Here is a 119,960-nt window from a genome sequence, read left to right on the forward strand (position 1 = left end):
AATCAATCAGAATGGCATCAGCGTCGAGGAGACGGGGGTTGAAGTGCCCTTTCCGAGGAGCCTCGACGTCGATGCGACGTTGGACCACCCCGCCTTTGTGGTCCCCTAACCCCGCTGTGCCACCCGCACTACCAAACGCCCTCAGCGGGGTGTCGTCCAGTCTGTCGTGCTATGACCGGGCGCTATTTCGACAACGGCCATTCCCTCGCCTTGACCTGCACCCCCGCCCCCGATAACGCCACACGGAAGCCAGCAGTATCATGTTTTCCATGTCTGATTCCATGACTACTTACACCTCGAAATGGGAACAGCTAACCGCCAGTGGCCCTAGGTCGGGAGGACGGTGGACCTGTTGCTGGAATTGCCCCCCGGTTGCTGAGCTGCCTGCAGCAACCAAATCACGTTCCAACTTGTCTTCGGGCAATTTTACCGCCGCACATGAGACATTGGTAGCCAGTGAGAGCACGCCGGGGGACAACACTGCCAGTGCCGCGAACATGCCCATTCTTCCTTCTCTGTTCCAGAACCTGCGAGGTCCGGGGCACGTGGGCTCGAAAAGCCTCGAATCTGGCCCGGCCTAGAACATGGAGCTCGTTGTTAGCACTGGATTAAGCAATGGTCCGCACTGACGACCCGATGCTTCGTGACTGCCACTGGGTCTCTCCTCAACTGGAAATGAACTGCAAGAGGCACCTGACTGGAATTGAGAGACCACCGAAAAAGAAAAATAATAACGAGCAGGGAAAGGGGGCCAAGAGGCTCTGTGTTGCTTAAACAAGTTATTTGGTGGTGTGCTGCACGAGCTTGTCAGGAGGTCTCTGGCTGTGAACAGATTCGTCGGCACACAGCTAGTGGGTGTGTAAGCCATTACCCGTCGACTAGACGGATACGAGGAGTTTTCTTCCCACATCCACAGCACTTGGTTGTACCTGAGCCGAGCTCAAATGTTTTCCCTAGGTCTCCGGGTGACGGAAATTCAACAGAATTGAGAGGATGCATTGCTGCTTCTGCCCGGAGAGTCGCACAATCAAGGGGGTCGGGGATGCTCGTCCCTGCGACTGCGGAGAGTTCTCGCCGGCTTTCCTGCCTTGGCCATCCGGCCTCCGCCGCAGGGTCCCCGGGGGGGGGGGGGGGGTCATCCAACTTCCAAGCTAAGCCGATGATCGAATCTCATCGATTGTCGGGGTTCGCAGGACGAGCAGCAAGGGGGGTTACGTTGCAGCGTGGGAGGCACGCACCTAGTGATGCACTGAAAATCCTTTGGGCAGGTCGCCAAGTGGGCTGAGCGCGCGTTGTGCCGCCTTGCTGTGGTAGTTCGTGTCATCAGAAGACGCACAGTTCTGGAACGGAAATTGGGAGTTGAACACTTTGGAAGCCGTGCTACCAGACCGGTGGGGATGCTGCTCGAGAAGCCGTGCTGCCGTTCAACAACCATTTGGTGAGACCTGACCTCGCGTCTCACGACGTACGACGGCCAGTCTGGGGTAATTGTGCAACCCGAGGGCGTAGCTGGCTGACCTAACTCGACTTCGTGAGGCTGACGCTCGCCCAGTGACCTTTGTGATCAGAAACAACGTTGCAGCTTACCACCTCTGGTCGCCATACCAGAACACTATCGCGAGCTTATGTCATTCCGCACTCCAAACGGTCAGATGACAGAGAGAGTTGCCGATCGAGACCCGGTGAAGGGGCTCGAGGGCGTACAACATGATCGGTCGCGGGCTCGTTATCTTCACTCGGAAAACCTCCGTCTCGGTCAAACCATCGGAAGCGGACTTCCGGGTACATCAGTGGGTGACAGCCAACAACAACGAGGTGCTCTCGGGTGGGCCGCTCATGTTCGCCCTGGCAAGTGGCGGCCGGCAGGAGGAGCGTCGCAGGCATGGACAGCGCCCGTGTCGTGTCTGTTGTCCCGTGATCCACTAGAGAGGTGCGGCCTCGCAGCATCGCGCAGAGCCCTGCAGTGATCTTTACAAGCCAAGTGAGCTTCCACCAGCCCTGAGCAGCGAGACAGTAACCATCGTCAGTGGTCTTGTTGTGCTCGACCGGAGGCCAACTACCGTTACCCCTCAGGCAAGCCCCACTACGGACTCTACACCGACAAGCCGGCGCGCGGGGGTTCATCAGAACCCAGGGCCCTTTTGTCGCTCACCACAAGCTGGAAACCGTGGTCATGGGAAGAGCTTGAGTTTTTCTCGGCCCCCTATCACCCGGTGCTCGTCATTGGGGGAGAAGGGCGGTTATGCCAATCAGAAGGGTGGAGGCTGTGGCCGCTTGCCTCGTTCCTGTTGTCTCTGTTGCACCAGCGTGAGAATGCTCAGAGCAACGATACCGATGTCATCTCGGTGCACCCAGGCTTCTTCTGACGTCTCTAGAGTTGGTCGCTCGATCCGCCTATTGCTGATGGTCGGGTTGTCGTTGCCAAGGGCTTAATCATGTCGGTGTGAAGGCCAACCGAGAGAGTGTGGGATGTCGTTGGTAATCCGACTTCGAGTAGGCCAACTGTGGAAGGTCAACTGTAAAAGGTTGTTGCTGGCCCCCCATTCATCGTGCCCCAAGCTTCCAAGCCACCCCACGAAACGGGGGTCACACCTGCATCACAGCCCAGCGTCGGTTTTCTTTGCTGATGACGTGAAAGCCTTTGCCGTCCTCGACTCTAGGGTCGTCCCCTTGCCCTCCTGGCCTTCTGGACTTAGCCATCTTTTCCGCGTCAACTCCGATACCCCTGCCAGTTGCTCCCGATTTGTTGGGTTTTTGAAGCCGTCACTCGGCGTCACTGCACAGGGCAACCGAGAGCTTGGGATCGAGTTGAGTCCATTTGATCATCGTCTTTCTCTGCTGAGCCCGGCTTGATGGGTGGTTGACCGAGGACAGCGACGATTTCGGAACCTTTCAGCTTCGGAACTACCCCCGCCTCTTCTCGATCGTACCCAAGGCCCAGGCCCGATGTCGTCCGCTTCCTTGTGTCTCCAACAAGTTGCAACAAGACAAGTCAAGCTCGATGCTCCACCCTGAGAGCTTACACTAGCTGGACTGGTGCTAGCAACCAAGGTACTCCAAAGTACTTACCTTAGTCGAGCACCAGCCCAGCATCCCACACTCGCTGACGACTCAGGGCTGCCACCTCTGCTCGCTCGGTGGCCCTGCTTCTTGTCTTGCTGGCTCTCCGCCTAATTTTTTTTTGTTTCTTGACTTTTTGGGCCAATATCCTGCCTGTCGAGTGTGCTGATTGGTTGAGCAGTGGTCGTCTGTCCACACACTACATCTGCCCTTGCTGCACCTCGTTCCGAAAGAGGGAAACGGTACGCTCAGATACTTGATGTTTGGGTCACGCTCTCGACTCCTGCCCACGGAAGTGAGGGCAACAGCATCGTTGTTAAAGACGAAGGGCCCCGTTGTCATCCACCATATCCACTTGCCCCAACATTTGGCTGCGTAGTTCCTCTTCGTGGTCGATTGCGACATTGGCCGTAGATTGTATTTTCTGGGTAGACGATTACGCTCGCTTTTGGATATAAACGTCCTCGTCTTCCTCTCCCTGCCGGACTCGTGGTCCCAGCTTCCCGTTGTCACGGACTGTTTCGCACAACCTCCCACATCGTCGCCACAGATCAACTCATCTGCACTTCTACCTGGCTGTTCTTCGGCACGCTAGCAGCTTGCTAGGTTCCCGGACATATCGTCAGGTTGCGACTTCGAAACAGGTCAACGCCCCAAGGTCGCAGTATTCGACCCTGACGTCCCAAAGCCAGCACTTGCTATCACCAGGGGCAAAAATTCTGCTTAAACCTCAACGCCGACGCAACCCATCTCGCCAACGCAACTCTCGGCGTAACCCTCCGTACCCCGGTCGATCTGTAAGCCAATAACAAACAACAGCCGGATCTGCATCCGCGTAAATGTCCTTCGTCCCCTGCATGTCGGCCAGATACTCTGCGAGGCCCCTTCTGAGCCATGGCTTGAGGGGCCAACTCGCGGCGCCAACCGCCCGCGCCGGTCGGAGCTTCTCGGCAACGGCCACTCGGCGGAGCGGCTTCCAAGCCAACGCCAGCGGTTCGGCCAACGCCGTGCAAACTGGTTGGAGCGGAAGGTCAGTTTTGGCAGTTGCTTTGGCCACAGGTACAGTCGGATGGGGTCTTGCCAGCTCGATCAAGGGCGACTCCGCCAGCGCTGGCTTTCTTCCACTAGGCGGCGGTTTGCTTTCCCCGGAGAGCCAATCTCGTCCGATAAATTATGCCACCATGGCCGAGATGGAGCAGGTTGGTTGTTTTCTGTGTTTATGGTGCGCTGCGGGTGTTGACGTCTTGTTCAGGCCTTGAAGGAAATTCGACAGGAGCTGGGTGGCGAGGACATCATCTCCACAGATCCGGAAGACCTGCACGCTCACGGATACTCCGAATGGTCGTCAACCAACCCTGACGGTCTACCGGTTGCCGTAGCGTATCCTCATTCGACAGAGCAAGTGGCGACGATTGCGCGAGTGTGCTTCAAGTACAACGTTCCCATCATCCCTTACTCGGGAGGCTCTAGCTTAGAAGGAAACTTTTCGGCCCCTTACGGAGGAATCAGCGTCGACTTTGCCTTCATGGACAAGGTCCTTTCATTCAACAAGGATGACATGGATATCGTCGTACAGCCCAGCATTGGATGGCAGGACCTGAACGAGAAGCTCGCCAAAATGGAGAGTGGTCTCTTCTTTCCCATTGACCCAGGTAAGAAAGGATCATCGCCGTGCCCTGGTACCGAGATCTCGATGATTGACCTATAGGAAAGGCCCGAGTGCCAAGATTGGCGGAATGATCGGTACCAACTGCTCGGGTACTAATGCGGTCAGATACGGAACTATGAAAGACTGGGTAATCAACCTTACTGTTGTGTTGGCTGATGGCACTGTGGTCAAGACGCGTCGACGGCCGAGGAAGTCTTCCGCGGGTTACAACCTTAATAGTTTGTTCGTTGGATCCGAAGGAACGCTGGGGCTTGTGACTGAAGGTACGTTGCGCGGTGCCGTTGAGCGGCATGTAACTTTCCGACTCGAGCCCGTTAATGAGGTACTGACACTAGCATAGCGACCCTCAAGCTCACGGTTGTGCCTGAAGACTTCTCGGTTGCAGTGGTGACGTTCCCTAGCATCAGGGATGCTGCGGCTGCCGCGGCTGAAGTGATGCGCAACGGCATCCCCGTCGCGGCCATGGAAATCATGGACGAAGTCCAGATGAAGGTCGTCAACATGGGCGGTGCTACGGCTCCCCGCGTTTGGCAGGAACTTCCAACTCTGTTCTTCAAGTTCTCCGGCACCAAGGCCGGTGTTAAGGAGAACATTGGCCTCGTCCAGAAGATTACCAAGAACCACAAGGGTGGAAACTTCGAGTTCGCCAAGGACACACTGGAGCAGAAGCTGCTGTGGTCTGCTCGTAAAGAGTCGTTGTGGTCGATGTTGGCACTGCGAAAGGACGGAGAAGAAGTTTGTGAGTCTCCCTCGTCAGGCCCAAACTTTACGAGTCATGGTGGACTAACAACGCGTAGGGAGTACCGATGTTGCGGTTCCCTTCAGTCGTTTGGCAGACCTAATCGAGATCAGCAAGAAAGAGATGGACGACATGGGCCTTTTTGCGAGCATTTTGGGCCATATCGGTGACGGCAACTTCCACGAGAGTATCATCTACAACCGGACGATTCCCGAAGAGAGGGAGAAGGTTGAGAAGTGCGTCCACAACATGGTGAAGAGGGCGATCGACATGGAGGGAACGTGTACTGGCGAGCATTCAATCGGCTGGGGTAAGAAGGAGTCGCTTCTTCTCGAGGTCGGCCCCGACACGCTCGACGTGATGAAGTCAATCAAACGGGCGTTGGATCCGAAGTGGATCATGAACCCTGGCAAGATCATGGATATTCCCCCAGGATCAAGGACGAACTTGAGCCTCTAGACGAGACAACTTCGTTGCGTTGTCTACCGTTCGACCCTGCTGACGTGCTGCGACCAGAGGATTGTTAGCGTCGTTCATGGTAGTTGGATTTATGATTCACATCAAGGAGCATCAAGGAGCCTGACTCAAGTATTCGACCTCTGGGCGTAGAGATCATGGAAAGTAAACCATCTGTTTGCAAAAAGGGATGAGTACGAAATACATATTTGCATGCCTTTCCAGGCCGGTGCATCTAGTAGCGGCAGAAGCATGGGGAAACGGGTAACAAAAGCCTGGCGGCCATCTGCTTTACTTTAAGTCTCGATTTTTCATGGCAAACAACTGGTATCTCTCACATAGTTTAAGATCAAATGTGTGAACTGCGATTGAGCACGGTATTGTTCAGACAGTGCCCGGCAATGCTGCGTCTACAGTGAAGCGATGTTTCACTGCACATCGACTGGATTCCAGGACACTTGCATACAGATTAACAATTTGATGATGCTTCCTTGGAAGATGCAGGTTGTTTCCGGACCTCGAGAATCGGCATCAGGTGGCGGTAATATTATAGACTTTTTGGAGGCGGTGAACGATAGCAAGTGAATTGTCAGGTAGCAACGGCTAGCCGCATTGGCATGGAAGAGAATGCTTTCCAAAGCAGGCAACAACAACCATCTGTTCTTTCCTGTAATGGGAGAAGAAGCGGAAAAATTAAAGTGTCGCGCTTCCTACCTTCCAAAACCAGACTCAATCTTCAGAGGTAGGTACTTTGAGGGAGATGGCGTCTTCTCCTTGGACTCCTCTAGCTTTTTCCGCCTCCACTCATTCCACGTCTTGGCCTGGTTTACCTCTTCCAAGCAACCTTACTTACCACAATTCTTCACCGCTTGGACTGATCAGGACAGTGAGAGAAGATTAGATGAGATGACAGCAGTTGGAAGCGGCAACGTAGCTTCTGAGCAAGATCTTGAACGTAAATCGACACTCTCCGGGGTATGTACGCCACATCTGTCAGAGCCGATCCTCTACCAATACCTGCTGCTCAGCTCCCTTCACTTCTCCTTCCTTTCGACAAACTTGTTCACCAACACTAGTCTCGTCACAACCTCCTCATACTCTCAAGTCAAAAGATGAGGCTCGGTTGGAGGCAAGACTGATCGAATTGCCGGCCAAATCATATTTGCTTCACCATCTACAACTTCGAAAACAGGACCCGTCCTGTGGACTTTTCTCTTTCTCATGCACACGATCAAATCTTCACCTACTTTACAAAACTTCCCTCGTCCAAATAATCGATCGATACCCTTTCACTAGGTACCTACTTACCTATCTTCCATCACCGTCTACTCTCGCCTTCCTCCACCCCCATTTCTTCCATATCCCATACTTCGACCTCTCCTCTTAAAATTTGTTCTATCCATCGATACTTCCTCCTCACCACTTCATCTCACTTATTCAAAAAGCTCAGGTAACTCTCTCTCCAACTTCGTCATCTGCACAGCACTTGACCTCTCGAATTCTGGACGGCAAGCACGAATACTCACATCATGAATGCCACTGAGGTCGAGCCGTGGAGAACATGGCCGGACTTCGCTATAAAGATTTACTGCCTTCCCTCTTCCGTAACCCTGGCTGAACTCTACGACTCTTTCACGCGGCATGGCAACATATCCACGCTCGAGATCGATGAGGATCGGAATGGTAACCGAACTGGATTCGCCCTGGTCCGCTTTGAGCCCCCACCCAAGCTCGACTTCTGGTCCTCGAAGGTTTATACCATCAAATATGGCGAAGGCAAGAGCGCCCAAGTCACTCTAAGAACGTTCAAGGCTCCTCATGAGACGTACGACAGTCTGGTCAAGAGCCCCGCCAATCCCGACATCTGGTTCAAGTCCAAGATGTCCCTGCTGGCTGATCGCATGGATTTTGGCTCTCAACTTCAGAAAAACGAGATGGTGGTGCTCAAATCTGTCACGGACAATGTGAGGATCGACGTCAACCTCAGAAAAAAGAATATCACCATCAATTTCGACACGTTTACTCGCGACCAAGCAGCGACACAGGCGGCTGGAGATCAGGGCGACGAAAAATGCGACAACAATGACATCAGTCATCATAAATGCACTGTAGATTTTGCTCGCCTCACGGAAATCTTCCGAGTCAACGAAGGGAACGACACGGAATTGGTAATGCCGTTAGAGCTTCCCCCGATGTTCTGGACCAAGGCGAGCAGGAGAAAACGCAACGAGATGGCGGCGGGAAGGTCTTCTTGGGGCAGCCTGGACCTGTGGGAGCGACGAACTGTCATACTCGATGATGAACAATTGCCCCGAGATTTCCCTGTGACTCTGCAGGCCGACTTTGACGACCCGAATTTCATCAACATCGGCCGTTGGACCACTTTCAGATTCATCATTCGGGATGCCGGAACCGCTATCGACAAGGTACTAGAGGCACTCCAGGCCTACAACGTTGCAGCCACAGTCTTGGACCACTTTGGATCTGTGCCTCGGCGCTCTCCTCTGCTAGGTACGCTTTGCCGAACTCCAGCATCGAGATCCTACAACTTGTCGACCAACCACTCGCTGCTATCCCTAAGGCCAGCCTCGGATAATCTGAAATTCGAGGTCTACTATCAGCTAGAAGTCTGCATCTCTCGCGGTATTCTCTCGGAGTATTCCATCACTCAGACTTTCGTCGATGAGTTATGTCGCATGGACAATGACCGCGCAAAATGGATGCTCGAATACTTTGCAGATCAAGGAAGCAGAGTATGGGATCCCATGGAAATGTTCCAGAACGAAGAGGCCCGTTTCTTCTTTCCTAATGCCAGTATGCCATACTATTGCACGACTATCCGTAAGGTCGTCATCACACCGTCGACTATAATTTTGTGCTCGCCAAACGTCGAATCTTCGAATAGGGTCCTTCGAAAATATAACTCGTATCAAGATCGCTTCCTCAGAGTCCAGTTTACGGACGAGCTCTACAGGGGCAGAGTGTACAGTGATGCCGGCAACGAGATCTTCAACAGAATCTACCGCACCCTGAAGCAAGGCATCAAGATCGGCAACCGCGTCTACGAGTTCTTGGCCTTTGGAAATTCACAGATTCGAGAATGTGCAGTATACTTCTTCTGCCCTACTGGCTACATTACTTGCGACGATATTCGGAAATGGATGGGCGAGTTCAGTCACATCAGGAACGTCGCCAAATATGCCGCACGCATCGGTCAATGCTTCTCGACGACAAGAGAGATACGAGGAGTCACTGTCCCTCGTATTGTACAAGAAGAAGACATTCAACGAGGCGGATATTGCTTCAGCGATGGCGTAGGCAAGATTTCGAAACTACTGGCGGAGATGGTCGTCAACGAGATGGGCCACGAATCAGTCGGCATACCGTCTGCTTTCCAATTCCGTATGGGTGGTTGCAAAGGCATGCTAGCTGTCTGGCCTGAAGCCAAGGGCCTCGAAGTGCACATTAGACCTTCCCAGGAAAAGTTCAGGGCGCAATTCAACGGGCTGGAAATCATCAAGTTTGCGCAATACTCAGTCGCCACACTGAATCGACAGACAATAACCATTCTCACCACTCTTGGCGTAAAAGGAGAACATATATTGCAGCTCGCCAAACAACAAGTTCGGAATTATGAGAAAGCTATGAATGACCGAGTGGCGGCTGCAGGCTTACTAGGAAAATACATTGACGAGAACATGACGTCTTTGACAATCAAGGATCTCGTCTGCTGGGGTTTCATGGATACGGAAGTGCAAGAGCCATTTGTTCTCACGATTTTAAATCTCTGGCGAATCTGGTCCATGAAGCTGTTGAAAGAGAAGGCTCGAGTGGTGATAGAACAGAGCGCTTTTCTTCTCGGATGCCTCGATGAAACTGGAACTTTGCGAGGCCACTCCAAAGAAACGGAAGGGAAGACGACACGGAACATTCAAGACCTTCCCCAGATCTTCCTACAAATCCCGCACCCTGACGATGGCAAGTTTTACTGCGTCACCGGAGTATGCATTATTGGACGCAACCCGTCACTTCACCCGGGAGATATTCGTGTCGTAGAAGCGGTTGATGTTCCCGCTCTTCATCACCTCAAGAATGTTGTGGTGTTCCCTAGCGTCGGTGACCGAGATGTGCCCAGCATGCTTTCAGGAGGTGACCTCGACGGTGACGACTTCTTCGTTATCTGGAACCCGGATCTCATACCCCATGAGTGGCACCAGCCCCCAATGAACTACGTAGCACCAAAGGCCCCAGTGTTGAAGCGTGGGTTCGTTAGAGTATCAGATCTGAGAACGTTCTTCGTTCGGTACATTCAGAATGACTGCCTGGCCTTGGTTGCAATTGCGCATCTAGCCCAGGCCGATCAATCTCAAGCGGGAGCAAAAGATCACAGATGTGAGTACTGATCTTACGGCTAACGAAGAAGATACTAACATAAGCTAACAGGCCTGAAGTTAGCGGAGCTTCACTCCAAGGCCGTTGACTATGTCAAGACTGCGGACCCAGCCAACTTGCATCCGGATCTTCAGCCCAAGAAATGGCCTCATTTTATGAACCGTAGAAACACCTACTGGTCCTCAAGCACCCTTGGCCAGATCTATGACATGATCCAAGAACAGGTACTCAACCCTCTTTACGAGAAAAAGTTTGACGGCAGGATTTTGAATCGCTTCACTCTCACGGACGATTTTCTCGAAAAAGCGCGCAAGGTCAAGAACCAGTATGACACCTCCTTGCGTCGCCTCATGAGCCATCGCGACATCCAAACCGAGTTCGAAGCCTGGACCGGGTTTGTACTGTCAAAACCACGTGTTGGGAGCGACTACAAGCAGCAAGAAGACATCGGTCAGGAATCGGCGGCACTCAAGCACAGGTTTCGGGAGATTTGCTACAAAGAGGCAGGCAGCAGAAACTATGACGACTTTGCCCCGTTCGTGGCTGCAATGTACAAAGTCACCGAGGAACAGGTCAATGCAGCGCTCGCGGCGGAGTGCGAAGACGAGGAACACAAGCGACAATCGATGCCCCTGATCAGCTTCCCATGGATCTTCCACTGGACCATGGGCCGCATCGCCACCGGACACGTCAAGATCAAACCCACCGTCGACCCTGAGGCTCAGCCGGTGACGAAAAAGGCCTACCCCATTCGTCGCGTCGAAGGGGACACGGGGCAGCAGGAGACTCAGCTGGGAGGCGGAAGAGTGGTCCACCGGGGCGAACTGTTGGAGGTGTTCGAGAGCCCCACGAAGGAGGACGACAGTGAGGTCTCACAGCCATCCGAGCGCGGCGATGCTACTGGTGGACAGGAGATACATGTTGAGGAGGATAGTGCCATGGATGCCATGGACCGGCTGATGAGCGGCGCCATGGGCTAGTGAGGCGTACACAATGGCAGCTTTTTCTGCTGCGACAGGGGCGTTTGACAGGTCATTCCCGCGGGTCCCAGTCATTAATCATGGAAACTCAGGAAAGCGACGGGGGCGATAACGGAGGAGGCTTTTTCCGTTGGGCCATTGATGCCCGCATACCGTCAGGCAGCTTCCTTACGAGACATGCGAGATACCAATCCGCACAATAGACTTGCTTCGTGACGCAGCCATGGCCCGTTTCCTATGCCACTGTGACCTCAGGAGCGCCGTCTGGTGTCGTCAGAAGCTCCCCTCCGAACTTCAACTGATGAAGTGTTCACCGTTGTGCCGCGTTGCCGCGGGAAGGATCTTAGAGGGACAGCCTTTGCTTTGCTTGCTTGCTTGCTTTGCCGGTGCCTGCTCGGGGAACCGACGGGAGGCAGCCGGGGGGGAACACGTTCGAGGCTTTCCGACGTTGAGGAGGAAGACAGAACGGACAGAACAGATTAGTAGGCGGCGGCGGCAGCAGCAGCAGCAGCGGAAAAGGGGTGCATGCCGGGGTCCTGTCCACTACCACGCCTCACGCATCAACCAAAAAGGAACGCTCACGACCAGCAGGGCGGCAGGATTGGAGGGGGGAGGAGGCTGTCTGGCACGGCTTTTTCCCGGATCGTCCATGCCACCACATCACTCGAGCGACGTCTACTTGGCACACACGCGATGGGAAAGGCTCACTGGCCCTGCTACTCTGATGATTTGAATTGCAATGGGGGAGTTGGACCTGAAACTCGTGGCCCCCCCCTTCCCCCCCTTCTTCTAGAATTCATAAACCAGATCCTTCTCTTCCCTTCGGTTCCTGTCCAGATCGTCGATCAAACGGACAAGCTGTCCGGGTGCGGCATGCATACAGCGAGGTCACTTGACCCACGAGGCAACGTGGTGCGAGTCCGGTCCGCGCATTCCGCCTCTCCATACGATCCAACAGGGAATCTGACGAAATAAGAGGGGAGCCCGAGAACGGTGCTCTAGTCGAACGGGCCCAGGCCACGGGGCGGTCGCTGTACCGGAGCCGCGGATGGGAAATCGGGAATCGACGTGTTCTCATCGTTCTCCACGTCCAAGCGGGCAGAAGGCGGCACAGGCCACGGGGAAGACCATCCGTGTTGCGTGATGCCTGGCGCAGATCGCCAGAAAAAAACCCTTCACTTCCTGACGCATAGATCCGTTCTCAGCACCCACTTCTCGCCTGCGGTGACCTCGCGCCCCTCGTGCTGTTGATAAGTGGAACATGTGTCAGTCTGCAGGACCTGTACTGCGGCCAGGAGGGTAAAAATAACAGGGCAAGGTGGGAGTGATGTAGGGGGTCTGGCGTATGCTGCTCAGCAGGCAGAGTGGGTTGAACATGCCGGTGGTTGGGGAGGGGAGGTTGATTGGGGGGTTTGGGGAGGGGAGGGGGCCGCAGCTGTGGTGGCCGTCGGTTGGGTCGTGTTTTGCGCCACCAAAAGCAAAGAAAAGGTACAGGAGAAGTAATGCCGGCGGAGAGACCGTGGTGGCAACGGTCGCGGTCGCTCAGAAACATGTTCAGGTGCGTCTTGCCCTGAGCATTCCGGGGATCAGGGGAGGATGCATAGGTTTCTTGGGATTATGTACATGGAGATAATTTTCTCAAGACGAGACTTACCAGCATGCAATCGTCGCCGTGCTTGTGAAGAAGAAGCATGCCAGTTTCGAGGGCGACTGGGATCTCTTCCTTGGCAGAACGGCGGTCGTTGGGGAAAAAGACGGTCTCGCCGCCGACACAGCCCTCAGCGGAGGAAGTAAGATAGAGCAGTAGCGTCCATGTTGTCTTGCACGTGACGGGTCCGGTCGAGGGGTCGGGTGTGAGCGTGACGTTGTTGGAGTCGTCGTCTGTGTGGGGGTCCCAAAGTCAGCCGGGCCGATCGTGAAGTTGAAGAGGAAGCCTGCACGGAAGACAAGTGAAGGATGCAGAAGAAAACGGTCTGAGCTGAGAGAGATCAGAGGGCCCTTGAGTGCTGCAGGTCGAAGGGAATCCTAGAACGCTCATTGCTGCGTTTCTTGTTTGGATAGGGAGACGCGAGATGTTGAGGGGTTTCGCTGGATCGGACTCGCAGGCTCCCGGACTCAGCCTCCCACATGACCCGAAAGGACAACGCCATTGAGTGGATCGATATGGACCGATTCGCAGGGTTTGGGCCTGTGCGACAAATCGATGGGTTCTTTTGGTGCTGGGATGGGAGTCCGCAGTGACAAGAAGAGTGTAAACAAAGAGGACTGAGCGGAGGGGATGAGGTGTCATATATCAAATATGACCATCGCATGGTTGATCGATGGTCCAGGCACTTGCTGCGGGGCCCAACATCGTCTTCAAGGAATAGTGGGTAAAAGATCTCAGATTCTAGCAGGTTTCTCCACGAGGCGTTGTAAGTCATGATCGTCTTCAGAGACCTTTGTACTGGGCCTGAGGAGATTAAGACATGCATGGGTTGGAAACCGCTCCGACTCCGGTGCCCATACGAATGGGTCGATGAAGGAAACTGACGAGAAAGCGAGGAAACATATGGACCGAGCGAGCTCATGCGTAAGCTGCTGTGCAAGATGACTCAGGGCCGTCCGCTTGAACGAGAGTGAAGGTCTTGCAACGATCTTCAAGCACAATGGCCTTGCGAGCCCACAAGAGTCGGTACACAGCAATGTGGTGGTGTGCGATGTCATTTATAACGACGCAATGAAACGTTGTCGAGCTCTGTGCCCCCTCCATTGCCTCTCAACTTCGGCCATCTAGGGAACAGTAACAGATACTTGTGGCTTGCTGCATGTGGCAAGCTGGCTCGGGTGGATGGATGCCCGGCCACTGATGCTAAGAGTATGCAATGAATAACGGAGGCCTTGCCCCGTGACTCGCAGACTATTCATCGCCTTCGGCGCATGTGGCGTATGACAGGTCAACGATTGGGTTTTGTGAGACTTACAATGTGCATCAAAATACTGGCCCTTGGAGTAGCGATAGATGCGGATGTTGGGATTCAAACCGACGACTTCACCGCCCCTGACAAGATGAACCCTTGTTAGCAAGTCTCACAACAATCCCGCAACGAGAATGTCTAGACCCAGATGTGTTTCTTCTTCCGTATGGGTTTCATGTTTGTTGTAACTGTTTTGGATGTCTTCTGGTTGTGCGCAGACACTGGCGGATCTAGCCGGAAGCGCGTGGGATGCAATGCTCAGGGCAAGGGTCATGAGGGGGGCGGGGATGGCAAGGGAGTGAATCCAGCGCACTCACCACAAATCCTGAATATCTTCTTGACGCAGCAATTCGCGTAGCCCAGTTTCCGTCCAGAGACGCTGGGCAAAGGCAGCATCCTGCACTTGGAATCGGTCATTTACTCTGACCGCCTCTCCCCGCTTAGGCCGCCCGGGTGTGGTGATCAGTGGCAGACCCCTGAGGAAAGTGACATAGGAACTGCAAAGGGATTTCGGCCAAAAGTTGCGGACCAGGACGACTTTGTCAGGACAAGGGCCGAGCTTGTCGGGAGCTAGGTCTGCAACTGGCAGTGGTGGCTTGAACTGGGGCCAAGCGGGTGGTGAACTGGGGGTCGAAGGAGCGGTTGATTTTGTGTTACTGCCGTTAGTAGCCCCGGCGCCAGCTTTCGCCTTCGCAGCGTTGCTGCTCTTGGATTTGCCCATGATTTAGGGTTGTTGCTGTGCCGCACAGAATGGAACGTGGTTCGGGATGATGTGCAGCGAACCAAGTAGGACCTGGTGGCTTGTGGTTCCTGGCGGCTGTCTAGGACACAGCTGAGGCTCCCGCTAGCGTGTTGCAAAGCGGCGTGGCACACGGGAGGGGTAGGAGCCGGTGGGCTGGTCCCCCCGCGGGAAAGGATGAAGGAGGGATTGGTTGTGCGATGAGCAGCTGACTTGCGGCTGAAGATGGTCAAGTCGATTGTGCAGATCGCCCCTCCGCTCGTATGTTTTTTGTTGGACTCAAAGGAGACGCCGTCAGGGCCCTGGAGATTCCCACGTGAGAAACGCGGGCGTGGACCAGCTGAAATACAAATGCCAAAATCCGGATCGTGGTGTTTGAGCCGGCACAGCCTTTGGTCATGGCATTCAACCTCGGAGCAGATTGGCGGGTTTGGTGTGTGCGAGCAATCGCGAGTTTGTGGGCGGCAGAAACAGGAATGGAACGATGTGATGTCGCCCTGAGTGGTTGTTGAAGGATGGAAGTGGGCTCAAGTGACATGTTGCGTGCTCCATGCCTATTTGGCTGTACTGTACGTACATACTGTGCATACAGTGTAGCGCTAGCTGGCGTGTGCCGCCCTGGGAACCCGTGGCTTACCCGGCCGCAGCCGCTGATTTGAGATCACCGTTGGTCCACATACCAGTGGGGGTGTGCCTCCGGGGGCCCGGGGTCGCACCGCCGGGACCAGGGCTCGGCGAGGGGTCTACCTGTACTACAGTACCTACATATGACGCTAAACACTGGTCTCGCTCGATCTTAGAATCGGGGGTTCTCATTGACGTCTCCCTGGCCTTGTCCCTCCTTTCGTCATATCTCAGCAGCCAGCCTTCTCCTACTGTACATAGTACTTTTTCCATTATCAGAAAAATGACAGTTGACCAAGATTCTGTTTCCCCTCTTGATGTATCGTGGTCGGCGTCGATTTTCTTTGCTACGCATGATCCCGTGCAGCAGCGCGGCGTGCTTCTAGCAATTGCGACTCGGATTTACACCCATCCCTTTCCTCTCGTTCGGAATCCAGTCTGTGCACAGAACGCCGTCGGTTCGGTGCCATTATCGCATCGCAAGTTTGTGGAATCCGTGCACGACGCTGAGTCGTACAAGCCTGATGAGTAAGGCGCTCTGGATGGGGGTCAACATCAGCAAACTTTCGGCAAGGCGGTTGCTCCCGCTCCTAATCAAAAAAACCTGGAGCTGTTCCTAGAAAGGTGTCGTACAAAGACGTTTTCTATGCAAGGTTCCAACAATGCTTCGGTCGCTTGCTGTTAAACAGCGGTTGCTGGTGGGCACCGTTTTCGATCACAGGACACAGATCGCATTGTCCCTTTGAACCGATCTTGCACGATGCAACCAGATCGGTGACCCAGTATTGTGGTAAAGGCGATTGTGGCACCCAGGAAAACCCACGATAAGCTCGCGCCTGGGCGATCGCGGAGATTCCCACATGCGCTGCACGTTGAGACTCTTGGGCAGTTGGTAAATCCCTCAGCCGCGGGAAGTCCCCAGCAGAAAGGTTTCTTGTAGAGCGGCGTCATTTCAGCCGGCACGCCATTGCTATTGGGTGCTCACTCGTGACTATTGCCTTTCCTGGCTGAGGCACTAGATCGTGGGAAATGTGATATATGACCGGACCTGGACTCGCAAGTCTGGCAGGTCCCACCAGCTGCCAGCCTGCTGCTGAAGGGTCTCTGCGATCAGATCTCGTCGACCGCTTTGACACTGCAGAGTCGGATTCATCCTTGTTCGAAATATGGAAGATTTTCTGCTGTAAGTAGCCCCTCCCATGATGCAAGATTGTCGGAATCTGCCCCTGACAATGATGAAGACAATGACATTCTGACGGGATTGGGTTTGCTGTGAGACACTCCGGTCAAATTGGAACTCGTTTGTAGCCGTGGGCCAACACATGTCTTCCATCTAACCCGATTGTGGCTTGTTTGTCTCGCAACAACTCTCGAACCAAGTGCCTGACTGTCGGGACGGCACTCTCTTCAACCCAGGGTATGTCGAAAACAGGCAAGCCTGTCGCAGGCTCCATAAACGACCCCCGACGACCCTCCCCGCCAATGATTCTTTTTTTGCGGAGCGCGACATCTCAGTCTACGACTCACCCCAACATCACTTCTCACGAGGACGCTTGCGACAAACCTCACCCACTTCCCTGACCCTCCGTGAACCCGGCCAACCAAGTGACGGCACACGACGCTGACCCAGTATTTTGGTCGTTTTTCTAAGAATCTCGGAGCGCTTCGCGCACTGTTTGTTCCAACTCCTGCCAAGCTCTATTTGACAGCTTTGGCAAAGCTCGCTTCATTGTCTCGTCATCGTCACGCCAGCGGAGGTGGTACGGCAATTTGGATGTACGTGTATCTCACTGTCGTCTCGCTGTCTGAGCAGGGACCGCGAAACTGTCCAAGTGAATGGACGGTTGTGAGTCTTTTACAGTAACATTTGTCAGACAACCGATGCAGAAAACGCTTGAAATTAGCCGGGAGGGTATGACACGCGCAGCCATCAGCCAAAAGATTATCGTCAACAAGTGATAACGTTTGAACGTATGCCTGGATGAACCTGGCACACCTCACCCACGGCATCGCACACACTTTGTGGGGACCCGACGACATGGTGCGTCCAAGAACCGATAGAGCGTCAAAAAACTGTCAAGTACCATCGACGATCTAGCAATCAAGATCTCGGACAATCAATCGCTGCCGAGACAAGCATGTATTTTGTTCTGTTCGCAGTTGGTGGTGGGGTGCAGGCGCGCAAGTCATAAGTCGTGGAAGGAGCAGGTCCAAGAGGCGTCGATGGCGTGCAAGTGTATGTAACTGAAAACCGACGTCTGATCTGTCATTTTATTAGTCTAGCACATGTTTTTGTTGCTGTGATACTGAGTGGACTGGTGTATGACACGGCAGCACCAGGTAATTCGCCAGATGCAGCCATCAAGGCAGGTGGGTAGGCCCCGGGGAAGCCATCCGATCATCTGACTGGCATGTCATCTGCAGGTGATTTTGACTGATGGGAGCAGCCGTTGCAAGGTCGGCTGCCCAAGGCAAGGAGACAGATCGTATTCTGCGTTGTGGACGATGCTGATTGGGCATCGTGACCGGGGGCAGAGCGACATGTGCGATTGCTGACCAGGGCTTTAGTCCAGCCATTTAGCGCCAAGGAGGGAGCAGGATATTTGAGTTGACCGCCATCAAGTTCCGTGTCATCTGCAGTCATGACGACGGGTGGCTGTCGCGGATGCAATCAAGATTCCCGCCCTTGTTACTCTACTCTACCACTATGCTGTGGCTGGCTTAGCTGTCGTCGAGTTGCAGTTTCAGGGTGCCTGAAAGCGTATCTTCTGCAAGTTGTGTAGTGTCAACAGTGGGCCGACGTGCATTTCGTCCGTAGTCAACGGAATTAGCATCTCGCCAGCATACGCAGCACGAAATTGCCAGCCTTAAAAGGATATTGATACGAAGTTTTCATGAACAGAGAGATCTGGACTTGCAGTCATTAGGAGGTGCGTCACCACCGATGAGAGCGATTGGTGATGTTGTGGAAACAAAGTGAAGTAATGGAGAGGGCCGCTGAAACAAGACAAATGCTGAGCCTTTCCGTTCAGGTACCTAGGTTGGTCGGATAAGTCGGACAAATCTGGTAACCCCTTCGGCTGGGCTGGACAATGGTACCGTACCGATAGCTAATCCGTGATATGCACAAGCCAGAACGGCTATTCTGCTTTGCTGCATACTACGTAGCACGATCCACTCATTGCAAGGGTCCGAAAATTTTAGTGGCGGGAACTTCCTTTCCCCGACTTCCAATTCAGACGAGCTCCTCTCCTGTCCCGCCATAGCTCCGCTTTACCTCTTCCCAGCACGCAAACCTCAGCTGTTCAAGGGACCGCGACTCCATCGACTCCCGTCTTGATCAACTGACCGGCCGGTCCTTGCCGCTCTGACCTTGTAAGCCTTCCCGCGAAAGCCACAGTGGATGCGCTGTCTGACATTTGGGTGCAATCTAGGGGGAAGATTCGATGCTCGCGCAACGCTCGCCAACAGCCATGGCTTCCGACAACGAGTCGTCAGACTCTCGACCGACGAGATCGCCGCTTCAGCCAACATCCTCCGTTTTTCAGACCAGAGCCACGAAACAACTGGGCCTGTTCTTCGCCGGCGCCGGCTTTTTTCTCTTCTCGGCTATGATCACGCGACGCTCCGTAGTACGCAAACAACTCGCCGCCTTTCCCAAATTCTACCAGCCCAGTCACTATGCGGCAGGGAAGCAAGGGAATCCCGAAGGAGGCATGATTGCCTTTGAGGCCTTGAACCTGGCGACACTCAATGTCTTCAGCTTTGCCATAATGATGACTGGAGGAGCGGCATGGGCATTCGATGTGTCTTCGGTCGACGATCTGAGAGACATGGCACGAAGAAGCATTCGCGGAGCAGCTGGCCAGACGGATGAGGCCGCTGAGCGAGAATTCGAAGAATGGGCTGCCAAAGTTTTGACCAAGTTCGGCAAGATGCCCGCTGAGGACGAAGCACAGAACAAGGACAACAGTGCGGCCGACTCCAAGACAGACAAGTAGGGACAGTGAGGTGGCAACAATCATCTAGACCAAAATACATCTTTGTCGCGGGTATAGACGATTTCTGGGCACGCCTCAACACGGACGTTGCCACATTGTCTATAATGCGACAACCTGTACAAAATTTGATAAGGCGCAGACCGCCATTAAGACACCTCACCATGAACCGACTCAACAAATAGCATGACCTGGCGCAGTTTTCGTCACGCCTTGCCGTCTAGCAAGATTATTGGCCTTCTAGAGGAAGCGAGACCGGAGTGGCCAGTATGGAAATGAAGAAGCCACAAGAATGGCTATGCTGGTATCGGTTTCAGCCCAGTGCGGCGATTTGGCCATCTACTTGAGCCCTCCCGCCCTGCCTCGGTAGAGCATTCGGGTTCTGCATCGCGACGGTCCTAGCGCCCTACGTCGATCTGTTGTGCTGTCTTACAGCTGCTTCGAGCCCCCCCCCCCCAAATTTGTGAGGCGCGCATACCCGATAACTTCATAAAAGAAAATTGAGCTTTAGACGCATGTTCCCCTCGTGATTCTGGCGGGGTCGCCGCTTGGCAGTTAGTGGTTGAGGAGCGTTCGGCTATTCCACGCCCGCGCCGTCAGGATTGCGGTCCGGCATGGTCAACAGCCAATGGCATGTCTTGCCCTATCAGTTCTCAGAATTTTATTTCATGTTCATAACTTTTCTTTTGAAACGAGTCTCTGTCTGCAACCGAACAAGTGCTTTGTGAGCTGTCACGAAGACTTTCTCACCACCCGGGACGGTGTCAATGGCGCCAAATAAGTAGGAGCGGTTGACGCAGATGACGCTCATTCCTCTCCCGAGACGTTTGACTTGGAGCTCTTTCTTATGTCGACCACCGTCGATGATCTAGGAGGCCAACGACAAGATGATACGAGCTGGCTGAAAAGCCACGCTCCAGTGCAATGGGGCCGGGTGTGCAGCAGTGAGGCACTGGTAGACTAGATTCGGAGTGAACGACTTCACTTTGGATGGAGAAAGGGTCCGAGACAACCCGTGGCCTTGCAACACCCCGGTCGTCCCGACTTGCCCCGTCATCATCCCTGATCTCCTGTCGACAAGGATTTAGTACCTTACGGCCCTAGGTACCTAGCAGATCTTCTTTTAGTCCCTTCTGGATTTTTGACCATCCACGCCCACCCCCCCTGTCTCCTACGGACGCAAGAGCTGGGAGGGTGCGAACAAGGATTGCATACAATTTCATACAAACGGAAATGCAAAGAGGCTTCCGCTGCAGCTATACTCCATGATCCATGCTCTGGGTATCGGACCCGAATCGACGCCAAGTCGCATTGGCTCTATGAAGCCCACCAAGCGGTAGGAGTTCACAATTCTCTCTTGTTTCGATTTATCTTATAAACTTCATCACCTCCTCGTCAATCCCACTTGCCACTACCCTCACTTATTTCTTCAACCACTGAATACTGCTTCGACCTTCTGGCGCCATCTTCCTCGAAAGACCTCCTATCTTCAATTCAAATATACGTTTGCCTCGACACAGCCTCCGTCATCGACTCTTGTCAAGCAATGTACCAGGTCAAAAGTCAACTTGACTCTTGGTGGTGCTAATTCTTGTGGCTCGCGGCTCAACCATTATCAACAATTCCTCATATCAACACCAAGGACATAATCTGACAAGAAAGACAATCGAAAACACAATGTCCATGGAGTCAATCAGCCATACCTTCATGAGTGGCGACCCGATGAACACCAACATGCAGCCAGCTCACGGTACGCTCCGTCATGATGGACAATCTTTGGACGGCCGGGAGTACCAACGTGGAGACCCGGTAGCAATCGTGGACGATGGTGCGAGAGAGAGTCTCGCAGATGCGATTCAGATCCTTAACCTCAGGAACAATGAGTACATGCTCGTGTTGTTGAAAGCTGTGTGCTGGGTTCCCACTCATACCGAGCAACGGTCCGGCACCACCTTTCTGCTCACCCTATACGGACCCAATCTAGACTTCAGTCACTCAAACTCCGAGCGTCCTCAGATGGGTTATCGCGGCATTGCAACTCTTTTTGGATCCTGCGTCTACGTTGGACGCGAGGTCATGCTGGAAGGCAACCTTTCAAGGGTCAACTTGGACCCTGCAAACCGAGTTTCTTTGTTTACCGCCCAGTGGGATGCGATTTCCGTTCACTCGGAGTTGCAACAACCAGCATTGACTCCCTCTGCTTCGTCCTGTGCTTCATCAAGAAGCCCTTCCGAATCCGGAGATGACGCTCCGCCTCCACGATTCTATCGTCTCCAAGGACGAAGGGACTCTGCCATTGAAATTCGAGACCCCGAATCCCCGATATACAAGTCATCCAACGGACGAAAGGTAAGCTCGTTGCAGAATAGTGGCTCTGGATATCCGAAAGTCTAGCTAACAGTTTGTGAATAGTCGATCTCGCCTAAGCCCCTCTTCACACACACGGCATCCTTTGCGACAAAATACAACATCCCCATTGCCGCGGAAACGCCTTCACCCAAACGTGGATACTATGAAACTAATACGCCTGCATGGTCAGACCTCGGATCTGATGATGACTTCAGCTTCGACGCTGATGCAGCGTTCAATTTTGACCCCGCATTTCCCGACAGCCTTGATCTATGCATCAATGAGCCTCACTTTGGCAACTTGATGGCAGATAGTGACTTGCAAGTCAATTTTGTTTTTATGCCACAAAACGAAGGCGACAACTTTGCTTCTGGGCATCCCGAACAGCAACGGTCGGAAGGCAACGCTCAAGAGCCACTGTGGTCCACGCATGGCATTCCAGCAGGTCATGAGAATGCTTGGGATTCTCTGCAGGTGCCGCCGCAACATGCGTCGGAGATGAGGCAGCAACAACCCCCGACGCCTCAGCGCCAGCAGCAGCTGCCTACGAGGCAGGGACCTCATGCGGACTACTACGAGCCGTATCGACTTGCTGAGAATCAAGCCAGCTCTCACATACACCCTGGGGCTGCGGCACACCACCCTACGCAGACGGAAGTCGCCCATATGCCTAACGACCCCCGCGCGGGTTATGCGCCATCTCAACTACCCCCCGCGACTGCTCAACCTATGCAAGGTTTCCAGATGCAGTCCCGGTATCCGGAGCAGTCTAGCCGAGTGCCAGCTTCGGGTCCCCCAACCAGCTCCTTTCCTACTCTCCAGGAGGTTCACATTATCCAGAGCAACCGCCAAGACCCTCGCCAACCTCATTCCCTGGCATCCAGCTCTTACAGCCCGGTGCATGAGGGAGCCTTGCCTTCGTCTTCACATAGTCAACAGCTAAGGCGCAGCCCGCTGCCTGAGGAGTCACGGGCGCCTAGCTCCCGAGGCACGCCGGTCATGGCTCGCCGGGCACCAGCACAGCCTGTTCATACGTTCTCGCCAGCTGGTTTGGTCGACTCCTTCCGCCAGAGCACACAGGCGCACATCAGCACATTGGAAAGCCACTACGAGCAGCTGCAACAGAACCCAACTGGTGATGACCAGCTTCGCCAAGCTAGTGAGGCATTGCAAGCTGTTCGCCAAACTACAGACGATTCTTTGCAGCTCCTCAACCTGCTCCAACCGATCACCGGAATTCCTCTGAAAGGCACAGAGAAGAGACTCCAGTCTCTCGCTGATCAGATAGTTGAAGCGATGAAGGAATTACTTCCAAACGCTTCAGACGCTTCCGAGCAGAGTGTTCAGAAAATGGGCCTGAAGGTGCAGAACCTCAAGGACTTCATTGAGTACGTTGAGGGTGTTCATCCCGAAGTCGTCAAACGCCTGCAAGATCCCGCCGCTGCCATTGCTACGAGCGACAAGAGTAAGAACGTCTCAAGCACTGCCGCAGGCCTAGTTCCCTCGGCCCCTCCCTCAGTCTCTTCACAAGCCGCAGACGAGTCTGACTCTTGCCGCTGGGTTGATGGCCAGGCCACTCCGCCACCAGACCGTTCATCCGCAATGGCACAAAACCGAGACCGCTCGCGCATGTTCCGCGATATGACTAATGCTCATGGTCGTCGTACGGAGCCCCGCATCAACTCTGGTGCGGATTTTTACCCTCCAACAAGCTACAGTCAGCCCGCATCTCGGATTCACTCGCCAATGGCCAGTCACGCTGCACCGGCTGAGCCTCAGCACCCCACCGGGCACGGTTTCTTCCAACAGTCTCTTCCAACTCCTCTCCAGCAGACGATGCAGATGCCGGACTTTGGCGCATCGATGCATTCTCGACCGATGCAAGCTTACCCGCCCCCGAGTTCGGTGGAGATGATGCGGCCGATGCAGCCTATTCCGAGTATGCCCCCTCAGCAACATTACACCACACAGCAAGAGACCTCTTTCTATCTGCGACCGAACCCACCCAACAGCCTCTACCCCGCGAGCGGAGCGGAGATATCACAGGCGGCTTACGCCCCGCGGTCGCCGCTTTCTTTCCAGTCGGGATCGACCGCGGCTCATCCTGAGTACTATCAAGACGTCAGGTCCACTCTTCCGGACCGACGGACTGTCCGCCAAGAGCGTCCTGCCCCTTACTCTTTGAACTACAGAGACCAGAGACGACGTAGGGGAAGCCAATGATGGCCACTTCTCGTCTCTCATGTGAATATGAACAGATGGTTCTTTTCCTTACATCGACTGCGCCAAATTTGTTCAGCATCTTTTTGTTTTGGCTTCAAGCTAGCGAGTATCTGATATCCTCCTGCATCTTTCTTGGCGAGGCGTTTTCTGAGCGGGAAAAATGGGCTATCCTTGACCCTTTCTTTCTCTTTTTCCTCAAATCTTTTGGGCTGCTGGACTTTACGTAGGAGTTTGTCCTCCCGCGTTTATCGGCCCCCTAATTTCTAACTCTTAAAAACACTGTTGGGAGGCTTTTGTGTTTTTTTCCTCGATTGGTGTATGGGAGTATATAGCAATTCCGGAAACGAACAGACGACAGTACGCTGGGTACATGGCAACCACGTCTACCAGCGAAGGGGGAAAATACGTATGATATGATGACTCTCTTCGGCCTCAGCGGCCTTTGTGGTTGGGGTGGTGTCTTTGTTCTGGGCGTGATTGGGATGGCTACCAAAAAAAAGGAGTTACAACGTTTGGCTTTAGCATGAATCAAGAGATTGACTATCAACTCGTCTACTTCGTGAATGTCATTGTTGAAGATGCCTTACGCGGGACTCACCGGTCAGCCGCAATTGTGTTGACGGGACCGGAGACCGAAGTATCGCACGGACCCCGGACTGTCCCACTCAATGTCTTATGCCCCTCCCCCGCCGCGGGAAAGCCGGGATCTGCCCGGCACTACCATTACCCACAAGTCAACTGACGCAAACTAGCGACCCGAATCGGTATGTGCTCCGCTGCCGAGCCCTGACTACGACCGACGTCTGAGGTCCCGCCTGCTGTCGTTTCGCAGTTCGGGAGAAAAGGGGGAAACTCCCATCGCTACCAGTCTTCTGCTTTTGCCCATGGAAGAGAAGAGGCCTGGTTGGGTTTTCCGTTCATGCCTCGGTAAATGGTCGAGTTCTTGGTAAAGTCTCAGCCAGCGGTGTGTTCATGCAACACCTCGATCGGCCCTGACGATCGGTGGAGTCCCTTGTTTCTGTTGGCGAGTCCTAACCAGGCGTGCTTTGTGGTGCCAACTCAACTGATTGCCGTTTCACCGCCGGGTATTCATGGAGTCTTTGTTCTGCCTGGCTTGCCCCCCCCCCCCCCCCCCCCCAAATGAGTGGAGGAGAGCCTTGAATGCGAAGCGTGCTCCGCTTCTCTCCGGCAGGGTGAGACGTAGGTTGTACGCCGAGCCATCGGCGATGACTTCCTATGTCGGGACGGTGCCGACTCTGGAAAACTATATAAGGACAAAGGGAGGCTGTATGATTGAGTGTATTGGCAACATAGCGCACATTTCACAGTCTTTCAATCGGTCAATTTACATTCTACTCGTCGCCGGCACGGATTCTGAAAACAGACAATCGCAAACATGCCCATCACCAGAGTCGGACTCATCGCTCTCGCCGACGGCGCCAAGCAGGACGAGGCGGTCACGAGGTTCAGCAACTTTGCCACTGACTGCAAGAAAGTAAGCCAAACAAGTGACTTGCCAAGACGGCAACTGCAGAAGCTGATGCTCTTATGACCAAAGGAAGACGGACAGACGTACATCGTCGCTTCGAAAGCGAGCAAGTGCAAAGTCCTGACCGATGTGCCGGGTTCGCAGCCTTGGAGTGTGGTTTACGAGATCACATTTGCAAACGAGGCGTAAGTATCATCCTGTGCCAAAATCTCGAGTCGGCTTGGATGCTTGTGCGTGTATGTATGCAGATGACTGATAACTCGATGCAGGGATATGGAGTACTACCAGACCAAGGACCCCATTTACCAGGAGCTGATGAAACAGGCGGCTGAGGGAAAGGCTACAGGCTTCATCGCGGTATCGGCAGAGTTTTAGAGGCTAGTATACGTAGCATTTTGATATATTCGAGCAACACTTCCCATGCCCTGTTTCTTACCTCGTTGTTGTCTAGACCGAGGAAAAATGCGCAAGGTTTCGTATCGCGGAATGAGTTCAAGCCGTTGCTGATAGGTCAACATTGTAAGAACTCATGAATCTGTCTTGTACTGCCAATGGAGTTGGCAATGCCCAACAGATTCCTGAATCAAAGCTCAACAAAGAAGCACCATGTCATGAGGCCAGCATAGAAATTAGGGAGCAACAGCTGCAAGGCTTTATTAGGAACTGTTATCACAAGAGCAGGTCCTGTATGTAGGGTCCCGAGCCTATAAGGACCAGTGTAATACCGAGGGCCCTTACATAAAGACCTCCTTACTTCCAGGAACAAGTAGGTCAGAGATGAGGAGTCCCTTTCTCATACATACCTTTGAATTGACTTTTCAACTCTATCACAATACTTGATACACCAGCACTAGAGCCCATCCGCCCGAACATAGGCCCGATGGATTCTTGGATTTCTTCTAATGTTACTTAAGATGCTCCAGCCCCCAAACGTATTGTCCTAGTCAAGCAATACGCGCAGCGAGCGGCTTCAAAATGTCTAGATCTCTAACATTCGACTAGTCCTTCACTGTCAACAACTTTTAGGGTAACAGAGTTTCGCACACTACTTCTAAGAAACTGTTCTATAAACTACTATAATAGCATGCGGTTCAACCAATCACCTGGTGGAGATCTTTCGAGACAAGCCGAAGTAATGCCAACATATTGAAGGATAACCGTTCATACAACTCCGCCTTAATACCTGTCTTTTAATTACACTGCGATATCCAAGCGTGTATCCGGGCTAGTGAGAAAGTACGTCGTTTAAGGTCAAGTGTGCTAATATTCTTTTTAGCATCATAAGTTGATATGCCAAGCTTTGACATAATGTTGTGATTCGTCCTTGCCTCCTGTGAGTATAATTCATGCTTTCCAAGACAGCAAGCCAACTTATTGAATAAAAAAGTGCAAGCCATGTCTGCATTTTATATCTTCTTCGAACATTTGTATATACTGAGAAGGATATTGGCGGCTGCATACTTCTTGAAAGTGCATCAGTGGGGTTGGCTGCAAAGAGTCTAACGACAAGTTCTCAACCACTAGTGCCTCTTTGGTGTTCAATATATATAGTTCCTGTCATTACACTCATCCATCGCCTTTATAGCTTACACGTTACCTACATGTAAGAAGATGATAGCTCAGTGATAGTAAATCTATTTGGTTGCGTTCTGCGATGCCAAGCTCGTGAACTGCATCGGCACGACAACACAAGCGCCATCGGCGAAGGAGATGGTGAAATTGCAAGTTCGTCGATGAACGGAGACGCTGTTCATATTGACTGGCCGTCAAAGAGCACATCGGATCGACCGTGACACCAGGAAGCTGTCTCTGAAGACAGGTCTCCGAGAATCCTGTCAACGGAACCAGTAGGCATCATATAGATCTGTGCATCTCTAAAGGTTCAAAAGTTAGGGTTGAGAGGCTCTTCTGAGAGATTCGTGATGGATGGAAAGCCAATGATTAAGTCACCGCAACCGGCTGTTGCTTCGGAGTTGTTTGATTCATGGAACTCATCTCGGAGATTCGAGGTCCTGCATCACGGTTGCTAACACCGAGATTATGAAGTACAACTACGATAACTATATGAGAAGTATTTTGAAATAACTTGAAATTATTGGGACTGTTGGTCCCAGGTAAAGGAGAATGCATAGAGGCTTGTTTCGCTTGGTAAAACAGAGGCTCTTTCGTCGCCATCGTGAAGTGTAAGATTGAGCATCAGCAGGCCGTCTTCTGATAAAGTTTTTGCCTCTTCATGCTGAGATGTTTAATTCCAACAACTCATTCGAAGATGCGATGTTTTGACCCAGTTGAGCATGAACAGGAGCCTTGAACAACTCTGATATGCTGCAACACGACTCCAGATCATGATCAAGGACATTTTGTACTGTGGGGGATTGGATTTGTAAGGTCTGGGGAGAACATTGTGCGTTCTGGCGACAATTCCAATGGTTAATTTGAAAGACTGGGCAAGTCCATGACAATACCAGCTCGTAGCATTATAGACTTTGCAACAAGTGCTAACCAAGCCCGGACCTCGAACTTCTATATCAAGACCGTTGTATTTGAAGAGAGACAATCGATCTTGAACTTATATGATACTAAACACGGTACGTCTATGCCTGAGTCCTCAGTGCCTTTGCTCTTCATAATAGGCAACTACTTAACTAACGCTGTCAGTGATGTAGGGTGGTCTGCAGGCATTGATCATTCCAAGTGTTCCGGTCTATATTTCCAATATTACATGTATTGTATCACTGGCCCTGAAGTTATTCACATGGCACCATTCAAAATGGAAGGCCCAGAAAACCGAACAGCTCTATGGCCTGTATTCGCAAACACTTGACGGAGACCCGGCAGCTTCGTTCGCCTGTGTTACCAGCGTTCTCTTCTCCAGGTCCGTCCGCCCCTTTAGTAATGGCTCATATTCATAACCTTGCTGTCAAGGAGTCTGAATAAAACCTAAAGTTAAAGAGCTTGGTCAAAAGACTACAAGACAAGCTCAGAACACCCATGAGGAATCCCCACAAACAAGGCGGATCTACACCCGGATACAAGCTATACTCGCATCCTGAGTCTTCGCTTCAGCATGGACTCAGAGGACTGGACCCTTGAAAGCACAAGTATATGGAAGGTACAGTGACATGATATTTCCCGAACAGTCACGGTTACATTGCCGAAACCGAGAGCGCCTCGGCCTCTGGTCATGCCGTGTAGTCATATTCACAACTCACCCGCCACGGCGGCTAAAGCCCGGTGCCGCATTAAACTGACTTTGAAGAGGAGGTTTAGCGCTGGGGACGAGGAAACGACAACGGTACCGAATTCAGGGTCTCTGTCAGTGTGGCAGCAGCGGCCCCGGGGAGGGTGGGTGATTCGGGTAGCAGGTTTCCGTGTAAAACCCGGTTAACCAAGGGCTCTGGTTCCGTACGCTCGGTGTTTTGTGAAAACCGGCCGAATGACTCGGCGTACGACGTAGGCTACATGCCTAGTAATCGAAAAAGGGGTAACGTTGACTTCAAACTGCTCTGTGCTCTCTTTCCCTCGAGAAGTTGGCCCTGCGATCAACGACGGAGCTAAGAACTACCCAGTAGATCATTCCAACCTCCATCGAGGCTTTTGAGATGGAGACGGCGATTGAGCAAACCTGGTTTGTAATGTGCCCGGATATGCTAGTCTCTGCAATCTACAGTGGACAGACGCGATTGACACGTACAAGCGTACGGGCATACTGTCGTGCTCGCAGTGGTCTGGTGGGCGTGTCCGGTATAGTAATCATGCCAGCGTCTGAGGTGACAAATCCTGCTTGAGTAATCTGCTGCTGGTTGATTAGTCGTCCTCGCTCGGACGAACCTCAACTTCCAGTAATCGCTGGTAAGCATTCGAACCACACGTTGCGACCTGGAGCAGCAATGCAGGCAGAACCCTACACTTCAACAATTCCGCCAACCAGTCGCTGGGCTTCTATCTTCTTGAGATCCCGCGGCCTCCTTTTGGGCTTCCCGCGGGCCGTCAGGCCCGCCACTGTGTTCAGTTTAACTAGCATATACCCAGACCCGAAGCTCCGCACCAAGCGCGGAGAGGGAGCCGAGATCTAGACCAAGAGTTCCAAAAGTGCGGTCTTCGCGTCCCGAATCCCGATTCGCCCAGGGATGGGGCAGGTGGGAAAAATGCCCGAAAAAACAACGTCTATTCTAATCTTCTACGCACCACCACAAACCATGTTCCCAAACGCAGACGAACATCGTTGTCACACTCCGCGCTTGGGACTGGATTCATCCCGGCAGCACGTCGTATAAAACGGTGTGCCGGTTAACCCTAATTCTTCCTCGCCCACTGCCAGCGCGTGCCGTGGTGCCAGAGACGGCGCTGCGATCGTTCAAGCGGCCGGGGTGACCATAACTCCGCGTTCACTTCTCCTGATGTCCCTTGCCAAGAATGGATGAACTCCGACTCGCGCGCGCGCTCTTTTTTCATACATACACTGACAATAGACTTTTGCCCTCCCTATCCCTAGCTATCCCAGTCGGGCACAGTCCGCCAACTTTACGCAAGGAAAGTAGGTCAGGTCCTTTATCTGAAGGTCACCGAACATGATCTGCGACAGCCTCCTCGTCTGAAGTTCCCCCTTGCGGAGGTGAGGCTATCGACATTGGCCTGGGCATTCGAAATGAGTCAATAAGACTTTGGAGACGTCAACGGAGAAGTAGTTCGAGATCCCCACCCCCCAGTTCGAGCTTCTCTGTGATTAGATGGGCGGTGGAGGTCGTCTCCGAGTCCCGCTTTAGACTCCAAGTCCTCGTACTCAAGGTTTTCGTGGGCAAATTAGCTTTAGGATAGACAACGATGCGGAGCACTGGCAAGCATCATCTCTGAGCAGATTGAACATGTCGGCGTACCCCGTAGGGCTGTGAAGAGACTGACGCCACCAATGATGTGAATCTGTCGTGAGATTCGAGGCGGTGGTTTCAGGTGGGGTCCTGGCTGCTGACGTTGGATTGAACGAGGGCTCCTTTCCGTTTGGTCAACTAGTCAGAGTCAAGACAGAGACGTTCAACGCCAACGGCTAGTTGATTGTAAGACGCAGTGAGTCGGAGACTCCACCACATAGGCTACTATCTATGCACGTAAGTCAATGAAACTCGGACAGGACATCCGCATTAGCACCCTTTCATTTCTTTGCCCGTAAGCTGACGGGCTTTGATTGTGGCATGCTTCTCCACCTCGCATTCTCTGACAGCCTAATAAATCGTAACTCTGTGCAGCTTAAAATGGGTCTGGATGGGTTAAGGTGCTTATGGTTGCGAATGACGGCTTTTAGCGTAACCCGAACGACTGGCACTGAGTTCGCCAACGCGACATAAGATTTTGCCTGATGCCTGTAGACTGGTACATAGTAGAGGGTTGACACGTCTTTATGAGCCTGTCGCGGATAAGCCAGTGGTGGGGAGAATATACTTGGAGACCCCGTACTGCAAAGACCAGCACCAATTTTGGTAACATCTAAGGTAGCAACCACTCCCGTCAATGATCCAACTAGTGGCTAGGGTGCCTCAGAGGTGTTGGAAAGTTAGGCATCTGCTCTTAGGATTGACTTTCGCATCAGGGGTCAACATTACTGTCTTAGGAAAATAGGTGTGACTAGCAAGCCAGTATATTTCGGTAATTTCCAAAGAATCCACGTAGTGTGTGGGATGCCGATCTCGGCGCCCGCACCGCCATGGACACGCATGACAGAGGTATCGACGATGCCGCGTTCATAGGGCAGTGCAGATGTCCTTGTGCGGCATCTGTGAAGTTGATACCTCTCCTCTAGGGGTAATCCAAAATTGTGATGTTCGTCGAGGCCTGCTGTAGGTTTTGAGACTTGCGAATTGGGCATGGACTGATACTAGAGTTCGCCCATTTACCAGGGTAATGAGCGACGCTTTCAATAGCCATCATCTAATAGTCAGGTGATGACGACGAGTGTAATGGACCTGTTTGGTGGTCCATCGAGGATGAGACCGTGAAATGTTGGGTTGCCTACGCCCACTTTGGTCGTCGCCCGGGGCGGTGCTGAGTATATCAGACATTGCCCATCATCGCCAAGGCCTGGTGAGATCCTGGAAGAAGGTTCCCCGATCGTGGAACCATGCCGGGTCTCAAAAGGGACATGCGGATACATTAGGAGACTTGAGTAAAGTCACTCGAAGTCTCACTAGGTACTTTGGTTGATTGACACGCTGCTGCGCCTGCCGTCTTGTCATGGGCCCAGACCAGTCTCAAGATCGCAAAAGTAATGCAATCTCGCAAATCACCCGAGGACAACAGAAGAGGTGGGGTTAAACGTTGGCATGACAAGGTGGCATTGGCGTGGTTTGACAAGAAAAGCATAGCAATCTCTGGTACGGTGGATGACGAGATGCCAACATGGAGTGCGCAAGGCGCCAAGAGAAACCCGGCCACCCGTTTTGGGGCAAATAGACGGCCAAGGCCACCAGCTGGGGCCGACGAACAGGACTCCATTCGACAAGAAATAAACAAGGTTAGAAGACGCTCGCCCTGCTACCACTGCCACTACTTGGCCTGATTGCAGCCAGCTGGGCCGAGCCACAGTCGTCGTTGCTGAGCATGATGCGCCCACTAGCATGCTTGTAACGTTCGCATCGTATCGTGGTTGGTGAGACCTGGGTACGCGGCACGACCATGTAGCGGCAGTGGTCGCAATAGAGAAGCGATAGGTAGGTGAGTCGACTGCGAGAGCGAAAACGAGTGAAGCGAAGCAAGGAAAGCGAGAGACGAGGCAAGCAGACTAATACGCGTTTACGCTGCGGGGGAGGGGGAAAAGGGGACTGGGGGGTGGGGGAAAGCGAGGGCCAAAGCTGCTGTCTCACTTGAGTCTTGACACCCCATCGAGCCACCTCGTCACATCGGAGAGACTCCGGGTCATGGAGTCTTGAAGCCAAGGACAAGTGAGGCCCTGGGCACAACGTAAATGGCTAATGGTTAGTCGACAACCACAAAAAAACAACATTGGCAGGAATGATCCCGAGTATAGAAGCTTGGCGCCCGAGCTGTGGCTGACGAGTCTTCCTGCATCCTGCGTATTGCCCAAGTCGTATTGTGATTGCCTATCAATACCACCTACCTAGATACCGGCATTAGACAGATACGGAAAGTGCGAGTTCGGGAAAGGTCGAGATGATGGCCCTATGCGAGGCAGCAAGGCGGGAATTACGGCTGTTACCATGGGTCAAGAGTGAGCCAGCCGTCCAAGGGGTCCTTTGCTCGCGCTGGGCGACACATCGGCCGAGTCCCGGGCGGATCGACGTAGGAACAGGATTCCTCTTGCATGGTCCTAACCGCAAACGCCTTCTCTAAACGCTTCATTGGATCCGCGGAAGCTCCACGGCTCGCCCATTCACAATCGGTGAAGCTAAGCATCAGTGCTGGAGGGATCGGTCGACAGACCGGTCGACCACCCCATGCTAGGTAGGCACTGGCAGCGGCATATTCAGATGGTAGCAGAATCGGCTCGCACGCGGCATACGGAAAGCGACCATCACACACCACCCACACCCCTCGGGCGGCCATGTACGCGTGAAGAGAATGCCCCGGATAACGCAGCCCACGTGCACTCCCGCAATTCACCCGCAAGGTGCCCGTCGCAGCCCGTTTACGCGATCCTTGCTAACGGCTGCCGCTGGCCCCAAACGTAAATCCGAAGACGTGTCCTTGGACGGACTTGGCCGTTGCCTACCCTGAAGGCTAGGGGTCCAGAGGGCCCCGAGGCTCCCACGGCGGCAGACACTCACGCACCGGCGCCCCGAGCCCGCGGTCCGCGAAACAAGAAGAACAGAAAATGCCAAGCAGGCCAAGACAGGCGCCAATCAAACACGTAGCCGTCTTCGAACAAGCGCGCCTTGTCCTTCATCACGCAGGGAGTCGAAACTTTCGGCTTGTTTCTGCCCCCAAATCTGCCCAACGGCACATCACCTCTTGCGCCGCTCTGGCCTTTGACCCTAATGGCTCTCCACGGTGGATCGACCCGGTCATCAGGACTCTGTTTTCTCGCGCTCCTGGATTGGGACCTAGTATTCGCCGGTGCTCGCACCCCGGCCGCCCCACGGTGGTGAGATGGATACGGCGTATGCCAGAGACCGATGGACCCCGGTTCGGCATCGCGAGCTACCGACGCTTGCACAAAAAGCCGCGCTCGCTTTCACAACTTCTCCCGCCAGCGGCCGATCTTCTACGATCGCCTGCCTAAAATACGGACCCCCCTGGCAGGGGACCACCCACCACGTTGGCGGTTGGTCATCAACCGTACCCATTTCTCTCCGTTCCCGACGATGTGGACAGAGTGGGACGGGGCGAGGCAGTGTTGCAGCCCGACTGGCTGCTGTCACTATGGAGCAACAAAAAAAGAAAATGCCAAGGAGCAGAGGAAGAAACGGAGAAGAAAATTGGATTAATCAACAGGAACAGGCAACCTCCCGCCGTGTTTCGGCGCCCCGCCAATTGTATTAACCATCCATGCTTTGGGCTTGCCAGATACTGGCTGCCGCCCACAAGAGCAAGAGTGTGACCTGAGAGGAGCCGAATGCGAGACAGCTCAGTGCTGCGGCACAGATGGTCCTCGTTGCCGAGTTTACCTCGAGCCGAGGTACTTTGTCTTGATTAGCAATGGCATTTTGCCCCGAGCATCGAGCTTTACTGCGTCGTGCTGGGCACTCCTTTCTCTCTACGGGGACTTGGACGGCAATTGATTATGCCCACTGTTGAAGACCAAACGGAAACCTACGTACGTCCTATGTCGTCTCGGCCTGGATGGAGAAGGGGGCTTCTCCAAAACCCAAAAATGGCCCGCTGACAAAGCGTCTACAGAGTCCCAATAAGCCTGATCCAGGGGTTCCCCGGCATGATCAGCTCAACTCAAACATTCGGCCCAAGTCAACACGTGAACTCACAAGGTGGCATTGCCAACACTTGCCTGGTCTCCTTTCAAACATTGTCATCGGCCAAGTTTGAGAGTCCGCGAACGACAGTATCCTCCGACTCTTACCTGAAGCAGCAGAAGCCCGACAAACACACCACCTGACTACCAGGCCGAACAAAGACAATGAGAGGGATTTTTCTTCTTCTTCCTCAATAATCGACTCATCATGGGTCATCCACTGTCGGACCGCGGGGTTTACAAATCCCCGTCCCGCCCTCCGTCACAAACGCCGAGATCACATTTCAAATTGCCAACCACCAAGAAGGCCCCCCCCCCCTCCCCTTCTTTGACGCGCAAAACGGAGCACACACAGCAACAAGCCATCAAACGGCCAAACACGCCCCTCCAACAGCGCCACCGGGCCCATTCCCAAACGTAGCATCATCGCATGAACAGCGCTCTGGGCTTCCCGCGTTTAGTGGCACATGCGCTGTGGAGCGCTGTGATGCGGGCTCTTGGGATCGAAGGAGATCGTAGGGCGGACGCATTCAGACGGTTTCCCGTCGTGTGCCTGGAGAGTTTTTTCCGTGTCCTTCCTTCGTCCTGCTCGCCACCCGTTGTCGCCAGACTAATCCTGCCTCCTGCCTCGGTGTGTACCAGTATGTCGTAGGATTCGCTCACCGTCCCAGGTATGTGTGATTGTGTGCGTGCGTGCGTTGTGTGTTGCGGTATCTGCGCAGACTGTTGGCATTTGCGCCCTACCACTCATTGACCAGCCGTCGCCGCAGGACCACCAACAAAATGCTGCCGCCGCCAGACTGCTGCACGGCACCCCTCCCCGACCGCCCCCTTGATCGCCCAGCAGGGATCACGGATGCACCAGGGGAACCTTTGTCCAGAACCGACCACGACTATCTAGTGGCTTAGAGGTGAGGGGCGTGACGACGCCTGACCAACCAGCCGCCCGCCGTCTCGGCGGACTTGCAGCATGTATTTCGTCCGCCTCCGATGTCAACTTTTTTTTTGTTTGTTCGCAACGGCTGCGAGTATGGTGATGCAATGTACGCGCGACAAGGGGCCCATTGCACTCGCGAGCGGACGTCAGGTCAGGGGAGGGTGGGGAGATGGAGAGAGGGAAAGACACGAGCAGTCTGCAACCCGGGTGGACAGGAGCTTCCGTCTCGTCGTGACCATGGCAGCAGCTTTTGTTGTTTCGGCCCCCAATCCTCATTAGAGATGCTCGCACGCTGCTGTGCTGTACGGTCGATCCAATCACCCAAGTGGGGGCCGCCAGAAGCTTGAAGAAAGTCTGAAATCAGGTTGGAGATGGTGATTCGAGCTTGGGGCTGGGTACGGGGAGGCCATCTTCCACACCCCCTCCTCCTCTGCCTCCTCTTGCTGTCTCTGTAGAATCTGCTGGAGTTGTTGTTCGTCCGTCCGCGTCGGCCACGGGCCAGAAGTCCTCCCTGCCCGGTTCGAGGTAGTCGCCAGGCTGTGTGAAAGGCCGCGACGTGGAGACCCCGTGGCTCATCCCTCCCCCCCCTTGGCAACTCTGAGCGTCGCATTCGCTCCAAACCCTCCGGGATTTTGGGGTAAGCAGGGCAGCAAGAATAAATGAATAAAGACAAAAAAAGCTACGGAGCTGGCTCCTGGCGCGAGCTTTTCCACTGTATCATCTGGCAAGGGTAACTACAACGACGACAGGCGGAGGGGATGGGGGATGGGGGATGTTTCGTAGGTACGTGAGGCACGGTTGCGGACCGTCGCCGATTAAGGAAATACTCTTGGAACGCATATCGCAGTAATAGTTCGTCAATTAAATTTGGGGAGGGGCATGGCAAAATAAGGGAAAGAGAGAGTTAAAGGGAAAAAAGAAGGGCCACCGAAACTATCGCCAAATTATGGTATGAGCAGAACCTTGGCCAAAAGAGGGACGCGTTACACCGCCAGCTCGGTTCCAGGTCAAGAAGGTTTTTTTTCTTTTCTTCTTTTCCCTAAAAAAAAAAAAAAAACACCCCCATCTCCCAAGCTCTTGAGTTTGTTCTCGAGGCATTCAATCAGGCAACCCCTAGCGCACGGCGCACACACACAACCAGGTCATTGGGTCACGGGGAAACGAGGAAACATGACAGTCGAGCGGTTTTTTAATTTTCTTGTTTGAAGAGTGTGGTTTTGGTATTTTCCCAGTGTTATCACCTCCAAAAAAGCTAATGTACTTTGACCCCCTGGCGAGCTTCATGCAAGCTCTGTGTGTCCGTCCCAAAAATTTGTTTCCTCTCAGAGAGCGAAGAGGGAAAAAAGGGGGGTATGGTAATAAAAAAAAGGATAAACCTTTTCTGATAGTAGACAGAAGAGCCCAGTGCCAAGCTATGCAAAGTGGACCGACTGTCCGGACCTGGCCATGATGGAGGAAAAAAACAATGGAAGACTTTGTACAATGGGTTCGATTTGTGTGCTGCGCGCACCGGTTCGTCGTAGCATGGAATCGCTGACCGTCCCTTTCCCCTCCATTCACGTTTCCAACTCAAAAAAAGGTCCTCGATGGGTGATTAACCTCCCTCTCAACAACAAACATATCCCAGAAAAAGCAACATCCTTGAACGCCTTGCCGCACCGCAACATTCCTCTCGCCAGTTAGACCCTTTGCCCTGCCCGAAAAGCAACGCCCAAGCGGTGTATCGTTAAAAAGCCAAATAAACGTAAACCATTGCCCCGGTTCTTTTGCGCCCAATGGTCATCGCCCAACCAAAAACCCGACCTCTATACCTCATGATCCATAATGAAAGTGCCCAAAAGGCTTGAAGTGTCGAGCAGGCTATAGTCGCATGGGCTCGCCGTCGTAGCCTCCATAGATCATTGGGTCGCCCATGCCCATCATGACTTCGGGATTCGGGCAGTTGAGGACATGGGGCTTGATGGTTCCGAATTCCGATTCAAGGAGGCCTTGGTTTAGCATATCCATACCGGCGAGGGCGCTAGGATGCTGGAAAAACTGTTGCGTGAGATCCATGGAAGGGGGTGCAGTTTGCCTGGGCATGTTCCATTGTTGATATGTGTTCATGGGCGGGGACTGGTTTTGTTGGAACATGGCGGCAGCCGGGTCGATGGGCGAGGCAACGGAGTCGACGTCGAATTCGGTGTAGCCCGTGGAAAAGCTTTGCGGCGACATCGTCATCGGGTTGTTGTGGCCGCCAAAGACGGCTTTGCGGTAATCGGCTTCGAACTCGGAGTGATCAATCTCGGAAGAGCTGGCGCGGTCGGATCGTTCGCAGCTAGAAGTAGAGTCGGCCTCAACCTTCATCGCCTTCTCGACATCGCGTTCCTTTTGTTGCTCTTCCAATTGGTGCGCCAGCTCGGCCAAGCCTGCCTCGTCCTCGGGGAAGACCGAGTGCACCGGCAGGTCAATGTCGCTGTTGGGGCGGATACATCCAAGCTTCTGAGCAATGTTGTGGATGACCGGCTGTCCCCTGTCGTTGAGCTCGGGTTCACCCAGGTCCCATTGTTGTTGATTCCTGACCATGGAGTAAAGCTTGTGGACGGTGGCGATGAGGGCGAACTGGGTGTGCTCCAGAACTTCGGCGTATCCTCGAGGGAGCTGCTTGTATTCCGTCTTCTTGCGAACGCCGGCAGTGCAGACTAGACCATCGTCCTTACACCTCTTGCAGGGGAATTCTCCGTCGCACTAGAGGCAGGGGGGGTTAGGTGTGTGTGGTGAGAAGGGTAGGCAACGAAGCATACCTTGGTCTTCTTCATGCGGCATCTTTCGCAAGCCTTCCACACTCTCTTATGACGACCATCGGCAGACATGCCTTGGGCAGCGTGGTCGTGGTGTTGTGTTGCGTTGTGAGGGCTGGCACGCTTGGCAGTGTGGCGATTGGGCTTGATGGACTTGGAGCTGGACGAGCTCTTCCTCGACTTCTGATCCTCCAATGGAGGAGTAGGTAGACCGCTTCCCATTGTGAACAATTAATAGTTACGAGACGGTTGAGAGAAAGAGGAGGGTGTACGACGATGTGGAAAGAGGTGGTTGTTGATGGTGTAGACCGAGGGGCAAACTGCGTATAAGTCTGTGGAAAGCGAACGGGTGCGTGCCGTGTAAGTGAAGTATATAATAGCGAGAACGAAAGGGCCCAGTTTAGGAAGGATTAGCAGGAAAGGTAAAAGAGTCGGGATGACACAGCCAAGAGTCCGCGGCACTAGGGTCGAGAGGGCGGGAAAGTCAGCACGGCAAGGTACTGGGGTGCAGGGCGTTGGCAAATTATTAATGTCGAGCGGCAACGGGGAGACGACGGGGAGTAGACGGGGTGCGTCTATTGTGCGCGCGCGAGATTATGTGATGCACAAATAAAATGGCCTCGGAAGCTTCTGTGTTGATTAAGTTCGGTCGCTTGCAATGCTAAGCAGGGCAGGGTGTGTGCGGTGTGTACGTGGACGACGAGCGGTACTGTACGAGTACAGGAGGGTTGCGGGTGCGGACACTGGCGCTGGCGCTGGTGCTGGTGTGGATTCGCTGGCCAGGACTGGCATTAACGGTCGGCGACGTCTTTATGTCCGAGGTGCGCGGGCGGGCCCAGCGAGTTCTGGAATGGGACGGACTGAGTAGGGATCCTGGTTCCGTTTGTGCTCGATCGAGTGTGCGTACGGGTGAGGTATTCCGGTACGTATCAAGTCGTGGCATGTAGCTTGTCGTAGCAGTGTGCTAGCAGCCTTTTGGTGAACTAGCCGCCTGGAAGCAAAAGTCCGCAGCGGAGTTCAAGAGACGAGGAAAGGGATTGGGACTTGATTTGGAAGCCGGCTGGATGTATGGCTTATTTGCCCTTGCTATGGCGGCGGATTGCTGACTGCAGAACGGACGTGCCTTGGGCGAATGCTGTTGCCGAGTGTGCAGTGTGTTGTTCCTGGGGGATTGGGTAGTTGGTCTCCTTTTCCTTATTTGTGGATGCGTGTTGATGACCAAAGTCCTTGATCGCTTGCGGGCGAATGAATATGGTAGGTAGATGGGCGGGTTTCAAGTAGCTTGGTGCAACAAAACGGTTGCCTGGTTCTTGTGCTTGTGCAAGTGAGATGAGATGAGATGTCGATGTGGACAAAGCGTATGGTGTCCACGATAACGAGTCCGTCTTTCAAGTTGTGGTTGCGAGCCAGGTATGGGTGTCTGAACCCTTGTGATGTCGGGGTTAAAGTGGTCTACTCAAGCAGAAGTCCTTACATCAGACCATTGAAGCTATCGACGTCAGATCGGCGGAGTTGAGCTGGACGGTAATCAAGATCCCGGAATCGAAACATGAATGGCTTCTGTCTCCGTCGTAGAGATTCTGGATCGGAGGAGACTGCCTCCCGCGTCTTATATCCAGGAGGAAGGGTTATCCACAACTTCGGCGTGAAGCAGAGATGCCAGTTCTCCTTGCTGTACTGCTCGATCATGATCAAAAGATGACATGACACTGCAACTATGTTAGCTATGGGGCCTAGTCTAGGCCACCTGCCTCAGGGAGCCCTCGACAAGACTGCACAAAACGGCACCTCTGAGGAACCAAGAAGAGTGGACGCCTCACCAAAGTGGGTTATGCGAGGATAAGGCTCGTAATGGTGCTGTCAAGGGGTAAGGCAGGTTGAGCGGCCCGCTCTGGTTACTGATGGGTACATGACAGTACTTCGGCTGTGGAGGTTGCCAAGTCTCCGACAACATGAGTAAGCTCTGCATGGGTGACAAAGCCAAGGAATGGAGCGAAATGGCAGGAAAGGAAGATACATCTCGCACCGAGAATGACAAACCAACTCCGAACTCTCTCCATCCCCACTCGTCCGTCCTCGACCGTACGCGGTAGTGCTCTTTCCGCTGTCGTACTGATGCCAATGCGCCTTGACGATATGCCTGCCCCCCTTGGAGGAGCAGGTGTGCCTCGCTGTAGTGACTGCTGTTGAGCCGCGAGCGCCAACTTACGAGCACACCAATTCAATACACCTCGGTCCCAAGTCGAGTGCTGAGATTTGTCCTTCTGTCCCAGGGTGCTCATAACTGTAATTTTCATGATTGCGCACTCGGCGGGATTCGATGGGGCCGCCAACGGTGCGATTAGGGTCAGCTGCAATCCCGCACGCCAAGTCTCCGGCGTGTTGATGAGGCCGGCGCCGAGAGCGGGGCCTTAACTTTTGGCTGTGCTGTCATTGTCAACAACAAAGCAACCCAAGATCAGTAGGCCAGATGCATCGATGATGAACGGTGTCGGTAAGGCTTTGGACTCGACCGCAGACATAACAAGGCATGATTGGATTGATGACGCCAAAGACTAGACTCGGCCAGGTGTCGCTGATACGCGTGGTTGGTCCCTGGGTGGAAGGCCAAATTCGAGCAAAATGACAGGGAGCCAGGTTTGATGAATCATGACGGATTATGACCACTGGATTGAGCCCAAAACGTTGACTAGCTGGCCACGCCCGACGCCTTGCAACCAAAATAGCATTGGCTCTTCAATGCTTCGATATCATGGTCGAGGCCCAAAAGGGCCTAAAAGGGGCCCACCGGCTCATGTTCTGCCCGACTCACGACGGTACCTACCTAGGTCGTTGAGTGGAGAGGCTCAAGTTTGCGACAGTCAAGGGCGTTTCTTGTTGATAGGGCTTGAGCGTAGGGCCAGCTGCCTGCAAAACGGTCTCGGGGAACAGACGTTGAGGGAAGGTCGAGCTCCCTTCCATGCAGGGACTTCCTCGTTAAGGTCAGCGGGTGCCGACACCTTGTGTGGGATGCCGTGGCTTTTGTGTCATCCTAAATTGCTCCATGACGAAGATCCCATGCTGTCGGTGCGTGCCAAAGTCTGGTCAACGCCAAGAGCTGTGGCTACCCATTTGGTCAAAGTTCATGATGCTTCGGCGAGCTGCATAGAAGGCATGCAGTGCCTGACCACAAACTTTGCGGAAGCTCCTAGGCGAGGTTGCCCGGGGCAGTTCGTTGGAGCAGAGCTGGTAGCAAGGTGAGGAAGTTCAGTTCAAACTCGTGGCCGGCGCAGTACTCTGTGCGGCAGGATCGTGCAGGCTGGTCGCGTCCACCTTCAAACCCATCTCATACTGTGACACCGTCCGAGGGTGCGCCAGACGTCATGGCGTATAGTTTCGAGCAGCAAACTTTGATCCAAAGTCGACGCTTAAGAGCCGCCAGATTCTTTCCGTGTCGAGCGAACTATGGCAGCTTCGCCACGGGCGGCACGCGCAGCCAATGGTTCGTGAGCGATCACGAATGGTCGGAGAGCGGGGCTTGCTGTGGAAGCCCGGCGGATGAGGGGAGATGGAACGGAGGATGATAGCCTATTCGCCGATGGCTCGCGGGGGAACCGCGGAGCACGGACAAGATTGAAGACTGCGAGGCCGTCCTCTGGCCCGCTCGCCCGTCGACGGCGACGGTTTGACCATGGCCGAGGTCTCGTGAGGTTGAGGGTGGACCGCACAGGGCAGAGGCTCGCAAGGCCAACTGGGATTCGAAGGTTGAATCGAGCAGAACGGTGTCTGCATATAGGTCTGATTTATGCGGTGGCGGTCGGCGATGCTTAGTGGCAGCGGTGATGTAGCTATGGTGGGTGAGGTTGCAACGCACCAAGCCTCGTAAAAATAAATAAAAAGGCGAGACACAAGAACAAAGGTCGGCGTCTATTCTTTAGGATGTAGTCGCACAAGTCAGGGAAAGAGCGCTCGCCTCATTGCTCGAACCGACAGCCGGGTAGCTGGCGGGAAAGGAGGATATTGATTGTTACAGGTGGTTAGCAGTCAACATACCAAGCAGCCTCAGGTCAAGGACCATGCCGTAGCAGGTTCCGGGCGGCGTGCCAAGCAGTCGAGGCTTCCTAGACGAGAGTCCTAGTGACTGAAGATTGGGTCAAAACATGGCAACAGCGTCTGTGGTCGCCCGCCGTACGAGTACGAGGTGCGATACTTTCTAATTGAGTGTCCAAGCCGAATTGCTGCCTCCCCCCTCCTCAATTGTCCGAGTGACCGAAACGGTACGCGCGCACAGGAAAGCCAGCAATAAGCAACGGAGGTCGATTTTGCCCAAGCCAAAGAGCCCCTCGTGCATAATTAGAGTCTTCGACGTGGAGCTGCAGAAGCAGTGAGAACTCGACCTTTTCTCTGGCTGGCTGGACGGAGAAGTACATACATACCTACATGCATACCATACTAGTTTAGTATCGCGGACAATCCACTCTAGGTAGAACGTGGAAGATGCACTTCCCAAACCGAATTGGAATGCACCTGTTGAACCCACAGCTCTGCCGAGGTGGTTGGTGGGGCTGGGAGGAGATAACACTAATGTAAGCAGTGCTTATTTCCGTCGGGTTTGGATGTGCGGGACTCTGCCAGAGATTGATACCTAGCATAACGCGAAGTAGTGTATGTACGATGATTCCAGGGCTCATTTGCCTCGTTGCATGATCTTACTCACTTACTCACACATGTTACACTACAGCCTCAATGTGACTCATGCCACGACCCCAGTTGGGATCCTAGACGCTGCATCTGCATCTGCATCTGCCACTTAGTATGGACAAGCCTTTCCCCCCCCCCCTTCCAGCTTGATGACTGCACGCACACGATGGCATTGTTCTGCGACCTACCTTCGGTTTCCTCATGCCGATCCGGCCTGGAGGTGACGGGTCTAGGTCCACGGGGCGGAGATAACAAGTCCGCGTTCGCTGCTGACAGTTTAATGATTCCTTCTATCCCAAATGCTAACCTGCACTCTACCTCACCACCCGTGGTGAGTAGGTTTGGCGTCTTCTGGCCTTGTCCGTTGTGTCATGTTCTGTGCAAACTGAGCCATCAAGGTTAGCCCGGGATAGCGTCCTCGTAGCGAGGAGTCGCTCTCACCTAGCACGTACGACCACGACAATGATATCATCGCGGCTTTACCAGGGAGAATCCCAACTAGAGCAAGTCTGCAACGAAGCGCAGTATCTGCCCTCGCACACCTGGGCCGTTCCGTGCTGCTCAATCGGGCTGTGGCTGTCGCCGTCCCCGACCCTTATCGGACTTAGCATGGGATGAATTAGAAATCTCACAACGCAAGTGGGATTGGAAAAAAAGCTTAGTTAATCGCCGGAACCAAGTGGGATGGCTAGTTTGGAGTAAAGGCATTCAATCACCGCTCCCCTCCGATAGTACGACTTTGACGCTTGAAGCCGCATGCCACCGTCTCCCACGGTACTCCCTACAGAAGGTATACGATGCAAATACAAAAAACGAAAAAACTCGTTGCGGAGCACAGAGTCACTACGTCTGGAGTGCGGAATATCCCCGACGAACGGACCCATCCTTTCTCCCCCCCCCCGCCCAGTCTTTGCCAGCGGAGTGAAATCATCATGGACCGTCGATTTTTTTCTAGAAGGTCGTTCGCAAGTGTTGTTGTGTGCCAAATATCGGTGGGTCGGTCTCCTCCACGTCCCCGTTAGGCATAGCCAAATTCACCAGGAGACTGACTAATCGGCTACGCTGCTGTCAAGTGCCGTGTCCACTTGGCGCCGCGATGGAAACCCTCAACTCGGTGATGAAGTATACGTTGGTCACCACTCCAGCATCAAGGCAGGTACGTAGCGTTTAGTGGGCATTTGGTATTCATCGAGTACCTCCTTCCCCTGCGTGTCCGTTCTCATGTCCCACGGCAATGAACTGCCATCTCCTAGTGCCCATTTCTCAAAAATCATAATTCTGGTTCATCTTCCCACGGTTTAAATCAGGTCGCCTGATCATCGGCATCTTTTCTCCCGTACAGCCCGATCGCCTTGGGCTTCGTCGGTCTACATCGATCAACACCTGCCGGCCGACGACTTCTCTTCGCTGTCCGCTTCTCGGCACACTGCCTTCCAACGTCCTCCAAGTTCTTGCCCGGCTGTGCTCATCTCGTTGTATCCATCCGTTCGATACCATCCCAGACCCTCGATGGGGCAACGATGGCCCTGTCTGGGTAGGTATCCGTCTGGTCCCCTTGATGACTTACGCCTTTTGCCCGCTGTCATCATAGACGATGTGCCGTCAACAAGCTAAAGTCCGTTACGCAGGGCTACGGTAGGGTTGGCTCGGATCAGTCTCCGCCAGGGTAGCGCAGCCCAAGCCAGCGGATGCCTCCCGCTCCCCGTCTGGTCTGCGTTTTGCACAAAGTTATCCCCGAAGATCCTTGACTGATCATGAGCCAACGGCTGCCCCCTGAGGCGGCCATCTCTCGGGGACAAAGACGGCATTTCGGCCTCCGACTTGCACTCTCAACCGCCGAGAAGGCGATCCATCCCTGAACCCTCCCCTACCCTTTTTTGTTTTCTTTATTTGTAAAATTTTTATTTTTTTTCCAAACCTGTGACCTGGAGATGGTGGACAACAATGCCTGCTGCGCCGCGCCGCTTTCACCCTGTACAACTTTAACATACACTAGAAACCCTTTCCTCTCCATCCACCATGAGGATCGGGATCCGGGCCTTTGGGTTCCCCTGGTCCCCGTCTGACGAACACCTTCTCGTGACCCCTTTTATCATTCGTGAAAGGATCTTCTTCCAGGGGCTTAGGAAGAAGCCGGAATCTAGATCGCGCACCTACACCAGCCGCCTCTCTTCCCCGCCGTCGGGACACCTGAACATCTGGACATGGACAGAGCAGTACACCTTCCACGGTAATAGTGACTTACGCCATCTTCCATCCACCGCTGTCTTTTGGGCCTTGAACAAGGATACCGTCGCTATCGGATAGCCCACCGGTCACTCTACCCGCTGTCTTGCAGCCGCCGAGCGCCCTACCGATCGTCTACTGTGATATCAACAGCACCACCACCGTCCTCGGCCCACAAACGGACTTCGGCTTTGGCCTAACTTCCACTTCGGCCGAGGTTCGACTCCACCACCACGTTCTCCATGACGTCTGGCCGCATCGGAGCCTCATTGCCTATCGGCGCGGTTTTTGACCTGTCCTGCTACGCGATACCTAATTCGCCATAGTCCTTGGTTGCCGTCCATTGTTGGTCTGGGGGATTTCCAGCTGCGCCTACTCCCTCCCATGAAAGGACGAGCCGCTTGCCGAAATGGGGGGGGTTCAGCCTGGATATTGACATCGGATTGGGCGCAGTCCAGCTTTACAAGATATCGAGGTACAGAAGACGTCACTCGGGTCCAAGTCTTGAGTTCATTTCTTGAACGAGTTTCGGTATCCTGTCTCACCCATTGTCCCGTAGTCCTAGCCTTGGACAACTAGTAACTTTGCGATACTAGGAGGATCATGTACTCCAAGTACTCGACGGCGGCTCCGAAGCATATGGGTCATCGACCCAGATGGATGCCCTCGTTTTCTTCCACGAGAACTCCCCACCTGATGGTTCCGCTTCACCTGGTACTATGTATCGTCCGTTGATTGATACGCGCCGGGGTTGCACGTCTTCCCGCTCTGTGTGGATATTTGGGGCGCATGATCATGCTGTCCACACTCCATTTTGATGAAAACGCAAGTTCACTCTTCAGCCGAGGCTTGTGGTGGGCCTTTAGAAAACAGAGTTTTTCCGCCATTACACTCCTTTTGGTTGATCTCCGGGCCCGAAACGACCCGTGACCGGGATTACGGGATTGAAGGCAGCGGACGCCGATATGTCTTGGCATCGGGTGACGGCGTCGGGGACACTGCCGTACGGTATCCATTATCCCGGAGCTGTCTAGTAATGGATCATGCCCAGACATGTGCCGTCCTTGGTCCACTCAAACGGAAGGTAGGTTACAACAAACACAGCAACACTCCATAACGGTTGACGGTTTAGGGGAAACAACGACGCGGACATGATAAACACCAGTGACAGGGCCCCATACGTATCGAGCCCTGCCTTGTTTTTGCCAGTTCTGTTCCTTGGTCATCTCTACCTTTAGACGGTCCAGAATCTCGATCGCCAAGGAGTCTTATTCATTCAAGACGTTTTGAAAGGGGCTGAAGGGCTGATAGCGGAGCACAGCGGTGCTTTGACGAAAACAAGGAGCGTCTCGAGTCACGCCACCGGTCCTCACCTGCAAAACCTCGGAGGGGTGGGGACGTTCCCCGTTGCTATCTCCGGGCTGGATCTGAAATTTCAATGGAGATCGTCTGCAGGGCCACTCGGAAGACTCTCGGTGGCAGGACCAAAACCACCGGGGCCAGGCGACTAACCTCTTTTCTTCAGAATGGGCCGTTCCTGAGATGCAACAACTCCTACAACGGGCAGGAGCACACCAACGAACTGCATGCATTGACCAACACGCGCTCGACTCTTTCGGCCTTGAGTGTCCATACTAGGCATAGGTTGACCGTTTATCACCTGAGGCTCGTCGAGGTTATGCATCGTCTCGCCATGAGGCACATGGGCCTCTGGACAGATCAGAACAGGCCTAGACCTGTTTGCACAAAGCTGTTGTCACGTTTTGAAGCAGATCCAAGATATGCAATGACAAGCTTGCCAAGTTCATTCTCATACCGCGCGAAGTTTGCACGTGTTGGTCTGATGCGATAATGTTGATCAAAGGATTGGCAGAGGATTGGCAGTTTGGAGAAGCAAAAAGTTGGTCGCTGCCAAGGTAGACCACTGCTGCGCGAGTCAAACAGATCGATTTTACGATCACGAAGTGCATCGCAACTCCACAAGACAGCGAATCCTCTTATCATAGAATCGAAATGTGCCAACATCCGGGGCTGCGTACGGAGCAGTTTCAATTCGTCCACAAATACCTCATCACTTACCTCATGATTCACGAGGGGCAGTTAACCGCTGGGGGCTCGAAGAAAATCCTTTCTCGCGATGCTAGTCACTTCTACGGCGCAACGCGACCTGACAGGATGACAAACACCACCTACCCGAACGTCTTCCGACCTAAGTCCGCCCCACCGACGCCTTGCTTCAACCTGACCGATGCTGAGACGTAAAGATTTTCAGTGGAGGCTTCTGGCGCTTTTCTCCGGTGGGGATGGATAAGGCGGCCTGGTCCGCACCAGAAGCGTCGTACGACGAGGCCCGATCAGTCAGCCGCCGTCACGGAGGAGCGGCCGGTCCACTTTTCCTGCCGCTGATGTTTTCGCCGGTCGTCTCCCGGCATCTGGCAGCGGCAAGGCGTTGTCTGGCACCCGGGTGCTGTCGTGTTCAATCCTGCAATACAGGGTGTCGAGAACCGAGTCCCCTGCTTCCGTAGTAACTGGACGATCGAGATCGTTGACGAGCTAACCGTGAGATAATGGGATGGGCCGCCTGCCATGTTTACATGACGGTGCGCCTGAAAGACATCACATCCTTGCGCCGCATGCAGGCTTGCCAACGACCCGATCAGCATGCGGCGCATTGACTCTTCAGGAAGTCAGTTGGCTAATTGGACTGCCGATGAGTCAATGTGCACCTTGGACCATTCTCTTTGGTTGGGGCCTCTGACGCGACCAAGGTTGTTCTCTCATGTGATAATCAAGTCACTTATTATTCCGATAGAGAGTTGCTGTATGCGACTTGTTCTGACAATTCACTGGAACGCTTCTGCTGACATACCCCAGACATGCATACAGTGAAGATCGAACTTCGGTATCGCGACACAGTTAGGTCGAATCGGCACATAGGATACCACCCACAACAGCTCAGTCGTGAACACTATTTTTATTTATTTTTATCTAACATGGTTTTTTTTTGTCTGTCGACGGAAAGTGGCTGGATACAAAGCTTCCCTACCCGCTGCGGTCTTTCACATGCGTGTTGAGCCCCTTTTCAGAATGAGTTTCAACTCAGCAGTTGGCCAGCCTAACCTAAATTGATAGATGTAGCCACGCCAGTGGCGACAACACCTGTGGCATTATCTCCCTCCGGGGTTGCTGCTGCTGCCACATTGCGACATGGTAGTTTTCTTCCTCAGACAAAAACAGGGTCGCGGGAGGCCGGTATCGCCGCCAGTGCAAACCCAAGTTCCGCGGGTGGCCGGGGACATTGTCGACGGCGCCGAGGCTCAACGCTCCGAGTCAACGTCCGCACCCGGTGGGAGAACTCTAAAAGACCATAGGGGTGCCTATTTCTCCTTTGATTTGGCGCTCCTGCGTTTCAAAATCACCGCAGTCGGCTCGGAAAGTTTAAATGGTTCGTCACAATTTAATCTCCAAAGACAATGGATCTGGTCTTGGGCCCCCGGTGGACCCGTGCTCGTGATCCGAGTAAGGGAAGGGCATGAACCGTTCTGAGCATCTTTCAAAACAACGCCCACGCCCCAAGAATGAACGTTCGTCGTAAGTTTATGCTTCGGCAGGAGGCGCACGACACCTGTCTGCCTACCCCTCCCCTAGCCGACGTGTGAGCGCTCCCCTCCTCATTCGCACGTTCGCGATGCAACGAGTGCCGTGCTAGGACCGGCCCCGCGGCTGCCTTCGCAACACATGCCCGCTCGGCGGGCGTACGTGCCAGAATCCCCCGGTGGCTACGGAGTTTAAGTTAGACCTCCGCGCTTGTTTGTCCGTTCCTGAGTCGCTTAGCCGTCCGCGGCACTTGGGTTCGGCCCTGGAGCGGCGGTGGCTTCCATGCGATAGCGGTGCGGCGGAACAGGCAGAGCCTTGCCTGCCTCTCATGTCATGTTAAATGTGTGGCTGTATCGGGTCTGATGGTGTCACGGGAAGTATCAGGGGCTGCCCTTCCGCACCCCATGCTTGGATGATCTATAGCTTGGCGCGAGCCGACGAGCCGCGGGCAGACGGATGCCCCGTATCTACAGTGCAGCTGGGTAGGAGTTTGAGCGCTGTGCGCGAGAGTAAAGTCAACTGTGTTCTCGCACGACGGGCATTCGCAGAGAGAAAGAAAGTCCGCGCGGCTTTTTGGGGGGATCTCGGTGGGATTAAGAGGCGTCTGCCGCCGTGGAATTGTCTGCCGTGTTCTGAAAGCTGTATAGACTTTCTCTCTCGGGTGTATGGCTTTAACCTTCTTTCCAGTCCATTTTGTTTCGCGTGGAAACTCTATGGACAGGAGGAAACCAATGTGATATATGAATAGATCATCGACGAGGCATCCATACGCGCTGGAAGCTTTGCTCCGTTCCTTGCCCAACAGTAGGATCATTCTTCAGGCGAAGAAGGGTGTGCTGGGTGGTTTGAAATATTACAAAAGACACAGTGATCTGTAAATCGTACTGAAATCGACTGTTGATTGTTAATGTTTCCGGGCCCAGCGCCCATTGTAAGGAAATTGATCGAGTACATGTCACTTGCAGAAACAATGTCCTCAGGGCGTTTCAGGACGAGTGTCCGGCGCTGGCAATTTAACCAGGTAGGCGATACATGGCCTGAATTGGATCAGAAGAGGCTCATAGTTGAAGGATTTAGGCTACCCTGGCGGCGAATACATGTCGTGTCATTGGGGAGCAGCGTCAGCTTTTACACGCAAACCTTTCGCGTCATGATTGCAGGGAGAGCCACGAAGTCTAAGCTTCGGGCCTCCTATCGACTTTACTACCTTAGATACAACGCTTCACACTTGCCATCTATGCTATTACGATTACCACCAACCCGGGTTCTTCGATCCTGGTGACGCGTGAGCGTGAGCGTGACTGTTGACTTGCTTGGATTTTGAGGGCAAACAGAAAAGACGGAACTGGAGCGGGCCAGTCTTGAATAACAGGCAATGGGCGTGTTGGGGTTATTAGTTCGAGGTTTTCCATGCGTGGGTGAGGATGGTTTAACGATTAGATCCAACGCGTAGCTGCTGTGGCGTTTGTCAAGGAATTTGACTTCGGGGTTGTCAGTCACTTCTCAAGGCGAAACCTGAAGACTTGATTGGGTAGGGAGGGAGATATAACCAGAAAGCAACCTGTGATTCTGTAAGACTGTGTTCATCTGATCTGTGTTACTCAAGCCTAGTGCTGAGTTCATATTTCAACTAGAAGCTAACACAGTCCTGAATCTAGCACTGGCTAAACTCCAAAGTGCTTCTCCTAGAAGAACTACTTCACTAGCAACGGGTCATTTTGAGTGATCGAATGGTGTGTTTCCTCGAATTGGAATTGGCCACACCAGCCTCTTTGCAGTGTGTTGTGTCGCGAAAATTATTCAGTAGTAAGAGCGCGAGCACGCGAGGTCGCAAGGCGATGGCGGCTTGATGAGGCAGCGGCAGTATGAATCAACGGGATCCGTGAAAAGGACTGGAGGAACGTTTGAATGATATGCAAATTGTTGGACTGATATGCAGTCCATATCAGCGTTGGATTTGCGACGGGCGCATCGAGTTACGCAGCTCGAAGGGCTGACTTCCACCACTGGATGGTGACTGGAGTGTTTCTACAACGCAAAATTACCATTGAATCACTACATTGGGGCTTTTATGTGTTACCACGGTACTCGTGTCTGCAGTGTTTTCGTAGAAGTGTTGCTACTGAGGCGGTAGGGTTGTTGTATACCAAGCTCCTGTATGTCTGAACATGTCGCACCGGAATGTTGCTCGGAAAGTCTCACGTAAATAATCGTGGCATAGGTGATTCACTTTGAGCTTTTTGGGTGTGAAGTACAAAGAGTCAAACTATTCAACAGATGATTAGGTGATCCAAACTATTACCAGCATGATAGAAAGATGCCAGTGAACTAGATAACTTCGGTCTGGGGAAATCATTCATAAACAATGCCGAGAGAAATAGTATTATTGGCCGTGGAACTGAAATACAAAAACCCCTCAATATCAGCAAAAAGGCCGAGGGCAAGGGATGGTTGTGCCTTCAGACCTAATCATTTGGAGATCTGCTAAAGCCCAACTGATGAAAGCAGAGGAGCGGCCGACGATGAAGTCCATCAATCTGGGTTATCCGTTGGAACTCGTTGAATGATGTGAATGTGCTGCCCGTCAGAGCTAATAATCGTCTCTGGCCAAAGTAGCCAAGGTGATCTATGTTCACCTACACAAGCCCGCAGCCATGCCAATCAAGATCCTATTTCGGGATTTTTTCGCTTGAATCACTACTCTCCGGCTTGTATTTCAGACACCTCCTAAATAAAGCCGACATAACCACGTGACAACCTACCTGTCAGATAATCAAGATAGGCAGATAACAGCGTAGACTGATTACATATAGACAGTCAGGTTTACCTAGCAGCCAACCTTCCAACAACACGCTCAAACCAACGAACAATGCTGTTGACGAGGGAAGACTGTACGTTGACAGAACACACAGTTGCAAAATAAACATGACCGAAAAGTCAAAAGAGTTCACTCCTACGGGTGGGAGCTACATCTCTGGTGCACATGCCGGGAAAGCTGATCATCGCAAGCCTGTCGTCGAGTAGGCTATCAAGGCGGAATCGAAAATTCGGGATTGACGACTAGAGGGGGATTCGAACAATCGACCTTGGCGACCTGCCACAACCCACAGTTTGACCTGAACCCCTACGCCCAGGGGCCGCCTTCTGTGTTGGCGACAGCTTCGAGAAGATTTGTTGGCCAAGAGGGGTCTCACGCGCTTCTTGGGACCATAAAGGTACTCAGACTAGCGTTGTGTACCAGATGGAAGCAATAGGAGGAAGGAGCGCGGGTGGTTCGCGTCTGCCTGTTGTGATTTCATCCGGTAACTTCACCTCGAGTCCCGGGACGGAAGTGGGGCGTGATTGTTGACGGCCATCCCCACAGCAACGGGGGTCTCTGTGAAGGAAAGTTTGAGGGCTCCTGCCTGTTGTAATGGTGTCCGAGGAGGTGGTGTGACTTTGTGTGATTTTCGAGTTTTGCTGAATGTGGTCCAAACCCAAGCAAGAAGCCTTGGCTCCACCCTTCACATGTCTCGCCCTTGGTGACGTCTGATTCTCACAAGTTGCGGTAGGTGTATCATTCTTTATACTTGGTATGCTTGTGGAGAAGTTATATAAGCTAAGCTTTCATGACGTGCTACCAGGCTCGCAACCACCTTCTGAGCTTGATAAGTTGTTTAGTCTGACGAAAGTTTCCTGCCAAGGGGGGTGGCAGCAATCTTAGTCCGTTGTGATTCATTCTTTGCTGCCCGTCATGTATCAGCAGTCAAATTCTCAGACAGACGGCATCACGAGCCTTACTGCTCCCCTCTCAATGGGAGAAGAGATGGGCCGCAAAAGCATCATTGACTGACATCATATCATTCAGAAAAATCAATTTCCATTCATTGTATCCGGCCGTGACTATACTAGATCATAAGTAAAGACTGTGTTCATCTCATGTCAGAGACGTCTCGTCATCAAACACGTTAACACAAAAGGTATCCAGCCCTATTCACATCCCTTCACCCCATGTACTCCAGCCCATTAAGGAGTGAAGTCGAAATCAAAACAGATCCTTGCCCCACAGTTTACCCCAAATCATGGCCCCTTATTTTCTCCGCGTCATTTTTGCAAATCCCGTTTGTAAAATACACAAAGGGGAAGGGGGATAAAGGTATACAGGTTCAAGGTAGAAATCGCCAGTCTTGATGCAATTCGTTTACATCAGTCCGACAACGGCAACAACCGCGCCCAAGGCGGCGCCAGCAACCTTGACAGCGCGGTTGGAGTCGCCGCCAGCAGCCGCGTTCTGCGAGCCCGAACCGGAAGAGCCACTCGTCTCCTGAGCGGCGAACGCACCAGTGAAGGTCGTGAACAGCGTGCTGCTGCCCGAGACGGCCTGGGCGACGGTGGCGGGTCCCGTGGTGGCAACGCCGTTGATGGTGCGGGTAAGGGTGACAGTCTCGGTCTTGTAGGCCCAGCCGGGGCCCATACCGCCCCACGCGCCGCCGGGGCCCCACCAACCGTCAACGGGGCATCCGGTGATGGTGACGGCAGCGTCCGTCTTGGAGGCGCCGCCCCACCAACCGCCGCTGTAGGTGAAGGTGCTCGTGCTGGAGCAGGAGGTGAAAGCGTTACATACGGAGGAGGAGACGGAGGTGTAAGATGCCAGGGCAGCCGAGTCGGTGGTGCAGGCGGAGCTAACGCAGTCGTTCAATTGCGGGGCGTCGGTGCAGAAGGCTTGAGGGGTAGGGGTGGCAGTTGCGAAGTGAGAGGAGAAGCAGGAGCTCTGTGGGGAGTGGGTGTGTCAGTTAACCGTTAATGACAAAAGGAGTTTCGGGGAAATGGGAGACTTGGAGAAGATGGGACAAAATGTTGCGATGATGGGAAAGTGTAAAACATGGGACTTACAGCGCACTGGGCAACCCCGTTGCCGAAACCGCCAGGGCCGAAACCGCCCCATCCACCGCCGTATCCGAACCCACCGAAGCCAGCGCCGTTACCGGGGCCCAGTTTCCGTTGCCGGGTCCGTTGGGGGCGGCGACGGCAGCAGCGCCCTGAGCCAGGGCAGCAGCGACAATGGTGGCCCTCATCTTGTTGTTTTTTGCTTTTTGGTGTTGTGTGTGATGTACCTTGCGGTAGATTGCGATTCTTCGACTGCAGTGAGTCTTGCAGGAAATATGCGGCGGTTCGAGTGAAGAGACTAGTAGGTTGGATGGATGTTGCGACGAAAAGGAAGATGCGTCCCGAGCTGATGGTTCGAATCAAAAGCCAAACAACAGATGGTTCGAAGCTCGAACGGCTTCCCTTTATATTCTGCGAACGACATGACCGCCTCTTCGCCTCACACGCACCTTTCCACCCACCGACGTCTCCGGTGATCCTACTGCTGTAGACTGGGGTGGGAAGACAGAGCTTCGGTCCCGAACAGCCGTAGGGCCCGTCGTAGGGCAAAAAGCAATGACATGGTGTCTTGGTGCCCCCTTCGTCTCCTTGGTAAGGGAACCGCCCCCAGGTCACGGACATCGCGTGGACTCTTTGAGCCCTCCGCAGATCCATCAGATAGCCACGCAGCTGGTTCAGCGCAGCACTCAGAGTCTTGTCCCTCCCTCCCGCAGCCTGCCTGCTTACAATTCCGGCGCAGCTCATCGTGCAGGCCGCCCAGTCCATCGACCCCCTCGACTCAAAGCCACCGTGCGGCCCTGCATGGCAGGGTCCCCGGGCCAGTGTCACAAGAAGACAGAGAAAGAGAGAATAGCGCGGCGTTGCCCGACAAGAAGCCTGCCCAGAGTCAGCCCTTAGCCTGCGGCAGTCGGACAAGTCTAGTGGCTCGTCGGCATTGTATGCTTACCTTAGCTCAACGGGGCAGCGTCGACAAGGCATTGGTGATGTGACACGACAGGCAGGAGTCCGGGATGGGGTTTGGGGAACACCGGCCGTAGCGGGAGCCCCTAGTGTCGGCCGGCGATCCATCGCAGTCCAAGCCAATCAACACCAACCTCCGTTTCAACCGCATTGGCTCGGTCCCTCGGGTAACTCGAAAGAAGGATCCCTGATGCCTTTGGCACTCATCTCTTTTGCTGCGCAGAGGCGCTGAAATTTTCAACCGGTGCTGAGTCTCTTCTCTGATGTATGCGCGTCGCCTCGTCCCAATGTGTGCGCTGATGCTGGTGCTGGTGCGTCCCCCGCTTCAGCTGATGCAACTCGCAACCAGGTCATCGGGATCATGCCGCTCCTCAAGTCGGAATAAAAGGAACGAAACGAAACATTGTCAGCAAGTGATCACTGTCTGGGCGCCGAGGACCTGATCGCCGAGTTAGACCGGAGACTTATTCGATTTGTTTCAGAATATGTGCTTATCCTGCTGCTGGGCTCGGGCTGATCAAGCCCCATCCACCACCAACCCAGCCGCCGTGACAAACAGGCACAAGATCGTTGGCTAGCTGCCGTCTTTCCGAGGGGCAAGGCTGGCCACTTCCGTCGAAGCTAAGGTAGGTACTCTGACGGGGTTTCGCGCCAGCCTCAACAGATGACGCGGACAGTTGGCTGACACCGCTAAGTCGGGGAAGGCTCACAGATTTGGAAAGGAAAAAAAGAGGTCAATTTTCTGCGTGTCTCCATCGTCTCTAGTCCCACGTGTGTCGGATGGTCGGCCGTCTGCAACGCCGTCCCACCCTCTAAGATTAATCCCAACCGACAGAAGGACCCTGCTTGCTTAATGCTATGCAGCATGCCCATCATCCTAATCCCATCCTCTTGCAAACTCCAGCGCAAAAAGAAAGTCCAAAATCTCATCTCAAACATGCCGTTGCTGCAGGGTAGTCCAGTCCCAAACTCATACAAGTAGCCTGCGGTCCCCAACACCGCAGTGTTCTCCTCCTATGACGTCTATCTCATCATCATCATGAATGGAATCCTTCGACTCCAAACTCAGCGGTAGCCCCGCTGATAAAACCACTGCCATTCCGTTCTTCGCCACACGGGCGTGCTCTACAGCATCGTGCCGAAGGCGTCCTCCTCCTCCTTGAATGGTATCGGTTTGCGCGGGCTGCCGTCGTCCGTGGTCTTGCGGTGGCGGAATGTGAAGCCGACGAAGAGACTCTTGCCCATCTCGTCATCACGATCCGCCATAGTCTCTAAGGCCTGCTGCTTGTCATGCACCTCCTTATACTTGGCCATGTCGGCCTCGTTGGTGAAGTCATCAAAGTATCCTGCATCAGTCTCCGAATCGAGCTCAGGCACGAATGGAGCCTTTGTACTCCGCAGGGTGTCCCAGTCAACCTCAGCGAAGTAGTGGTGCTCAAGGATTTCTTTGATATTTGAGAAGCGCTTGGACCGGGAATTGATGCAGCTAGAGACCATAGTTAGTAAATGTAATGTACAACCCCTGGGCAGTCACTTACGTAGTAATGAAGTTCCATGTGCGGTTGCTGAGGAAGTAGTTAGGGTCCTCCCAGACAGGCCGCTTGAGAACTTCTTTCCAGTGCTTCAAGTTCCGCCAAGTCTCGTCGGGAGTGGAACCAGCAAAAGGAGGGAATCCCGTCAGTGCCTCGAACAGCATGCAGCCCAAACTCCAGTAATCCACAGTGTAGTCGTACTCGTCTCCTCGCAGAACTTCGGGCGCCATGTAGTCAGGCGAGCCAACGATGGACTTGGCGTAGTTCATGTCCTTTGCCCGCATCGTTTGGTATCCCTCGCGTCGCTCCGCCACAGTTCGCTTGTCCATAGGCTTTCCGAACGGCACTGATGTCTCTGAAGCCTTCTCGAGTCGAACCCGCATGGACTCTATCTTAGCCGGGGCGAGCATGCCGGCTGCCAATCCAAAGTCAGTGAGCTTGACGTGTCCAGTGGAGTCCACAAGGAAGTTTTCCGGCTTCAAGTCTCTGTGAATGTAGCCTAGCTGGTGAAGGGCATCGACAGAGCAGAACATCTCGGCAATATAGAACCTCGCATGGCGGTTGCTCAGAACGCCAGTGTTATTCAACAAGGTCCGGAAATCTCCACCGGGCACATACTCCATGGCAAGATAGATACTCTTGTCATCCTGAAATGAGTAAAGCAGCCGGACCAACCAATCACTCTTGGCAGTAGTAAGGATGTCGCGCTCTGTCAAGACGTGGCGCACCTCGTCCAGCTTGAAGAGCAGTTTTTTGCTCATCACCTTCAGGGCGCAAACCTCGCGAGTGTCCTTCTTCTGGGCGAGAAACACCTGGCCGTAGCCCCCCTGTCCAACTTGCGTCAGGATCTGGAAGTCACCCTGGCGAAGTCTTACGCGTCTCTTTCTGAGGTTGGCACGCTCTCGGCCCTTGTACTTCTGCCACATCTGATTATATGTCGCTTCGTCAGTTTCGGGCGGAGGCGGAATTTCCGACTGGAACGCAGTCAAACGGCTCTGTCTGGAGCCGACGTAGGTCAGGAGGTCGAAATAGTAGTCAAGAAAGTCTATTCTTGGTCAGTTGGGCGACGGCAAGATCCAGAAATTGAACATACAGAGCTGCGTCACGTTGACTAGTCTTCGAACATTCGGACGTTGCAAAATCTCCAGCTCTTCGGGCGTCAGAGCTCTTTGGGTGTTAAACTTGTTTCTGGGGGTCACTGCTTTCTCTCTAGGTTGATACAACTCGTGGCGAGAGATGGCAGCATGGCTTTGCTGGTAAGGGGAGTCGTTGCCTCCCAAGCGCGAAGCGGGAGGAGTGTTCTCCTGTCCGTGGGACTTTTTCAATGGACTGCCGCTGGAGGTGGCTCCCTTGTGCAACACGCTATCGTCCACGTTCGGGCTGTTTTCATTGCCCCTTCCGGCGGACTGTGGGGTATTGATCACGCTCAACGGACGATCGAGTCTGGGTCTTTCGAGGACGGGACTGCTCAGCTTGAGCGCACTGTCGAATGCGTCAGGCAGTTCGTGGGCTCCGGGGGGAACAGTTCTCTTGCTGGGGCTGCCCTGGGGCGTGTTGGATGGATTGACGAAGCTGTTTCTCGTAGGTGTCTCTGGTCGCGACGATGTATGGGTGTCTCTGGTCCCTCCTGGGAATAGGTTGGCCATGAAGCCCGACATCGTTGCGAAAGTGCCAAACAGACAGGCTGAGATGGATTGAGAGACGAGAGGTGACGGGGGCGAAAAGCGAAACGAGAAAACAACCAGCTGGTGAGGGGCTCCTGAGGAGAAACTCGAAAAGGTCGAAACAGCTGCAAGATATGAATAAAGTTGTGTGCTTGTGATAGAGGATGACCAGCACGGCTTATTTTGTTGTTATCTTCTCCGCCGTGGGGTTTGGCTTGGGCTGAAATACAGGGCGATGGATGGAGACGGACCAAGATCTATGGACCTGGCCAAGAAGGGTTGACGGTAACCATGCACAGTCGATCGCTGCCCGGGTGGACACTGGTGTGTTTTAGGGGGAAGCCAGGGAACAAAGAGACAGTGTTATTGGGTAATGCGGGGCATCAAGTCAACAATGTTGCAGGGGCAACTATCAGGCCGTGTTAATTGAAATCTTCACGTGATACGATAAGACATCTTGATTATGCAGGTCAACAAGCTCTCGGGGCAGTGGGTCTTGGCTTCTGATGTCCAAAGCTTCTTTCCTGCCGACATCAACTTTCGACAACGACCTCGAACCCACCCTAAATCCTACCATCCCAGTCCAACATCTCAATATGCCGAAGGAACGCAACATCAATCCGGTGCAAGCCCAGCGCAAGGCTGACAAAGCTAAAGCAATCAAGAAGGGTACGCTCCGGCCCCGGAATATGCGCATGCTCTTATTGATGGCATCTCTACTGACGCATCAACCATCTAGGCAAGGCTGAAGTCCAATCCCGTCGCAATGAGAAGCTTGCTCGTCGAAATCCCGAACGAATTCAGAAACAAATAGACGATCTCAAGGCCATCACAACAGGAGGCGGCAAGCTTTCTCGCCACGAAGAACAAGTTCTCGAAGGTCTCGAGAAGGAGCTGCGTGCAGTGAAGAAGGCGCGCGAAGCACTGGGCGATAAAGCCCCATCATTTGGACACGGAGGCTTCAGCCGCGATGGTGACTCCTCAAGAGGCGTCCTTGGGAAGCGACGGCGGGACGACGATGAATTGACAAGCGACGAGGATGTTCCCGGTGACGTCAAGAGTATTCCTATGCCACGAGACACCCCACCACCGATTCCAAAGGAAGTGATGGACAAGTGGTACGCCAAGAGACGAGCTCGTCGGCAAGCTGAGCAGGCTGAAAATCAGAAATCAGAGGAGAAGGAAGAGAAGCTTGTGGCGCCAGAACCGAAGACTGTGTACGAGGCCAAGCCCATGGTTCGAAACTTGACCAAGGAGGCGGTATCTGCATTCGTGCCTACTGCCGTCAAAATCAAGATGGATAAGGGCAAGGGTCAGGGCGGTCTAATGGAGCCTGAGGAAGCGGATAGGCTTGAACAAGAGGGGTACTTGAAAGCGGTAACCTCGATCGACGCAACCGAAACCGCTGCACCCAGGAAGGCTATGGTCGAAGACGCTGACGATGACGATGTTTGATACGGTACCAGCTGCGCATCTGAACTTCATCAGCCACATTGTGCCGTCAATACAGGCCCGAAAAGCATGGCAGGGAGACTGAACGGCTTACAACCCACTCGTATCCTATAGCACGAGGTTTTCTCGCAACTTTGCGCGCAACACACGGAATTGGGCGAACATAGACAGTGCTTCCGCCTGGCAGTCTGTTTGATGTCCTCTCTCATGTTTTCCGGACTGCTGCGCAACCCGTCAAGTTCTTTACATCAGAGCTAAATTGCGTAATGAAGGCGTCCGCTTTTGGCGTGACAAGCTGTAAAAGGACACGGAGAGCATCCGAATTGCTGACGCACACGGCTGTCAACGCAGCGATTACCCAGGTTTGAGTTTCAAGCGAATCTCAACATTACGAGGGCGCCAACGGCATGGCCGACAATCCGTCGTCTGAGCCTCCCAATAGTGGTGTGGGGTTGCCTGCTCCTTTGGGTCTGCCGGCTTATCAGGCTTCGTCAGAAGCCAATCCACTCTTGGAGAGGGCAAGGAGGACATAAGCAGCCACATTAAACAGCCTCATGGGCTGTTTGAAATAAAGTGTGAGAATACGGCGCGCTTTACTCGGTTTTTAGATTCCAAGCACTCAGGCCAGCATAGCAGCTTTTTGACTTGGTAAAAACTGCGACAATGCAGCTGGTGGAGATGCAAAAACAGTGACCTGCTAGAGCGTGGTAATAGCAAAGAAGAGGCCATAGACACAAGGAGAACAATGACAACCATAGCGGAGCACCAGCACTTCTTACAAGGACCACAGGGAGCTGTTGCGGTTTTCAGAGCTACCAGAGACCGGAGGGACTTCCGCTCCAATATCTCCACAATTACATCTCTGTGGATCAAGTATGGGTACATGTCGAGACTTTAGACCCCTCAGTGGAAGTATAAGCCCGACCATGACCGCATCTAACGACGTAAGGCGGCGCCTTGTGACAGGTGACATGTAGAAGTTGAATGCAGGTTTCCATCCAATTAGGATCTTGGCGAAAACGGCGAGTATCGACTACGATACGGACGTTGCAACTCGACAATATACAGATACGGCCTCTTTACTGGTCAGAGTTCAAGGAGAGGGCTCCGAACAACTTGATGTTCCCATTGGCTCACCGGACCTATCTTCGACTTTTTCACAGAATCAATATGACCAACATCTGACGTCGACAGATATTGAACCGTGTTAGTCGTTTGAGCACCGTTACAGACCTCCCCTGTCGAGTTCATACCGGATTCTAACTCCAAGTTTGATTCCATTCATGAACGGAACCCCCTCCGAACATAATATATCTCAGCACGGCCCTGCGCAAGCCAATGTCCCCAACCTCTCAGGCAAAATGAGGTCGTGATTCCACTAAAAGCTTGGAATCTTGTTATCGGCGAACAATCCGTGCTCCGTTGGATTGCTGCAATGACCTCATTGCTTGTCATTGTGGAACATTTCTGCCGTGTCGTTGTTGACTTGTTGGTGCCGCATGTGTCTGAGCAGTAGCGGCGATCCTAAGCGCTCTGGGGAATTCGTCACTGTATTCCTGTATTCGCCCGCCCTAGTGTGCAATGTCAAGACAGGAGATCGAGTTTCTGGTCGAATTACCCACCTGTATATCTGCGTCAACTACCAAAGGCAACAATAGTTCTGCAGCCGAATCCGAAACCACACCCTCAAGCTAGAGCACCTCTCACCCCTGGAGTATAACACTAGAAGCACGGTACACGTACACCTTCATCGAGATCGCGACGCGGGGAGCTATGACTAAAATATTTATCAAAAATGTTCGCGTCTTCGATAGCGAGGTGATTCGTGACGTTGGGAATGTCGTATTCACTCGATCCGCTGGCAACATTCAAGACCCCATGGCTGACGGCTCCGAGGCCAAAACGTCTGATTATGTTGTTGACGGCCGTGGCTGCTCACTTCTGCCCGGCTTTATTGATGTTTATGCCAACATCAAGGGCGCAAATGCTGCTCTCGGCACCTTTGCGAGTCACGGAGTCACCACCGTTATCGACTTGAGCAGCAACACCCAGCAATGCCAGGCCCTGCGAGTCTATGCTGCCGGCCGGACGGGTCTGCCCACCTTCCTGACCTCTGGCACCGAGGCCGCTCCCGCCAAAGACTACCAACCGCAACTGTACGACAGCCCTGGCGAGTCTGTCATTCGCACGCGCGAAGACGCAGTGAACTTTGTTTCTGCGAGATCGAGCGGCCCAGACCGCGCAGACTTCATCAAAGTCGTCGTCGACCTCTACGCGCTCACGGACGAGATTCTCAAGACCATTGTTGACGCCGCTCACGCCCATGGCAAGCTCACGATTGCCCGTACCGCCGGAAAGGCATCCTATGAACGCGCCATGCGCGCCGGGTTCGACGTCTTCGCCCACGCACCCCTCGATGCGGCCCTCGACCCCGCCATGGCACGTGAGATGGCCGCCCAAGGCAAGATCTTTGTGCCCACGCTCGGCATGATGCGGAGACGCGCGCCGGGCGAGAACTCTTCAAAGTCGACCGCGACCACCACCGACACCGGCCACAGGGACCGTCCGTCCGGCATCCCGTCGCAGCGCCGCGATGTTGATGGTGCTGATGGCGCGGACGATGTGGAAGGGGACCACGACAACAACTCGGCCGACACCGGCTCGAGACAGTACACCGACCCGGGCGCCACGGCGGGCAGCGACTATGGCAACGCGACGGCTAGTGTGCGCACGCTACACGACGCCGGCGTCACCATTTGCGCCGGCACGACAGCGAACTTGATACCCGGAGCCCAGATCCCTTTTGGCGAGAGCCTGCACGAAGAACTGCGTCTGCTTGTCGAGGCCGGCATGTCGCGGCTCGACGTGCTGCGCTCGGCGACGTGTGTGGCGGCAAAAGCGTTCCGGCTCAGCGATCGAGGTATCGTCCGGGGCGGTCTCAGGGCCGACCTCGTGCTCGTTGAGGGCAATCCTCTGGAAGACATTAGTGCAACACGCAATATCAAGAGAATTTGGATACAAGGGGAGGAAGTCGATCCTCGGAAACTCGCAGCATAAGGCAGACGGCGTCTCTCAAGATTATGAGTGTAGATTGGGGGAGAGGGGGAGATACGGGTCATAAGTCTGGCGCATTGGCGAAACGAGGTTGGGAGGTATTCTTCACGTGTTCTTTGCTTCATTCCGCGGTGCTCTTTGATACCATGGGTTAAATCGAAGCATGTTGAAAACACAATTCTTCATCGCTATGAACCGTCTTATATGATGAGCCCAAGACCGTTACAGTCCAGGCCAGTCTTAAACTCCAATTTTGCGGGCAAGGAACAAATTCCAAGGTAACTCCAACAACCTTCTTAAGTCATGACGAAAAGATAATGGAAAAATGAGATTCCTCACCAAGGCGGTCGATACACAAACACATCGTCACCCCCATTTCCTCCGTCTTGTCTCCCGCCGAGACTCTCCGGTTGAACGTATTCAATAGTCTGCCCGAACCTGACATTATGCGATCCATTCGCGGTGTCTAGCATGCCGCCATTCGCACCGTCAAAAACATGCACTCCGCGTACCAGAACCATGGGCGTAGCACTCTCGTGCGTCGCCGATTTCCGTCCGTACGACGGCACCCGCATCTTCAACGCCCTTGCACGCTCTTCGACGCCCGCAAGCAGCTCCTGCGCGCGGCCCGAGACACCAGCGCGCGCCATCTCATTGAGGACGCAGCACGCGCGGCCGATGATATCTTGTATGGCGGGGGTCGAGGTGTCGGTTTCTAGGCGGGGGAGTAGAGCGAGGGCGACGAAGGAGCAGTACTCGGCGGCCCAGTATTCGTGCTTGATGGTGTAGATGCCGCGGTAGATCCAGAGGTTCGTCATCATGGAGCTCGCATGGAGAACCTGGAGCGAGGCGGCGTTGCGGCCGTCAAAGAGGTCGGTGCCGGCGTGACTCGTGTAGCTGAACAGGAGCTTTAGAGCCACAAAATCGTATGTTGCTCTGGTTAAGGAATAGTGTCAGTTAGAGTTTCTGTCGAGTTTTCTTCTCGGGATCGGATGGCAGGGGTAAGAGGTGACTTACTGGAGCAACAAAACGGATGGTGAGACACTGTTGCTGGTCATGAGCTGATCTGGAAGTGACAGCTTCCAACAAAGGAGCTTGTTGTAAAGCGCTGTGCAATGCCCACTGTCTAGAAGCGAGATTTGATCGTTCTTCACGAACCCGGACACGAATTGATCCGTAATTTCACAAAGGGAGCATTTTGCACTAAATACCTGCAACTGGTACGATGCATTGTTCGTAACACTGTCTTCGCCGGCGGAGGAGACCGAAGCTGGTGAGCCAGAGCCTTGCTGGGGTTCCAGGTCTTCAAAGGTCTTCATTATGAGCGGTCTCGAGACCAGAATTTCTGGAGAGAATAGCATGGCCATTTTCCTGTAAAGGAAAAAACACATCGTCAGCCGCAATGTTTTGCCGATCAACCGATCGAGTGAGTGAACACGTACGCAAAGAAGCAGTAAAATCCCCACGTTATGTGGGAAACTGCCTGCCAGATTCTGACATCGTGAGCGTCGTCCTTTCCGGAAAATCTGAAGAGTGCGGAGCCGCCAGTCTCGAGACCGAGTGCCAACCAGGTGTGTTGGAGTAAGTCCCTGATGCTCGCGCACTGCGCGCGGGACGCTCGAGAGCCTTCGTTGCTGGCGAAGAGCCAAAGGACAGCTGCGCCCTGCAGCAGGGTCAACGAGCTCACGCACTTTTCTGAATCAAGAAGCTTGAAGGCATGGCTGGCGAAGCTGTGGCCAAGTGTAACAATGTCCCCTGGGAAAGAGTCAGGTTGTTTTCTCGTTGCGTGTAACTGTAATCGTTGGATACAATGGTCAGCATCAAGAGCGAGAGTAAAAGGTAGAGGGCGTGGAGAAATAACAGAAGGACGCACACAAGCCACGGCGAGAATCGCGTTGACAAGGAAAGGCGAGCAGAACCCCCGATGCTGGCCCGTAGAGAAGTTTGGTCCAGCGACGCTTAAATCACCAATGAAGAGCTCCCGATCCACAAGATGAGATAGAGTGCCATCCCAAGTCCAAAAAAGATCAACAAGGTATGTCATCAGCTTATTATCTTGCGAAACGATTGTCCAGCGCGAGACAGGTAGAACTTGTTCTGTGTCAGAATTACCGACTGACTGGTCTTTGGCTGATCCACCGGAACTAAGTCGGTCAGGAGTCAGTGTGATTGGGTGAGATTCGTAACTACCACGATACAACGTACCTTGCTGTCAGAGGTCGAGTTCTCGGCTCGTAATTTGATTCCTCCGGTTGATACGGGAGCTCTCCTGAACCTTCTAGAATGCCATCATGTCAACAACTAGAACGTCACAGATCTCATGTACAACCGCGAACTGTGGGAGTACCTACCTCTATGGTCATTGATTTTTGGAAGTAGCAGACTGGCGTCAGCTATCGACTGGATTGCCTCATCAAGGTGCTCCGAGTGTTGCAGTTGCTTCAAAATGTCTTGGGAAGCGCCGTCTCGACTCGCTCGGAGCAGTTCCAGGACCCGTTGACTGTTCTCGTGCGCCCTCGACACGGAGCTGAGCTTTTGTTTTTGAGCCTGCCTTTGCGATAGGCCCTCAGGTACGGGGTAAACGCATGGCACATTCGATGTCTTGCAGACGTAGCAGGATGGCCGGACTCCATCGCACTATCATAGTTCTCAGCCGGGCTTGCTCGTTCATCGACCAAGTGTCCGAGCATGCTAATGCAGCAAGAATGAGAAACGGGTATGTATACTGACCTTGACCTTTCTCTTCCGGCAACCTAGATCTTGAAATCAGAGGCCCGACTTATTAAGCTTTAGATAGGGAATAGCGTACCATTGCAGGCTGCCGACACTTGCGGTCTCTTCCTCTTTGGCGCCGTGGTGATGTTGGAGGCCGCCGGCGGGCCGCTGGCGGCGAGCGGCAACAGTGGCCTGAGCTTCACTGTGTTTGACATGATTCAAGTTGGTCCGTAAGGAGGGGTCGTAGACAATATCACTTTTGCTGGCTTGTATAGAGCGAGCTTCGGAGAGAACCTGGGGTGAATGGGCGACTGAATGAGTTACTACCTTTGACAAAATAGGTACAGGATAGTTTTCCCTTGGAAATAAGGGAGGTAGAGATGGCTGACTGAAAAACAACTATCAGAAACGCATCATCGCCAGCAAAGGTCCAATAACCAGTATTAGCTGGAAGCCCCTGGTCTAAGTCAATGACCAGAGGAGGGGGAAAGACGGGGCGAAATGACAGGAGGAAAGAGTAAGTGAAAGAAGAGTGATACAAATAAAGAAGAATATCCTGGTATCTTTGGCCTCGGCCCGTATCTGAGAAGGCAATGTTGCGTTCCTGTGATGCGATGAGCGTGAACAAAGGCCTCCGTCAATCTAAGCAGACACGAGGTGCAGCAGAAAGATCAACCCCCGTTGCAGAAAGCAAGAATGCGAGCAATGGTGTCAGACTTGAAATCTTCCTCTGCATGTGTTGTTCCGATGGTTGGCGGTGCGTGGGGTCTGAGGGAACATTGGCCTTGAGCCAGGACCAAGACAAGAGTTGTCTTGCGGTCCGGAACAGGCGCCGGTGGTCAAAACAACTAACGGGTCAAACATGACGGGACGTCGATGTTTTGATTAGGTCACTGGATGAGTAAGCATGGCCCGGGACGCAAGAGAGGCGGTTTCCGAGAAAGGGGGGTTGGACGCTTCCCCATACTGTAAGCTGTAACGAGCACAGCGCGTCCACCACTGATAATTATGGGAGGTGCCTAAGGTGAGTTTGTATCTCGAGGTATTCTTACTTGTCCGCACGACCCCTCCTCCACTTTACCTCAGGCAGAGGAAAAAAGCAAAGACTGGCTAAACACCGAGACCTGGGCAAAGCCCCCTTGGAACGGCCGATTGACCCGCCCGAAGCCAGCCCAGAGGTATAATGTTTGAGAGCGTTGGGGTAGACATATGAACCGCACCAACGGGCCTTGAAGCACATGCCAAGGGTGCAACTTCGCAGCTGGGCATGAGCTCTTGACACGGTCAAAAGCTGCACTATGCAGGTAAGCTTATCGTCAGTCCATGATAGCGAAGAGGAGGAAAGGGTGGGGGAGGTAAGGCAAGATATCAGTCCCACAGACCTCGCGCTTGCGATCCTCTGAACCCTGGTTTCTACCGGACACACACACCCCCGCTCGTCGCACGGGATTTCGTTCTGTCTTGTAAGTTATTGGTAAGCTTGGCCGAGATAAAGTTGGACAATGTTTTGCCTGCCGTCCCGATCATCCAGGGTCCGGATCGTTCTATGTCTTGGGTGGGAGTTGAGCTGTCGGACCGCTCGCACTAGAAGAAGAAACTCTGTTGGGTGGCTGTTGGGTGGCTGCGTGCTCAACGCCTCGACCCGAAGGCCACGTCGGAACGGTTTCAATAGCAAGAAAGCTCTCGGGTGGCTGATCAGAACGGCTCAGCTCATGGGGATCGCACTGGTGGCGTCGCGAATCCAAGTGCCTGCAGATCCGAGTTTGGCATGGGGATCGATCGATATTGTTGTCATACTGTAAAATTAAGTCCCGGTGCAATGCCCTTTCTCGAGGGGGCGATCGAAATCTGCTCTACGGTTGTTTCCGCAGCAAGTAAGCTACATATCAGATCACCACAAACACGAAGCTAGAAATATTGTTGAGTGCTCTAGACCAAGGTGGAGACTTCAGCTGAGCAAGAGAAAGCCTCTACACCTCCCCCGCTGTCTTAGGTATTCAAGCTCCTCTGGATGGTCAGAAGACCGCTCCGGGAGGAGGTGGGAGGGGAGCTGGTCAGGCAGCTGCTAGAGGCGCATCGAATTCCAACTACTGTGCTGCAAATCAAGCCAAAAGACAAAAATCTGAACACCAGGTCTCGCAACCCTGGCATGATGTAAGGTCAGTGTAACTCCTTCTCTGGTAACACCTAGGGTCCCTGAAGCCTGGAGCTAGGGCTATTGTAGATGGTTGGTAGTGGGTTAACGGAGACGACTCCGAGGCCGATGATGGCTTTTGATTTGCTGGAACGCGCCATTGCTAGGTAGACCACTTTACGGCCAAGGCGACCCTCAAGTTACGGGAAGCGACGGTTGGCCTGTAGGGCCGACAGTGCTTTGGGATGTTTGGTTGGCCGCCTGTCGTGTCGGTTGTCTGGTGTGCCCCTTTGATACGCCGTGGCTTGCCGTTGACGCGTCGTGTAACCCCACAGAGACTACTCGGGTTTGCGACGAGAGTTTCTTCTTTCCCCGTACGCTCTCATCACCATTCATCCAAAGATCACCGACACAAGATTACAAAACGGGGTCAATCATCCTTCTTGCGTGCGCGAGAATGGGCAAATCATGACATCGGCCAGTTGTCTTAGTCTTTCCACATGAGCTCCGCGTATGCTAGAGCCGACATCCAGGCTTGGACATAGTTGCTGCAGTAGGACGCCGGTCATCTGCCTGAGAGTGAGACGCAGCATGGTAGCCGCAGGTAGTTGCTGCCCAAGGGCAGGAACGGTGCAAGCAAGAGTAAGGGATTCGGGGCGCGGCACAGGAGTGGGGGTTGATTGTATAACAGTTAGGGGGAGACCTGAGTCTGTGAATTGCTAATCCACGGTCGCTGCGGATGCAGGCTGACGCAGATCGTCATCATGGGGTCATGATAGGAGCCGTCCGTCCATACTCTGTACTGTTATTTTTATTCTTTGTATCATTTCATTTATTAGTATTATTATTGGCCCCTGTGGCCTCAATGGATGAGGCCCACGGAAGAGGCCACAGGCGCCCACACCCCAGCATCTGGCGTGATTTGAGGCGGGGATTTCTTTTGATGTGCATTAGTGAGCGACTTCATGGGCCTGGTGAAGCTAGTAAAGCAAAGGCATTCAATGTCGGAAGCGACGAGGCCAGGATACGCAGAGGCGCTGGCCTGACAGCTGAAGGGCGCGGAGTGATGCACATGAAGTCAACCGGCGGGCGGCTTCGTCTTGCATATATTTCGAGAACACTGCTGAATGCTTGGAGCTGCTGAATACATTGGATACCTGTACTTTGCCGGCGTTGAAAAGGCCGTTTTGATCATGGAGATAGTTGCACAACTCCATCTGTGTCGATGTATGAGATACGCCGTAGGGAAGTGGCCAATGCCTGGGGCATGTGCCGTAATCAAAAGGTCTGCAGCTGCTAGAACAAGGAGAAACCTGTGAAGTAGGGGAAGACTGGATTCCGAAGCACAAAAAAGGGGCGGGCAGCCGGGCTTCTCGGAATTAGAGGACAGAGGATGATGACTGAAGGCGTCGCCGCTGGCTTGTTTTCTTGGAATCGGCAGACTGGAGCCAAGAAAGACAGGCGAGACAGAGGTCAGATTTCTGTGAGGGAAAAGCAATTCTTGATGCATTTGGCATTGCACCACAACTCTTCAAGAGGCTGCGGGTAAGCCAGGCGACAATTGTCCATACACAAGGCGCCGGTGGTCGGTCCGGGTTTCTGCAGGCAAGGATGCAAAGAGTGTGTGCGGGGAGGGGGGTGTAAGAGTGCGTACTGAGTATGTGCGGAAGTGTCTGTGTGTATCTCGGGAGAGCGTCGACGGATGCCGCCACCTAAGAGCATGGCCTCATGGCCTCCAGGGATAGCCTAGGCACTGTTGTGGCAGGTGTCCAAACAACGGCCAAGGAGTACTACACCGAGGTAGGGGTCCAGGTACATTGCATCTAGGTAGGCACGTAGGGGATTTGACGTGAGCACTTACTTTAGAGGTACTTGCAGTACTTGCATCCAGCTACATGCAGGCGATAGCTGGAAGGGGCACGCTTTTGGGATGAATCCCCGGGCTTCCCAATGCTACTCCCCCCTACTCACTGCGTACATCGTACATCGTTCGCTTGTGCTACCTTGGTTGGGGATGTCAGGCTACCTAGTATTCCATCTTCTCATCCGCTCCCCTTCCCCCAGCGGATTAGCTGTACTCGAGTCCCTTACCTCCGCTCCCTCCTCATCTTGATGGGTGTCAAGGCATGCACATGCTGGTTGGGCATGCCATGCGTGATCACTCGTGTTCAATGTCAATGGAGAAAAGATGTCCCTCCTACCCGTATCTGCATCTACAATAATCTGTAGGCAAGGAAGAAGTGGAATATGAAATCAAAAAGTAAGAGAAAAAAAAGTCACTACCTTGCGGCGAAAGCAGGTCGCAGGTCCAGAGGGGAGGGGAGCAAAGGAGACATGGGAGAGACAGTACGGTTCCCAGTCGTTGCAGAGGGCGGGAGGCCGGGGAGAGAAAGAGAAACAGGTTGCCGACCGAGTCCGAGTTGCTCAGCTTTTCTTCAAGCCCATTCGTGCAAGCAGCATTGCCGGAGTCATATCCGCGGCCAATCAGAAGAGCCGGGACACCCCCGGAATGCGTTCCGAGATGTCACGCATCAGCCACTGGCCGATTGATAAACGTCCTTGTCTGGAAACTTCACCAACCACCTATCAGGGGACCGCACAGCACAGATTAACATCCAGACTCTTCTCAGTCTTTTGAATAATTATTTCACCTCTCCCTGCTACCCCGAACATCTGCATGAGGTACAGCCGCGGTACCTGAACCTTGCGACCACCCAGCCGAATGGCATTCCCAACGCCATCTGTGCCCCCGACGTCCCTGTTTCTTGTCAGCTCTGCTTCTAGGCCATCTTTGATTGCAGGCTCCTCTGCCTCCAGCCCGGTACCGTCTCTCTGACGACCAGGCTCCTTCTGTCCCCTCGCTCTTTGCACTCCTTGCTTGATCTTCTTTCCCCTTGCCCTGTCGCCTTATCGTTTTATTCATTCTCCTTGAACACCCACCCCTCTGGAAGCAAGATACCTTGTCGCGTCTTGGGACGGGTACAGCCCCTCCCCGGCTCTCAACCACGTGCATATACCTTCGCCGTCAAGGTCCAGACCATGGCTCGCCAGCCATAACAGCAACCGAGCCTCGCCCGTCCTGTCGAAAGATCCACTGCCGCATCGCGCATGCCTTGCGTAGCACGGTATACGAGTCTTCTATTTCCCATCCGAAACATCTGGCAAAGTCGCCCCTATGCTGAGATCACGCCTTGGGCGGGCAGCAATCCATCATTTTCCCCATCGTCCCTTGTTACTTCCAAGCGAATATCACCCCCATCTCGCATGCTCCCAATCCTCCTGGACAACCAACAGGGCCCAGTCAAATATGCCCTTGCCCCCGTTCTTCGTCATCATTTCTCGACCCCTGCTTCCTTTGCTAGCAATGTCTTCTTATTAACCTCGGACTTGTATCCGCGCACCAGCAATTGGACCTGATTCCTGGCCTTCAACACAGAGCGTCTTCCCTCTCATCCACATCCTCGCATTCATCCCCATCCCATCTACCTACCCTCTCGCTAGTCAGATATTTCCGGTAGGAAGCCACGATTGCTACTGCGAACACTGCGATTTTAACTTTTCTGTCCCCGTCACGATCTCGCTACCACTATAAAATAAAAAAAGCCTTAGCCTGAAGGTATCCACCCCCGACTGGTATGGCTTTCACCCACGGCCATTGTCCGGTCTCAGAACGCAAATCAGCTAACATGCTCGACCAGAAACCAAATGGCTCAGTCAGGTTATCCCGGCTCAGGCCCGATGGCTGAGGTACGGCACATGCCCCTGTCTCTTTATGCCACACCGCCAGAGCAGACGCCCTTCTTGTCGCCTACCAACGAATATCATCTCTGTCAGCAGTGGCCTAGGTGGGACTACCAAATATCTGAGCCAGTGTTCTCCCCGGGCAACTCTGCAGGATCAATGAGCTCCATGCAATGGGAGGCAGAACAACAGAGTCATCCGTCGTTCGAGGCGACCAGATCGGCTGCAGATTATCCAACTGCCAGCTGGGCGTCGCAGCCTGAGAACTGGTCTCCGTACCACCACCAGCAGCAGCAGCACATTCAGCCGCCGCAGTCTGCCATCTTCAGCCCACCGCATCAGTGGCCAACCCCAGCCTGCTCCCCCTTATCACGGCCCCGGCCTGGCAACTTCCTCTTGACCATCAAACCCCACCAGAGCCAGAACACAGAGCTACCACAACGAAGAAGAAACCAACCAAGCCTGGCAGAAAACCAGCGGAACCGCGTCTCTTGCCGACGGCCCAGCACCGCTCCAAGAAGGCGCGAGTCGGAGCCGGCAGCGAACCCTCGCCCGCCAACTCCTTGTCGTATGACGAGAACGGGGAAGGAGCAGACGAGGACGACGAGGGCGAAGACAGCGACGCATCGCTGGCACCGCCAGGGCGGGACAGGAAGAAGACATATCGCGTCAAGAATCGAGCGGCTGCCAAGCGTTGCCGTGAGAAGACGAAGCAATACGAGATCGATCTGGCCAACAAGGAAAAACAAGTCACACAGGAGCGCATGTACCTAGACGCCTGTGTGACGGCACTCAAGAACGAGGTGCTTACCCTGAAGAACCAGATTCTCCAGCATGGCAGCTGCGACTGCGAAATGATCCAGGGATATATTGCCAGGACTGCTAGCACTGTCAGCGTTGCAGGGCACGACGCCTCTGCGAAGCCGCGCTCATCTGTATGATATTGCGCACGCATTAGGCTAGGAAGAGAAGGATCACGGCCTCGGGTTGATGTCCGCTACTAGGCAGGCGCAGCACACGTACACATACGACCACGGTGCCGCATCGGCTCCGAGCCTGCTGGGCGGGGTGTATGGGCATCGAAAAGCACAAAAACCGATGCTACAAGTTCGGCTTGGAGACGGTTCGTCTCTGCCAAAGGCGTGCTCATGCCGATAACACTGGCTGAAAGAGGGAATGGTGCCCGTCGTCTAGGACCAAATTTGATTTGCACCGAGGTTTGTTTTGTTTCATTCCCCCTTCCTCCTCCTCTCCTTCCCGTGGCTTCCCTCCTCCTTGACACCCTCATCGCCAGCTGTGTCGAACAGCGTCTTCGCCGCCACGGATCTATTCAAGAGGTCCTCCTTTGTTGATTCTTTCCGAGATGGTTCTTTTTGGCTGATTTGTCTTTGTGGGAGCAGGTTCTACTTTTCCATTGGCCATTCACAGACAATGTCGGCGGGTTGAGCTATGCCGAGCACGGGGCAGCCACGATGAGGCGTCGCAAACCAGGCCTGTAATTGGCTTAACTGCGACGGGTGCATCTCCAGCCAACGGATGGCCATGGGGGACGGCGCTGCACCTCTGGGCAACGGGGGGCGCCGGCAACAGCGCATCCACCCATGGTTCAGCAGGGCATCCATACTGCTGCATACAAGTACAGTACTTGCTTGCGCTTGCTTGCCTCTCTCCGTTGGTGCTCGACAGCCGGGCGAAATCATGCCATGTTGTCATTATTGTTATTAGTGTTTTATCAGGAGCAGAACCGTTGTCGTCGTTTCCATGCGCCCCCCCCCCCCCCCCTCCCGTCTTTTCTTGTCGTTTCTCATTCTCTTCTTCAGGAAAGCCACCTGCCGGGAAATGAGCGCACCCTATCACGCCCCTCTTCCCCGCGTGCATCTCGTCGGGTTTCAGCGGCCACAAGGGAACACGACAGACGGTCGCGAGCGTCCAATCCTGAGACTGCTGACAGGAACCGACAGCTGGGGTCCGATGCCCCAGCAAACTCTCGATAGGCATAGCGGTGTCTGGTCTTCCTGCGACATCCTTGACGAACAGATCGCACAGCTGCTCTTCCCAGCTGATGGCCGGGCCTAGCCGTGGCCAGACGGGCCCATGGGTTTTGGACAACTTTACAAGGCTAAAGTTAACGTCCTAATCTGTGCTGATTTTACTTTCTTCTTATTATTTTTTAATCGTGTGCCTTTTATTATTATTATTATTATTATTCTCCCGTATTTCTTATTCTCGTCGGAGGTCCCGCTAGGAAAGCAGTACCTACACCGGCGCCGGAACAACATGAGGGTCCCAGCCAGCGCCAGCAACAGCCCCAGCACCAGCCCAACAGCACCTCTGTTTTTCAGCAGCGACTGCACCTGAGCACAGGAGTTGACCAAGAGGGCCACCACCGCCTTGTCCATTTCGTCATACCCTTACCTCACGGACTCCAGACATTTCCATCTGCGACAAGGACATGAGGTAGCATTCAACGTTCACAAAGAACCAAAGTCGTCAAAAAAAAAAAAACCCCCCCGACACGACACGACAATTTCGGCAGCAACACCCAACACCCAAATCGTCAGAATGGCCGGCGGGTCGGCAGTATGACGCGCTCCATACCAGACAATCGAGACATTCGAAGCGAAGCGGCGGGCGGATCTGCTCTTGCGGTTGAGGCCCGCTCTGGCTCCGGCTCTGGTTCTGCCCTTTCTCTCTCTCGATTCGTCCACCCGCGCGCCCGTTCCAATCGCTGCCGGCGAGCGCGCAGACCACGCCGTCCCAGCTACTACACGTCTACGCCTACTATCACCAGTCCTTGGCGAACCTGGTTGCCCACCAGGCCTGCCTGTGGTCTTCCTTCGCTCATGGTCACGATGAAACCCCAGCGAGAGATTCTACCCGCAGGCCCAACAGCAGCCAGCAGCGCCTCCTCGGAGCGGGAGTCGACCCCGCAATCCGCCACCGGTACCACATCCAGTGCACCTAGACGCCGTCCCCAGACCAAGATTGCCTGCACATCCTGTCGCCGGCGGAAATCGAAATGTGATGGCATGCGTCCCGTGTGCTCCCTGTGTGCCGGCATGGGTCGTACCAGGTGCGAGTACGATGCCGGCCCAGACGTCACCCGCTTTGCTGCCCTCAAGACCAAGCACGAGGAGCTGCAACGCCGCGTCGCCCTCTTTGAAGAACTCTTCCGCCTGCTGTCCATGCGCTCCGAGGCCGAGTCCATCGAAATCATCCGCCGTATGCGCACCACCAACGTAGAAACAGACCTCGAAGATCTCATCAAGTTCATCAAGAACGCCGACTTGTTGATGCAACTGGCCTCTGTCCAGTCGGACCAGGGAGCGACTCCAGGGGCATCGGGTGCCGGCACGCACTCCTCAAACATGCCCCTGGACGACATCCCCTCCCTACTCGAATTACTGTAATATTGATCCAGCCCGAGGGCTTCCCCCTCTGCGTTTTTGACTAACAGCAAAGCATCAGAAAATCGGCCGTTTCCAAACTCGACGCCTCAGCTCGGACTGCTTTCCTGGACACGATAAGACATCAAATAGACCTCTTCACCTCTCGTGAGGGCGGTCGATCCGGCTCTGCTGAAACAGTGAAGCTGGAAGAATTGCCCGAAGGGGACGCAGAGACGGACGGCGAACGACCCCCTGAGCCAGGGGCCTTCCTCAGGCAGCTGCTTAACGATGACATGACGAGACCGAACTGATGCAACCGTGCCGCCCCTGCGGAATCGGTGCATCCTTGTATGACAGCAATGGGTGGATAATGAGTGAATGAAGTTCACGAAAGGGCACAGTCGGTCAGTCTGAAGACCCGACGAGGTCGCGACCGGTTGATCGGAAAGCTCCAGGCGTACAGACCAGGACGGTGAAAGCAGGCGGCGGGCTTTGGAAAACACTGGGACGCGATGGGCATGGGTTTCTTCTGATTTCGGTATCGGCTCGCCGAAGGCGGAATTTGTCACTTTTCAACGAGCAACATTTGGCCAGGTCCTTTGCACACGCGGTCCGGTGACTAACAGTACGAGGCTTCGGTTCAACAGGGTATATGGGGGGCTCGAATGGTTCGCGCTGAAGGCGACACCAGCCGGCGGACCTCGAACGAAGCTCAACAAAAAAAAAAGGGGGGGGCGGGAGGGGCGGAGGCGAACAAAGTTGTTGGCGAAAGGTTTGGTGTCTGTTCTCGCGACTGAAGTCACGTGGGACGACGGAAAAGCAACAATCGTGGTTTACAACCGCCAAGTTGGGGTATTGTTATGTGATATCTAGGCAGCCAAGCGAGGCTGGCGGCAAAAGACCAAGAGACGTTTAGGTCTCTTGCGAGCACAGAGGTGGACACGATGACAGATGGCACACCGAAACAGCATACTTTTGGTGACAAGCTCAAAAATTGAACCTTTATCGCGAACACAAGCAACGGGGAGATTGCAGAAGTGGACGGGGGAAGACCAGGCTGGTCTCTCACTAGCTCCTCCCGTGTCGTCCCATCTGACAGGCCCTCAGCCCCTCGGAAGGGAGGAGGGGGGAGGGCGTCAACCACCGATAACTGACCGGAGGTAGCCCCGAAGGCGGCCGTCATTGCGCGCTGATTTGGTCACACTTCTTCCACCACGCCTTTCCCGCATTGGTTGGGAACCCCCAACTTTAGTGACGGCGCTTCGAGAAGCGGCAGCCACGGAGATGCGCAGTCAAGACGGTTTTCCCCTTTCATGAGGGCGCGCACAGGTACACAGCGGTGCAAAAGACGCGGCACAACATGGCGACGGGCACACGAGCTGTGAGCAGAGAGTGGTTTCGTGGTGGTCCATGCCCATGCGCTAAACCAGGGCCCGTGAAGGAACAAGTTTGGCCAACGGTCGGAATGTACAGGGCAGGGCCGGGTGGGCGAAACGTCCCCGAGGGAGGAAGAAAAGACAACAAGGTAAAAAAGACAGCTAGCAACATGCACAGCCCTACGGAGAGCGTGTCCGATGGGCGGCGCGGCACGATGTCGGCGCGGGCTCGGGCCGAGGTGTGCAATTCCTTTTCCATGAGGAAAAGCCAAGCAGATGAAGCCATTTTTTATAAACGTTTTTTTTGGAGAGGTTTCCACGTGAGGGGCGGAGAGAAGGCGTTTCTCGTCTGCCCGCGGCCAGGGATCTTCACCTGGCCGCAACGCAATGCGACGAGATGACATCTTCTCGATAGATCTGGACAAAAAGGTGAACGACAGGTTCTGGCTAACCCGAGACGGCCCAACCCTCCCCGGACCGGGCCAGCAATTAAAAGATCCAGTCGCGAAAACGAAGAAAGCCCTGATGGGGGGTGATGTGAACGATAATCACAGAACTCTCTCTCCCTCTCTATCTCTCCTGCCCAGGTGGCAATTGGCCCGTTGCGAAAGCAATAAAAAACAAACGATTGGGTGGGTGGGCGTGGACGGGGTCCGGCCGTCGTCACTCACTTGAGGGGATCAGCTCTTTTCCCAGCCGGCTCATGCGCACACACAGAACGGGCAGCCATTCCCTCCGCCCGCCCCCATTTTCTCCCGGCTGGAAGAAGCAGACCGTCAATGGAAGCAAGGCAGCATGAGCGCAGCGCTGTAGCGCTGTAGCGCTGTAACCGGGCTGCCGACCGCCGGGTCAGTCTCTGAACTGCAGGGTGCTGTAGGTCGGGTTGCTTGGCTTGTTTGGCACGAAAGGGGGGGCAGGTTTGGGAGGGCTCTTGGTGGTGGCCCAGCGTTTTCCAACGGTCTCTGGCTGCCAGAGCGGAACGTCGGAGTGTCGGCCGATGAGTCGGTTCCGAATTAATGTCGGCGTGCCAAGGAAGCTGGGAGAACGGGCGACAAGGGGTTTTCGCTTCAGCACACCGTAAGAGGGAAGAGGTCGATTTGGGAAAAATTTGGGTGATGTTCCGCCGAGGTATTCTCACCCAGTTTGGGCGTTAATTTGCCCTCTAAATTTCACGATGACGGGTACTGCAAGCGCATGCAGTTTGTGCGGTGTGGGGCCAAGTCCGATGCACTCTGTCGGAGATGTATCCTCACGATGGGATTAATCGACGCGCGGCGCTATAAAGGTTTTAGGCCCAAAGAGGTAGTAGGAGGGGAGAGGGGCGGAATCTCCGTCATGGGTTTAGCGTAGCGTAGGGAGCTTGGCGAGTTTTCTGTCTCAACCCATGCATGCTGGACGTCGACGGCAGGGCTGGCTCCCTCGCCCTCCTCCACCTGGCTACGACACAACTGCTCAGAGGGGAACGCGGCCAACCCGAGGGGACAAGGGCTTGTCCGGTGAAGCAGCAGAGTGTACCGGTGAGTTAGGTAGGGCATGGGCACGGCATGGCATGTGTGGCACGGCGGCAGCACGAGGTGACGTGGTGACGGAGGGGGCTGTTTGTGCGGAGGGTTTGGCTTTCGCCTATGGGTTTCTGAGTCTTTGTCGACTTCCACATCTGGTCGATTCGGACGGGCGGCAGGGGTATTCCCCGGGCCGCGCTTATGGTCGGTGGTGCAATGGTGGAGACGGTACCGGTACTGGGGCAGGGAGTTCACATCGCCCGTAGGTACCACCGTGACGCTGTTCAAGATTGTCGAGATGATGTTTTAGGTAAGGCAATCAGAGCACGGACCGGCGGGTGAGATCGGGATCGGTCCCAAGCTCTGGGTTATGTAATCTGTGGCTGGTGGCCGGCGGGCTGAACAAAGTGCGGGGCCCGCTGGCTGACTGCGGCTGGTGCGTCGAGCGGCCGGAGCCGGCATAAGTGACAGGAAACGGTCGGCGCTCTGCGGTAGGTGGGGGGATGACAAGGGAGGGTATGGCTAAGGGAAGCGATGACATGGAAGAGGCCGACCTCGTCGTTCCGCTACCGGCCGAGCGCCGAATTACGGACGGCGTCATCCTCCCATGTTGTCGTGGGTTCCCCCGTCTTATGCGGGCCTGCTTGTTTGGTTCCGGACGTCACTGCGCTTTGTAGATGAGTCAACACTTTAATGTCTAACCGTTGACAGCGGCTGGTTCAAGAAGGGATGTGCAGTAATGGGAGCGTCACCTCGTCTCGATCGCCAAGTACGTCGGTGGCCACATTGACGGTCGAAAATGACGGAGAGGTAAGGCCAAGCGGCACAACTGGTCATGGTGGTCATGATGGCATCGTCGAGGTTGCGCGCGTGATGGCGTGTAGTGGCATTGTGTTTATGTGTGGGAAAATGCAGTCAAGGGGTCACGATACTGCCGCATCGATTGCATACGGTAAATTTCCTTACTCGTGGAGCCATGGAGCTTTCTCCCCGGTTTCGTGTCTGCGACCGTTACCGTCGGGCATTCGTGCAGTATGCGGCTTCGCAGGCAGGTGACAGGAGGTGAGAGTTTGTCCTGCGTCGGGCATGTGCTGGTCCTTGATGCGCTCGTGGTTTCCTCCGGCGGCGGCGGCCGGTCGGTGGTAGTGGGGAAGGGGGAAAGTGGGTTGCGTTTGGCGAAGTCGGGGGGTTGGCTGGAAAATGGTCCTAGGCAATTCTACGACTAATTGAAATACACCATTGGTCCGTTCGATCGCAGTCTGACTTGTCTCCAACTCATCCACATCAAACCCGGTCTTGAGCCGCGCCCTAGACTGACATTTTGATGTCAACCACTCAACACACGCCAAGAAGGCACGACAACGTCCTGTCTATTCCCGCCATGGCTGTCAATCGTGCCAATCGCCTTAACTACATCAGGTAAACCGGATGAGAGAGGCACATAAAGATGCCTTTCATGCACCTCGACATGGAAAGTGTGCGGAGATGCAATCAACCGGTGCTGGCCCACATCGAGCTCATGAGGAAGTGCGAGCCGAAGGTCGAAGCCAAACCCAGACCAGCCCGACCCCGGCTAGCGAAGGAGCTGGAACCTACCTTATTCACACAACGGTTGTCGGCCGTCTACTTCCGAGTGTCGGGGCCCGATACAACGCAACCCGGGGTACGGAAAAGTTTTCTCCTCCTCCCTTCCCTTTGCCTACTTGCTAGCTCTTTTCTCTCGCCCTCCCTCGCTTATGTTGCATGTCGTTCGTCTCTCTTTCGGATGGTTGCGTAGTAATGATTGAATGAATGACTGGATAATTGCATCAGATTCACCTATCCCATCACACCTTGTCGTCCAACGCAACTGCACCCCCCCCCCCCCTTCTTAACTCCTTTATGACCAGTCTATCCTAGCCGAGAGCGACTAGGTAAAGAGCTAGAGGAACCGAAAACTACAAGTAGGTTCGTACAGCCGCTTCGCAACGGGCCGTGAGAGGGACTTCTTGGATGTTTGTATCAGTCGACACCCACCCCGAACCTTGATCCTGTTTTAAGAGACAGACTATTCCCACCACGGCTACAGTAGCGTTGTTCTAACGACGCTGTGCGCTCCCTGGTTTTGAGGAAGCAGGTTTTCAAGAGAAGGGTGAGAAAGAGGCAGTCAAGTGAGAGAGGAAGGGATCCAAACAGAGCATATACGGACAGAAAGAGGAAAATCTCCTCAGGACAGTGGAAACAAAAGACGGACGGGTTTCTGAGAGGAAGGAGCAGAAATTCCCAAGACAGACACAGCACGAGACATTAATAGGAATTCCCGCCCTCACTTGTCTTCCATTGCCCTCATGGACCCGGAAAAGAACACGCCGCGCACGAGTGGCTACCTCGCCCCGGAACCCGACTACAGCAACTATGACTTCCCCCTCCCGAGCAAGACCGAGAGCGCGGCCCACGACGGCGCCGCCGCCGCCGTGGGCAACGACCTGATCCCCTCTGTGTCCAACGCCATCGCCAGCGCCGGCGGCAACGCCTACGGGCAGGACCACCGCCAGCAGCAGAGCTACGGCAAAGAACAAGGCGACTATTTCGGCCGCACCAACACCGCCGCCTCCACGGTCGCCGAAGAGGAGACGTACCCCGAGGGCGGGCTCCGCGCGTGGTCCGTCGTGCTCGGTTCGTGGCTGGCGCTGTTCTCGGCGCTGGGTATCATGAACAGCTTGGCCATCTTCCAGACGTACGTCGCGACGCATCAGCTCGAGGAGTATAGCGAGGGGACCATCGGTTGGATCTTCTCGGTGTATACCTTCCTGTGCTTCTTTGGGGGGATCTACATCGGCCCGGTGTTCGACCAGTATGGTCCGCGCTGGCTTGTCTTGTCCGGGACGGTTTGTCTCGTGATCGGCGTGATGCTGCTGAGCATCTGCACATGTAAGTCATCTCCGCCTCACGTTTACCTCACCATCGAGACGACTAACGACCCTCCAGTATACTGGCACTTCATGCTGGCCTTTGGCATTCTCTGCGGCCTCGGCAGCTCCCTCGTCTTCACCCCCTCCATCGCCGCCGTCGGCCACTGGTTCAAACGCCGCCGCGGTTTCGCGACGGGCATGGCGTCCACGGGCGGCTCCATCGGCGGCATCGTCTTCCCGCTCATGATGCAGTCCCTCTTCCCGCGCATCGGCTGGGGCTGGACCATCCGCGCCGTAGGCTTCATCTGCCTGCTCCTCTGCGGCGCCTCCAACTTCCTCATCCGCTCGCGCCTGCCGCCCGCGCGCAATGCAAGCCCCCACCCGGACCCCCGCATCTTCCGCAGCGCCGCCTTCAGCCTCACGACGGCGGGCATCTTCCTCATGGAGTTTGCGCTCTTCATCCCGCTGACGTACATCTCGAGTTACATGCTCAGCGAGGGGTTCGGCGAGTCGTTTGCGTTCTCCATCTTGCCCATCCTGAATGCAGGAAGCGTCCTCGGTAGGGCGCTGCCCGGCTGGTGGGCCGACAAGGCGGGTCCGTTCAACAGCAACATGGCCGCCATCGTGCTATCCGTCATCGCGTGCCTGGGCATCTGGCTGCCTGCGGGCTCGACGACGGCGGGTGTCGTGGTGTTTGCGGTGCTTTTTGGGTTCGCGAGCGGGAACAACATCAGCATCAGCCCCGTGTGCGTAGGCAGATTGTGCAAGACGCAGCACTATGGGCGGTACTACTCGACGACGTACACCGTTGTGTCGATCGCCTGTCTCATCGGTATTCCCATTGGCGGTGAGATTGTGACGGCGACAGGCGGGAGGTACTGGGGCCTCATCATCTTTACCGGTCTTATATACGTCCTGGCCCTCGTGGCGCTGATGGCTGCAAAGTTTGTCTGCGTGGGCAAGAACATTTGGGGATTATTCAAAGAAAAGCTATAAAAAAGAAAAGAAAATCGCAGCCACCATGGTTATCACATGTTGAATCAGGTTTTATCAAAGACTGTACATAGACAGTATTGATGTTGTGCGTAGACCCAAGATTGTGAGCATTCCCTCAAAGTTAGAAATTAGACAATTGTAATAATGCATCACCCATTGTCTGCCTTGTTACACTGGTTTTTGGAAACTGGCGCGCTGGATCTGATGACCGGATATCGGTGCCGGGTGCAACAGTATAGATGGAGAATTGCGTAAGAAATGTGTGTACCGCGGGCATAGCGATGCGGTCGCCGACGGGACGTCGTCGCGAAGCCCCGAAGCAAATACGTTCCCAGAAATCCGCAGCAGATTCCATCCCGGAGGTGCGGGTCGGTGGTGCACGGGCCCCTTTCGGCCCGTGCGGAGGAACCGAACCGGCGCTGGAAACGACGGTTTAAAACCCTCGCTGCGTCCCTCTTGCCTCTCGACCTATCTCCCTTTGATCGGCTCGCTTATTCCTTTGTGGGCTGACGGAGATACTTCAAAAGCACTTGCACCGCATACATTGTCAATTTGGCAGGCTTTGAGCTCTCATAGACCTCAATAAACCAAGGTGAGTGACATGTAAGCCACGTCATATAAAAGGTTGCACCGAGGTCTGGTGGAGGCTGTGCCGAGTGAGGTGATGGAGCCACGCTGCTTATACGTCTTCCACGACTTACTTTCTAAACGATGAAGAAGCGTCGCATGGGCATCGGAGACACGTTCAACATTTCATGTCTGCGTATAAGTTTGCTAACAAGCTTCTAGATCCTATTGATACAACCCTTCTCAATCCATCCTCCCTGGCATTGATACCAGCTATACATCACCACCACCACTCACTTTCCTATACAAAGAAGAACACCTCCCCGACAAACGCTCACCACCAAGTGTTCTTTCTTAAACTGGGCCAAAATGTCAGTTCCAACGGAAACCGCAGAGCGCCAAGAAGATGCCTACTTCTCCTCGCAACCGCCCCCTAAGAACCTCGAGTCCCACGTCTCCGCCGCCCGCTCCTTTATAGACCACCACGCAGCCTCCTCGCGGCGCATCGTCCTCGTCACCTCGGGCGGCACGACCGTGCCGCTCGAGAAGCAGACGGTCCGCTTCATCGACAACTTCTCCGCAGGAACCCGCGGCGCCACCTCGGCCGAGTACTTCCTCGAGGCTGGCTACGCCGTCATATTCCTGCACCGCCAATTCTCCCTGCAGCCCTATTCGCGCCACTACTCCCACGCCACCGACTGCTTCCTCGACTTTTTGGCCGAGGGCGACGACGGCACCGTCGTCGCGAACCCGGACCACCAGGAGCGCATGCGCGCCGTGCTGCGCAAATATACGGCCGTGAAGCGCAACAACATGCTGCTGATGCTGCCGTTCACGACAATCACCGACTACCTCTTCGAGCTGCGCGCAATCGCCGGGCTGCTGAGACCCCTGGGCCCCTCGGCACTGCTCTACCTCGCCGCCGCTGTCTCGGATTTCTTCCTTCCCCAGGGCCGCATGGCCGAGCATAAGATCCAGTCCACCAATGCCACAGACTCATTCGGCTCAGGTGCCGCAGCAGCCCCCGTCAAGGGCAACGGCAACGGCGCCAACCCAGAAGACGAAGAGACTTTCGACAACTTCGACTCTTCCCCCAAGGTCCCCCGCTCCAAGCGCCTGATAGTTGACCTCGACCCTGTGCCCAAGTTCCTCCAGAACCTCGTCGACGGCTGGGCGCCGCAGGGCATGGTCGTCAGCTTCAAGCTCGAGACGGACCCGGCCATCCTCGTGCACAAGGCAAAGTACTCGCTCGAGCGGTACCAGCATCACCTTGTCATTGGCAACCTGCTGTCCACGCGCAAGTGGGAGGTCGTATTCGTTGCGCCGGGCCAGGCCGACCGGTGGGTCCGAGTGCCGAGCGCGCTGCGCAAGAACCCCGCTGGCGACGGGTCCGAGACGTGGGAGGACAGGCCGCTTGATCCGAGCGCGCTGCCCGAAGGTGATCCTGAGATGGACATCGAGAGCTTGATCATCCCCGCCGTGCAGGATCTGCATTCGCAGCACATTCAGTCGCTGCAGAAGTAAATTTTTCCAGTGGAACAGAAGAAGTTGTGTTTTTGACAGACTTTGGCGAGCGTCACGTATCTAACGGCATAGCGCGCATACACGGTAATAAAAAGTATCGAATACACCTGTTGTCTCTCTTGAGGTCTCCAAACCATCTCGCTACGTGATGCTAATATGTTACATGAACTTTTTTCTATGCATAGCCCGCGCCTTACTTGGACGGCGACAGGCGCCATGCTCTCATGGGCAAGGACTGTAGATGCAGAACTCTGGGTCGGATGTAGAGCATGAACGTGACGACGCCGAAAATAACGCAGATGATGTTGACGAAGTAGTATCCGTCGCGCACCATCTCGCAAGAGCCACCACCAGCAACGCACTTCTCCTTCTCGGGCTGCAAGGAGCACGAGAAGGGCTCGGTGATGACTGAGCCCTTGAGGGCGTTCAGATCCGCCGGGTTGCCAGGGTGACAGGTTGCGACAGTGAAATAATCGACGAGACGGAGGACGAAGAAGCGCGGGAACGTACCGCCAAGGTTGCAGACGCTGATGACGAGTTAGCATAGGTACTATAACAGAAGATAAAGCTTGACTTACGTAGCCAGGAGAGTCATGTAGGTGCCACCGATGACAGGGTCTGCGATTCTAGCGTGGAAAGCCGAGACGGCAACAAACATGACCGTGTTGGTGAAAGTCGAGAAGACATGCTCGCCAATAACCACCAGCATGTACCAGGAGGTCACGCCGCCAGCCGGGAAAATGGTGACAGTGAACTGGGCGATGAGAGCAGCGACAAGACGACCCATGAAGCCCCAGCACCACAAGCGCATAGGAGTGTACTCTTGTGACCACTTGCCGGCGTAATATCCGAGCGCGATCTCGAAGGGGAAGTCGATGAGAACTGTCAAAGCCATATTCTCCTGTCCAAAACCCTTGTCGATGAGCTTGAGGTTCGTGACGGCATCGTTGGCCTGGAAGCCGATCTTGGCAATGAGGTGGACAATGATAATGGTCTGGATGTTCTTTAACTTAAGGACACCCCACATGATCTTGTAGACGTCCCAAATGCCGTCCTCGTTCTTGGTTTTCTCCTCACGCTTGAAGAGAGACAGCCCAATGGTGATGGCAATGTAGGCCCAGCCCCAGAAAGTGAGATATCCGCCAAGAGACATCAGTCCGTGGTCCAACGGAGAGCTGCGGAAGTAGCGGTTCGCGAAGTCCTTGGAATTGAATGCCAAGAAAACCGTGTAAGACAAGAAGTGGCCCGCAGTAAGACCGACAGTCTGCGCGGTGGACGCGTAGGAAACGTTTCCAGGTGTCAGGAGGGTCAAGGCCCAGCCGTCTACAGCAATATCTTGAGTGGCGCACATGAACACCAAGAAGAACCACCAGCCGGTGAAGTTCCACACGGTAGGACCGCCGGGCTTGCCGGTGTTGGCCATCATGTTTTCCACAGTCGACCCGAGCCACAACATACCCAATCCGGAGAGCAGCTGAATGGGAAGAATCCAGCTCTTTCTGCGCCCGACCTTGGGGCTCCAGACTGCGTCCACAATCGGACTCCAGAGAAGCTTCAAAGAGTAGGGGTATGAGGCCAGACTGAAGATTCCAATCTCGCTGTACGACATGTGGTCCTTCATGAGGAAGGGCACAGAGCCGCCCGCCAGGCCCATGGGCACGCCCTGCAGGAAGTACAGAAGCACCAACAGGAGGAAATTCCTTTGGTCTTGTACGGGCAACTCAAAGAAGCCATGATTGTTGGCGATGGGGGTCTTGGGGACAGGGTCGTCGAGGGTAAAGGACTCGCGCGACATGAGGTTCGCAGTAACGGTGTCGGAGCCGGGAGTCGTCGCCTTGCGTCGGTATTCAACGTTGTTCTGGTTCATCTCGCCGTTGGCGTGGCCGTTTGTGCCGTCTGTGTCGACAGCTAGATCGGCCAAAGCTTTTCGCTTTACGGATTTGTTCCGGCGTGTTCGGACGCTCATTTGGGCTTGGGTCGTGGTGGAGGGCTGTTGGATTGGAGCTTACGGCGCAGCGTTGAATCGTAACGGGAAGTAGAGGTCTCGGTCGCAGGAAGGGGTGTTGAGAGTGTAGAATATGGATTAGGAGACTTTTTGCGACAGGTCGAAGGTCGTAAGAAAAGAGAAGTTTCTTTGTCCAGGAAGGACGAGACAAGGTCGAAGGAGGGGTGGAGCAGGGTCCGTGGGAGTCAAGGCGACAGTGTCTTAAACAGCAGCTTAGACCAATGACAGGCAAAATGACGCTAGGCACCGGGAGATCGAGAGCCTGGTTTCCTGTGTGGTTGAGTTGGTTGAAGGAAGGACGGGAGGCAAAGGGCGATGCCCACGGGACCAGTGGAAGCGCAACCGTGGCCTTTGACTCTTTTAGGGAACGCCAGTGGCAAAGATAGGGAATGAAATGTGGTCAATTTGTTTTGACGAGTTCCAAAAGAAAATGACGGTAAGGGGTAAGAATGAAGTTTGATAAGAAAAAAAGGACTCAAGTCCAACGTGGACTGAGAGGATGCGAATTTTACCGTAGCACTTCAAGACAACAAAAAGTGTGTTTCTTGGTTGCGACGATACTTCGAGAAACGAAAGAGACACGGGAGAAGATGCAAAGAAGCTTATCCAGGTCCAGACGCGCTCCACTCAGGCAAAGCCACCCGGAACGCTGCCTGGGACCCCTGGCGCCATGCCGTGTTTGGACGGTCGGCAGTTGATAAGATAAGGGATTAGATAAGCATCCCCGCGGGTGTCGTATTCCGCACTGGAATGTTGACTAGGTTCAGGTGTTTTCGTTGCGCTATGTTGCTTGGCTAGCAACGTATGTTAACTTCACCAAGACGCGTCAACCGCGTCAATCACCTAGATCACGTCATTGCAAATCACGACAATTGCGGCGTTTCTATAACATGTCAGCCGAATCGCAAGATGTTGCCTCCGAGGCCCTTAATCAAGAGATCAATGATCTCAGAGCCAAAGGTAGGCGACCAACCAGTCCAATCACATGCAGATGCTGAATGTTGCTGCTGCCAGTCGCCTCTTTGAAAAAAGAGTTGAAAGTGCAAGCCACGGCTCTCATCTCCACCGAGTCGACGCGAACCGCCCTACAAACAGACAAGCAAAAACGCGGTGCGCTTGCGCTTCCATCCGATCCGAACCCGGTCCGCGACCAAGTCCTCTCTCGGTCCAAGGCCCAAGCCTCGCACGATCAGCAATGTCTCTACCGAACCTGCGCGACCGTCACGACCTTCAAGGTCCAAGATCCTGATCCTAATGCCGTTGATCGTGGCCACGTCCTTGGCATTCGTATCGAAATCATGTCCGACGCCAAGTTCCGCAGACCATATTATGTCATGCTCAACCGGCCATACAAGGAGTCCCGACACCTACGAGTCCACCGACACACCGTCCCTCCGTGTATCCCACTGGCTGCGCTTGCAGCGCGTCACCTCCCGGCACCAAAGCCAGCCGACGACGAAGGACAGAAGACTCAGGACTTGTCCCGCTTTGTACGGACACTGAGAAGGGAGATTGTGAGGTTTCACAACCGGACTGCCGTCATTAGCGACTTGCAGAAGGCTGCTGGCCTACATGGCAGCAGCGATGCAGATGAGGACTCGGAGCAGGCGGTCGCCAGTATCACGGCCGCAGATACCGAAGCCAAGCAAATCAGCATCGAATGGGCCGACGGCCGGGCAGGCAGACTGGTCATGAGCGAGGATGGGCAAATTCAGAAGCTTGTTGTACTCGGCTCAGCAGGGCGTGATCGGGAGGTTACGAGAGACCTTCTGGGCGACAGCTGTCGCGTGGAGGACGTCGCGCAGCGGCTGGCAAGCACTTGAGCTGGCATTGGAAACAGCAAACAAGCTCTGAAGTCTGCTGCTCAGGTGGCGAGCCACGCAGCATACTCCTGACTACTAAAGTATACGGGTGTCACATTGATGGGTTGCCACTTTGATGAGGGAAAACGAAGAGGGTTTTGGGTCACATCCCGCTGACTGGATATTTGATATCCTTTGATTCCTGGCGAAAAGAACCCGACTTGAAAAGTCAATGGGCATGCCCAACCTCCTTCGGCCTTCGGCAAGGATTCTTTGAGTCGACTTCTGAACTAGCCACCGGCCCCGAATCCTCGAAACGCCTTCACCAGCTGTCATTTGGAGTGGGTCAGATGCGACCTGTGCTTTCGGCTCCCAGCATTGATGACCTTTCGACTCGGATGTGGAGATCCGAGCCATCCGCAACTTGACCCAAACGCAAATATAAGCATATTGCACTCAACATACGGCATCATGCAGCGGAAAACTCGCTCGATCGTCCGGCCGAAGTGTGGCCCACAGCGAGGACAGCTCAGAGGAGGTTACTTAAGAGAGAAATGCGGGTCGTATCAATGATTGATCTGCCCTAGAGGTTTCCCCAGAACTTGTAGATCTGCCATTGATCCGCAACTGCTCAGTTGCAGTACGACTTAGACTCGCGCCACTGGTGGAACCAACAACGTCGGAAAGAAACCGGTACACTTCTTCATCGAGGCCAGGGCAGTGGCGGCGCCTCGAAGGCCAGCTGATGGAAGAAGGAAGTCATAATTCAATGAGGTGCTACCGGGTCTACATCAAGATCTCGGGTCAACGGGGGGAGGAAGTATTCGAAATGAAAAGACACAACCCATTATATTAGCCTTAACTAATTAAGTTGGGTTCTCGGACGCCAGAGCCAAATTCCTTTCTTCGCCCCAAGTTTGCGAAGCCCGAGGAACCACAGCCGATTCCGTCCGAATAGAATCCCAAAGCCGTTCCATTGAATCCCAGTCATTACTATACGTTATCGTTATACCCACACCTGATATCATGATGTACCTCTATCCAATCCGTAAACCCATTTCCCAAGCCGTGTGTCCCAGTAACATGTGTTAAAAAAAAAGGTAAAGAAAAAATTGTCGGAAGCCGAGAGGAAGCTGAGTGCTTCTAGATAAGGGCTGCAACAGCTGCAACGGCGGCGACCACGACGCCGCCTGCCCGCTGGACGTTCTGAGCAGCGCCAGCAGTGACGACGGCGCGGCTCGTGGTCGCAGTCGGGTTGGGCCTTGTGACAGTGCCGATATCAGGCTTGGTGGTCGTGGCTGGCGGGGCCTCGGCCGGGCTAGACGGCACCGGAGGGACCTCAGGAGGGCTGGAAGAAACGGGGGGCGGAAGGACGACTGAAGACAGGGTCTCGGGAGGGGAAGGAGCGCTGGGGACGGGCTCAGCAGGCGGCGTGGTGGGCGCCGGGGGGCTGCCGGCGGCGTCGTCGGGCCGGGGTTCGGCTCGACGGGCACAGGGCAGATAGTTACGACGGCCGGGACGGTGACGGTCGTGTACATTGTGCCTCCGCCATTGGCGGGGCAGTCAGGAACAGTGGGTGGACAGCTGAAAACGGTGGAGACTGCGGTTTGGGTGATGGTTGAGGTGGTCCATTTCCATTGGGGAGTGGTGGTTGGTTGAGGCTGCGCGGTGTCGTTGCACTTGTCACATGGCTGGTGCGGATGCTTGGGCTTGTCGTGGTCCTTGTCTTTGCCAGGCTTGTCGTGGTCCTTGTCCTTCCCCGGTTTGCCCCACCACTTGGGCTTGCCCGGGTGGATCCAGTGCCAGCCGTGCTCCTTGTCGCTGTCACAATCGTCGATGTAGACGTCCGGGTGCGGCGGGTGCCAGACGGAGATGCAGTCCTCTGGCGGGCCCGTCATGGGACCGAAGGTCTTGATGTTGAAGTCGACGTTACCGTTGGCCAGGGCCAGAGGCTCAATGCCAGGAGGGTAGCTGAATTGGCCGTCCCATGTTGCGGAGGCAATGGCCGCGAGGCCGAGGACTGTGATGGTGACGCAGCGCATTGTGGGTGATGGTTTGCTCGAGTAAGTGAGCGAATGTAACGGGTGAGAATGAATTTAAGGGGAAGTAGAGAGCGCGGGACAGAATTGAAGGTATTAGCGAATGTATTGGTATCAGAGATACTGAAGAGAAGAGAGAGGAAGCGAGTAAGACCGGGTGATGGGCCGGCCTTTTCAACCTTTTTCATCGCGGATGCCACAGAGGGGGGGGGGGGGCACGACGATGATGAAGAGACGGGGGCCAGGGTTAGGTCACTGGAGGCAAATCCTGAGTAGGCTCGTGGAGATCCTCGTCGAATCGCCATACTGAATTAGCTTTAATCACAATCATGTCATCTTGTCTCCATACATAGTATAGAAGCCTTCCATGGCTCAGGGGGCGGGGGGCGGCTGAAAGAAGGGTAACCTGCAGGCCTCCATCGGCCTATCGAAGGTCGCCGTGACAGGGTAGTCCGTCTCGGGCCTTATTGTAGATCAGGGGCATGATCACAAGGACGGCCCAGCTCGGACGATTCTTTGCTAAAATTACGTTGGGTCGATTTGGGACGACAGGTCTGTATACATAGTACGGAAAAGGCAAATTGGGAAAGCCTGGTCTCCCACGGGCCGCTGATCTCTGCTCGGAGGGAAGGGAAGAGACAATGACGGGTTGAGAAGGCAGGGACGGAGGACTGAAAATGGGCGCAGTCTGCTTTCCGCATGGTTCCGATACAGGGACGGGGGATGGTCTCCGGTAGATGGGATTGATTGCCCACCATCCTTGTGCAGAGCAGCCACTCTAGATCTTCGTCCAAGGCCACGGGGGAGGAGTCGAACAAGGGGTGGGGGCGATGTCACCGCTTCTGACAACCAGGGGCGCGCTTCCGGTTCTACCACGGTCTATAGCGGGGATCCCTGCGGACTCGGCGCTAATGGTGTTGAGCTTAAAGAGACTTCGACCACAAGATGGGCTGACCCCTCCAATGGTGAGGCAGCACAGCCCATCATCCGAACTTTCGAAACACCATGATCCTCTCTCCCATGAATACGTCTAATTTCCAGTGCCAAGCACCAGGCACAAGTTGGTTGTCGCCTTCCATTTCGCGAACTCCGAAACTCTATGGAGCCGGGGGATCGTTCACTGGGTTGATGGTAGAATGATGTCAATGAGGAGATGGGATGATTGGTGGCCTCCCTCCGCAGTAAAATCCTCGAGTCTCCTGGCCGAACGGTGGCGGTGGGATGCTGGGCTTGGTACACTCAACACCGAAGATCCATCACCTAAAATACTCATGGCGATGGCGGCTGGTCCATCTCTTCACGTTGTGAATTTCATGCAATTTCTCCTTAATGCAGCGGACTAGTTGAAGTGCATCCAACGTATGGTCGAATCGGCAGACAAGGCTTCCTTCATAGTGTTGCCGCCCTCAACCTTGAAACTGCATCGCTTCTCTGTCAGTGTCTAGCTAACAAGCGGTGCAACCGCAATTCATCCACACATTTCCTGTTGGTTAAAGGTCATTCAAAACGGCCCGCTCGCCATCAATCTCCAATAGGAAAAGCGATGGCCAAAGAGTCATGCGGAAACCAGCTAGAGTGAATGACTTTCTTTGCCATAACGTGAGGAAGCCGCATAGCCGCTGTCCAACTTGCGGCTCGCCTTCGTCTCCAAGCCATTCGCTCGCCACCGCCCTTCTACAAAGAGGGGACTCTTGCGAGGCAAGTGCCCGCGAGTTCGGTTTAGCTCTACCCTAGCAAGGACCAAGGGGTTCCTCGTCTTGCGGGAAAACTCAAACGACCGGAGTAATAATACTTCGTAATATCAATGCATTTTGCTCTACGCCGATTTAGCATACACCGTCCCCACCCGGCACAGCCCATCGAAATAGCAACTTACTGGAAACCAACGATGGCCCGGACGTAATCGTGACATGAGACCAGCGGCACTGTAGACGAGGGCTCGCTTGCCGCGGGGCCAGGTCGGCCCCGAGGGTTCAGTTGCGAAAAAGCTTGATGAAGCCTTGGTCGTCTTGGGCGCACAAAATGCGGCGCGCCCTCTGGAGGGAAAGCAGCCAGCGGAGAGAAGACTTCACCAGTCCAGGGGCTTCTTCGTCTGCGGCACCGCGGAGCTTGGGGCCCGCTCCGGGCTTGGCAGTCTGTCGTGCTCCTGTGCATCACCGATTGCATCGAGGACGATTCCCCATCGCTCAACCTCGGCATCTGCAATCTTTGTCCATTTCTGGATGAGAGGATGGGCACGAGCTACGTCGGAGAAGAGGATTTCGTCACCCGCGTGCTCGTCGACGTCGAACTTCCAGGTCCCGTCAGTGTTCCAAAATGCGGGTGTAAAGATAGAGTCCGTCTTCAGCTCAGTCTTGGCGTCGTCTGAAGTCTTTCGCGCGGCCTCCGCGATGGTCTTGTCGTGGCCATCCAAGGCGGCAGCGATTCCCTCGAGCACGCCCACGATCTGGCCGGCGAGGGACCCGATCTCGGCTCCTAGACTGAAGCCCTCATCAAACCCCGTCTGGATGCTCTGAGCTTTGGCCACGGTGACACCCTCGCGGTAACCGGCGGTGGTGTGTTCGGCCTGCAGCCTTGGAATATCGCCGGGGTGTGTTCCCGTGGGTGCGTCTTGGGGCATGTTGGATGGCGAGCCCGGCTCCGAGCCCCAGACATCATCGAAGATCTCTTGCCCCTCCGGCATGATGGTGATGCGTGGGTCGGTATCCATGGCGCTGGTGAAGGGCTCGATCTCTGTGTTGTCAATGGGCTGGAGATGCATGATGAAAGGCAGAGTGTTTGTGCTCAGCCACCGTTAACCGTGGTCTTAAAGGGGTAATGCTATGGTGGCGTTTAGTTTTGCAAGTGGTGTTGATGAGTCTGAATTATTAACTATGTGAAAAAATTGAAACCCGATTTGCAAGCAGCTCCCCCGCACGTCTCCTAGGTATGCGCACTGTGTGAAATACACACAAAAACTCTCTTACTCCACTGTTTGCAGAACTTTACGCACAGTCCCCTCAGCAATTATTCAGCCTGTCCCACAGCCTGCTGTGTCGACTTTGAACGATGCCTGTAAAACCACTGCTCTCAACAATGAGCTTGAACGGGAATGAGGACGCTCGATTGTTTCGGGAGCTTCAACATGACAGTTTATTCTTCTCCAAATTATCTTGCTCGACTCACTTAAGGTGCCCCCAAACAACTGATCTGTCACCGAATCACTTGCTATTGAGCGGTCTTGATCTTGGCGAAGACAGTATATTATTAGCAACAATCCGGGACGAGATCAAGCGGTTTGGGCGACGAGAAATATTCGCTTATTCCTCTGCTTTCAAGAGACAGTACGCAGATTACCAGATGAGTCAACTTTAACATCCCGTTTGATGCTAAGTTTACTCCAGTTTCACTCGGAAGGATTCCGAGATCCATCCATCAAAAATAGAGATGCATCGTCGATTTGTTCACCTCCGGGTGGAATAGCAACACAATTCTTTTCGTAGTCTAACAAGTTCAATGCGGAATTCAAGGTGTTTACAGAAGTGGATATTCTAATTCGCTCAAAACATAAAACCTTTTATCATGCCCGTAATACCATTTGTCCTTTTCATGCCGTATCCAGAACCACGACCTCGGCCTCGGCTTCGCCGACGCTCTCGACATTCAACTTGTCCCCAGCGTTGACAGCATCGATGAACGCGCCGTCTCCCTCAGACAAGACGGCGTCGTCGCGGCCGTCGATTCTGATCTTGGCCTTGCCGCTCTTGGTCATCGGCAGGTGGATGTAGACCTTGCGCTTCGTCTGCTCCGTCACCTTGGCGCCGACGTTCCACTCAAAGACCTTGCTGGGCTCGATGATGCCCGCGCCCATGACGAAGTCGGCGTGGATCGGGATCGTGTCCGGGATCGATGGCTCCGCGGCCTTCTCCTCGGCCGCCGTGGCATCGGGCCCGGCCTTCAGCGGGGACAGGATCTTGACGAAGCCCTTGCGCTTTTCGTCCTCGGGGAAGTTTCGCGTGTGGTAGGTAGGCGGCAGGCCGCGCTTCCACGGGATGGCCCAGATCTGGAGGAAGTGCACCGTGTCCTTGTTGTGCTCGTTCATCTCCGAGTGCGCGATGCCCGTGCCACCGGTGGTGAACTGAACGTCGCCGCGGTGCATGCGGTAGAACTTGTCGCTCTGGCCGCCCTCGGCGCCCTTCTGCAGCATGGAGTCGCGGTGGGTCAGCTCGCCCGAGAGGATGTAGCTGAAGATCTCAAAGTCTCGGTGGGGATGCGTGGGGAAGCCCGAGTTGGCCTTGACGCGGTCCTCGTTGAGGACGCGCAGGGCGCCGAAGTTGTTGAAGCGCGGGTCGTACCAGTTGGCGAACGAGAAGCTGTGGTAGGTGTTGAGCCAGCCGTGGTCTGCATGGCCGCGGGTGCCACTCCGGTGCGGCGTGATCTTTGCATGGTGAAGAGTCTTGGACATTGTGGTCTTGACTGAGTTGAGCATGGACGGTTCAGACGAGGCTGGAATACTGGTTTGAATCGTGGTGGTGGTTGTGTCGGTGTTGATAAATAAAGAAGTGATGTCTGTGAAGAAGCTCTTGAGCTGTGTGTTGAAGACGATGAGGATGGAAACGAAAACAACAAAGATCGCAGTGGGGGTTGCAACTCGAGGCATATATACTTGAAGCTCGGGGCTGCTCGAACGACGGGGAAAGGCTGGTACAATCGAGAATCAACGTGAATCTGGTTTGAGATTGTTGTTCAGCATTTGCAAATCTACACGGGAGCTTATATGTTGTCATTTGCTGGGCGCAGGAGACTACTGTAAGGGTCTTACACATGCCCCTGTGAAGCTGTCTAAGCGTTTACCTAAGGGGGCCATCGCCGTGGGCGATGACTGGCCGGTTTTTTTCACAATTGCGCTGCTTAGGATTGGATTATTCATGCTGACAGGTTCAAGAATCGGGCCCCACATGTTCGGCCCCGCACTAGCGGGTGGATCGCCGGCTGCAGAGGGTGACGCAATGCTCTAGTCCGAAGACCGGGAGATGTTCGGCTGTGAGCCGAAAGCCAACCCAACTTTAACCACACATACGATGCACCACTCGGGGTTTGGCACAGGGCTTCTGCTTTCACTCAAGACATAGATTAAAGGCTCCTCTGAATGGGCTCGTACTGCTAGCTTCCCCAACAGCGCTGCTTTGAGCATCGTTTGAAAGCCATAGACGAAAGCGAGGGCTGAATCCGCACAGTCAGAAGCTCATAGGTTACAGCATACAGTCCGATGCATCCCTACATATGCTTATACAAAGCTTCGTTTATGTATCGTCAACGATATTCGAGGGAGCCCATGTATACATATTCTACCAGTCTCTGCTAAGTGGGGTCCCCAAGTATGTCGAATGATGCAGCACATCTTTCAAACACTTCGTCCTCCGGGGCTATGAGCAGGTTTCTGTTACGGCAGAACCGCAATACAGTCAGATATTTGCCACGAGATCGTACGGCCAAGGGCTCCATCTGTGCCAGTGTAGTCAGGAAACCCACTCCCTACAAGTTGACCAGACCACATGTGGTATCTCTCAGCAACCCAAAGCCATTGGATATATAGACCCAATGTATCCTTTAAATACAGCATGTACTACACTCCTCGTCGATACTTCGATTTGAAAATGTGAGCTTTAATCAAAGAACATTGTTGACTCGGTGCAGAAATTTGCGTCAGTCGTCGCAACGAGGTCGACCCACCAGGACTTTTGCTTCTCTTAGAGTAACCAAGGGCTGAATCCTTGAGAGAACCGACGGTTTCTCCCTGTACTCCCTCTCCCTCTCTTCCTGTAAACCGTTCACACTCACTCCACACCCAGACTCAACTGAGCAGTTTTGTATATACATGCAAACATGGCGTCTTCCGGCCTCTCTTTGGTCTTATAATCTTACGGAAATTTGCAACCAATGAGACCGCAGACACCTACGTGCTCCTCGGGCTCATCCGAGTCAATGGTTGTATGATTTACAGGATCGAGTCAGCAAGATGGTAACAGGATTCCGCCTCGACGCCTTGAAGAAGCATTTCCGCATTATGAAACGTTACCAAGTAGCGGTGTACGTCGCCGACATCACCCAAGACCAAAGCATTCACCACCTTGGTGATTCTTCTGGTGATTAGACTTCTGAATAGACCCGTTTCGGCCTTGCTGTGGTGGGGTATTTTTGTCGCCGTGGCATAGAGCAACGGGACACATGTCTGCGGCGGACTGTGCTGACCACGAAACCATGGCAATGACTCTCTTTGCACTTGGGGTGACGGACAAACACTGACAACGATCCATCCATGCTTTGTTTGCCTCGAACCATGGATTCTCTGGCTGGCTTTCGTTCGCCATCGTTTGGGCGATATCGATGTGCAGATTGTTGGTTGAGGCGGAGAACTGTACGGGTAGCGAGGGTAAGTTGGGAAGCGGCGGGTCGACTAATACATAATTGGGTTGACCAAGAAACCAAAAGTGACTGTTGAAAGCTTTCGGCAGTGGCTTCACTTTGAACCTCCGGATAATACTCGTCCCTTACCTGCAGGTCACTTGTAGTTGTAGGAGGGCACCGAAACATTCCCACTTCGGAAACGCCTTACTGGGTCACACGCTGATGCTGAATCGAGAGCCTAGATAGGTGCCTATGAGGTAGTTGATGTTGACTAGGCATTCTCGAGCGTCGAAAATGACTGACAAGGCCTTTTAATGAATGCAACACTTGAAGCAAGACGATGTCGTGTCTCGCGCAGAGTCTGGAGTTTGAATATGAATCTTGGAAGTCGTAAACTTCCTTCACGCAGAACTCGCAGAACTCGTAGAAGTCGCGAGCACACTGTTTCTAGCTATTGAGCTCTGCCGGAGAGTTACGACGACGCCACGCACGACATCTTTGTATACGGTTACGAATGTCTGAAGGACTTTCCCGTATCAAGCTTCAACACGCAATCTTCCATAGTCTACCTGCCGTGCGCAGACTGGCAGTCACCACATACATACACGGTATATTGAAGGACCACGGGTGAAGGTATGGGAGCACCTTGAAATTGCATGAAGTCCTATCTTCCTACTCTACGACCACTGCTTGTGACAATGAACGACGACGTGGTTGGTGTTGCTTCTCGGCGCCAGAATACCGGACGCTATACTGTGAGGTTCGGCAACAGTAGAGCACGCTGCAGGCCAAAGGCTCTGGGGGGGGATCTAATTATTATGGATCGTGCTTGGTGTTATTGCCAACTCTGTTCTCTCGCCAGAACTCCCATTTCCAAAGGTACATGGATAGCAGTCTGTGCGAACAGGCAGCTAGTTCAAATGCTCCCTCCCCACCACCTTGTCCGGCTTTCCTTACCCATGAGCAACAGGCAAGCGTCGGTACAAACGTTCAAGCCCTTCTGAATCACTTCCAACAGTGTCGCGTATAGGTGGCAGGAGGCCTAGGCTCTGGAGACGGTGGAAAACCGAAGACCAATGTAGAGTTCACAATCGTTGCCGAGCCTGACTTTATAACGTCTCACAACTCGCTTCGCGACCCATTGAAGACTCGATTCAAGGCCGACTGGAGTTTGGCGATGTTGCGACTGCTATTCATGATTGATGGAAGGGATCCATTGCCACATATTTCGGTAGGAGTTGGGAACTTCTTTCAACTTGTTTTCTCACGATGCTAACCTATTTAGTCTATTGATCAACTATTCAACCCTTCTAGACGTGTTGATTCCTCCAGCATTCCATTACTAAGAAGCCTGCCCCATACTCATAATGTTATCACCCCACCTACCTTTTGCGAGAGGCGCGCCGCCAGAGGTCGGCCGCCAACATCCGTCCGTGAATGTTCGCCATCCATCTTGTCCAACAGTATCTTGTCGAGATAGGCATCGGTCCACCCTCCATGTGCCCGGTACTATATACCGTGTGCCTTCCATGCAACAAGGACATTGGTAAAGAACCAGAAGTTTTCCCCTTTGGGTAGATGGCCGTCCATCATCCCACTTCCTCGCTCGACTTGGGGAGGCATCGCTTTGTTTACCGCCATCCAAAATAATAATCGCCCTTGCCCATCTTGACTTGCGAAGTTCCGGGCGCTGCTTGGGCGACGGTAGCGGCATGCTGAGTGGTTTCAGTGGCTTGGCCAGTGTCACTGAGAGGCCGTCGTAGAGGCGCCCCCGATCTACACACCACCAAAGTCCTTTAGGGTAACATCAACCCCTTTCCAGTTTGGCAACATAGCCAGTGACGTCTCCATAACGGAGACCGTGAAAACCATGGCCGAAAGCAAACCTTCCACTATCCATGGTGTAGGAGGCCAAGCTCGGCGACGACGCTCGATCTCCGCAACCACCGTAGCCGATGCTTTGGCACCTATCGACAGGCAGGTTTGAAAGAAAGGGACAGTGCTGAACGGCAAGGTATCATATCATATCGTATCGTGTCGGGCCAAAGCTCGTGAACTCGGTTCGGGATGGTATGTTGTCGGAGAGGAGACCATGTCTTCTCGTGACTATCGACAGCGAGTCGAAGTACGGTCCTGTAATATTAGTGGCGGTAGGTATGTGTAGCAAGTGAGGTTGCGTGCCACCCCGATTCAGGTTACCAATCGAGGCCATTTATGTGTTATGGCGAAGGGCTTTCAATGAGCCAAGCCAGCTCCAGCATGGCTGGTGGCACTTTGGTTCTCCGTGAGGCCGCCGGGAAGACTCGAACAAGGGCAACGTCCCTATCACCTAGAGGGCAAAAATCGTTGGCGCAGGATAACAGGAGACTGAGAGAATCTTCCTTGCTATCTGGCATCCTTTTGACATCGATGAGCCAGCCACGTTGTAGAGAAAAATCGGTGTTGCTGGTGTTGTAGCCAGTAGTCTGAAGGTTAATGATCGTCACCAGCCCCGAACATGGCAAAGGTATCCTAGGGAGGAGACGCGATCCCAGTCATGTCGATTACGTTCTCCCAGCTCCTCACGATCCATCGCGTCAGTGCCATTTCGTTCCCACAAGGCTCACAGTCCGGCTTCGTCATGTCGGACACGATAGATGTCGTCTTTTTATCGGGTAGGAAGCCTTCTTCTCCCATCAAGCGGTGCCAATTCGTAGTGTCGAGCGCTTCGAAGCAGACCGAAAGCCCCCGGATGGACAGGCTGCAAAAAGTGCGAGTAAATTCGACCGGAGAGGCAGTAGGAGGAGCAGCAGATCGCATCTATATCAAAAAAAGGATCCAATCCACCGGCAAGCGACATCCGGGGAAAGCGAAAACCTGGAGAAGAGATAAGGGGCCGCTTCGTCCGCCTCCGCCCAGACCGCCCATCATCCAGATAAGAAGGTCGCTTGAAACGCACTCCCACGCGATGTACAAAAAGATAAAGAACCTAACAAACTTGCAGCAAGATGCTCAGCGCCAATGTCCCAGGGTGCATAAGTGCCATGTTTGTCCATACACACGCGTCGATGCAGGGCTCGTGAGCAGACGGCAAGAGGTTATCTCGAGATACACGAGCACCAAAACGCTTGGTGCAGCGATGGCGACAAGGACGGCAATGGGGGTGGGCACGTGGGCACTGCAAAACTCCGTAGATAAGGGTATTTGGGACACTACAACCAAGATACGAGCGGGCAGGTAAGCCAATTAAGGAGGGCAAGTGTTTCCAGTTTCCAGGTTCCTCTACTCCTATTCTCCTGGCAGATTGGGCAGGTCCGAGGAGAAACTCAGATCAAAGATAGATGGGCTGATAGAGAGATAGGTAGTGATACCACGACAGGGAGACGATTGCGCACGCGAGCCGATCTTTTGCGGCATGGCATCGCAATTTGCTAGAAAATGGTGCAAAGGAGTCAGCTGCCCTATTTGAGCAAGTCTTTGGGCCAAATATACACCCTGATGGGTTTGGCACAAGAGATAAGAGTAGACTTATAAAGTGCCTTCAGTCTCTTTCTCCTTCTTAGTCGAAGCGGCCGAACCTGAACGACTTGCGACCGACCACTTCAACGTAGGCGTCCACCTTGGGACACTTCCCGGCAAACATCGACCTGGACGATTCGCAATGACGAACACGAGCCCAGCAGCACTCGCCGCCCTAGAAGGGTAAAGTGACCCGAAAACATCGGATCCTCTGAACGGCACGAGAGAACTACCGTCCTCTGTAACCGCCGAGTAGTAGCGCAGCCGATATCGAGCGCCAAGGTTGGGGGATCTGGTCTCTGGAACACGGAGGCTATGACTTCAGTCAGCACGATGAACAGGGTGAGCTGGTGTTGATCATCCAACACACGCCACGCCACAGGCTTCCAAGTCGTAGCTGGCATGCTCCCTGCTCAGTTTGGCCCAGGCAGACCCCCACGCGGGGCACGTTTATGCCTGACCGGCGCAGTCCGAGGGTTTCGCGGCGGAAGCACCCCTTTTCAGACGTGATCGACCACGTCCTCTTTCGCCCTTTGTTCCTCCGAAATCCATGGCGGTTTACCTATATCCGACACTGGGGATCAGCCAGCCATTTCGAGTGTCGGCCGACTTTGCCCGATGGACCCCTGGAATCCGAAGAAACTAGGTGCGTGGGCAGTAAGACGGCAGCCCCACGAGCGACGCAACAAGACGATGCCGCAGAGACGAAGAACATCGGTCCTCGGCCGAGAACCGCGAGCCGTTTTGGATGACAATCGAGAGTCATCTGGTTGGCTTTCCATGATCAATCAGCAACATCGCTGTGAGGAGCACACGACAAGTCCCGCAGGTTGACGGCGGTAGTGGGGGGCACGCAATTTGACCGAGATTGCCGGGCTCTAAAATATCCATGTGGGGGCAGACTCGATAAGAGACATCAGCCAAACCAATAGGCGACAACTGACTGGTCCTTGTTCGAAACGCTGACTTCCTTTCTCGATTGGGAGCTGCAGGGAAGCAAGTCATGGAGGTCATTATCATCCTAGTGCAGTCGACTCGTGCCGGTTCTCCAGGCTGACCCAGCGTCTTTGGCCAACATTGGTGGCGTTGCCGGGGACTTTGGAGCCCACTCCGACTCACCGCCATCCACAAAAACTCTACAAGTACGGAGTACATTGCGCCGCTGTTAACGGGGATAAGTATCGGAACCCTCCGACATTAACTCGAGAAGGCTGACGAGCCAGGCTCTGAGCTCGTTCTCGCATACTGGGCAGTCTTGCAAGACAGCAGACTGTGGCTGCTCAAGCGGCCTGCGCGAACGCGGCTGTCTGCGTTTCGTGGACTGCGTTGCGATACCGGCCAGGTGCTGACCCGGAGTACGGCAGGGAAGCTTCTGAGCTTCCGTTTTTCGATTGGCTTGGCGACAATTGACTGCGTGTACTAGCCCGCATCTGCTAGTCTAGGATGATGTGAAAGTATGAACAATTAAGAAGAAAAAGAAAGTTTCAACTGGTGCCCGTCTCGCTTGCGTCTTGCCAGCATGCAGTGTGCCATGTGCGTCCCTCTACATGCGTGTTCGCTGTGTTGTGCGAAGCATCGCAGTCGTGGGTCTCCTGGTCGGTGTCTCTTGGTGTTGAGGTCGTTCATGCACATCATCAAAGCTGACCCCTTCCCCATTCAAACTGGGCGTCAGCACTATATGGCCTCGTAATGTTTGATCTGGACGGTCTAGAATCCGACGCCAGGCACAACCTCCGTAGTACTGCAGGTCAAGCGCTTTAACATCATTCGCTCCTCGTCCATCGGATCACATGTCAAGCCGGCGCCCATTGAGGTCGAACGCGACGTAGCAGAGCGAATTTAGCTATGGACAAAGCTTGCTGGACCCTTTCAATCCAAGCAAGGCCCAGCAGTAACAACCCCAGGGTGGATGCTGTTAAGTTGTCGAGACATGTCGGGGAACGACCTCATAGTCCCGCGAGCCACCAAGGGTCGAACTCGAGCCTGACGCCAGCCATGTCTTGCATGCTCCGGTCATGGAGGACTGGAGGCTGGGTAGCCACAGTCTGTTCCGCTCTATTTTCGTCGGACCCTTGGGCTTTGGAGTCTGGTTTAGCGAAAGACGCAACGAATCCGTCGTGGCGGCTCTATGTACGTGCACCCGCCGAACAGGTGTGGGAATCGACCCTCCGCTCTGCAGAGGGGGGACTGGGACTCGGGAGTCGGGAAGAAGGACCACATTGACCTCAGCGTTTCACCCCTGACACTGATGTGTATTATTGCCGCGTTGCAGACGCCTTTGCAGGCTCTCGGTAGCTTCACGACCAGTAGTTCCACTGTTGATGCGAGTTGAACCGAGTTGAGAATAGAGCTGCGTAGTCGGATGCAGAGGCCGCTGCGTACCGCTGTCGCTATTGTGGGGATCGGCCCATTGGGGGCGAAGCGGCACAGCGCACCCTGCATCGAAATGAGAGCGCTGAATGGCTCAGAGCGGTTCGGAAGATCTCGCAGTCGACAGTAGACAAACAGAATTTCGTCATGAATTCGAGGGGCCGCAGTATCGCGAAGTTGAAACAGCCAGATCTGGTCTTGCATGAAGCAAAATAGCTCGCAGAGGAAAGGAGTGCACGTATCGTAAGGTTAGCATGCGAGCGTATCACGGAGCTCGATACCCGGCGATTTCTTTGGCGGCATCTTCCCCGGGACGCCTTGGCTACTGCCTAGGAAATGTACGTAGAAGACGTTATCCTTGAGTAGAAAACGGGGCAAACCGTTGCCGTCGAGAATGAAGCCGAGGGTTGTACACACTGTAGTATGCTAATGAGCATGCCAGGGCTCAAGACGAGCTAAACCGAGGAAGATGAAGCGCGCGGAGCCATAAGCGTTGCGGGCGTCGTGTCTCCACGTCCTGACGGCGTGAGCGACCGACGTATCCCGGTAGTGACGTTATGGTGTTGACAGAACATGACAGTAAACTCATGGCGCATAGAGAACTAGCAGTCTTTGTCCCGGAGTTTTTGCGGTGATTGTTGCACGACGCTGACATGTAGACAGTGATTTAGGTCGGAAACGGTCAGCAACTTCGTAAGGTGACAATTCTCCGAAGACAATCCTTGTTACAAACGCCCGCGAGGCGCGAGCTGAAGTCAAAGTAAAGGCCGTACTTGGACCCTCTGCCACGAGGCAATGAGTGAGTTGTATGCAATTTGCCCATGTCTGGCCTACGAAGAGGGCGCCATGGGTGCAGCGGAAATGACTCGCGAGGGTAAAGAACGGCCGGAAGGACCGTGTGTTCTGCTACGATATTTGGGCGGTTGGCTCACCAATTGCAGGGATAGGAAATCTGGTGCGGAGTTTTCCTTGCGACGCCTCACTGACGATCCAAGGTTAACAGGGAATGCGCACAGGGAATCGCGGAGCTGCTCCGGGGGGACTTTGACGGGTGAGAAGAGGGCAGTTTCGAGCAGGACGGATGTTGGGCATGAAATGCCTCGCTGCAGGTGAGGTGTCCGAAGTGCGGGTACGGGGCGATATCGAGATAGGTAGGACCGCGGCTACACGAGTACAACGAGGTTGGATGACGGGAAAGATTTCGGTAAGAGGGACAGGGAGGCTCACAGATGTGACGCAGGTTTCGGACGGGGCGAGGAGATTCTGGTAGAGTGTTGGCTAGGCGCAGGAACGTCGAGTGTCGACAGGAGCAATAGGCCCGTAACGTTGGATTAGCGAAAGAGAGCAGCGTGAGCAACCTGAAAGTGAGGAGCAATTTATGGAGACAGTAAGGAGGCAGGCATCCGTACGGGGACAGGAAAACGGGGGTCTGGAGCGGGAACTGCGTCTGTAGATGGGGACTTTGTCTGGAGAATGCCGCACGAAGGAGCGCCTAGACCCATTAATATGTTGAGTGGTGGTTGATGGAGCGAGACGTGTTACTGATATCCATGGCAACTGTCCACTGTCTCCTGCTGAGCAGAAAATGAGATGACGACGATGGCGGCGGCGGCGGCGGCAGCACTGCAAGATGTTGAAGAGCATGAGCCAAAAGAAGAAAAAGAAAAAACAGAGGGTCCACCGATTTGACCTCATCGGTGGTGATGTCCGTGACCTCCCTCCCGAACGCCTGTCTGTGTGTACATACATACCTAGCGCAAACTACATGGACGGATTTACACATCCCCTGGGGCGCTTCTTACCCGTCTCGTCCATTGGTTATGTTCCACGGGTTGCTCCTTCTTCATCGTTCAAGGCAGGAATACATTTAATCCATGGGCTACTGCCCACTTGCGGTCTCGTGTGGGGGTCTCCAATGCGACTTCCCTGCAACCTGACTGCAAGTGCTCAACAGGCCCCCTGCCCGTTCGGTCTCCAGTTCCTGGTCTCGAATACCTGGCCAATGCACGCGAGCGCCGTGTGTGAGGTGGTAACCCATACATGCAACAACAGCACCCTCCGTCGTCTTCTCCTTGAGGCCTGGGCTGGCCTGGGCTGGCCTTCCCTCACGCGTCAACTCAACTTGGAGCAGAGCCGACCCGAACGTAGTGTAGGTATACTGCCTGCCATCGAGACCGTCTGCATATGCGCCTTGGTGAGTCTGCAAGCCAAGCCAAGCCATTGCATCGCGTTCCGTCCACCACATCCTGACGACGTCCTTCTTTCGTCCCCCCAGGTGCCGGTCTAGTCTCACAAAGCTGCATTAAACCTGCATCGGCGAGCACTCGGAAGGCCAAACACCTTGCACCGGTTGGTGAGGCACTTTCCCGTGCCGCGACTTCTCCTCATTACCCGCAACGGGACGCTGCCGCCGTCGTCCTTCAAACGAGAGCTCGGTATTCTTCCGATCTTCGAGTCTAAGACTACCCCAGCCTCGAGTCACCCCAGTCTGGACCGACCGTCCCTGTCGCGACACTGTCGGTGATGTGGTGTTTGATCCAGAGACCTCCTGCAGGGCACATTTTACAACTAACGCGGTTCTCATTAGCCTAAAGTCGCTGTTCGGCCTGTCGCGGTGCCTTCAGCAAAGTCGATTCCTCTTCGGTCCCGTGCCTTTTTGGCTAGGTAGGCCACTGCGATACGTCTGACATACCAAAACCGGCTGTCATCGGATGACCGCCAACAGCTCTCGGACGTTGCCTGCCGCGTGGGGGACCAACGATGCATCGAAAGCTAGGTCGACGCATCGCAGCCGTGCCATCGTTGTCCGGTCCCCTGCCATTGAGCCACCAAGCTCAGCGTCAGCTCTGAAATAATTTCCCGTCTCCTCCAGGCCTAAGGCTGATGAGACCCATCACCACCACAAAGAACCGCCTACGGATACCTATCCACTGCATGCATCCGCGGGGAGGGGATGAGAGAGGAAGAGGCTTGCCGCTACTATCTTGGTTCTGTCCGCCACACGTGTGAACCCCACTCAAGCTCCATCAAGAATTCAGAGAACGACCGAAAATGCGGCGGCCCGCAGGTGTCTGCATAGGAATGACCCGACCTCACCACATTCACTCAGCCGGGGTTTGTTTTTTTGAATTTTTTTTTTTAAACTCTTTAGCCTACTTTGTGACGCCGCGCATCTGGAACGAGCAAGTGTGCTCCCAAAAGGAATGAAAAGTTCGCGGCCTGCAGCGTGGGATGACAGTCCGAGGGGCGGGGGTTTGTCGCCAATACCAGCTTATGTTCAGCCTGGTTCTAGACGTTCAACGCACCAGAGAGGCCCCAGTCATGTATTGTGTACTGGGGCGGTACGAAAATACCTCGAAAATGGGTCCACTTCCAGAATACTCCATGCCAACGTCTCTGATTGGTGGTAACGACCCAAGCGCAACGCAGCGGCAGCGAGGGAGAAGCAGGTGAAAGAGATGTAAGCCGTGGGGTCTCCAGACGTCGCAAGCCACATTTCCCACGGTCAAAGTGCGCCCGAATTCTCGCCCGCTTCTCGGTGGATGCCCCCCTGGATCAATCAAGCAACAGATCCGTGATGAAGATGAGATGAAGCCTCCAATCTGCACTTCCTTGCGAACTCGTCATGCAAGCATTATTGCGACCACCAGATCAACCCTCTTCCTACATCTCAGCGGGCGTAATACTCGTCACTGACCACCGACAGACTGGGATGGGCTTGTCCCGACACGGGCCACGACCTCTCACTTTTTGAGGGGGTTAGCTGCCGCCCCCAAGGTGTGCCGGCAAGTTCCCTTCTCTCAATGGCAGCCGGAAGCGCAACTAAGCACGATACTTACCTCCCTGCTTCCTACAGCGCAAAGCGTACCACACACTGTATCTGCCGCAGGTACACGGGACACCATATTCCAAGCTTTCATTGGGAGCACGAGCCACTGAGAATACCAGGGCCCTGGACCAATATACCCCGGCCATATGTGCCTTCATCACCGTGGAGCTTTGACTAGGACGGACGGGTACCGCAGCCTACGAGGACACAAGGACAGCAAATCTCTCTTCAAGTGAGATTGCTCAATGTTTCGGATGAGCCTTCGCCATGTGCAAGAAATAGCAATTACCACGTATTCCCGAAAGCGAGGTGGGTGATGGAAGCGGGTCACGATTGAGGGCCTCGAGGAGGCGAACGGATGGGGAAAGATCTGACGAACCAAGGACGGATTCGGCTCCTGGGGCCGTGTTCCAGTGTCTGGTCTAACATGTCGTTCGCGGTTCATCGATGGCCCAGTCACCCAGCATCTCTTTGACTGGCTGGGAGGCAAGGCTCACAAAGGCGTAGCGAAGCGTATACTGGCCCTGGAGTCAGAACAGGTCCCACCAACGACAACGGTGGGCACACGATTTGGCGCTGTCACTGCCACTACCACAGCCAGGGACCGCCGTCCGGCGCGGCTGGCACAGCGGTGCCTCGATTTGCTCCTCTCTCTTGCTTCTTTAGCGTGAGTTCGGAGTCGTCTTAAGTGGAGTTCCGCCGAGATGGGCTTCGAGGGGGCGGGCTTTTGGCCGTGCCTTGCTTGTTGCAAGTTTCTTCCCATATCCCCGACAGGACCCTGAAAACTGACCTGAAAGCTGACGGCGGCACCATGTAAGCCCTGGAATCATGGTCCAGTGGCGCCGTCGACATCTTGGTCTTTGGGATCGGCCATTCGGGCGGGCGGACGAAAAGAAAACTCGGTACACTTGAAAACGGGTCGGCCTCACGAATGCAACAGTGAGCTTATACGGGCCCTCTGCGGGACCGTCCAAGGCATACGCAAGTGCGAGCCGGAGCATGGCATCTATAGGCGCAGATGAGGAACTCTGTTATGTCTTCGGCTCACCTTTAATGACGCTTGTCTGTCTTGGGTTCCAGCCTCCCAAAGGGGGGGACGAGGCAGAGCAACGTCCTGGCAAGCTAGAAATGCCGGCCGGCCACAATCCGAACGGCAGCACAGAGTCCAGTCCAGCGTGCCTCCTCGGCCCCAAGGTTCCCCATTCGTCTCTGGTTTGCCGCCATTCGATTTTAGTGGCCTCCACACATTCTCATTTAGTCCAACGTCCGCTGTCCGACACATTGGTACACAGGTAGACAAGCAGGACCAGTATGGCTCGGTGCAACCTTCAGAGGGAAAGGCCTAGTCGCATCGTACGGTCAAGCGGTGGTTTTCGTTTATTTTTGACAGATCTTGCCAGTCTGACAAAGGTGGCCTGTGTTGTTCTCGTACAAGATTGTAAGCGCTGTGGCTTGGGGCGGTTTCGCCGTCTCGGGGAAATTGGCGGAGCAGCACCTCTTCCTGCCCACTCTCCGATCCATAGCAAAGGAGTTAAGATTCGGATCAGGTGTCAGCCCTCGCTCTCTACGTCGAATGGTCCCCCGAGCAAATACCGTACTAGGCCAGCTCAACGTCTCGGAAGAAGCGTCCGACAGGACAGGTGTCGAGGATGCAAAGAAGCGGTATTGGGTATTGCATGGGAAGAGGGATATACCCAGCTTTGGGCGAGCCAGCGCGACACCAGTGTAGGGGGGGGGGGCAAAGCCGGCTTCTCCAACGACTCGTGAGGCTAATCACTCTTCCATGTGCTCGCCCTTGGAAGCTGGGAGGACCAGTCCGCCAGAGCTGCTGCAGCAAGCTGGGGTCGGCCAGCGTCGCTGCCATCCCTTTCCCTGCGAGGTAGTGGCTCCAATGGCCCCTAAGGGCTTAGGATGAGAGGGCCCGACTTCCTGGCCGGTGCCTCTGAGGGGGTGGGAAGACCAGCCGAGGCGCCAGGTAGACAGACTCCAGCGTGCACTTTGACGGCAGAGGCAAAGGCCGGGTCACTACAGGGACACCCTCCATGCATCTATTTTCATGCTGCCCCCCACTGACACCTGCAGCAGCGGCGGCAGCAGCAGCAGCAGCGGCGGCGGCGGCAGCACTTGGATGATTTCGGGACATATCCACTGCTGGCACCTGTGTAGTGAAGAGGAACGGGATTGGGTAGAGGGGCGAAAGAGAGAAAGAGAGAGATGAGAAGGAACAAGATTGGCCGGCCAAGTGGCTGCTCTTCAGCAAGGACTGCAGGGCAGCAGCCGAACGAACTCTCACAAGTCGAAGTGCGAACGAGACTGGACGCACTGGAACGGGACTATTCGGTGAACTCCACACCCACCTCCCGCATTTCGCAGTTGGGTGTGAGCCGGAGTGCTCTTTGGTTGTGGCTCTGGCTCTGTCTCTGGAGGAGGGGCCCAGGTCGGGTCTCATCCATGGATGACCCTCCTCCACCCACTTTGAATCCCACTCCAACTCCAACTCCCAACTCCCACGCACCCACCACACCTCGACATCCCCTCCCCTTCCCCCCTCCCCTTCAGGCTCCCCCTCCCCTCTGCCCCTGCACGAGGCACGGCACAACTACGTACTCCCAGCAAGCGACACCAACCGCGGCCAGGACCCGTGCTCTCTCTACGCAATCCTGCCCACTGTCCCACCGGGCCTACTGCGACAAGAGATCCCTTCCGACGCCGCAACCTGTGCGATGACTTCTTCCCGCTTTCCCCTCGACGCCGCCTGCACTTGATCAAAACCCAAGCGCCATCGGGTCGGTAGCCTAGCAATCGAAACCTTCCTCATCTAAACTCTTCCCAAACCTCCTTCGACATCCCATACACCCAAGACACACCCAGATTCACCTCCCGGCGCAAAGGGAATACGGTGTCTGCTCACACAAGCGGCGTTGCTAGATCTGCGTGCCTGTCTCTGTACTGTACTCGTGGCGTACTAGGTACCTACCGACCTTGGCGACCGAGTCGGCGAACAAGCCACCCAGTCAGAGAGATCAAGTGTGGTAGAGTTGCAGCCAAGCGAACGTGGGGAAATTCCTTCTGGTGACCCTCGACTCGCCGAAACCGAAACCTTCACTTTTCCCAAGGAAGCTTTTTTCCCCTTCCTCTCTCTCACACCACACACAAACCTATTCCTCTCTTCCAGCGTGTGTTGCTTGCTTTCACATGGCTGCCAGCACAGCGTCACCCATTGCGACTTCTAGTCCCTTCACATCGATGAATCCCACGACAACAGAACACGACTTTCGCTTCCCGCGAAGGCCTGACGACCACTACAGCGGTACATCACAGCCCCAGGCGCATTCCAAGGCCAGCCCGAGCGACCTGCCCGCCGGTCTTCGGGATCTACGACTCGACCTCTCCGCAGCTCTCTACCCGAATGCGCAAGACGAATTTCTGAGGAACTCGGATTTTCCCCCCTTCCAGAAGGCAGCCATGGACTCCCACCAGAGCCCCGAAGACATGCAGAAGGAGGACCCTCTAGCGACACAGGTGTGGAAGTTCTTCAGCAAGACGAAGCACATGTTGCCAAACCAGCAACGCATGGAGAATCTGACGTGGAGAATGATGGCGTTCAACTTGCGCAAGAAGCAGCAAGAGGAAGAGAAAGCAAGGTCAGAAATCCCAACCCCCTCCTTGCGCCTTCTCTTTTCTTCCTTTTTTTGATTTTTTTATCCCTTCTTGCCTCTGGCGTCCTTCTTTCGTGTGCCATGCCAGAAAGAACCTGGCTAACCTCTGTGGGATGATGCAGGCTCGCTCGATCTGCGCCGGCACCTGCACCACCGGCTGCTACGCCCGCTGCGACGTTCAATGCCAACCCACCCAGCGGCATTGCTCAATTGCGCAAGTCGTCGGAACAGAATGTGAACCACTCAGAGCCCATGAACCTCGATGATTTCATCTTTTCCGACAACATTGCGACGCCTGTCACGAACCCATCGCCGCTGCCGCACAAGCAGGAGGAGAAGAACCAGCACCAAATGCCCTCTTCCTTCTCTTCAGCCATCCCCATCAAATCGCGCAAGGACTCGGCCATGCAGCAGCACTTTGTCCCGCAATCGGTCCCTTTCCCTCCCCATCACCAAAAGACCCATGACGAATTCAACTACGTTACTCGGCATCACCGTAAAACGAGTATTGACGAGCGACGGGTGAGCCGACCTTTTTTTTTCTTCAGTATTATTAATCTTGCTGCGAGCCAGTCAAACGAGGCGCATGGCTTTTTTTTTATTTTTAAACTCCTTCCCCTTCCCCCCCAGCCTTGACGTCTGCTTGTCTTTAAATATCTGTTATCTTGCGTACCCCCCCGGGCGCTGCACCGATGCACACCCCGATATCGTGTTAGTGCGTGTTCTGGTTTCGCTGAGCTGACCCCGTTCGCACTCAGACCCGTAAACGTCCGGCCGACTTCTCTCCCCAAGTACCCGCTGTAAACAGCACCACGACAACAACCAATGACTTGGATGCCGACTCAGAACTACACGAATACTCGCTCGATAACGCCAACGGATCCAACATGTCGCAACATTCGCATCAGACGGGTGTTCCCTTCCCTCTAGATACCTACAACATCGAAAACGACCCTATCATCACATCTGCCGGCCCCTTCCAGCAGAACTTCAACTTCTCGCCTTCCACCTCCCCCATGATATCTCACGGCCCATTTTCTACCGTCTACAATGGTTCTTCGGTCCAGTCTTCTTCTCTGAACCCGTCGGATTTCTATTCCCCGCCAGGATCGGCTTATCATTCCACCGTCTCAACGCCGCACCAAATGCCTGATAACGAGGGCTTCTACTTTGGATCGATGGATATGCGTAGTCAAAGGCAACAGCCTTTCCGGCAAGGTCCTCAGAGCATGGGAAACCAAATGAACGGACAGTTTATGTACAACGCACAAAACGGAAACCCCATGTTCCCGGCCTCAGCACCCGCCACCGAGACTGTGTCTGCCTTCAGCGCCGCGCCCAGTCCCTTTGGCCACATCGACCCGACCCAGGTCTTCCAGCCAGATCATCCCGTTCGCTCTCCAGGCATGACTATCCCCAATGAGGGCATGTTCACATTTGGCGCAGACTCGGATGAGGAGGATGGCGGTGCATTTGCCGACCGCAACATGGTTATGTCTCAAGACTTTTCGCCCGGTCCTATGGACGAGAGCAACTCTCTTGGTTGGGACCCGACTCTGCCCGGCCAGTACAGCACACAGGCTGCGCGGTATCCTGGTGGTCCGCCCCGAAAACAGGTTACTATTGGTGGCACCACAACGGATTATGTCGAAAACAATGACTGGGAAGGCGGTAGCCTGCCGCGATCGCAGTCCTTCAGGCAAGGTTCCGACAGGAGGGGTGGCAAGGTTCCGCGCACGGCTTCGACGCCTGCGGGACATCTGGGCAGAAACGGAAACCCCTTTGATCGCATGGCACAGTCCACGCCCAACTCTCCACCGGAGAACAACGGCACGGTGTCTGGGTTCTCTTCCGTCGCCCCTAGCCGGCCCTCGTCTCCTCCTGGTTCCAAGCAAGGTTCCACGACAAACCTGCAGGCGGCCGCGGGCAACCAGGGAGAAGGGAACGCCCCCACCACATGTACAAACTGCTTCACTCAGACAACGCCGCTCTGGCGACGAAACCCTGAGGGTCAGCCCCTTTGCAACGCTTGTGGTCTGTTCTTGAAGCTCCATGGCGTCGTCCGACCCTTGAGTTTGAAGACCGATGTCATCAAGAAGAGGAATCGCGGCTCGGGCGCGAGCTTGCCCGTCGGCGGCACAAGCACGAGATCGAAGAAGAGCGCTGCGGCAAGTGCCTCTGGGCCAGGATCCCGCAAGAACTCGACGCTTGCTGTTTCCACTCCGGCCAACAACGTCACCACGCCGCCTGCTGCCACTCGAGCCAGCAGCGCCAACGAAGGAGAGAGCCCCGTCAGCGGTCCCGCGTCGGGAGGCAACACTGCCGGCAGCACACCGACAAGCTACGGAACCGGTTCGTCTACCGGCGTTGCTGCTGGTGGTAAGGGGGTTGTGCCGATCGCTGCAGCCCCACCCAAGAACACACCTGGTCCCGGTGCTGCCGCCATATCTCGCAACGTCGGCACATCCTCGTCCTCTGGCTCCTCGAAGCGCCAGCGTCGTCACAGCAAGAGTGCCGGCAGCGAGGGCATTGCGGGCATGGACGTCGACAGTCCCGAGACCTCGACGGGCTCTCCTAACGAGGCTGCGAAATCGCTAGGTTCTACCACCGGTCTTTCCAGCATGTCAACAACTGGCTCACTGGGCTTGGCCAATGGCTTCGGCATGACTCAGCGTCCCATGATGGGAATGCCTGGCGGCCAGAACGGCCAGATGATGAACCCAGGCGGCCCCACTTCCGGTCCACAGGAATGGGAATGGCTCACGATGAGTCTCTGAGGCCCCCTGCGCCCCACCCTCATCTCGGTCACCGACACGACCGCAGTTTTGGAGGCAGCACGCGTGCTGCTGCAAATCCATTTTACAACTGTTTTTATTTTATTTTACCGTTTTCATTTCGACGATAGATCGATGCCGGGATGCGCTCCTTTCCCGTTGCGTATTTTGAACGACTTGAGAGAATATGTCACGGCGAATGGGTTGATTTATACGGGTTGATTTAACGAATTCTGCTTGATACCACCATGACCTCGAAGTTATTCTTTGTGCGGCGGTCTTCTGTTTTTGGGCCGTCTATATATGGGAAGATAATGGAGGGCGACCTGATGTGTTTACTCGATATCCTACAATCGTGGCGGCGATACGAAGGGGATCTCCTATGCTCATCCTACCAGGGGATCCCCAGCCTTCGCCGCTGGCGATCTACGACTTAATGCGCCGAGGAATGAGGGGCTTGATGAAGCCGATGGAAGCTGGGAGGGAGTGAGGTTTATGATGTTGTTTGGAAGAGCAGAGGCTTTCTTTTTACGAGCATGTCAGGGAATTGATTTTCTCAGGGGCCAACATTTGAGCGTGTGGTTATTTTGCCTAGGCGTCTTCAGACTTTTTGGGGCGGGACGAATTTGCTATCTTGAAGCGGCTCTAGAGCGACGTCTTTGAAAGACCTGGAGAAGCGGCGGCGGTACATGGCTTCCTCGTTTTGGGTTTCCCAACGAGGGAGGGGAGTCTCTACTGGGAGCAGGAATACGTCTTCTGGGGTGTTTTTTATACCTAGAGCTATGCACCCGGACGATATAAACCGAGATACCTCTTCATTCTTCACATTGCTCTCCATTCATCGTTTGGCTGACCGTGCAACTGTTTTGAATCCGTGTCGAGATGGACCCCTACTGGCATCCTTTGAGGTGCTTCTAGAACAATGCCGGGGATCAGGGAGAGCACGAGCGGCGGGGTTGAAGCGCGGGGTCGGGCGCAGTGTCACCATGGCAGTCCCCATATGCGCGGGCGACGGTTATTCGTCGGCCAAGCCACGGGCTCTCGTGGTCTCGTGGTGCCGGAGGGCGAGATTGGCTGCGGAGCCGAGCGGGGCGCCGGTCCCGGGAGTCCCCCTGCCGAACGCGAGGTCCGAACCCCGCGCTCTTAGAATCCCCCTTTGGTCTCTTCCGTTGGCGATATCTTGGACCAGGGAGAAAGCGGGTCTGACTCGAAGCTTTCGATTATTGACTGAGCACTGTACAAAACATGGGCGGTCAAAGGAGGTTGGTTACCCAGCCTTTGTTCGGGGGAAGGGGGAGGGCAAATGCGTTTGAGGTAGTGCGGATATTTGCAACGGCGACAGTCTAGAACGGGTAGGGGACGGTGTAATTAGCGGGCCCGTGACAGTCTACGTCTTTGGAGAGGAGAAGCTGGGGGCACGGGTTTGGGCACAAGGGGGGGCATGTATGGATGTGCCGGCGGCAACAACGCAGTTTCCCCCCGTCTCAGCAGCAGCCGGAGCAGTAGCCGCCTCCGCCGCGGTGGGATGGTAGAGTTTCTCATATGCCGCGAGCCTATCGAGCAGGCACCCAGCAACGATCGTGGGGCGTCAGGGTCTTCTCTCTCTCTCTCTCTCTCTCTCTCGCGGCGAAGGGGAACCAACATGCGGTGTGGAGTGGATCGTTGGGTTCCCGAGTCAAGTGCGCGGCGTTCGTCTTTGCGGACACGCCGTCCCCACGGCGCTGGCTTGGGAGTATCGCCGGTGGAATCACATCAACTCGGCAGGGAGACGAGGATGGCGAGGTCCTAATATAGCTTCACTTAATCTTCTCCAGTTCGTCCATACGTCTGTTAGTTGGCGTCAATACCGTCACGCCGGGAAGGCTTACCAGGGGGGGCGCATCCGACAACCGGCCCATCGGCCGGGGCTGGCTTGTGCTGTCAAGGTGGAAAACTCCTGTAGGCTATGGTCGACGTCGCAATAGCTCTGGCATGGTGTTGAATGGACCTGAGCTGGGTGGTGTTTGATGGCGCAAGAGAAGCGTTACGCCGGGCCAGGGCTCAGGGTCCAAGAGGGCAGAGTGTTTTTCCGCCAACGTCGTTTTGGCGCGAGCATAGAGGACGGGCGTCTTCTCGACGTATCCAGGATCATGTTGTCTCTCGTTCTCGTGGGGTTTCCGGACCCTTGGCACGCAATTTCTGCCTTGAGGCTCTTCGGAACCCATGTTACCAGTCATTATTTGGTGTCGAGGCTGAGGGGTTTCATATTGATGGAATTGAATACTACGGTCACACAGCATGGCACCTCGCAGACAACCTTGTCTGTTCGTCGGATGATATCCTTTCGTGGTCCACGGAAGGGAGCAGCCCGTCGATGTAGGGAGAAACCACCGCCCCCATCGTCATTTTCCGGAATTCTGACCCAGTTAACGGTTTTTGGTGCTCGTCAAATGAAGGGTATCATTTAGTGGCTCTAGTGTACTCGGCCGACTTGTCTTGCCTTCTCGGGCATGGCATCTCGTGGCTTGAAAGGTTGTTCAGTGAACGCCGTGCTGATGGTCGATTAACAACATTTTAAGCCAAGTTAGTAGCACTCGACCCTCATCGGCCAGTCCATTGCTGCCGAGCTTTCAGGTCGCCAGCTTGTCCAAAAAGAACTGGGTAATCTCGCTTTACTGGGCGAGTGACCAATGTCTCTGATTTAAAAATCAGTTATTCATTTCAGCGCATCGAGTTGAGTTACGCGGCGCATACGTTGGGTATAGGATGCCACGGGCCAGTGTACTCCCTTTTGCGCTTTTGAGCCTCTAAGATGCGAGTTACACCACATGCTACCTAATCTCTCGCCTGGACGGTTAAAGATATTTTTTTACTACTAAAGCACGTGGCGGAAATTTTATGAATCGTGTCAGCTAAAATACAATAGAAAAGGCTACATGAAACCACCAAGGACATAGGTTTTGGCGGAAGATTCTGCGAATGTGACCAAGAGTCTTGACATTCGGACAAATGGCGGCGTCATGGCCCCGCCTTTTATTTTGGTCCCAGAAAATTTAGATTAGCGAACCATTGGCCCAAACTGGTTCATCTCATCAGCAGCAAGTGTTCTTTTGGGAAAGAACTCTTCTTTTTTGATAATCAGTTGGATTTGGGTGGAGGACTTTTAAAATCGTTGACTCGTGAGACGGTCGACATGGGCCAGATCAGGATGGGGCGATGGTGTTGCCGGTGACTTTCTTCTTTCCCGGCAAATCATCTCAACAGAATTTCCATGTTGAAAGACAGCTTGAAAGAGATGCTTATACGTAGAATTCTTGGTGGCTTCCGTGTCTGGACCGACTTGCCCGTTGCTAGGTTCACACCTCACTCCTTAGCCACATGCGTGCTTGAAGCGTAATGAATCCGACAACCCAAAGCTGTTAGCTTTTTATAAAATTCGATCAGCATTGATTCTCACGTTATTGCGGTTCCATCTCGAGTCGGAACTGCGTTGGATCAAGGTTCCGTCCTCTAGGCCGACAGCAGGTCACTCACTTCCAATATAACTAACTTCGCTCCACAAAATTGTCACACACGATCATACCCACTGGAAAACTCGGGATCCCGTCCGCTCTCCCATAGATAAGCCAGTGAGGGCCGGATTAGTAGTTGGGTCGGTGACGACCAGCGAATACCTGGTGTTGTATGTTTTTTGTTTTGCTCGGGGGTTTCACTGGCTAGATAGGACATAATCAACTGCCTGGGTCTTGACTAATTGATATAGCGCTTGCTCTCCACCGCGTCTGCCTCTCGTTGTCTTTTTCTGCGGGCTAAGATGTCTCTATGAGATGAGAAACTTATTAGAATACGACACTGTTTGAAAGGCTCTCTCCCTTTAAGCTAGACGCGCCAGGCACGCCTTCTTACGATACTGGCGGTACTACGCTAACTATCTGCGTTAACGTGAGACTCGGCAACAGCCAACGTCAGAGGGACTCTCACGGAGATTCGGGACAATGTTTTGTTCTTGGAGTGCTTTTAAGAGATAATCATGCCAAAAGAAACGCCACAAATCCACAGCATACTACAGTTCTCATTAGAGTTATAAAGTATTAGAGGGGATAATAGGTAAATATTTCAAAGCAGGGCAATGTTTGCATATTATTTCACGACAGTCACTCATCGCTAGTAGACGCTCCATCGCCACCTCACAGGAAGATATACTTAAACGCTGTTTCACAAAAAAACACTCATTGTTAGCATAAGCTCCATTGCCATCTCACGAAACTTTCACAGAAGATTCTATGCCTGATAATAACAAGGGTTCCTCTTCATCTCTAACTAGCTTCGCAGCAGTGGCTCGCCTGTGGAAAGCAGAAACTCCCCTTCAACCATGATCCGCCACAGCCTATTTGGTTTCTTGGGGCTGCAGGACCATGTATGGCGTTCTGGCTGAATCTGCATTGAAATTGCGGTTTTGTATGGCCGACTAGGTGTTCAAACGAGTAATACAGTGACTGGCCGAGAACATTGGAGCTTAAGCTGAGATGTGATCCGGATATCCCACCGTTACCTGGTCCGAAAGGGTAAGTCAAAGATCGAGCACAAGATCTTAACGCTGTGTACTGATCGTCATGTCTCAAGACTGACATCCTAAGCGATGGGTACCAGTCGCATTGGAATCTTGAAGCCTACATAGGTATGAATGAGATATTTTGCGTCAAAAAGCACAGCTGTAATGATAACTGGTAGGCTGTTAGCGTTAAGCACCTGGTCGAGCGATGAAGCGTGGTCCTGCGTGCAGAGGTGTCTGGCTCATAGCTTTTTCCCTTGGGATAAACTAGCACTAACGGTCTAGAACATTCGCTTAGTTTACTGAGTAAGTGCTGAGAGTGACAGAAAAACAAAAAACCGACCCCCCAATAGGAGAGCCTTCCTTGTGATAATGCTATTTTGCTGCAAAATCAAGGGTCTGATCACTTACTGCTACAATATCGCGAGTTTTGGGTATTAGTATACTAAAAAAGGCAGTACAAATAATGCCTTGAGAGTATCTTGGGTGAGCTCATGAACTTTCACCAAGGTTTATGCTAGAATTGAATATAACATACCAGTAAATGCTTTCAAAGTTTTTGAGTGTCTGTGCTGATTTTGAGATGCTGGGGCTGCAAAGGTCGTCTCCAATCTTAATCAGAGTCTGGATTGCCGCCAAACGAACTTCGGCGGTCGGTGAAGATATTTGAGAGATTATTGCTAAGGGCCATATCAACTGGCGTGCTGCTGGCATATACCGGCCACTCGTATAGTCGATAAATCGGTCACAGTCTCTTGACAACTGCATAGATAAGTATGACAGGGTCTCGCCTACGCGTGATATGACGATTTGGTCGTTCTTCCTAGCGCGATGATCTCTTTGCCATGTGTCCATTCCCAGACGAAATAGTGTTTGTTGAACAATGTTGTTGAGAGTTAGCCGGATTGTTTGTAACTGGTTCCTTATGACAACAGACCGAATACTTGGTCTGTGGCACAGCGGGTTCAGGAACATCGAGGAAGGTTCTTTCTCCCCCCTCGAGGTTTCAAATGGCGAATTATTCTCGGGGTTTCCTAAGAGTTTAAATTGCAGCGAGACCATTTGGGTGTCCAGTTCAAGGGCATCTGATGCCACTTGCCGCATCACATCAGGGTCGTCATGTTGCGACTGTGATCGAAGACGTATCAACCGGTTAACGATTGGACCAAGGCAAGCAAGAGAATCGGTTGGTAGACAGCGTGTAACCCTATGGTGAAACTGCTGAAAACTTGCTGGTACCGGAAGGCCTCGCTGCGCATGACTTGCGAGGATATTACTGCTGGCGTGGAGGAAGAGCCGCCGACCGAATTCGGAGCGGACTCGTGCGACGCCCCTTTGGCACAAAATTTCGATAGCCCCGACTGCATGGGCAGTCCAGCTCTCTGTGGATCGCTGTTCTAAGCATGCAAGAGCCTCGAATAGCCCGAGAAGCAAGACGGCGGCAAGAGTATCGTCAAGCAATGCTAGTGACCGGTCGGCAAGTGCCTGGTTGGTGACTGATAAAGCACGTACATACTCATGCCTTGCCAAAAGCATTAAACCCTTATCTCTAGTCTTGAGCGAGAGACTAGCTAAGGAAGCAGCTTGGATGCTAGCTAAGAAGGCATCGCTGGGACTAACAAAAGGATATTCCATTTGCGATAGGTAGTCGAAGGGTGTGTGGGGGACATAGGAAGACATAAAATATAAGACGGCATCCTCAATAAGAGGTTCTGGAGCACGTCTTATGCCGCAATATAGGAATGCGTTTTCTGGTGACTCTCTTTGCCAGGTTGGCTGCCTTGGCCTTTGGATCTTAGCTGCAGACGAGAGGCTGACGCTTGACTGCGCCTTGCGCGCTACTCGATCCGTCTCACCTCTAAAGGAAATTTCGGAAATATCCCGGTAGCCTGAGCAACGAATGCGTTTTCGAGCGCATTGGGAGCACCCATTAGGTAAAAGATCGCACTTCATACTCGTCAGTCCCTGGCTGTATCTCGGCTGCAACATCACGAAAGCGATAAGTATCGACTCACCTTGCGGCGTCCCTTTCGGCAAGCAAGGCAAGCACTTGAGGGGCGGCCAGAAAACACCATGTCTGGTAATTTCGCCGTTGAAGGCCCGCAATAGCCGTAAGAGAATAGTAGAAAATTCACTTTTGAGAATATGAGGTTTCAAAATGTTAATTAGTCACCTTAAGAGAGGTGATGAATTAAGAAATACGAGGCAGGTAAGGTGAAGCAGCTAGTTGTTTGTGGCTTAGCGTCGAAAAGCCCACCAGATCCGGTCTAGTCAGTTGAGTATGAATAGGGCCGCAGTGTAGAGTCCAAGATGATAGTCAAGATTTATATAATGCCAACAGCCGTAGACAAGCATTTGAAGTGGATGTGGTTCTCAGATTATCAATCTTTATCTTCCCTTCGCAAAACTTTTTAAAAAAAAAAAACCCACAGTTAACTACACATTTCCATCCTCAAGCCGTAAAGATGAGTCGACCACTCGATGCCAGAGCTGGTGTTTCTATTGTAGAGATTATCATATACATTCCTGCCTCGTTCATCGCCTTCTACATCGGCCGACAGCACGGTTTTCTTAAGTCATATGGCTGGGTTTATCTCATCATACTCTGTCTAGCCCGTCTCATTGGCTCAATCTGCCAGCTGATCACCTATAACTCATCTTCCATCGGCGTCTATCAAGCGGCACTAATTCTTAGTTCCGTTGGGCTATCACCTTTACTTTTGGCGACCCTTGGGCTTGCTACTAGATTGTAAGTAAAAGTTTCTGAGAAACAAATCTAGTCGTTCGATACTGACCTCTGCATATTAGCATAGGATTCACGAATTATAGTGGTTTCAATCCACCGCTTTGCAACTCCGAGCCATTCAAGCTGCCTTGGTGGTAGGCTTGATTCTGATTATTGTAGGCGGAATAAGTGCTAAATCGTCCGTTGATGATGTTCAGAATTTTTCTATAACATCCGAGGCAGCCGTCATTCTCTTTTTATTGCTTTTGCGGCCATCATGCTTCTCTTGTTGAAGGCGTTCAGGTCTATCAATCAGGTTCCCCAGGAAGAACATCGCATCGCCTATGCTCTCGGTTCCGCATCTCCTTTCCTTTTGGTTCGACTCCTGTACTCTGTTCTTGCTGTTTTCGTAGGCGCCAAGTTTTCTATCGTCAGGGGCAGCGTGGGAGTTAATGCTGGAATGGCACTTGTGCCGGAATTTGTCACCACTGCCATTTATCTAGGGCTTGGTTTCACGTTGCCGAAAATCGCCAAAGCAAGCAGGGTTGAAACTTCGAGTCAGAATGATTCCAATATCTAGATTTTTTTTCCCAAGAAAAATTCTCGTTGATCAATGAAAACGAAAGCTTCCTTGGCATGAGAAATCCCTGATCGTCATCTTGCATGTAGCATATTATGCTCACGGTCTTGGCCAGGGTAAGTCTACACTTAAGGTCATTAGTTGACCATTCTTTCGATAAGACTATTTACCCTTACCGCCATCTTTTCTTGAGAGTGTGAAAATTACTTGAATTTGCCATGCCAAGACATCAATCCCCTTCATGTGAAAAATAATACCATTTGTGGATGCATACCTTGCGCCGTTGTGGGTGACTAGTTCGACAATAGTAAGCCAGGCATTACAAACTCTGTCTCGACCTTCTTTCAAAAAACCTTGCCACAAAAAAGGCGAAGGAGCAGCTCTCCTATCCCCCAAACTGGCAGCGCTTGCTCAGCACTATCTCAATTACACGCCATGCTTTGGAGCAGGCGTCGTAGGGAGCAATTCCATTGGCTTTCAGGTGAAGCCAAACCTGGAGAATGAGATCAATACTTTGTTAAACCGTTCAGCCATCGTTACATTCATTCGGTCCGTTTTTGATGTTCACGATGTCAAGGTAGCATCG

At 54.0% G+C, this 119,960-nt stretch overlaps 23 protein-coding genes and 1 non-coding gene across 24 annotated transcripts; 16 read left to right on the forward strand and 8 right to left on the reverse strand.

The window, feature by feature from the left end:
* Nucleotides 1-3,899: 3,899 nt before the first annotated feature.
* ColSpa_10882 (D-lactate dehydrogenase [cytochrome], mitochondrial) lies at nucleotides 3,900-5,927 on the forward strand (the record flags this gene model as incomplete). Its single annotated transcript, XM_049277094.1, has 5 exons — nucleotides 3,900-4,259; nucleotides 4,313-4,712; nucleotides 4,774-4,992; nucleotides 5,070-5,468; nucleotides 5,527-5,927. The coding sequence occupies 5 exons, from the start codon at nucleotides 3,900-3,902 to the stop codon at nucleotides 5,925-5,927; spliced, it is 1,779 nt and encodes a 592-aa protein (XP_049133051.1).
* A 1,526-nt stretch (nucleotides 5,928-7,453) lies between these two features.
* On the forward strand, nucleotides 7,454-11,296 carry ColSpa_10883 (RNA-dependent RNA polymerase 1; the record flags this gene model as incomplete). The annotated part of the gene is made up of 3 exons (XM_049277095.1): nucleotides 7,454-8,435; nucleotides 8,457-10,316; nucleotides 10,368-11,296. 3 exons carry the CDS (start codon nucleotides 7,454-7,456, stop codon nucleotides 11,294-11,296), a joined length of 3,771 nt encoding a protein of 1,256 aa, XP_049133052.1.
* Nucleotides 11,297-19,089: 7,793 nt separating this feature from the next.
* ColSpa_10884 (uncharacterized protein) lies at nucleotides 19,090-19,617 on the forward strand (the record flags this gene model as incomplete). Its single annotated transcript, XM_049277096.1, has 1 exon — nucleotides 19,090-19,617. The coding sequence occupies one exon, from the start codon at nucleotides 19,090-19,092 to the stop codon at nucleotides 19,615-19,617; it is 528 nt and encodes a 175-aa protein (XP_049133053.1).
* A 1,674-nt stretch (nucleotides 19,618-21,291) lies between these two features.
* Nucleotides 21,292-24,186, forward strand: ColSpa_10885 (uncharacterized protein; the record flags this gene model as incomplete). Its single annotated transcript, XM_049277097.1, has 2 exons — nucleotides 21,292-21,963; nucleotides 22,027-24,186. The coding sequence occupies 2 exons, from the start codon at nucleotides 21,292-21,294 to the stop codon at nucleotides 24,184-24,186; spliced, it is 2,832 nt and encodes a 943-aa protein (XP_049133054.1).
* A 1,396-nt stretch (nucleotides 24,187-25,582) lies between these two features.
* ColSpa_10886 (uncharacterized protein) lies at nucleotides 25,583-26,050 on the forward strand (the record flags this gene model as incomplete). The annotated part of the gene is made up of 3 exons (XM_049277098.1): nucleotides 25,583-25,681; nucleotides 25,745-25,860; nucleotides 25,945-26,050. The coding sequence occupies 3 exons, from the start codon at nucleotides 25,583-25,585 to the stop codon at nucleotides 26,048-26,050; spliced, it is 321 nt and encodes a 106-aa protein (XP_049133055.1).
* Nucleotides 26,051-37,389: 11,339 nt separating this feature from the next.
* ColSpa_10887 (fluconazole resistance protein 1) lies at nucleotides 37,390-38,531 on the reverse strand (the record flags this gene model as incomplete). The annotated part of the gene is made up of 2 exons (XM_049277099.1): nucleotides 37,390-38,256; nucleotides 38,313-38,531. The coding sequence occupies 2 exons, from the start codon at nucleotides 38,529-38,531 to the stop codon at nucleotides 37,390-37,392; spliced, it is 1,086 nt and encodes a 361-aa protein (XP_049133056.1).
* Nucleotides 38,532-45,008: 6,477 nt separating this feature from the next.
* ColSpa_10888 (uncharacterized protein) lies at nucleotides 45,009-45,296 on the forward strand (the record flags this gene model as incomplete). Its single annotated transcript, XM_049277100.1, has 1 exon — nucleotides 45,009-45,296. The coding sequence occupies one exon, from the start codon at nucleotides 45,009-45,011 to the stop codon at nucleotides 45,294-45,296; it is 288 nt and encodes a 95-aa protein (XP_049133057.1).
* Nucleotides 45,297-47,228: 1,932 nt separating this feature from the next.
* Nucleotides 47,229-47,477, forward strand: ColSpa_10889 (uncharacterized protein; the record flags this gene model as incomplete). Its single annotated transcript, XM_049277101.1, has 1 exon — nucleotides 47,229-47,477. One exon carries the CDS (start codon nucleotides 47,229-47,231, stop codon nucleotides 47,475-47,477), a length of 249 nt encoding a protein of 82 aa, XP_049133058.1.
* Nucleotides 47,478-52,992: 5,515 nt separating this feature from the next.
* Nucleotides 52,993-53,866, reverse strand: ColSpa_10890 (uncharacterized protein; the record flags this gene model as incomplete). The annotated part of the gene is made up of 2 exons (XM_049277102.1): nucleotides 52,993-53,560; nucleotides 53,685-53,866. 2 exons carry the CDS (start codon nucleotides 53,864-53,866, stop codon nucleotides 52,993-52,995), a joined length of 750 nt encoding a protein of 249 aa, XP_049133059.1.
* A 1,897-nt stretch (nucleotides 53,867-55,763) lies between these two features.
* ColSpa_10891 (serine/threonine-protein kinase SKY1) lies at nucleotides 55,764-57,828 on the reverse strand (the record flags this gene model as incomplete). The annotated part of the gene is made up of 3 exons (XM_049277103.1): nucleotides 55,764-56,124; nucleotides 56,177-57,215; nucleotides 57,264-57,828. The coding sequence occupies 3 exons, from the start codon at nucleotides 57,826-57,828 to the stop codon at nucleotides 55,764-55,766; spliced, it is 1,965 nt and encodes a 654-aa protein (XP_049133060.1).
* A 602-nt stretch (nucleotides 57,829-58,430) lies between these two features.
* ColSpa_10892 (protein saf1) lies at nucleotides 58,431-59,289 on the forward strand (the record flags this gene model as incomplete). Its single annotated transcript, XM_049277104.1, has 2 exons — nucleotides 58,431-58,503; nucleotides 58,574-59,289. The coding sequence occupies 2 exons, from the start codon at nucleotides 58,431-58,433 to the stop codon at nucleotides 59,287-59,289; spliced, it is 789 nt and encodes a 262-aa protein (XP_049133061.1).
* A 1,875-nt stretch (nucleotides 59,290-61,164) lies between these two features.
* On the forward strand, nucleotides 61,165-62,343 carry ColSpa_10893 (uncharacterized protein; the record flags this gene model as incomplete). The annotated part of the gene is made up of 1 exon (XM_049277105.1): nucleotides 61,165-62,343. The coding sequence occupies one exon, from the start codon at nucleotides 61,165-61,167 to the stop codon at nucleotides 62,341-62,343; it is 1,179 nt and encodes a 392-aa protein (XP_049133062.1).
* A 332-nt stretch (nucleotides 62,344-62,675) lies between these two features.
* ColSpa_10894 (uncharacterized protein) lies at nucleotides 62,676-63,659 on the reverse strand (the record flags this gene model as incomplete). Its single annotated transcript, XM_049277106.1, has 2 exons — nucleotides 62,676-63,276; nucleotides 63,358-63,659. The coding sequence occupies 2 exons, from the start codon at nucleotides 63,657-63,659 to the stop codon at nucleotides 62,676-62,678; spliced, it is 903 nt and encodes a 300-aa protein (XP_049133063.1).
* Nucleotides 63,660-70,927: 7,268 nt separating this feature from the next.
* ColSpa_10895 (basic leucine zipper (bZIP) transcription factor atfB) lies at nucleotides 70,928-71,871 on the forward strand (the record flags this gene model as incomplete). Its single annotated transcript, XM_049277107.1, has 2 exons — nucleotides 70,928-71,244; nucleotides 71,361-71,871. The coding sequence occupies 2 exons, from the start codon at nucleotides 70,928-70,930 to the stop codon at nucleotides 71,869-71,871; spliced, it is 828 nt and encodes a 275-aa protein (XP_049133064.1).
* Nucleotides 71,872-73,782: 1,911 nt separating this feature from the next.
* Nucleotides 73,783-74,630, forward strand: ColSpa_10896 (nitrogen assimilation transcription factor nit-4; the record flags this gene model as incomplete). The annotated part of the gene is made up of 2 exons (XM_049277108.1): nucleotides 73,783-74,336; nucleotides 74,399-74,630. The coding sequence occupies 2 exons, from the start codon at nucleotides 73,783-73,785 to the stop codon at nucleotides 74,628-74,630; spliced, it is 786 nt and encodes a 261-aa protein (XP_049133065.1).
* Nucleotides 74,631-79,524: 4,894 nt separating this feature from the next.
* Nucleotides 79,525-81,084, forward strand: ColSpa_10897 (riboflavin transporter MCH5; the record flags this gene model as incomplete). The annotated part of the gene is made up of 1 exon (XM_049277109.1): nucleotides 79,525-81,084. The coding sequence occupies one exon, from the start codon at nucleotides 79,525-79,527 to the stop codon at nucleotides 81,082-81,084; it is 1,560 nt and encodes a 519-aa protein (XP_049133066.1).
* A 936-nt stretch (nucleotides 81,085-82,020) lies between these two features.
* Nucleotides 82,021-83,175, forward strand: ColSpa_10898 (phosphopantothenate--cysteine ligase CAB2; the record flags this gene model as incomplete). Its single annotated transcript, XM_049277110.1, has 1 exon — nucleotides 82,021-83,175. The coding sequence occupies one exon, from the start codon at nucleotides 82,021-82,023 to the stop codon at nucleotides 83,173-83,175; it is 1,155 nt and encodes a 384-aa protein (XP_049133067.1).
* A 193-nt stretch (nucleotides 83,176-83,368) lies between these two features.
* ColSpa_10899 (uncharacterized protein) lies at nucleotides 83,369-85,141 on the reverse strand (the record flags this gene model as incomplete). Its single annotated transcript, XM_049277111.1, has 2 exons — nucleotides 83,369-83,702; nucleotides 83,754-85,141. The coding sequence occupies 2 exons, from the start codon at nucleotides 85,139-85,141 to the stop codon at nucleotides 83,369-83,371; spliced, it is 1,722 nt and encodes a 573-aa protein (XP_049133068.1).
* A 929-nt stretch (nucleotides 85,142-86,070) lies between these two features.
* Nucleotides 86,071-87,003, forward strand: ColSpa_10900 (uncharacterized protein; the record flags this gene model as incomplete). Its single annotated transcript, XM_049277112.1, has 2 exons — nucleotides 86,071-86,140; nucleotides 86,222-87,003. The coding sequence occupies 2 exons, from the start codon at nucleotides 86,071-86,073 to the stop codon at nucleotides 87,001-87,003; spliced, it is 852 nt and encodes a 283-aa protein (XP_049133069.1).
* Nucleotides 87,004-88,125: 1,122 nt separating this feature from the next.
* ColSpa_10901 (uncharacterized protein) lies at nucleotides 88,126-89,024 on the reverse strand (the record flags this gene model as incomplete). Its single annotated transcript, XM_049277113.1, has 2 exons — nucleotides 88,126-88,330; nucleotides 88,399-89,024. 2 exons carry the CDS (start codon nucleotides 89,022-89,024, stop codon nucleotides 88,126-88,128), a joined length of 831 nt encoding a protein of 276 aa, XP_049133070.1.
* Nucleotides 89,025-91,089: 2,065 nt separating this feature from the next.
* On the reverse strand, nucleotides 91,090-91,782 carry ColSpa_10902 (uncharacterized protein; the record flags this gene model as incomplete). Its single annotated transcript, XM_049277114.1, has 1 exon — nucleotides 91,090-91,782. One exon carries the CDS (start codon nucleotides 91,780-91,782, stop codon nucleotides 91,090-91,092), a length of 693 nt encoding a protein of 230 aa, XP_049133071.1.
* Nucleotides 91,783-92,607: 825 nt separating this feature from the next.
* Nucleotides 92,608-93,465, reverse strand: ColSpa_10903 (putative quinate permease; the record flags this gene model as incomplete). The annotated part of the gene is made up of 1 exon (XM_049277115.1): nucleotides 92,608-93,465. The coding sequence occupies one exon, from the start codon at nucleotides 93,463-93,465 to the stop codon at nucleotides 92,608-92,610; it is 858 nt and encodes a 285-aa protein (XP_049133072.1).
* A 14,835-nt stretch (nucleotides 93,466-108,300) lies between these two features.
* ColSpa_10904 (nitrogen regulatory protein areA) lies at nucleotides 108,301-111,541 on the forward strand (the record flags this gene model as incomplete). The annotated part of the gene is made up of 3 exons (XM_049277116.1): nucleotides 108,301-108,749; nucleotides 108,887-109,286; nucleotides 109,523-111,541. 3 exons carry the CDS (start codon nucleotides 108,301-108,303, stop codon nucleotides 111,539-111,541), a joined length of 2,868 nt encoding a protein of 955 aa, XP_049133073.1.
* A 3,549-nt stretch (nucleotides 111,542-115,090) lies between these two features.
* ColSpa_rRNA_042 lies at nucleotides 115,091-115,204 on the forward strand. Its single transcript, XR_007414273.1, has one exon. It is a non-coding gene; the product is annotated as a 5S ribosomal RNA (ribosomal RNA).
* Nucleotides 115,205-119,960: the final 4,756 nt, after the last annotated feature.

Source organism: Colletotrichum spaethianum, assembly GCF_022836535.1.
Source record: "Colletotrichum spaethianum MAFF 239500 DNA, contig40, whole genome shotgun sequence".
NCBI lineage: Eukaryota > Fungi > Ascomycota > Sordariomycetes > Glomerellales > Glomerellaceae > Colletotrichum > Colletotrichum spaethianum.